At 36.5% G+C, this 106,600-nt stretch overlaps 2 protein-coding genes across 2 annotated transcripts; one reads left to right on the plus strand and one right to left on the minus strand.

Annotated features, from left to right (window-relative positions):
• Positions 1-11,549: 11,549 nt before the first annotated feature.
• synpo2a (synaptopodin 2a) lies at positions 11,550-52,692 on the minus strand. The gene is made up of 4 exons (XM_088906255.1): positions 52,531-52,692; positions 23,484-23,635; positions 19,338-20,158; positions 11,550-15,917 (listed from the first exon to the last, which is right to left on the minus strand). The coding sequence occupies exons 1-4, from the start codon at positions 52,648-52,650 to the stop codon at positions 13,525-13,527; spliced, it is 3,486 nt and encodes a 1,161-aa protein (XP_088762381.1). The 5' UTR covers positions 52,651-52,692; the 3' UTR covers positions 11,550-13,524.
• Positions 52,693-55,087: 2,395 nt separating this feature from the next.
• On the plus strand, positions 55,088-97,346 carry sec24d (SEC24 homolog D, COPII coat complex component). The gene is made up of 23 exons (XM_088922305.1): positions 55,088-55,179; positions 60,002-60,199; positions 61,962-62,064; positions 62,616-62,758; positions 63,521-63,805; positions 65,797-65,921; positions 68,568-68,679; positions 69,917-70,044; positions 76,543-76,681; positions 77,837-77,952; positions 79,163-79,287; positions 82,597-82,788; positions 83,473-83,566; positions 84,743-84,859; positions 85,317-85,487; positions 86,007-86,103; positions 86,384-86,529; positions 87,223-87,361; positions 88,510-88,628; positions 92,527-92,706; positions 93,475-93,666; positions 94,946-95,035; positions 95,432-97,346. Exons 2-23 carry the CDS (start codon positions 60,049-60,051, stop codon positions 95,570-95,572), a joined length of 3,105 nt encoding a protein of 1,034 aa, XP_088778431.1. The 5' UTR covers positions 55,088-55,179; positions 60,002-60,048; the 3' UTR covers positions 95,573-97,346.
• The last annotated feature ends 9,254 nt before the right edge of the window (positions 97,347-106,600 follow it).

Consider the following 106,600-nt stretch of genomic DNA (forward strand, 5'->3'; position numbering starts at 1 on the left):
TACTTAGTGGAAATAAAATAGTCTTTCTACTCTTAATGGTACACAGTTAAAACCTTTCACAAAATTATCAGTAAAATAGTAAATCCTGTGTGAATGTCATAACAGAAGCCAAAAGTAGTTTGTTAAGTTCTGGTTAAGCACTGGCAAAGAGCCAGTTATGGAGCCAAACCTTGAAGCTGCAGGCTGCTTAGAGCTCATGTAAATAAGATGAGTAAGATTACAGAATGTATTCCCTCGGGAGGGGGATCAGAATACCTCCTGGGTATCCCTGCCTGTCGTAAGAGGTGACTAAAAGGGTTGTGTCAGGAAGGGCATCTGAAGTAAAACCATCTTGCCAAAACCATGGTTGCAAAGAACACAAAGCACATACCGGATCGGTCGGGGCCCAGGTTAACAACGGCCGCCATTAGTGCTGTGTCCCAACAGGGTACTAATGGAAATTATGCTACTGTGGGGAAAACTGTAGAGCGGGGGCTACAGAAAATAAACAAGGTGAAGGGACCTGGAAGGAATATTAAGTCAATGAGAGTGGGGAGTTGGAATGTTGGTACCATGACAGGGAGAGGGAGAGAATTGGTTGAAACTATGGCAAGGAGAAAAAGGGAGATCTTGTGTGTGCAAGAAACCAAGTGGAAAGGAAACAGCTAAATACACCTAGGAGAGGGATACAAGATTCTATACGCTGGAAAGAGTACAAAAATGAATGGAGTGGGTGTGATAGTGTGCAAAGACCTAGCAGACAAGATAATGAGGGTGGTTAGATACTCAGACAGGATTATCAATGTACAAATGGCTTTTGAGAGCGGGTTGTGGAATATCATCTCTGTATATGCACCAAAGGTAGGAAGACCACAGGAGGAAAAGGATAGCTTCTTGGAAGATCTCGAAGAAGTGGTTAGCAGAATCCCAGGAAATGAAATGGTGGTAATTGGAGGAGACTTCAATGCACATTTAGGAGAGAAATGCCCAGATTATCCAGATGAACATGGTCAGAGAGGGCTAGGAGAGAGAAATGAAGAAGGAGGAAGGCTACTAGAAACACTCCAAGCTCTTGAATTGTTTGCAGTGAACACAGGGTTCACGAAGAATTATGAGCAAAAGGTGACATACAGGAGTGGAGGCCATGATACCCAAATAGACTACATATTAGTGAGAAGAATTGATAGAGCGAAAGTCCAAGATGCTAAAGTCCTGCCCTATGAGGCTGTTACCAGACAACACAGGCTACTGGTGATGGACATCACAATATTGAAGGAGCGAAGAATAAAGCAGAGAAAACACCCAGCATGAACAAAAGTGTGGAAACTGAGAGAAAACAAAGTAGATTTCAACAGGCTGGTGAGAGAAATGAAAAACAGCACAGAGGAAACAGAGGAGCCTTCAGTTGAAGAAGAGTGGACTGAGATGAGCCACATCCTAGAAGAGGCTGCTACCAGGTTTGTGGAAAGACAAGAGGAGGCAGACCGAGGGAAAATGAAGAGTGGTGGTGGGATATGGAAGTTCAGGAAACACTGAAGGAAAAGAAAAAAGCATACAAGGTACTGAAAGATGGCACTGGAGAATTACAAGAATATAAGAGACTAAAGAAGGTAGCAAAAAGAAGTGTAGCAGGAGCAACGGAAAGAGCCTGGAAAGAATGGTATGAGAAACTTGAAACAAAGGAAGGAGAGGACCAAATCTACAAGATTGCTAAACATAGAGCGAGACAGAAAAAAGATATTATCCGGGTGGCAGTACTTAAGGATGGAGAAGGCAGAGTCTTGATTAAAGAAGAACAGATCAAGCAAAGATGGCTGGAGTATTTAAAAAATCTGTTAAATGTAGAAAACGAGAGGGAGAACCTAGTGGAGGCAGACGTAGTGTGTGGACCAATCCAAGAAATTTCAGTAAAGGAAGTGACAGAAGCTATCAAAGAGATGAAAGTGGGCAAAGCAACTGGATCATCAGGAATAGCAGCAGAACACTGTAAGAACCTCGATGAAGAGGGGATTCAGTGGCTGACGAGATTGCTAAACAATATTGCAAAGGAAGAGAGAATTCCAGAAGAATGGACAAAAAGCAGTATGGTTACCATCTACAAGGAGAAAGGAGACCCAATGGAGTGTAAAAACTATAGAGGAATAAACCTTCTGGAACATGGATTGAAAATCCTGGAAAAAATTCTGGACAAGAGACTCAGGAAGATAGTCAGGATCCACAACTCACAATTTGGATTCTCAGCGGGAAAAGCACAACAGATGCCATTTTTGTGATGAGACAGTTACAGGAGAAGACACTAGAGAAAGGCAAAAAGCTGTATGTGGCCTTTCTGGACTTGAAGAAGGCATATGACCGTGTGCCCAGAGAGGTGGTGTATTGGTGCTTGAGGAAGAAAGGAGTACCAGAAAGCATGCCGAAGTTAGTTCAAGCAACCTATAGAGATGCAACTACGAAGGTGGTCACACAACGGGGAGAGACAAAAGAGTTTGAAATCACAGTTGGAGTACACCAAGGATCAGCACTAAGTCCTTTCCTTTTTATAAAAATTATTGACACACTGACAGAGGAGGTAAGAACAGAAGTGCCTTGGGAACTCATCTTTGCTGATGATGTGGCACTGATGGCAGATTCAGAAGTAGAACTACAGGAGAAAGTGTTCAAATGGCAGAGGAGTCTGGAAAAGGGTGGACTGAAAATAAATGCAGAAAAATCTGAAATAATGGTAATGGAGAGAAGAGGAGATACTATGACCAATGTTGAGGAGACAAATGGAGGAAAACTGAAACAGGTTGATGGCTTTAAATACCTTGGATCAAAACTGGTAAAGGGAGAAGAAACACTGGAGGCAGTAAAACAAAGAGTGAAAGCTGGATGGAACAAGTGGAGAGAAATAACTGGAATAATCTGTGACAGGAAAATTCCTAGAAAGCTAAAGTGCAAAATGACTGTGATTAGACCTGTACTACTATATGGAGCTAAATGCTTGGCAGTTGGAATGAGGGAAGAGAACTTGATAAGAAGAACTGAAATGAGGATGTTGAGATGGACTCTGCAGATTTCAATGAAGGATAAGATCAGAAATGAAGAAATCCGTAGACAATGTAGGGTGGTGGATGTAGTTGAAAAGATGCGAGAGGCGAGGTTACGGTGGTACGGACATATCATGAGGAGGGACGTTGAGGAAGTAACAAAGAGGGTAATGGAATTTGAGGTGGAAGGTAACAGGGGAAGAGGCAGGCCTAGAAAGAGATGGATAGATTGTGTAAGAAAAGATAAGGAAGTATGTGAAGTGAGTGAGGAAGATGTGCTCGACAGAGACAAGTGGAGAAGAGCTACGAAAGCAGCTGACCCCAGGACAGTCTGGGACTAAGGCTGTGAAAAAGAAGAAGAAGAAGAAGAAGAAGAAGATTACAGAATGTGTAAAGATCTGTCTGTAAGCAGGCTTACTGGAATCATTTTTCATTTGTTCAAGAGTACTATAATTGTGGACAATTGAGCCCCAACTCACACTGTAGCAAACAATGGATTGAAACCATTGCTAGCCCAGAGAATACATACAGTATACCTGTATGCCCCATTGAACATGTTTAACTTATTTATTTAGGACTCATTTTTTGAAATACCCATGTCTCTCTTGGCATGATCTCAACAGCTCACCATTTCATCAGGAAAGCCAGAGTATCACTAGTCCTTGTTCATTAGTTATTTTGCACAAAATCCTTTAAAGATGATGCTCCAGTACAAAAAGCAGTCTAGTCCAAACAATGGCCCACACTAAAAACCAGCTCTTCAGGAAAGTGAGACAGACCCTTACAACTGAAGGTATACTGGTTTGATCCTTTAGGCTAGTATCAGTCTGGTATCTTCGTTATCCTTCATGGCCCTACAGGGTAGCAATTCAAAACAATCTGCTTTGTATTTCAACTCCTGAAATTTTGATGTCTGAGAATTTGATGTCAATTTTTCATTGAATAAAATAGAGAGATGAGTAAAAAGCCACCATATTGTAAAGTGCTGATTTTTAGATATACAGTCTTTTGACCCATTTAGACATGGAATATATTTTATGTGAAGTTTTATAATCCAATATGGAGAATCATGCTGGTTGTTTTTCTTAAATGGACTGTATTGTCAATATAACAATATTCTTGTATCTAATCTGAAATTAAGGACAGGACCAAATATCAAAGTTGGATTTTCACATTATATTGTTTGCCATTGTTAAGCAAATAGACAAAACTGATCCACTGACTAGAATGACTTGAATGCCAACTTGAGCAAAAGAGAGCTTTTTTCAGAGGTGCTGTGCATGAGTTAAGCCCTTGTGTGTGCCAGAGAATGTGAGAAATGACAAGCGAACCATGTGATCTGCTGCTGACATCTATATTTTTGATTACCTGAAAGCCTTATATCGTGCCAATTATGAATGCTTTGAATTTTGTACTTGTACCAATGTTATTTGTCAACCATGGATAACAGATCTCTAAGAAAAGCCATTAACCATCTGTTAAACAATTGAAAAAGATTTAATACTTTCAGTTCAAGTCTTTCTGATTGTTAACACTTGCGTTGATAATCAAAAGCTAAATTAATTTCTGCAGTCACTTGGCAAAATATCACCCGCCATTGTAATAAAATTAATTGTCAGAAGTGATTAAGAAAAGTTCACTTTGGAAGATTTTGGAGTTCATTTCAGAACAGTGAGAATTAGTGAGAAAGCAGCCTTCAAATGTGTTTGGTTTTCTTATAGAAAACATAAAATAACCAGCATAATAGTTAAAATTGACTACACCTTTGTCACTAAAATAATTTAAAAATACAAAGCTCATTTCCCAAGTCTTCTCACATCAATTGATTTCTTCAGACACAGTTTTAGTGGCATAGAGTTTAAACCACTAATCTTTAACTGACTATATTCTTCTATAGAATAACAGCAACTGAATATCCGCATTAGGATATTTAATGGACAAGTACTGCTGAAAGTGCGTATGGGTGGAAAATAAAGCTTCATCTCTTGAGATTATTCTGTCCGCAGATATTATTATGACAAGAATTCTGACATTAAAACAAGAGGTGTGTGCTACCACCACCTGGTACATAACTGTAACTACTCCCTAATTTACATTACACAAGCTGAGTAAAGAATCTTCTATAAAATAATATTTTAAAAAGCATATATACAGTATATGGGGCCTAAAACGCATGAAATAAAAAAGTTCTCACTGAATTGAATTCATACCCTGGGCTTATACTTACAACTATTGAATTTGCTTACAAAAACAATACAATATTTTTTCATCCAGTGATGATCCTTTAAAGCATGAATCAGAATTTCCCCATTTCTTCAGGCTTTTATTTATGACCACCTTACAGAGGAAAAATACAAATGTACTGCAAAATTACTTAAAATCCACAATAATGAAGGGATTAATAAACTACCAGTTTGAAATTACACCACTAAATCCATCTTATGAATTTTGCTGAAGTTCATTAATTTAAATCTATTGTTGACCATACCAATGAGTATTGAGTCCCCCATACATGTATGCCTGAAATGATCTTTTCAGAGATACTTTTTGTTTTTCTTACTGTTGATTTACTGTCAGTTAACCGGTGAATACTTAAATAATGATAAAAATATACTGTATGTTCGGAAAGAGCATGATGACCAAATGGCAAAATGATCTTAAAATTAAGAAATTTGGAAGCTGGGAGGCAGTATGATGTGTTTCTATTGTTTTCATTGCTTTTATTGAGCTGTAAAACTATTTTAGGCACAATGTTTTTCAGAGCAGCATTCTTTGGCAACAGCATTGTCATGTGCCACTGTCTGCTGATGTGCTCTTCTTCTATTTGACCCCTTTATTTACTTATATTCAGAATTTACACTCACACTAAATTACCTTTAGATAGTCATTATAATAAATTATTAGGATCACTTTCTGTGATATGAGCAGGCCTCATGACAAGTATGACAAGTAACAATGACAAGTAACAATTTAGTCTCATAGGTTTACAAGTATTTACACATACAGTATTACAGCACAGTATATAGCAGAACAGTTTGTTTGTCTCATATATAAAAATAAGACAAGAAACTACCTAGTATTTTGTTAACCATATCTCTCTTGTATTATAGTTATTATCTTTAATTTGGAAAGTTTGCAAAAAAGAACATAAAAAATATTCAGTTATTACACATTTATACTAAACTGGATGTTCTTATTTACTGATAAGCTTTTAACAATTCTAGCCACTAATCATTTCACAAATTAAAAGCTGATTAATATTGGTCATTTGGACTGGGAGAATCAGTGCAAATGAGGTCAAAGGATTAACTTACAAGAAATAACTGCTTTTAGAATGCAAGTGAAAGCATTAAATTGTACTGTATACTGTATGTACAGGTATCTGTTTTTATAAAACATATATGGGACCAAAAAATCAAATCTTTGAGTAAATTAAACCAGCACGATTTATAATTGTCATTTGAGCAAACAATTAAAACCTTAAAAATAGGTGACTTGACTTATCTGAAAAAATAGTATACAAATAATTGTTATGCAAACTAGAAGACCATGATGTCATTTAAGACTGGAGATATCTGTCCTTCATATAAATTTTAATGGTCATGCACCAGCCCCCCCCCCCCCCAAAGAGGTCTATAAATAGGTGTGCCCCGTGCAAGCTGGTTTCTGGAGCTGGAGTACTGCTAGGATGACCTTCGTCACTGTTCATTTCTGTTTCAACACCTGTTGTGTGTTAAGTTCTTTAGTTTCCTCTAAGTCCATTCACTTTGACTAAGCCTTAAGGAGCACAGAAGTAAAAATAGATTGAATCACTAACTGTACCGAGAAGGAGCAGAAATGTTTCTAATTGCAACAGCATGAGGAGGGTATGCCACACGAGCATGAGAACACCTGAAAAAGTTAATTTTGTTAATTTTGTCACAGAATCTTTGTGCAAAATTAGATCTTTTCACTATATAAGGAGACTACTGTGTTTCCATGTTGTACAGTACATACTAGTTAAGACACAAAATTTAGAGCAAGCATATTGCTTATTTAACAAGTCAGTTGCTTTCATTTTTAAGGCAAAGGACCTTGGGATTATGAGGCCAGATAACCACTTTGTCACAAAACTTTTTTTTACAAACATCAGGTATTTTTACACGCTTTAGCAATTGTCAGACTGGGTTACATGTTTACACCTGGATGAGGATGGGATGAATGAGGGCCTGACACTTTTTTATTCTGCTGTAGGTGTCCTTAGGTACCTAGAGTGTTTTTAACCTTATTTGGTGTGACATCACAAAAAAAAACTCTTAGATGCACCCAACCCCAGCAAAACCTAACTCGTTCTTCACCACTGCTTAGGTATTCCTGTCACAGTCAGCTAGTGACATGGTCCGGTCCTAAATTAGCAATGTGTGTATGATGGGGTTCAGTTTGTGCTCCATTCAGAAGAAACATTGCCATTCTTGTTATTCTTTATATAACTTTACAATACTGGAATCCAAAAACAGGCAATGCCTGTTTGAATTCAAACCACTCTGAGAATATATTTATTTTTGTCAGGTTTACCATTTGAGGTTTCACCTGCATAACACTTTACGTATTGGTTGCTTTTTATTTTTTAACCAAGTTTACAGGAGGGAATCCATCCATCTATTTTCTAACTGCATCTTCCAATTCAGGGTCATGGGGGAGTTAGATAAGATAAGATCACTTTATTTGCCATATACAATTTCTAGTATTAGGGATCTTTCTTTTCACATACTGTACCCCAACTTGCTCTCCATGACACACAGACAGGGAGAGAAGCTTTGGGTCAGAGCACAGGGTCAGCCATTTATACGGTGCCCCTGGAGCAGTTGGAGGTAAGGGCCTTGCTCAGGGGCCCTACAGAGTAGGATTCCTCTGCTGGCTTTGGGATACGAACCGGCAGCCTTCCAGCCACAAGCACAGATCCTTAGCCATAGGGCCACTGCACTGCCCTTGGAGTTGGAGCTTATCCCGGCAAGGAAGAGGGAATCCTAGCATTTTAAATGTTCAAATTTAAGTGTTTTTAAATTCAAATATCACATAAGATGAAGACCATCTTGATTTTATCATGATGTCTCTCCTAACTTTTCTGCTGTTCCTCAACTCTATTACAATATTATCTCAGATTTGTCTTTTTAACAGTAATAATTTGTAATAATCATAAGTTATATACTGCATGTAACAGCAATATATGTACTTCAGCTGTGGACTTGGGTATTATTTGTCATTTTTGAAGTTACTACCCATTCCAGTAAACACAACATCTGAAAAGAACATTTACGAGAAGATATTACTACTTTTTCATAGGCTTAGGTTGGTGTTCTCTATTACTGTATACTGCTCATTTCCTGTGGAGATATATTTTGAGAATAATTTTCAGGCACTGCTTTGGATGGAATACTGTATGTTATTTGGCTCACACTTCAGTCTAGGGGTTTCTAAATTTCACTTTCTAAATGGCATTTGCACCTCCTTAATTAAATTATTACTGTTAGCATAAAATAACTTATATACTGTAAGTTATAAGGAATACAAATCGTATGCACACAGTAAGTGACAAAATAAAATAACAAAATTAAAGTATATTAACTGTTTTTGGGTGTATTTCCTTCTACAGACCTCTACATTAATTGAGCCAACACTATACAATCACTTCAATATAGCCATTGACTGAAGGGGGATCGTGTTAAGTTTAGGATCTAGTTTAGGAATTACACCTCTCTTTAAAATAGAATTTGTGTGGAATTGCATGATGCAACGCATAAACATGTGGCAGTAGTCATGTTCCAAACATAATTCCGCTGATCAAGTGAGGTCTTTCTTCCAGAAATATGTCAGTCACTTCTGACTCACCAGCAGGAAATTAATACGAGTGGGAATAGGAGTTTTCAGCACTTACCTTGATTTCTAAACATTACAGTTTAGCAAATGTTGATCCGCTCAGGTTGCTAAGCATAAATAAATACTTTTAAAGGGATTGGATGTTTTTATACTGTTACCCATAACCTATTAATAGAAAATTATCTGACTCATCTTGTAGTGTTTTAAGGACAGGAAAGCTCCAGTTTAAAGACTATTATACAGTATGATGTTATACAGCACACTATACAGCAGATAACCAGGAGGAATTAGCCATCAAATATTTAGGGCCAACATATATTTGCTCAGCAGCCTATAATTGATCCAACCCTATGAGCCAATGCAGAACGCCAACATCAAAGCAATGCAGAATTTCATTTCTCAAAGCCTTTGACTTCATTACAAATTTACCATCATTTCTATCTCTATTTTTTAAATTTACTCGATACATCGTTTTGCTCTTAAAGACACCAATCTCAATATAAATAAACATAAAAAATATAAAAGGATATTCAATAAATAGAGATTATTTCTACATTGAAAAGATGAAGGAAAGAACAAAAACACTTTTCGGCTATAGAACCCTCACACATTGTGCTTTGTTTTATTTCCACTTTTCATTGTGGAATTAATATCTTTTTGCTGCTTTGCAGCCTATATGCAGGCACCGGTCCCCACTCGAACCCAAAAGAAACTGACCTCATTATCTTTTTCATTGAAACCTGGCCTTTCATGTGGATCAAACACTGTATGAGGCTGGTTAATAGTGAGCCACCACTGTCTCAAACTGTGTGCCACCACCAAAGTCCAAACACAACAAAATGTAAAAATTAAACCCACTTACTGCCATGTCTGTTCCAGTGCTTGCTGCTTATTTGGTTTAATATCTTCCCATCAGAGTTTATGTTTTAAAGTACTTTGGTTATGCAGAGTTTGTTTGCTCATAATGGTTAATGGAAAGATAAGACAACTGTCACAGTGGCATATTGAGAATCCAGAGCTTTAGGCATTTGTTACTTTTAGCCCTGTCAGGATGATATAATTAGAGAAAAGGAAGCCTCCCTTTTTAAATTCAATATTACATTGAATTTCTAAGGTAAACCAAGTAAGAGCTCAGTAGAGTACTGGCACATATTCCCTTGGCAACTGCAGAAACATTAACATTGTCCGATAACATTCTTACATTAGCAGGATTATTTTCACCATCATCTCTTTAGGGATAATTTACACATGCCTATAAACAGTCTTTAAATATTTTACTATGCATCATGCACAGATTTTTAGAAACAATGAGCAAGCTGTCATTTAAATGCTAAATATTTTGTGTATTATGCTAGTGTTATTTGAAATTACAATGCATGGCTGTTAAAGGTAAAATAGCAATGCTTGCAGTTGGTTATAGACACTTCTAATGGAACTGTCCATTGTCAGAATGTCATTTAATCCTGGTAAGGATTGTGGGATCTTGGAGTCAATCCCAGAAGCACTATGGCGCAAGACAGGACGACACCCTAGATAGCATGCCTGTCCATCAGTTGGCATCCACCCACACACAAACACAATGTGGAGAATCAAATTAACCTAGCTGCATGTTTTTACCAGGTGGGAGAAAATCAGAGCACCCAGAGGACGTCCATGAGAACACAAATGAAACATGCAAACTCCACACAGAAAAGTGCATCAATTTGGAATTGAACTCAGGACCCAAAACCTGTGAGACAGCAGCCCTCACTGCCATGCCAGTGTTTGCCTGCTTCTGAAATGTTGCATAATAATTGTAATTAAGCAGAAGAAGCCTGGGTATTGAAATCTTATAGCGCTATAGTGCATATACTGTAGATCTGTATTTAAAAGCTATGACTCACCTGCTACACACATATCACTAAACCAGAATGTAATGGTGGATTTCCAGTGAGCACAAGGGAACATACATAAAAAGCTTCTATCAATACTATGTTTGTAATTCACAACTAGCAGGCAAGTCAAATATGTATTCAATCTGTTTCTAAGTTATAATTAATGGTAGTAGTAGCATAGTCAGGAAACGGAGATATCAACATAATGATATATGCTTAGAATACCTTGAGAAACAGAGTAAACTGCTGGGATAATAGCAATTAGACTGTGGGCCTCAAACAAGCTCTGGCGGGCTGAAAGCTCTGTTTGCCCTTGTCAATATATTTTCCTTCATGACATAAAGCACGTTTTTTGTAATACAAAACTACAAAGAACAAAGTTCAGGGAATGAATAGAAAAGTAAACATCTTCCATTTCTTGTATTGAAGACTGTCTGAGGAATACAATGATGAAAAGATAGAAAAGCTCACCCCATTGAAAACCTTTGCATCTCTGTTCTATTAACCTGACAACAAGAAGCAAATCAAAAGGAAAGAAATTACTTCCCAGTAACTAAATTGTCTATTCCTTGTCATTTTTCATTGGTGTCGTAAACAGTAAAAATCAAGGGTAAAAGAAGTAACTGATTCTCCCTCTATTTCTATCATAGTTACTGGAAAGTAATACAGCAATGTGAACCATAGTAAATTAATGAAAATAGTAAAGAGAGTGTTGACTTCAGTAAAATAATCTAAAAATACACAAAAGTATTGAGGAAAGAATAGTGACATTTGCAATCATGCAAAAGCAAACTGAATAAAACCCAACAAAAATGGATAAAGGTGATTTTTAATAGTACAGTGAAGAAGCTTACAGAAAGTGCACCATGGAAGAAAACACATACAAGAAAATCAAGAGGAAAAAGACAACAGTTCTGTCCAAATTGCTGCTTTTTTCTTTGGTTTAGAACCACTTGTATTTTTTGTGCTGTTTTTTTTTTGTTGCATAGATAATGTTTCACTATGACTTTTATACCTCTGTTGCCTTTGTCACCTTGGTTGTTGAGATTGAGTGAAAATAATGCAAGGTGAAATCACCCAAAAAAATAAAAGTACTGAAGAAGCTCATACAAGGAAGGATAAAAGATTTTCTTCTCTTGCTATCCTTACACTAAAATGTGAGGGCCATAGCTGGGAAGCCCTGGGTCACTAGGACAACCAGAGAAACACAACCCCCCTCCCACTCCTCCACCAAGACCCATTAAACAGATAAGCAAAATGAATGCACATTACAGGTTAAATGTAGGGGTGTCCTACTACACGCCAGGCTAGCAAAAGGTCCAAGTAACACCACATTTCTCAAGTAGGGTGTAATGAATCGAAAGCAAATTGCACAAAATCATAATGCGATTTGGATGAGACCAATCCAAATATATTCCACCTCCACTAGTTATGGCCCTAACAATTAATTATATAAGACATATTTATTTTGTTTCACATTCTTATGCAGTAAGTAAATGTGTTTTAGCAAATTAAAATTGCTAACGTCATCTGTAATCTTACATTCTATATCTGCCACCCAAAGTCTACTATCTAATCTGTTTCTCTCAATTTTTTTCCTACTTACATAAACAAACACATCGAAACAAAACAAACAAACAAACAAAAACCAAATGGACAAATTTTCCTTTGTTACACATGGAGAAAAAAGCCCTCAAGCACTATAGCATTTTCCTTAATAACATTTTCTCTTCTATGCATCATTTACTTTTTCAGCATCCCTCTCTCACCTACATCTTTCTTCAACATTCAAAAACACATTCTCTCTGTTTAATTAACAGAGGGTATTTTAGCTTGTGAATCAATACTGATTCCCACTTTTATGTCATTTCAGCAACGATACATGTTGCATATATTTCTAAGTTGAATTAATTGAATGCATACAAAAGTGCCCCTTCATGCACGCATGTAAGGGTATACTTATGAATCACTGTAAACATTAGATGTTTCAGTCTTTGATTGACCACTTATGAGAACAACTAAAAAGGTACTATCGACTGCTGTATTTCACAAACAAACTCTACTGAATCAGCTCTTTAATATTAAGGCTTGGCTGCTGATACTACAAGGTTTTACAAAATTATCTTGTTAGTGCAATAGCCTACCATAAAAAGTATGGGTAAAAAGAAAAAAAATGACTTTCTGAAGATAGAGCAAGAAAAACTCAAAAAGCAACATTCACTTTGCTTGAAAAACCAAACCCCATTTTGACTTATCACTTACAGGAAATTCAGGTGATTTGAAAAAACTTCTTAAGCTATATTTGGAACATATATATATAGGAATTTGACTTTGCAAGTCTCATAATCCCCTCCATAAAAGGGGTTGTTTGAGGTGGTGTCCTAAAGAAATTTCTTTTTGCACAGAAACATTGGATCATAGAAAATACCGCACATCAATAAACACTGGCAGGTATCTTGATTAGCTGGTACCCCTTAGGGTATCATATTATGAAATTAGGTATTTTGTTAACACCATCTTTGTCATTTTGAATTGTAATATTGAATAGTGAATGACAAGACAGTTGCACAGAACTGAAGGTTCCAGATTATTCATATGAAAATATGAAATACTTTTCTCAGTAGTAAACGGCAATGGTCAGCTAGATAATAATAAAAACAATAAATAAAAATAAAAATCCACACTGCTAGGGACATAATGTATATGTCACCAATTGCCTTTCTGTTATCAATCCATATCGTGTTACTTCAAGCAAAGTGTAGATTGCTTTTCAGCAAACAATATTTCTATTCCACCGTAGCTGGCTTCCACACCTTGGCTGCTACTCCGGATTTTTTGGCTGAGAACTTAGGTCGTGGCGCTATAAACAAAGAACTGCCAGTGGTGGGCCCTACGTAAGTATTAGCAGCTGGGCTGAAGGAACCATCATGTGTGACAGGTGAAGAAACAGGCAACCCATGGGAGGATTCTCTGGCCATATAGGGCTGATGATGGGAGACAGAATACGTAGCATTCACCTGTCCAGCTGGCTTCATCGGGGCTACCGCATCATATTCAGGGGGTTGCTTTGGTGGGGCAGAGAAGGCTTTAGGTGGAGGGCCTTTTGGGTCAGAGACTGGGCCGTAGGTGAAGAGGGCAGAGTTTAGCTGGTAAGGCTGATGCTTCATGACATCAAGAGCATGAAGGACTTTGGTGGTGGTTTTCCCTTTGGTCTTGGTCTTTCCTGTGGGCCCTGTCTGACTCTGAGGCTGACTTTTAATGGCCCCCGGGGGATAGGAGGGTGATTGGATGGGGTTGTACGCCAGAGGAGGAGGTGCTCGGATGTTTGATGAATATTTCCAAGAGCTAGGCAAAGAAGGAGTTGGTGATATGGATCTGGGTTTACTGGCCTGGACAGTGGAGGAGTCTACCACAAACTTCTCCATCCGAGACTGCCTCTTGGCAAAAAGCTCAGCACCTCTTCCTCTCAAAGCTGGCATCTCAAAAGCTGGCCCCATGCCCCCAGCAGAAGCCACATTGCCAATCGGAGTGGAAGGTGGTGTTTTTGATGTATGTGTGTAGGCTGAGGCCACTGAGCGGGGTGCCGGCGGAGACACAAAAGCATTGGCCGCAGGTTGTGGCTGACTCCACATATTAACTGGCTGTTGAGATGGGGAATGAGTTTGAGCTGGGGTCCAGGTACTTACTGGCAACTGCTGTTGCTGAGGTGGACTCCATACGTTAGCAGGTTTTTGCTGGGCCGTGGCTTGATTCTGAGGCTGACTCCAGGTACTAGCAGGTTGCTGGTTTCGTGCCTGAGTTTGGGGCGGGGTCCATGTTCTTTCTGATGGCGGATGTTGTTGTGGAGGGGCTTGAGCAGGATTCAGAGCAGGAGTGGGGGCTTCATTTGGTGGTGGTTGGGAAGGAGGAGTCTGGTTGGCAGTTGCAGGTGCAGGAGACCAAGGAGGGGAGGCTGGATTGATGGTGGGCTTTGGGGCAACAGGAGGAGGAGTCTTCTGCTTGACAGCAGGGGACTGCAAGAAATTGCATGCCTCGGCACCTAGACTGAGATAGTCTTCTTCAGGGCCTGACTCAAATCCTGTCAGGGGAGGCCGCTTGTCCCCTTTGTTGAGGAGATTGAGAAGTACTGGGTTGGGTGACACTTTTGGGGCCTCTTTAAAGGTAAACATAGGTTTAGCTGTGCTTTTCTTCCTGGTCTCTTGAAGGATCCCAGTTTTGATAGCGGGAACAGATATCCTTTCATCTCGAGATGCTATTTGCTCTCCAAAACCTGTCGGTGACCAAACCTGGGGTTGAGCATTCACGGGAACTGGGGGAAGAACCACCCTGTATTTGTTGTCTGAGTAACTTGGTTGGTCTGACACTGGACTGGTTACACTTTTGCTAGGCAAAAAGGGTGCTGCCATTCTATTCTGAACCCCTGTGAAGGGTCTGGCTGTTCTGTTGGTAACACTAGATTTCTGCATATCATTGGTTTGGTGATGTACCACTCCATTCACACTCTGAGAAAGGCTATATTGCTGCTGCTGATGTTGTTGCTGTTGTTTTTGAACATTAACATCAATGTATCCCTGGCTCACATGGGTCTGGTTCTCTGCTTTGGATTGTGTGTAGAAGTTTTCTTGGTGAGAGGTGTGCTGCGTAACCTGAGCACTCTCTGTTGTGGCTGGTTCATGAGGATCTTCCACTGGTATCCCCTTCCTCCTCATTTCTTCCTGTTCAGCCGTGATCTGATCCACCCTCTGCCTGCGCTTGGCAAACATCAGTGCCCCTTTGCCTTTGGTCTCGGGCAAACGCTCCATCTCTTCCTGGTTGTCGAGCTTCTTCTCAATCTCTAGTAATCCGGTGTCCCAGTCGAATGTCACTATACGAGTCCGGCCCCGAGCATCCGTAAAAAAGTCCTCGTCAATCTCCGACTCACTAGTGGCCAGAAAGGTAACCTCAATTGCGTCGTCCTCGTCACCTTCTTCTTCTTCGTCTGCTTCCTCCTCCGGCTCCTGCTCTCCTGTCCCGTAGCTGACTAGTGTAAACTTCTTGGCCCTCTGCCGGTGCTTCTTGAACATCAACACCCCCTTATTGTTGGGATTAGGTGCTGCAGTCAGCAGCAGAGCAATGCGCTTACATTTAGACTTGGCCTCTTTCACCTGCTTCTCAGACAGGCTCTCACTGCGCCTTAGCCCTGGTGGTTGAGAAGGAGAAAGAGATGAACCAGTCAATATAAATCCAAAACAAAACAGCTTTTTTTTTAAATTCAACCATCATCCATTTTTAATGCCTTGATATTCAAATCATATTTTGAAATACAATTTGTTGGCTCCTTTCACATGGGCATATGAGAACAGTTTATTCCTTTCACTGCTTCCATTCAACTCCCCCCAATAACCACTTTGTTAGGATCTTAGACAGGAATTTCCTGGAAAACCCCAGTTGGTAGGTTTTGTAGCCCATCGTTAAATCACCAAATTTTAAATTTAAATATAGACTGTAGAACAATTCCATTGTTAACAAAACAGGTGATTTGTTAAGTAAATTAAGTAATTCAGACATTATTATGGCTACGTTCTTAGTTCTTTCCAGGTATTAAGAACCAGAGTCCATTTCCTTGAACAGATTACTTATTTGATTTATCAATAGTTTACAGGTTGTGTCAATCTTTAAAAACAAATGATATCCAGTACTAATCACGGAAAGTCCCAGTCTAGTTTTTTTTAGACTTTGGTTAATAAATAAGATAAAAAATCAAGTCCTGTAACCAATTAAGGATACAAAAAATGCAGTCAGAGCAATGTCAACATAAATTATGACAAACAGAGAGAGAAAATATTAAAGATGCTTTAAGATGTATATTTTAAATTTATTTGAATATACACATTGAATTATGGGTATGAATATTGATTGATTTTTTCCTCCAATCACAATCCTAAAACAGATGACACTTTCACATTCTGCCTTTTGCACAGTTATGCACAACCTTACTAACTTTGACTCATGTGCTCAAATAAGCGGAATGAGAAGTCATTAAACAGTTCTGTCTGCTGTACTGCTGTGATTGGATAATGAGCTAATTAATATACATACTCATAATTCTTTGTTGCTCTTCCCTAACCTTGAAGGGTGTTAATTTTTAGAATATATATATATAAATGGATAACATACAGTCTTAAATTTAAAAGTTTTCAGTTACAGTACATTTAGACATGTAACACATATTATTATCAGATATGGAGTCTAATGTTGCTGAGTGAATGTCCATTAATCAGACTCAATTATTGACTATAAGTCCTTTCTGAGTGATGTTTTTGGCACCGAAGTATTAATCACTGTTATTAAGTGACATGTACTGAAATATATATATTAATATTGCCAAAGTTGATACAGATTTTGGAAAATAATATACTGTACAATACATAATACAAGTCGGTTTACTGGACTTCTCTTTAACGGTCTTCGGATTCAATGGATAAACTGCTCAAATTTTGTCTGTGAAATCAAAGTCTGTAAACTACCAGACTTTCCCCACAATAACAGGGGAATCCACGAATAATAAATCAAGGTATATTAAATAAATGCAACACAGGTTTAAAATTAAAAGGAAATAGCAATGGTGCCCTGTAGTGGTAAGTCAATTGCTTAGGATGGGTGGTTGTTCCGTACGCTTTATCACATTCTATACAGTATATTTATGACACATTAAATATTTATTACCACAATGTATATTTATGTTAAAAAGGGCACAGGAACAACACCCTTTCCCACATTAGTCTGTCAAACCATAGGTTTCCTGTAATAAAAATAATACACTGTAGCTTTATACAGGTAAATATTCACATAACTGGACCAGTATACTGTATAATTGTTTGTTATGTTATTTGTCATAAACTTTATTTACCTTCTTATAACAATATTTTTTTAAATTATTTTTGGTTTAAACATAAAAATACATTTTTTACATGGAAATTTTTACATTAAAAGTTTAATATGGAGTAAAATAAATAGAAACAAAGCTAGAGTATATTATTAGAAATGCTATTTTTGATTTTTCAATTGCATGCTGAGATTCAAAGCAAGCTACAATACTGTAACCATATAGCAGTGTAATGTGCCCATGCTTTTGCGCGAGTACTAATTTTACTGTATGACGAAATAAAGATGGCTGCAAAACCCCCATTGGTGTGGGCCAGCTTTTGCGAAGTTACATCTCATCTCCTATTAATTACACCCATATACTGAAATTAGTTTCATCTTCTATATGCAATGTAGAGGGCACCTCGCCATTAACAGCCTTCTAAATCTTTTACTAAAGCTGTAAAATCTGATGCTTTCTCTGGTAGTCTTTGTAAAATTAAGGCAGGGATATTTAAAGCTAAATAAACCAATTTAAAATGACTTCCTATTGTATTAGCTTTAATCACTGAATCATTGGATTATAGGTCCCCTAAATTAATGACACTACTAATTTGTTGCTTTATAAATATTTATTATATTTGATTTTAATAACTTATGTTTTTAACTAAAACCACTCAAAGTACAGTGATATGTCAGTTGGTAGCCACGTGAAAGCTTTAATTACTGTTTATCTAGTATATCCTCATCATTTGTTTAATTTCTAATAAGTGACTTATTTAATAGTAACTTTGCCTATGCAGTTTATGTTGACAATTGCATAATTATACCCATGAGGTACACATAAATTAGCGCAAATGGTGTAGGCATAAGATTTTAAAAATAGCCTTGGAATTCAGAATGTGTTAGTTCAGGAGATCCTGGGATCCTGAATAAGTCCTGCGGCTGCACAATTTTTTTAGACTCCCTGCAGTACCAAATACTTTCCACAGCGTCTTAGTTATTAAACTGAAAGTACAATAAACAAAAACCTGTAACTTGTTTATAAATAACAATAATACAGAAAAGCCTTCTGACAGTTTTCAAACTAACCTCAGAATCTAGAAGGCAGCAGTACTGGGCAGTTCACTTTTCACCCCAGTTAAGACTTGCAGTTTTAAAGGATCAGATAACTGGCCAGGACTGCATATGCTGGTGTCTGTCAAACTCACTTCTGCAGGCATCATCAGCCTTTGGAGCAGCTCTGATTTTATTCTTATCTACTACAACTCCAAGTAGCACAGAAGTCACCCTGCGCACCCACTTCAAATAAATCCAACAGACAAGGAAACCCAGTTGAAAAAATAAACCAGTGTTACACACTCTTTAAACCTGTATCTTTCCATGGATGGTACATGCCAGCAATATTTCAGAGTTGCAAAATGTGTTGATATGTTAATCCAGACATTCAAATAGTACTGTAACCAAATTGATTTACAAATCATATTTCTTCTCATATGCTTTCTTTCTCAATTGCTCCACTCTGCTCCCCCAAATAAAAACAGCATTCCACTTTGTTTGGGAAGCTGCCACCCACTGCACAGAAGCATGCATTCTCAAGAAAAAGAAAACAAAACTCAAGCACATATCATCCATGCTAAATTAATTGGCATTAGCATGCCCACCCCCAAACATGATAACAGGCAGAAACAGAAATCCGTGCTGCTGTTCTGGATACCAGGTGAAGTGAAATGAATGGGATCCAAAATGTACTTACTAGAGTGCCTCGGCCGGTGCTTGTTGGGTCTGCTGTGATCCCACTCTGATTCTGAGTCCCACTCCTCTGCCTGCTCTGCACCCTCTGATGAAATTCCAAAGGAGACAGAAGCAGGAGGTGCTTCAATGTGCCCTCCTTCCTCTTGAGAATCAACACACCCACTTAGGCTGGACTCAGTCCTGCAGACCACTATCTCCCCCCACCGCTTTCCTTCCTTGGGGTGCTCGAGGGTCACCTCCACCTGGCCGAGGGAGGATGAAGAGCTCACCGGTTCTCTCCCTCGCCCCTGGTCTGTGATATCCCCCCTGATCCGAGGGAGGCAGAAGGACTGGACCGCTGTGGTGTGGAGCAACTCAGTCTTGGAGCCGCCCGAACTGACGTCTAAGCTGCGGTCCTTTTGCAGGCCCCCTAAAGTGCTGCGTTTCTCCCCCCAAGGGTTGGTGCCTGGCGTTACGGAGGGGTCTCCTTGGTTGTGATCTGAAAAGGACAACTGCAGCTCCACCACTGTTCCAGGTGTTACCGTCCCCTGCTTTGCTCCCCTGCAAGATGTCTCCAGGCTGCTACGTTCTCTGAGGTGGTCTTTCTCCCTGTTTGGAGATTTGGCCTGGGCCTGCCTGGTTGCACAGGAGAGGTCCGTGTCACTCTCTGTTTCACCGTAGTAGGCTTCATCCTGGGACTCAGAGATGTAGAGCTCTCTTGGAGGTGGAGCCCCACGGGACGGCCAGATCTGGAGAGTGGTGCTCGCCAGGCCCTCGTTGGGTATGCTTTCATCAAAATACATCTTCTCCGAACTGGGATCCGAGAGCTCGTGCACACCGCACCTGCATCAGAAAAGGCCAAATCTTATGTCACTATTTTGCTGTGTGGGAATTGAGTTGCCTGTGTAGTTTTCAGGTCTTTGTGGGATCAGCTGGGATTTGGGGATATCCATAATAGCTTTTCCTAATTTTAATTTATAGAAACAGTGAAAATACAGGGAGGCAGTGAACAATAAGTCAGGGTCTAATTACAGGGACACACCATGCAGTGTGTAAACTTGTGTACTTTCCAAACCTTAATCAAAGAAGATCTGTGACAGAGATCCTATTTCAAACCCACTCAATGAAGTGTAACAGAATTTGATCCTAATGGTTTTTCTTTACCACAGTACACATCTCTGTAAAAGGAGTGAAAATAAAACACGGTAAAGAAACTTAAATTATTTCAACATTAATAGTGTATACAGTATAGTATATGAAAAAAATCATTACTTAATTTTAACAGATGATTCTCGGATATCTAAAGAAGAATGAACAAAAAAATTGGCAGAGGCACGGGATATATTTCAGAAACTACACAAAGTCCATAAAACAACCAGATGTTGCCTTTAAAAATGTAAACCTGTCATTTGAGCAGATGTGAAGAGACAACAGAAATGGCAATGTTTATATTCACAGGCCTTATTTGTTTAGAGAAGACCTCACCTCCCTTCAGTTCTTCTGGAGAGAAAAAGTGAATCAACACAGACCCCTCCATGAAAGCATTTTCTTCACTCCCCAGCTTTCTGAATTTCCAGATTTCCTTCTTTGCACTTTGTAGTATAGATTGTGCTCTACTGACTTGCAATGTTGTGTTTGAAAACTACTCCAATTGTATACACATAATGTACAGTACAAACGTAACAGTATATGCTATATGCTACTCATTTCTGGTTATGCCTTACAAGCTCACTCCTGCTTTTTTTCAGAAAAAAATAATTAATTGAATTAGTAAAACAATTCTGCAGGTTTTCTGTTTTCCTTTCTTAGAAGACAGATTTTGTTTGGTTTTTTTTCTTTTTCCTTAAAAGCTAGGGTTGTAAAAAGCCAGGATTCTCATGTCTAAGTGACAGACTGAGTGACAAAAGTTTGGTAATGCACCATCATGAAGTTAATGACTCCATCTAACAGCTTGCTTTGGGCTCCTATATTTCCAACATAAGCTCAAAATTGGTTTCACCTAAGTTTCCTTCTCAATGAAATAAATACATTTAATACAATGATCATGGATTTCTTTAATACTTTCCCATATAGGAAACTAAATAAGGTGTAGTAACACAAACCCTTCTTCTTCCTATGCGTACCAAACTGGCACCCTCCCCACTACCTTCCAAAATGCATTTCTATTTTGAACAATTAAAAAAAATTAAACCACAACCGAAAGACCTGAAGAGACACAGAGTTGCACAGTGGTTAACAATGCTGCCTTGCAGCGCTGGGGCCCAGGGTTTATTCCAGATCTGGGGTGCTATTTGTGTGTTCTCCCTGTGTTTGTGTGGGTTTCCTCCAGGTACTCTGGTTCCCTCCCACAGTCCAAAGGCATACTTGTAGGTTAATTGGATTCTGGGAATATTAGCCCTGGTGTGAGGGTATGTGTGTCTGCCTGTGCCCTGAGATGGACTGGCATTTGGTCCAGAGTGTACCCCACCTTGCGCCAATTGCTTGTCAGGACAGGCTCCAGCTTCCCCACGCCCCTGCTTTGAAAATTGGATAGATGGATGAAAGACCTGAAGGAGATCCATCCAATTTACAATTTGTGCTTGATTTGCAGCATTGCAATTGCATTTTGAAATGTGCTCAAATCTCCGACAGCTGTTTTGCTCTAAAAGGGGGCAGGCAAAGGTCAGATAAACTGCAAATTAGCAGTCTGTCTGCCCATTAGTAATATTCCACTCCAGCTACTGAGCACAACACTAAGTCATAAACTTTGCCATCTAAATGCAAATGGAACACATGTTTATAGGCCATTAATTGCTAGTTGAATAACAGAGGATGTAGAGCATTCAAGCCAAATCTTTTATAAGTCCTCAGTGTCTTGTCACTTCTTGAGATTTGCACAAAATAGATTGATTTATTCACAAAACATATTTTGCTTATTTGAATATATACTGTATATATCTGGTTGTGATAAATACGTGTCTTGAAACAAACTGTATACTCGGTAGTAACTAATTATGTCAACAATTCCACAAGGTAAACTGAACCAATATGATTTCAGAATGAATAGAATGTATATTTTTAGTATGCGGGAGGTATATGATTATGTAAAAGAATAAAAGAATACAAAAACATGAAAAAGAAAAATACACTGGAAACACCTTTTCTTTTTAGATATTTATAAGATTGAAACATAAATTAATAAGATACATTTATCTTATATATATTTTAAGTGCAACACCAGCTTTGGTGAAATATGGCAACTGTTACGTGTCAGTAGCCACGTTACATAGTGCATCAGGGCAGCAAGTGAGAATTTGAAGAGTGGAGAATTCTGCCAGGACACCAAGGTTAAAACCCCTACTCTTACAACCTGTGCCAAGGAAATTGCAATGACCAAGTAAGGCAGGACATCGCCTCCTATAGTACAGTGTTCCCTAGTCACCATACTATGGCGTCAGTTTTGGAAATTCCGGATTTGGAGGAGGAGTGCCAGCTAGTTTCCCTTGGTCATCTCCCATTGTGAATAGATTATCCCTGCTTACCTTCAGATCAGTGACAAGATCAGGCTAAAATGTGATAACAATGCTGTCAGTGTTAAAACCAAACTATGTGGAAAACAGTGCTGTGTATGTGTGAATGGAAAGCAGATGTCCTTAATACACTTCCCGGCGAGGTGCCCTTCACTCTTGTTTTACCAATTTGATTATTATATGTTATGCTAATGATGGGGGTCATTGCAGGTATCCCCCCCATGTTGAATAAAAATAAAAACAAAATTCAAGCAGTCCCACACATATGATAACAGACACAGAGGGGAGATGTTACATAGAGAGGGAGCTTATGAGCTTATGCAGCACAATCAGTGCACAACCACTACTAATCAATCTAGTACAAATCATCAAGAAGAGGCAGTGGAACAGCCAGAATCTCTACTATCTGTGGCTCTCTCTGGAAGCCACAGGAATTGAACCCAGGGCTCCAGTGCTGCAAAAAAACAGCAATACTAGCCACTGTGCCACCTGCTTAGCTATCTCTTTGAAGTATATTACAGTACAGTATGTAAATGTAAGCGATGTACTTTCTTCATCCAAAGGAGACACCATGATTCTCTACTCAAGCCAACTGAGCAGATTACCTCCTTTAATATGGAGACCCTGACTGTGGAAAGATATTAAAGCACATTCTTTACCTTTTGACAAGCATTTGTAGGGTGTCAGCAGAGCCATCTATAAGTGCCATGGCTTCAGAGAGAGCCCAATCTGCACAGGGCTCTCCATTTAAAGATACCACTTCATCTCCTTTACAGAGTCCAGCGCTGGCAGCTTTGCTCCCTTCATCAACCTGGAAGAACATGGCAATGTCAAGGCAACAATTTATGCTGCAGAATCAGTCCAGCATTAGTTCAAAATCCGATCCTTGAAAGAACATGCTTCAGTTTGGATTATTAATAGCACTCCCGCTAAGAATTGAGCACCTAGCTTTAATTATTGCATCTGGCCCATACAACCTTTATATGGAATGGTATGCACACACTGTTTGGATTTTCATAATAAACAGAGTTAATGTCCAAGGAGACAAGCAAAACAGTAGATCAGATGTTTTCCATTTAACAATTTAAATGTCAGGGCTTTCTTTTTCAATTCACATTTGCTTTGCCAAATAAGTTTTTGTTTTCAGCTTTCTATATAAGCAGTGTGAATTCTGCATTACTGTATACTAATTATGTAACATTTAATGAAGCATACCAGTTCAATTATAAGGTATATCTATTAAAAATATTTACATTATATGCTAGATGATGAATGGATTCTTTGCACATTTTCTTTATTCAAAGGACTAACAAAGCTCACTAATAACATTGCTTGTTGGCTTGTCTTGGAACAGCATGTGCCACCTCTGTAAATATTTATTACTACAGAGATAGATGAGGCTGAAAAAAAAACGTTCACCTTTCATACATTTAGATTGTGTAATTAGAAGGTAAAGTACAAGGTTGAGCTCCACTATCTTGGATTTCATATAAAGAAGTATCAAACAACACATAAAGCATACAAGGCTTTAATCAGACTGAAAAGGGGTATGTCTGACCATTATTACAAATACAGTACATTTATAGTAATGGTTATCATCTCTGATAGCTTTCTTTTCAGCTGAATCGTTAATCCATGCCTTTAACTAATCTAATTACTTGTTTAGACTAATATTTACCTGTTTCTATAATCCTTTCTTGGTTTCAGAAATACTCTACGTACCCTGTTCCAGCAGTGTCAGCATACAAAATTTCATGCAATCTCTCTTTCATTGAGCTCATGCTCTTATTTCTATCTAAACAGTTCTTTCCATATAAGGTGAACAGACAAATGAACATTGAGATAATGTATCAAACATTTGCACATTTTTTTTTGTTTCCTTCTGTAGAGGTCCAATTGGTTATCTTTTGGCTAACACACCTGAATGAGTGCAGTTGTAAAACCGGTAATAATCAAAGCTTGTGATTAATAATTTGGCTGGAACAAAATTCGGGCTTTGGGTTGAAAACCACTGATGTATAGGACTTAAAGATTTAAATAAACTAACTCAAAGATTTAAATACATTATTTTATTCACTTTTTATCAGTATGTATTCAGATGGAGATTAAAGACACCTGCTTCAAATATGTTGAGAACTATAAGAAGGCAGTTTATCAAACTATGATATGAGTTTCATATTTCAGCTCAAGCTCTGAGGAAGAATTTGAGGGGTTTGCCAACATGCACCAGCAGATCCAACCTTATCTGGCTGCAAGCTCCACAGAGGCTGACAGTAGAGCTTTGAGCTGAGAAACTTCTGTTAAAATAATGCCACTTGACCCAGTTAGTGTTGTGCCAATTAGACATCACTGTTACCAATTTTCTAGTCATCATTGGCTGGTAAGATGATACAGCCTCAAACCAAAGATGTCTTGGCTACAGAGCTCAATCTTAACTCAAGGTAAGAGTCTTTTATGGTTGAACCACTCAGATAATCCCCTGAATACAAAATACATTTTAAAGAAAATGAGTCAATTTTTGAGTCAATCCATTAGATTTTGAAATACACACTGGAGGAGACAGAAAATTGGCTTACCAGACACCCTTAACCATTATCCTTAATCCTTAATCCTGAAAATAAAAAAAATCAAAGCTCTCCAACTAAATCATATTTTTATGTTCTATGTACATTTTTTAAATCTCATACTCATTGCAGATCTGTGCCAAAATAGCACCACAATCTATTGGAAAAACAAAAATGGAGCTCTTGAAAAGGAGAAAATATGACTTTCATAGAATAAAAGCAAGAAGGACTGGTCACCTTTTTATGATAGTCCTTCATGAAGTAAACATTCTGAGTGACTATTTAAAATCCATTAACTATGCACCAAGCAGTTCAGAAATACTGTACGCCAAGCAAATATCAAAAATCAATTTCAGAGGAATTCAGATATCAACAACAGAGGCATACAGATATCAGGAATAAATACCAAGTAGAACTTCCACAAACAATTCTCACTATTTTCAGTGCCACAGTTCCTCAGTGAAACTTCAGATACTAGAAACTTCAGAGTTTAAGGGCTGAGAACTTCACGGGTTTTTAAATAACATCGTCATGTTAATGCTGATGCAGATATGAGACTTCTTATATTGTATAGGCAAATCAAATATGTTTTGTTGGAAGATTGATTGACAGAGTTTCATCATCCTTATACTGTACTTAGTCCTGCCTATGTACCATGGCAGTTAACTGCCACAGAGATGGAAGTATAGTATATTTATGGATGCTGTCCCAGCTTACATTTCCCTTCACAATGGGAAGATGTACTGTACAAGACACAGGGCAAAAATATCAAGCTACAACATGGATAGCTACAGGACATTAACATACACATGCAGTCTATCCTTGATCAACTGCTGCAAATGACAGCTTCTAAGGTCAACACAATTCAGATTGTGTGCCAAAAATTTAGGGTAGATAGTACTTCTGATATGTATTGCCCACTAATACTAGACCAATAGCTGCATTACAAAATAGTACTGCAACTCATATAGTCCATTGAATAAAGGTTCACCCCCTTCCAATGATGTCCCATTGTCTTGAATTACAAATGATGTATGCTCATACTTTATGGTTAAAACTACAAAGAAAATGTTTACATACTTAAACACCATTAGTTTATACTTATTTGATCAGGAAACCGAGACAACATTACTTCCCTATAGCTATTTAATATATCTCTTGACAGTGGCAATTTCATTCCACTGGCATTCTACAGTCTGTGACACTATTCACATACCCTGGGAATTTTTATGGAAACTGAAGAAATAGCTAGATAGATGGTCTTCTTAGGATAATTGCCACTCTGTACAATACTACTTTAGTTGCATAATGTGGGTGGGCAGGGGAAAGTGGAACTGTGGAAGTATTACTGTTTTTCCAACAAAGTGTTGAACACCTGTTCCTCTCAGCACTGTTTCTACTTGTGTGGCCAGTAGTGTGAATGAAGAGAATGCAGGCCACAAACCCTTAGCATGTGTGACCATTTGTATACTTGTACTGAATGTGTGAAGACAAAGAAGCAAATGGCAGTGTTCGTTTTGCAACAGTGTCACAGAAGGAATCCCAGACCCACGTTTTGTGATTCTTTTTGCTTTATAAAAACGTACATTTCCCAAAAGTACATTTCCCAAATAATCAAAGACTCCTACTATATATTTCCTTCTTTACGATTACCACAATTTCTACTTCTCTGCTTCTTCTGACCTATGTTTGGACTGCTGGGCATCACCCACACAGGTGTTGAATTTCAGGGCTGGACGAAATGGGTCCCCCCTACAATTTGTATAAAATATTTCTGGATCCTTTTGGGATGAAAATGCAAGAGATTATTAAAGAATTACCCTTTTCTCATACTTATTACATAGATAATCATAGCATACAGGATTTATATAAAAATGTAAAAGCTATTTTACAGATGTACATCAGGAGAAGCCAACTGTTTAGCATTTCTGTTGCAAACTCTGGATGTCTGTTGTTTGTTTATTCACTTACTCCATTTAAATTGTGTGACATGTTTTCTTCTTGGGGTGGTTTACAGAAGCAATTGGTTGCCTTCCTCCTTTGAGTATAGAAACAGCAACAGCAAAGTGTATTTCCAAGAAACTCAGATAATAATTAAGCCCATAAGATACTACACAGCATGAATGCTCACTAGAGGTTGGCACAGCCACTGTGTTCTCTCAGTACACAGAACAACCCTGTCATGAACAGCACATTATACTGATTAATACAAATGTGCAAATGATCCCCATGATATTTTTTACCCTATGGATTATATCAAGGATTCTATTTCATTAATAAAAACATCAGCAACAAAAAAATTTTTAACCAACAACAAAACAAAATGAAGATAATGTAATATATTTTTGCCATCAACAAATGTAAAAGAAATGCGCTGTTCAGAACAGTTTGTTTTACCAAGATTATATTGTCACAAATTGCATGATCTGTCAGATATTTGCCCAGTCTTGAATTTTATGTACTGTAAATCTTGGGTATTCTGGTATTTGTCAATTCTATAGTGTTTTCCAGCCCTCCTATTTGAATATTGTCTATAAAAGAATACAATAATAATTGTGATAATTGATATAAAAGAGGAAGAGCAGTGTCCTAGTATAGATCCCTGTGGTACCCCCCTAAACATATGTACAGACATATGACATACAGACATATGTATTTCCTCAAATACCTACAACCTGTAGTTTAAGAATTAACATTTATTTTGTTAATCTGAATTAATCTTTTATGAGGATTTTTATAAAAAGTTAGCAGAAAGTGAAATAAACCATGGTATATGCTCCATGTGCGTCCATTACTTTTGTTAATTGTCCGAGAACTCAAAAAAGCTAGTTAATTAAGATCAACCATACTTAAGCACCAGTTGACAATACCTGAGGATCCTACAAAATCTAACAGGACACAGGAAAAAGCCATGCTGCTGTCATTGCTGTGACCTTAGCCTGTCATTTCCTTCCTCCCGACAATGAGTAATATAGAATAATACTTCCTTGCTGCCCAGGAGGACTACTAAAGTGAAATCTAAAATAAAACAGGATTTTAAGAAGCACATGCAGTAGTTATATTGGGAGATTCTAACATTCAAATGACAGTTGATAAGAAAGTGATGCCAATCAAAACGTACAGTAATATTTACAAATTTACAGTATATACAGTACACTGAATTGCTCATACAGTTTCAGCATTTCTGGATGAAAACTTAAGGATTTTGAGATTAATTATCTTGAGGAATGACAAATTAAAAAAGGTTTTACAGTTGTGTACGGTTTGAAATGGCTGTTTGGTTTGTTTTTAATTAAATTATTAAAAATATTATTTACAGATGAAATAGTCCAAGTAGAACATATTAACCATTTGCCTGTTTAGGGTGTATGAATGCCCTGCTTTCCTTAAGAGACAGTGAACGTCTTGCATTAAATAAAGTAACAGATATTGTATGATTCCACATACAGTACAGTATCTAACGTTCTACACCAGATCAGTGTCAATGCACAGAAATCCCCATGACCAAGGGGTTGGGGTTATTCTCTTCTGTTAGTCAAGCTTACATGTTCAACTCCTTCCTCTTCTCATATCAGAGTAAAAGAAAGGTATCAAGAGAAAACACAGTCAATTACTGTATATGTTTTAAGCTTTAAAATGTGAACATATAAGCTAAGGAAAGCATAGAATGAAGACGAGTATCATCATTTTAGTCTTCATAATAATTAACCCAGAACATTACGAAGAGCAGCCAGTCTTGTTGTATTGTATGTTGTAGTAATATTTGCCATTACCCATGTAGGGACAGGTTTGTCATTTTCCTTCTCATGTAGTGATTTGTGTTATGGTGTGCCATTCTTCTTCATGGTTTGAGTTTGCTGAGATGTACAATACTTTAATGATTTTTTTCTGTGGTAGGTCAAATTGGTCCTCCCACCAGATCCTAATGGAAAGCTCCATTAGGTTCAGTTTTCCAAAGGATATTGGGAAGGTGGTGACTCGAGATCAAAGATTGGAGGGGGGGATACACACACAGGAAGAAAATAATGTGATGGCAGAATGGGTAACCTCGGACAGAAAACCTTGTGCTAAATGGTGAATTGGGGGTTTAGAGTGTGTATGGATAACTATTAGCAGAACAGACACAGCAGTCACTCTGTCAGAATATGTCACTATAAAAACAGTCCTACAGTTTTGACAGGAATTTGAAAAACTCACAATGTGTGTTAGTGACAATTACTTGGTTAACAAGTGAGACCACCAGAAGGTGATACAGTATATGAGCCTATTGGGCGTAACAAGAGGATAAACTACCAGGCAGAAATACAATTTAAACTGGCAGTGTGCAACAATAATCAAAAGTTAAAACAAATGTCAGTGATAACAGTTTAAATTAATAGTTAAAATGAATTTACTTGTAAGTACTGTAAAGGGATTAAACTGAAAGTGCTAATATTATTAATATCTTACTTATCACATTAATATGAATAATTTCTTATTAATATCTTACTATATTTTAGCTTAATACAATACAATATATTTAAGTATATGTAATTAAACTCAAACACGGAACACAAACTCTTAAATTAGAAATAATCAAACTGATGAAAAATTTCAGTATTCTTTCTTGTACAGTTGTTGAGAATTGTGTTCACAGTTCTGATATTTGGCCACCAGGTGGAGACATGCAATTAATAAATGTTTCAGTACCTAACTGCTGGAAAATAACATATCTGTATGTTTTTGAGAACAAAGGTTTATAAACCTTGAATTTTCACCCCATCTACATATCAGTGGGTTATATAGGATCCCAGGACCCCAGTCAGCTGTTTCCTGAAAAAAGCCAGGGTATCAGCTTTGACTACATGACTAGGTACAGTAGCTTATTCCAGATTCCCACAACTGTTTGTGTAAAAAAAAACTTCCTCAGTTTTAAAATAACTTCCCATTTCTTCCCTTTGAGGTTATCTAATTCATATTTCACTGTTAATTCAGAAGAGGTCCACTGAGTTGACTTTGCCAATTCCTTTGAGAGTCACTGATTCATAAATCAGGTCTCTTTAAAGTTTTGTCTGTTCAAGACTAAACAAATTCAGTTCTTTTAGTCTAATGAGTATAGCATTCCTTGACATTCCAAACCTGTGGAATAGGCAGCAATCTATTTTGTGATGTGATAGCCACAATTGTACCCAGTTTTCTAACTGTGTTCTTACTAATGCATTGTACAATTCTTAATTTACTGTAAATTCTGCATTTTAAAGATGTGGAGAAAAAAGCAACTGCAGATGCTTCAAAGGTGCTTATTTTGTGAAGCATGGAGAAGGTTCTTCAGTTTAAATGATGCTTCAATTTTTCACAGCATGATATGCTCTAGCTTGATTCAATTTTTCAATCAAAAACATTAGTTATTGTCTGTAGTTTTTCAGCAAATTCTCTAGCACTGCTGTTTCATACTATCCACTTATGTAATCATAGCTCTTGCCAACTGTATCACAGTCAAGTCATTCACTGTGATCAAAAAGTGATCCTACGATGCCAGTGTATGGTGTAAGGTACAGTAATTATTATACTGTACATAATTGCCTATCCTATCATAGCTTCAAAATGACCTCAAAGGAATCAACGTTTTTGAGAAAATTCTACAAAGTCTCACAGCTCTCTCAAGCACCTTATAGAACATGAACACTCATATCACATAACATATCTCTGGCTTGTTCTCATACCAGGTGAGGAAAAATACAAAAATATAAAAAAAAACATGCAACTGGAAATACTGACGTGAATTATGTATTTTAAAGAAGTGAATTACATGCATACCATGTTTACAAAATAAATATTTACTAAATAATTTGCATTTGTGAAAAATCTACAATGAAGAGAGCATTATCTATATCCAAGAAAGACCTTTGTCTGAGAAATTTTGCAGATGGAAATGGGAAACAACAGGGACGCTTATATTGAGAGATAAGGGACTGACAGAACAGTATTACTGAGACATACTGTAAAAAGGATGATCAGACCACTACAATGCTTTGGGTGTAAAACTGCTACTTTGTGGCTTATCGGAATTAAGGCATCACTCATCTGTGTGTTGCGTGATTTGAAAAACAAGCCTTATACTAAAAAGACATTTGGCCCTTCCCTCATCTCTCAGGGCAGCGACGGACAGGGCAGCTGTGGAATTCTTACTGCCTGGAGATTCTGGCAAGCAACACACTTTAAGAACAAAGCCCAGACAAATAATATTAAACAGATTTGTAGATCGTGACACTTAGAGGTCTATAACTCTATGTGAAAACGTAAAAAGGAATTTTAGTTTCTAGCATGGAATTAACCAATACGCCTTTGTAACTTCCAGGCTAATGCAGCTTCCCCAATCTAATTTTACCGTTTGATAAATTCCGATTATGGCTTTAATCACTAACTGCTGTGATGATGATGATTCCAATATAGTAATTCCGATACAGTAAAGGTGATCATCTTCATGCTTTTGAATACATAATCCTGACCAACAGTGACAGCAGGTGCTCAAGTAACATGTGAAGAAGGATGAGTTTTCAGTGTGTTAGAGTAGTTACAGTACTGTACATACGCTCTAGGTTTTCTGTGGTTCTTTCTCTAATCCATAGGATTGCATTACAAGTCTTTCTCAAGAAACAGAAACTGAAAATATGTAATATATATTTTCATGAAAATAAATCATATAGAACATATCCCACTGTGCACTAAATACAGTATACTGTACTGTATACACTATATATATGTCCAAAAAGAACACAAACATCCAGTTATCTTGCATATTTTAGCATGCAGATAGTTTACGATTATTGTACCTATTTAGATAGTAAAGATGGTCAATTTCCATTATTGGACAGGGGGAAGCCCCACTGCATGTTAAAGTTAACCTCTCTTGTGATCTATTCATTGTCTAACCACTTTATCCAATGCAGGGTTGGGGGGAACCCAGAGCCTATCCCAGCAAGCAATGGGCACAGGACAGGATACACCCTGGATGGGACGCCAGTCAATCACAGGGCAGACACAGACGCACACACACCAGGGCCAATTAACCTACCAGTATGCCTTTGGGCTGTGGGCAGAAACTGGAGTGCAAAGCAGAAACCCATGTGAAAAGGGGAGAACATACAAACTCCAAACAGATAGCACCCCAGGAACTGAACCCAGGGTCTCAGCACACATACAGTAGCTCATTGACTTAGAACATAGCTCATTGACACAGAGAACACATTACCCTCCTATTGTGAATGAAACCCTTTTAAAGCGACCTTCCAGGTGTTGTTATGAGGTTCAGTTCCAATTGCAGAGTTTGCCCAACAATTTTGCAATATTTATGGACCACATGTTAGTTGTCTGCTGCTGTGGTTACATTTATAAACGTGTCCAGTCTCAAAAATAGTCACAGAGTCTCTGAAATTCAGTTTGGCTGAAAAAAAACATTCACAGATCATAAAACAAATGCTCACATCCTTCATAGCAACTGCCCTCTGCACTGCAGAAATGGAAAATCTTTTGCTCTCTTTCAAACACAATGTTGATTTATTTTGAAATGCTACCCTACATTATGTTTAGTTTTTTGATAAGGCCTAATTTAATCAAAATGACATTCTCTGTAATGCATTTTTGTGTGGCACATTGACTTTTGAGCTAAATGCTTACAGGTATTTTACTTGTTTTTTCATATTTCCGGCCAGTTGCTGCTGCCTCCTTCTTTCACAATGCGAAAGAAATGGGTAAGCTGAAAGATCTCATCCAGAACTTGCATCCTTAAATCTCTGATAAAATACAAACAAGCTTTGCCAACTTCACCGTGAAAACCCTATATGGCATCGTTAACTAAGGCTGTCACTGGAAACCCCAAAGGAAACAAATCTGGAACCTAATGATCCGCTAAAGAAAGTCAGGGCATTTGCACTTGCCCAAAAAAGGAAGTTAAATTTTTAGATTTTGATAGAAAAAAATTTACTGAACAGAACAGCTTTACTACAGCATGCCTATTAAAGGCTTTGTCCTTGGTAATTTTTCAACCTTAGCTTCACTCAGCCTTTAATTGTCCTGTTTGAAAAACAGTTAATCATCAAATTAATCCTTTTTTTCTGTTATATGATCAAATTTCTGCCTAGGAAATACCATTCACTGTTGGTGAAGAACACGACCCAGGCAGTGTCTGAACTAAACTGTTCAACCTAAGATTCAGATGATTGCATTTCTTGGGTAAACACGCAGGGAAGATGGTTTCTGTTTTGATCATTTTAAGCCTGTTGGGAATGACCCCAAAACCTCGATAACTACTTCTGAAACTGGGGAACTGTAATGAGAAATATAAGACCTGCATTATACGTCTTGAAGATGTATCACAAAAAAACATACTCTGTTCTGTCTTTTCTTTACTATTCCACTTCACATACAGTAAAACCAAACTATCTTGACATACTGTACTGTAGCATGAACTTCCGGTAGTTCTCGTATGAAATAATGTGTATGAGAAAGTCTCTGACTAGGTACAGTTTTAAATGTCAGAGAAAATTACATGTGCTATAACATTCTGCAGCTAGATTATGTCAATTAAAATTTTCTAGGTAGAAGCTACTTTTCAATATGTATGTTTTTACTGTTCTTTTGATATCAGTATTTCATGATGTAGTGAAAATTGTGATTGCAAATTTTAAAGAGTCTTGCAATGCTGTCACAAGGCTCTCCTCGCCAATTGGAATGCTTGGAGCCAAAACTTGATAAAAGCCAGATCCCCAAGTACCACAGTTACAGTAAGTGAGGTGCTCAGTTATTCACAGGGAGGCCACATACAACACAATGCATAGCAACACCTAGTGAAGCAATTCTCTCCACAAAGAGTACCTCAAGGCTTTTAGAAACAAAGTAATAATCTTATTTGAGCTGTCTTATTATAACAACATTATTGGAGTCTTTTATTCCAGCCTTTTAGTCCAGATGCCTATCCCCTTTTTACCATAGGGGAAGGATTCTTAAAGATAAATGGACTATGGAAGAGATATAAAGGTTTTTATTTGGTGGGGTCTAGGATTGTAGACCTCTTATATTATTTCAATAATAGAGAATTGAATGGTGAGAGAACAACCATTTAGCATTAATTCATTTGTATTATTTAAAAAATAAATACCCCATACCAAGTGGAAATCTACTGTATCACCCATCTCTGTCCAAAGGTCTGAAGGACACCTAACTTTAACAATTTTCAATCCTGCGACACATTTCCTGTGTCCAATGTTTGTTTGGTTGAACCTTGGCACTCCTGTACCAAAGTCTGGTCAAACCACATAGACTTCAAAATCTGATTAACATTGGAGTGCTTCTTAGAGAGGATATATTGTATTTTGGATGTATTATTACTTTAAGACTTAATTTAGTTTTATAGGTGTTCAGCAGACTCACAAAATCATAGAAGACATTTCACTGTCCTTTCATCCTATAAAACATACCCATAGTACAATTTTAAACTATTTACAGGGACTGTAATTCTCATTTCTCTTTTACACAGCTTTTGTGTGATGAAGGGATTCTCGCTCCAAGGGATATTTTTTAAATGAGGATAACCTTTGTTTGTTCCAGGACTTGCACTTGTAATTCAAGCTTTCCATCTTACTTTCTATGCTACCTCTCAATTCTGCAACGTGTGCCTATAAATAACCCTGAGGGACAAAGTTGTCTATATACTGAATGTACTGTATAATTTTTTTTATTCGTATGAGCTTCTCGTGCAGAGGTTACATTACATAGAGGTATTAGTTACTACTTGGGATAATAGGGATTTCTGTAATAATACAAGTTCTGCATCCAAAATGAATTACAATTTACCTGTATAAGGGATTACTTCTAAAAAATTACAAGAAGGTGGGGAAACATCCTGTTTAAAAATCATCATTTATAATCTATGTAGTGTGTGCACAGGTACTGTGTAACACATTACTTATTAAAACATTTTCCCACATCTTTTAATTAAATTAAAAAGTAATTCCTCATACAGTACATGTAGAACTGTTGTTAATTGCTTAAGCTGTACCTGTGATTAATTGCTTAAGTCGTAACCATAGTTAATTGTAACTTTCTTAAAGACTACTATTGGGCTAACGGAGAAGTGGGTTCAAAATACTGGGCTGGTTTTAAAAGTGCTCTTTGGGATATGTGTAACTGCAAAACACTTTGTGCTGCTTATGCTGATCTGACTGTTCCATATTCTAAAGATGCATTAGATTTTGTGTCGGACTCCCTGGTTTTGTTTTGTTTTTAGTTTAGGAGCTGCCTAGCAGAAGATCCAGTGTTAGCTGACCATTACAACACTGCATGAGCACCTGGTTAAAAAAGGGCATGAAATCCACTGTGCGATATTTTACAGGTAGAAATGAGACATACAATTCAATATATTTAATTGAATAATTCATAATAATTCCTCACACTTATATAGTGCTTTCCTGGACACTCCACTGAAAGCACTTTATAGGTAATGGGGACTCCCACCACCACCAATGTGCAGCCCCACCTAGATGATGCGACGGCAGCCAAAGTGTGCCAGTATGCTAACTTTGGTTTTACATCTTTGACAGTATATACACTGTAAAAAGGACAGCACTTTTTTACAGTATAGTGTCCCCATCATTATACTGGGGTATTAGGACCCACACAGACTGTAGAGTGAGCACCCCAGTGGTCCCACTAACACCTCTTCCAGTAACATCCTTAGTTTTCTCAGTACAGTACGTCTTCCATCCACGTACTGGCCAGGCTCACACCTGCTTAGCTTCAGTGGGATGTCAGCTGGGAGTTGCAGGGTGATACAGCTGCTGTCTATATCATTTGATATTCAATTGGATTGAAGACATCTAGACCCACACTCGTCTTACTATAATTGTATTCATTAAAACCTATATTAAAACCCAGTCTTACTAAAATCTTAGTCCCTTTACCAGAAAGCAGACTGAAAAGCATGAGAAAAGAAGGCATTCAGGAATTCTGTTCTCTTCCAGGGGGGCAATGAATATGGCAACCTTACAAGCATTTTGGCCAAACTGAAGATTTAAATGCTTTCCATACTTAAGTAATGTATTAAATTTTCCTCATACAAGTACAAGATTACCTCACCATCTGTCAACAGGTCTTGAGTAAGACATTGTGCAATTAAGATAACTAGCAGCCCAAGAGATCGTATAAAATTATTTAGAGTTAAAATGTGATGTGTTTTTTTTTGTTTTAAACATATAAACCTAACAAAACATTGTAATAAATACAAATATTAATATGAATATTCCATTTCAGCTGTTTTTGGCCAAGAGTATGTTGAGACCGTGAGTGAACTGGTACACTTACAGCAGTAAGAATACCTACAGCAAAAAAAATAACTTACTTCTAATATCAATATTAGGCACAGTTTCAAGTCTCTACCATAATAATAAAGTAAAGAGACTTACAAAAATGTCTCAAAAGCATAACATTAAAGAAGTTTATAGTAAAAGAGACAATTTAATGTATTTCTGGAAATATATAATACAAATTAATAAAAAAACTATTTAATTACAATAAAATCATATTAAATATAATTGCAATAGAGAAACATGGTGGTGCAGTGGTTAGCATTGCTGCCTTTCAGTCCTGGGGCCCTGGGTCACTATCTGCATGGAATTTATATGTTCTCCCTATGTTTGCATGGATTTTCACTAGGTGCTCCAGTTTCCTCTTACAGTCCAAAGACATACCGGTAAATGAATTGGCTTCTGGGAATATTGGTCCTAGTGTGAGTGTGTGCATATCTGAGTATCTGTGTCTGAGTGTAACCTGCGACAGACAGGTATCCCCTCCAGGGTGTATCCCACCATGAGCCCGTTGCTTGCTCCAGCTCCCACACAACCTTGTAATGGATAATGCAGTTTGAGTATAGTTGGATGAATGGATGATTGTAATAGTCATGCTGTAAGGAAAGGGTGTGCCTTGACCTTATGGTTTCAGATAGAAATTACTTTATTATAAAAGAAATTGATTGATTATAAAACATTGATTATCAAAATGATTTATAAAGTTAAACAACTTTATTAGAGATTTTTATTCCTGAGGCGATCGGTTTTAAACTATTACATTTTCTAGTCCCGATAATGTTTCTCACTGCCAAAGAGTTAACCAATGTGTTTTTATAATGTAAATGTAATAATTGTTATACAATTATTACAATTTAATTTTTTATTTTTTGCCTATTAGTTTTATGTTTATATACAGTATGTCTGAGGGTAGCCTGTTATGTAGCCTCATGAGTGAAGTGTATACATGACTGAAGTATTTGAAGCAAAAGTCTAATAACAAAACTAATGGTATTCATATACTGTACTGCAGTCAAAGAAAGTGGATTTGTGTGTCTTGGAGAGTCATTATGCATAATATTCTGCTGTGTGTTTTATTGTTTAGAATTTTTAATTTACTGTGGATATTGCCATTTTCGTTCTTTATGCCAGATACTCAACCACAACCATAATTGTTCTTACATAACATAGAGAACTATTGTATGTACAGTATATTCTGTACACAATTCCCAAAAATACATAAGATACAATACATGTAGGAATGGAGAAGGATGACCTAGGAGAAAATGCTTTCCACAGTTAAAATAATAGCATTCACTGTACATTAAAACAAGTTTACATTAAAAACAGGTCATCGGAATACAATTCTCTGTATTTTCATAATCTTTCAATTATAATCTCCTTTTAATTAATGAGTCTCTTTAGATCTATGTTATTTGGATTAAAAATCCTAGAACAGTTCATTGTTAAGAAAGCACTATTAAAAAAAGGCTTCTCTTGTTTTGTGGGTTTACAGTTCTTGCACTCAATATCCCTAAACCCTTTCCTCTGACTTTGAACATCTCAGACTCTGACATGTCCACTGACCACTTAGTCTGCTTACACAGCTTTTCCTTTTTGTTTATTTTAATGCTTCCTGTTTTTTAACACAGGCAGTGTGTTGTTAAGTAAGTAACAAAACACAAAAGATTAGCTGCTTAAAATATTCAAAATAATAAAGGCCCTTTCAAATTGCAACAAAGAAAGAAGTAGGGATGTACTAGAAATTTACATAGATGGCTTGTTGAAACCAAAGAAGAAAATTGTTTCCCTTTTTTGGCCATGTCATTTGATTTAAATACAGTACATCTGTATTAAAAAAGTCTTCAGATTGTGACCTCTTTAGTCAAAGGCCTCATCTCTAATCTTTTGGTGCTATATACCTTTCAGCAAATGGTTATAGATAAACATCATCTGACCTGTGACCCTTTTAAATTCTAGGGATCTAACGACTCTCGGCTCAAGTGAAGATTAGATGTTGCTGTTTGTGCTGTTAAAAGACTAGATTGTGCACATATCAGAGGTCACATTCTGTATGTAATTCTCATATCATATTATTATAAATCAACTCTCCTTATTTATAATTGTGGGCTATAAGACAGTTCTACACTGAAAAGGAGAAAATATACTACAGTAGTCATTTGTCAATAGACAGTAGTACACTGTGGTTTGTCTGTCTGAAAGTGCCACACTTGCTTTTTAAAGAATACAAAAGCATAGGCACCAGTACTTACATTTTACATTGTAATATGTACCCAGAGTACAACATCTTCAATACCTAACATGGCATTGTAATTTTGGAATTGTGTATTGAAATTTATTCAGCCCTCCGAATGTCATTCTTCCAATTACAATGCTGTTATAGGAACCTTTCCTGGCACATTTAGTCTTAAATAACTAGTGATTCCAAAATGGGTGTATTTTTTTAAATGGTGATTACAAATACAGTACATTACAAAGTTAACACAGAGCAATTATTTTTCCACAGCCTCTTATCTTTTTGGCAAATGATCGTATTGTGTATTGTAAGTGTAAACTTTTGTAAGACCACCACAAAATGTCTTCTGTACAGCTGACAACCCATATGGAACCAGTTTTTGATCCCTGCTCTGGATGATATGGAATGTAATCCTAACATTTTGCAACCTGAACTGTAGAATATACAGATAGTCTATACCTTATGGAATTTAGAGTGTGGGTTAATGCCTGGTATAACATTTCAAGTAGTCTTTACCACCCTTTACCTAACCAAATAACAGACTTTGCAAACAAAGCAATGAGCGTGATGCCTGTGAACAGATCTTAAAATTCTCTAAATCCAAAACATGTTGGGTCCTATGTTCTACATATTTCTAATTCTGGATGGAAGTCCACAATGACCCTCTGAACTGACTGTCTACTGTGCGGATTTGGTCAAAAACAGGGTAAAGCAGGAAAAAGCTAGACCTTGACAGAGGCATTAAGTCCAAAAAAGCATTAGGCCCAATAAACCCATTATACCAGTTCCCTAATGCAGATCATTTAAAAGCTTTTGGGATTCCAGGAGAATGACAGAGCCCTGACAGGCTCATTATGTACTATGAACTCTATTGTCAAGCCTGGACATGAATGATGGGCAAATGCAATATGAATATCTAACCAACATCAGCATTCCTAAAGGAGAACAACATCCATCCATTTTCTAACCACTTTATCCAATACAGGGTATAGGGGAGCTGGAGCTTAACTCAGAAAGCAAATGGTGGAAGGCAGGACACACTCTGGATGGGATGCCAGTTACAGGGCACACTAAAACACAGACACAAACACGCACATACAGTACGTGCACCATTTCATTGGTTAAGCATTTATATGTATATACACTGTATTTCCTATTTCCGTTACATATGTTTTTCTTCTGTCAGGGTTAGAAATGATAGGAGGCCATTGGACCCATCTAGTCCATTTGGTGATCAGTACACAGTGAGAGCCACTACTAACAAAATCAAATTCTGAATGTATAATATTGTCTGATATTGTCATATGTTTGTGTTGTAACAAGTATTCATTATTATTACGATTTTACTTCTTTCTACAATTAAATGTGGAATTAATCTTTATTTCTTCGCAGCTTGCACACTGACAAAACTGCCCACTCGGTTTTGAGTAGCAGCTGTTCATGAGCTGTTCATTTATTGATTACTCTATTTAAAAGTGAAGCTTTGTGCCACTGTCATTTCTCTTTTTCTTAATTTAGCACCTTTTCTTTTACCTATCACAAATACTCTCTATTAAAGATACATATACACCAATTACAATTACATTTTCCTGCTTCAAGACCTTTCAGATCAGACTGATTCAAACCAAAGTGTGAAACCGATAATGTTTTGTCCTTACAATGCTCTGAATTCCACAGGTGGAATGTGTTTTGCACTGAAACCTACTGTAGATGTGGTTAAATAACAGTCACCAAAAAGGCCTGGACAATGTGTTGTTGACTAGTTTTTAAACAATTCTCCAATCCTAATACAACATTTCCTTTGCCAAATAATTCTAATAGTGGCGTGAAACCCAACTGCAGAAATATTGAACTGATGTCTGCCACGATATGGATGTGATTTGTATCTGATAAAAGCAACAAGCAGAAAACAGCTGGCTCTGCAGCAGACAGAATTTTGTCAAACTTAGTTTTGTCCATGCTTGCTGTATTGATGTGTCTGGCACTTTTTAATACTCCAAGAACATTGACTGGATCTACAGGATTTGTTTTGAAGATGGTTTGGTGATCATTAGGTGATAAAAGGGTTTCAAATGGGGAAGCATAACTTCAAATAATACTGTACGTGCAAAAGATAAAATAATTTTATAAAAAATCCAAGGAATATAATATGAAACAATTAAGGAATGAAGTAATCAAGAAAGCACAAACATCCCAAACACTCAGTTATAGCCACACCTTTGTCAGCTGGCCAGTGCTTAGTTTATTGAAACCCTTTTGATGTTTTACTAAGCTGAGCCAAGAAGGAATTCACACACTGCTGAGGTATCCCAACAACAGCAACACTAGAAAACTTCAATTCTTTTAAAAGCTGTAAAATAACACAACTGTTAAAAAATGCTGTACTCTACATCTTTTTAATCAAATTCTATTTTTTCTGATATTATTACTATTAAGTTCAATGACAAATCTTATTATTACTTTGACTTCTCACAATATGTGTATATTTTTCTTGTTAACCCATCCTATGATATCAATATCAAATGTTTGAATACTGTATTACATTATCTGATTAAAAAAATATTAAGCCCTTTGGCTTTTATTATTATAGTTTTTAACATTTTATATTTTTATATCAGTGTTTTTCTAAGACCTTCTAACATTAGCATTGTCTACATCTTGAAGAGTTTCAGATTTTGGCAAGACAGTAAATTATTCTGGATGAGAAACATTGTTCTAGATTCTGCATTGTCAGAAAATAAAACGTTCCAGCTCCTTTAAATCTGAAGTGAGTCATGACATTACAATTTCAACTCTTCAGCCAGGGCTTCTAAAAGGCATAATAAAAAACAACTTCCTTTTAAGGGAAACAGCTCCCTGCATACAGAAAACCTCTTCTGTCAGATATTTTAACAACACTTTCTCCTGAAAAGGAAAACTTGGACACATGAAATTTAATAGCAGATTCATTTGTTCTAAAGTAATCAAAGGTGACATAACAAAAACACTCTTTGACATAATTATGTTTCTCACAGATGGTAGTATATTGACATAAATGGTTTATAGACACGGCAGAAATAATAATCTTTCTTTTTCTTTCTCTAGATAAAGCAGTGGATTACCAGGTGCATATGACAATTCTTCATTAATGCTTTAGTTTTAAGTTCAAGGACAGTATTGTATGGTTTATGGTTGACAGGACAGTTGAAGAAATCCACTCACAACAGTAATGCAGAAGACAGACAATATCAAGGACTACTTTGAATTCCCAAGTTTATAAGGAAATAACCTGCTCTGCTAATGAATTTTATTTCTCTCCCAGTTAGTAACCATTGCAGACAAAATAACCTTTGTGCCTATATTGAACCACATATGCCAAGGCTGGAGAAATCAAGTTAAAGATTCAGTTTCTTGATTGCCTTAAACACAAAGATGCATTATTTTTGTTTTTTTGCTGTGTCTTGGCATTTCTGTCAAGTATTAATTGGTGGACATTGTGGACAACCCTCCCGTGCCTCAGTCAATGAGAAGTAAAAGAGGAAAAGATCTCTTTTAAGATGATGGATCTTTGGAGAGGGTCCATTAAGATTTATTCTAAAATAATAAATAATAGTAATAGGTTGTGGAGGAGGTCCAAGCCTAATCTCGCCCACTTACTATATGTATGTAGTGTATAACTACCATGTTTTTAGCTAACCTGTTTATGTGTTTAATCTTTATACCGTATCTGGATTTTGCTCTTGCAAGAGACATTACTGTACACCCTCAGTTTCTCTTTCTTTTACTTCTACTGTGCCTGCTCGAAGAAAATAAAACTCTAACAACTCCACTGACTCGGCAAATGCAGCTCTCTCCCATCCCTCCATTCTCTGTTGGCCTCCAAAATGTTGCTGTATTGGTCTCCTGACTCCTTCAGAACTCCCTACCTTTGACTCAGCTTACTTGTATCAATGGAAACATCCACACAATCTTTCAGCTTCAGCTCTGCACCTCCTATCTTCTGCTCAGGCTGCTGCCCCCCTTCAGTGGAAGCATTGTGCACTGACTTCCCTTGTTGTCCAGGATCCCGCCTGATACCTGCTTTCTCTGCCTCTCTTTTACATTCCACCTTTACTCATTTCATCCATTAGCCCTCTTATTGTAGCCACCCTCATGTATTGTGGTTAAATACAACAATACCATTGACCTCTTCAATAATTTCTCCATTCCCAGAATTAAAAGTGTAATCCCTAGTTCTGAGCTCTTTTGTGCCATGTAATGATTGAACACACTATAGGTGATCAAAGCATCAGGAAATGCATGACTTGCCACACTATCATCACATATTTGCCTTTTACTGGCCCAAAACTCCGGCACCTTGGTGGGTATGCCAGAGAGGTAAATACTATTAAGTGAGTACTTCTGATTGTTGATTTAGCCTTTTTCAATATTTTCAGAAGCCCTCTGCTGGATCTTTCTTCATTTCCAAACTCTCCTCCATCTTTCATTCCTGAGATGTCTGTCTTCTCATCAACCCCCCCCCCAATTTGCATTCTTCCCAATTTTTTGCGATGTCTGATTTTCTTTCACAAAAGAGAAAATCTCTGGAGTTCTCCACCTTTGGATCTCTGGAAATCATCTTTAATTCTTATCATTTCACACCTCCCTGTCACAGGCTAAACTGGGCTACATTAAGACAGTTTTACCAATTCCTTTAATTCTCACATTTATTCAAAACAAGCTCCTTGTTCACTTCAGCTGTGCTGTGCCCTGTCATCTCTGCACCATCATGTTAACCCAGATGTCAAATGCAAGGTGGAAATAAGCCTGTGACTCCTGCTCCTGAAACAGCATCACTGTTTTTATAATGGCTGTTTTCTGCCTCACAGAAATGTCCAACTTTTCAACGCCCCGCATTTTTAGGCTTTAGTGTCTTTCCTGGCCTCATGAATCTTCTTGGATACCAGTGTATCATTTTGCAACCTGTAGCCTATCAACACTGCCACGTTTCTTTAGAGTTTTTATCCATTCATCCATCCATCCATCCATCCATCCATCCGTCCATCCATTTTCACTCTGCTTTTCCTGGTGAGGGTCACAGTTGCAGCAGGCCGAGTAGATCAGCCCAGACTTCCCTGTCCCCAGCAACAGATTCCAGCTCTTCCTGGGGGATCCCCAGGCGCTCCCAAGCCAGCCGAGAGATATAATCTCTCCAGCATGTCCTGGGTCTGCCACGGGGTCTCCGCCAAGTGGGACATGCCCAGAACAGCTCCAGCGGAAGCCGACCGGGGGGCATCCCAATGAGATGCCCAAACCACATCGACTGGCTCCTCTCGATCTGGAGGAACAGCGACTCTGAGGCTGAGCTCCTCAGCCTGTCACGGATAGTCAGCCCAGAGGCCCTGCGGAGAAACCTCATTTCTGCCGCTTGTATCTACGATCTCGGTCTTTCAGTCATTACCCACAGCTCATGACCACAGGTGAGGACAAGGACGTGTGATCAACAGGTAAACCGAGAGCTTTGTCTTTAAACTCGGCTCCTGCTTCACCACCACAGACCATTACAGTGCCCGATACGCTGCCCGATTTGGAGTTTTTAATGGAACAAAAAACTGTTCTGTAGCATTTAACTTATTTCACATATAAATATGTCCAGTTCTAGCATTTACGATTTCATTAAAATATAAGTGTACAAATTATTTGAAATTCAACAACATGGGACATCATTGGAAAGAGGTAAATACTTCACTTTTGCAAGAAACTGAAATCATGGTGAATCAGAGCAGGGATGTGAAAAAGGTCTTGTGCTATTTTTAAGGTATTCGGTGACTGAATTTACTTCTATATAATTAAATTATGATGATGTCACAGTCCCGTTCAGGCTGTACCTTGCCTTGTGCCCGCTGCTTTTTGAGATAAGGACTGGGGGTATAAAAGTGCTCTCACTCTGGAGAGGATGCGAGTTGACCAGAGGGCCACAGGGAAGATGGGGAGAATATGCAAACGTCATACCGACTTCCAAAAACCTAGGACCATGGAGCTATGAAGAAGCAGCACAGTCCCATTTAAATGGTGTTCTTCATATTTCCTTAAATTTCTTCATTTTTATTTACTTAATTTAAATCAATGAACATGGTTACTCATTAAGAATAAAACATGCTGCTCTGAAATTGACAATTGTAAAATATCCTCCAGAAAAAAACGCTCAAATTTAAATGTAAACTTTTGTCATGACTGCAACATCTACAGAGACATTGTACAGTATCTTAGACTAAATCAATCATGTGATACATTTGCCAAAATGTTGCTTCATTAGCAATAGTATGACACTCACACCAAGGCAATTACTGTAGGTATCATTTCAATTAAAACTACAGAATATGCACTGATTTACATTTTTATTTTAAATAACAGTATGTCTTTGATAATAATGTACTTTACATACGTTCTTTCATAAGGCATCTGCAGAAAGGTTTCAAAAACATGTAACATCTGTGAGGTATTATCTACAGTAATTCAGATAATTGTTTAAATGCATGATGGCTGCGACTACGTGCCAGTCTACTCGATAGAAACAAGAACAATTGTTTTAATAGATAACCTAGTTAAAGCTAGGAACTTGAGCTTATAACTGTGTCTTTATCAAGAGGTTTGGTAATAGAGTTTTAGACTTGGAGGACAGAGTTGTCTAGTGATAGAGTGACATTTCGGAGGTAAAAAAGTTAATGTTTTCAGTTTTATCGGTAAGTATTCATTTTCAATGAAGACTCACTGCTTACACTGTATACTGTACATGTAACCCACACTTAAAGACAATAATTTGTACTCTGTACATGCTGAAATCAAGAAAAACCTAGACAGGCTTGCTGTTTTCAGAAATTCTTTATTCCAGATTGTGACGTATTTGAAAAATAAAAAGGCTTTCACTGTCAACACAAAATTAAAATGAATTTGCTCTTAAAGAATTGTATCTATCAGTCACTGATGTTTTTTGGCAGTATAATGATTTCACCCTTTTCCAATTTAAATTAATAACAAATAAAGGTAGATACAGAGTGAAACAAAGATATTGTGACAGAATATCAAATATGAGAGGCAAAAATCACAAGACAAGAACCTGGATTATTGTTATGCTAAAATGTGAAGCATTACACAAAGCTGTGACCACTTTGTATCATTTGAAGTGTATAGGGTGTCTTGTTGTTTTAGAACATTTGCTGTATGTTCCCATCAATCATGTTGAGGTATCTACTCCATGAAGGACTAAAGCTGGACCACAATGCAATGGAGTTTGCTAGTTGAAGATTTAATTCCAGGGAGGTCGGAATGACATTCAATTTAAGCATATCATGCAGCCTGAAAAGGACATTTAGTATACAGTACTGTATGTCCGTTTTGTTGGTTCCGTGGTTTCTAAGTTCTTTTCATAGACTGCATAACATGTAACTTCTTGTGCTTGTTGACAACCAATACTAACAAGTTCTACAGTAAATGGGTATTTAATTATACAATACTGCCAGCAAGTTGTGCTAAAATAAACAAGAAAATATTTTCTGTCAATGAACATTTCCTTAACTGAATTAATGGATTCCTGTAGCAACAGCCTCATACATACACAGCAGTGATTATGTCTCATCTGATATCACAGATAAGACTAGCTCATGCCAAAGTACAGCCTGTACTCTGTTCCTTTGCTGCGTGGCTTCAAATAAGGGCTGTACTCTAGCCATTCTCTAGATAATAATAGATCATAATGAGCAGAAAAATGAATATCAATAGAATAATACTGAAATTAATTACCAGTGAGACAATTAATCGCATTGCTTAAACCAAACAGAAGAAAAGAATATGTGCCTTGAAGTGTACTGTATACAGTATTATGTAGTGTGCACATACAGTAATATACTGTAAGTGTTAATTTATCAAGAAAAAATATTTGGGATGTACAGAAATTCTGTTGTAAGATAGGATATTTACATAGAATACTTAGAATGTTTCAGAGTTCATGCATTTGACAGTAAGTATTGTCTTTCATGATATACTCTATTTGCTGAAGTGTACATATCTTGCACTATGGTGACTACGTACTGTTCTCTGCCAGACAGCTCAGAAATCTTTTTATTTTTTAAATATCAACGTGGAGTGATCTCTCATTACTCTTAAATTGCCTTAAGTAATGGCTATATTTTTTTAAAAAAGCTCTTTTGAGGGGAATACAGAAAGCAATCTAGTCCAAAGTTTTCACAGGCACTGTTTATTCTAATAAACTACTTATTCCTGACCTTTATCTGCACATTTCAGGTACAGTAACTTCACTTCAGTAAGTGCTTTGAAAAAGGATGTAATTGAGTCCCAAGACAGACAAGACAGACAGCATATATAAAAGAAACAAGGCTTTATTTGCCAAGTATGATGTACCGATATACAGTACGTCATCACTCAATTGTTAAAGAGCTTATTACAATCCTCTCCTCTTCACAGAATGCAGAAAGAATCACTGGTTGTGCTAACCAGCTAGCAGGGCCCAGATTGCAATATACTGTACATAAAGAACACTGAGGTACACAGGCACATTACATTACAGCTTTTTACCAGCAGGGGTCAGAATTTCTCTGATTGGATTACAAGGAGGCACTATGGTCCTTAGTGTCCTTAATTAGAATTCCTATACCTTACGATAGGCTCAGAAATAGGTTATTAAATCTGTGCTGGTCATTTCTTAAATGAGTAGACTAAAGCTGATACTGTTACCTGAACATCAATATTTATTACAAAGTTCCAAATAAGCCATGAATCCTGTCATTAAAATTCCATCCACGCATTTTCTAACCCCTTTATCTAATACAGGGTCATGAGGGAGCTGGAGCCCATCCCAGCAAGCAGCAGGTGCAAGGTGGGATACATCTTGGACGAACACCAGTCCATCACAGAGCACACACGTTCAAGAGTTCACACCTGGGATAATTTTCCCAGTAACCAATTAACTTATCTTTTGGTAACAACAAAACACAACTTACAAACACAACAATGGCACTTCAGCTAACAATCAGAGATTAAAATCAGCAGAGTATTTTTATTTTGAAACTATATGCTGTATCTAATAAGGGGTCTCATAATACTGCATCACTAGTTAACAAAGGAACTGGTCACAGATTTATTCCATGCTGAAAAGAAAAGAAAGGAAACACAACATTTCGGCTGTGGAGCCTTCTTCAGGTATGTGAGTGAGGTTCCTCACTTATGTGTTCCTTCGTAGTCTACGCATGCTGACGCAGCTATTTACTTGAAACACTAGTTACCGTTCTTTAGATCCTCCGTACAATAAATGTATCAGTAGGAACAGATTAAAGTTATTACTATTATTGTATTGAAATGTTAGGAGCATCTTATATGTGGTGGGTCAAACTTTTTATTTTGCTTTGCATAGCTTAGCTCTTTGACATTATGTTGTAGTGATCAACGTTAATTTTCATTCATATAACCCATCCTTCCTTTCATGTTCTAATGAAATTGTCTGAACCTTGTTTGTCAGTACTCTGTCAACAGCTGTTGTGTTCATAAAGATGTCTGTAAACAGCTTTAGCCATTGCAACAACACTGAGATCCGAGTGAAAGCATTCTGTATTCCCCTATAATAACTACTGTATATTGATAAAGTCAGAATAAAATTATTCATTTTATTGTTAATTCTCTCTGAATCCATCCTAGAAATAAAATTTGGAAAAAATAAAGATTTTTACATCAAGAGAAACCAGTATCAGGTTTAAAGTTTAGTAGGAGGGATATGTACGTTTATTTCAGGAAACAGGATTTTATTGCATAACACTTGTGTTTCCAAAGATACTAACAGAAAACTTTTTCTGTTTCAAGTAAGGTCAACATCTGATGGTCTCCAGTTTTCCACATGGCCAGAGCCTGCAGGAATTATCTGCCAAAACCTTTAAATGCCCTCTTGATCTACTGCTAGGCCCTCAACTCGAGTCAAGGGATTAAATAATTTTCCACTCGTGTTTTAGCCAATTATTTTATTTACCATTTGTCTTACAGTTGTTACTCAGAAGAGAGAAACTCTTTTTTGTGACAGTTGTTGCTCAACAACAGTTGGCTGGTCACACTGAAAATCTTGAAACCTTGCAATTCTCATTCTTATTTTACTCCATCCATCAGTTTTATAAAACATTTTCAGTAGTAAACAGTAAGCAAACAGGAAGGAAATCCCCAAGTTTTAGGTGTGTGAAACATAAAATTTTTAGCATCAAATATTATTTAGTTAAAACACCTACAAATACAAACATTACAGCGACTGATCAAAATAACATTATCACTAGTAAAACACATAAACATTCAAAAACTGGATTAAATCTTGTGATGTCTGTCATTTTATAGATTGACATGATGTTTAACAAAGTAGAATGCCATGTGGTATCTTGTTTAAAATTTGAATAAACAATCAAAGCACTCCAGCATGAATCTAATAAAGTTTGTTTTCTTCAGGAATCCTGAAGAAATACCCAGACAGGGTTTTCTGATAAAATCCTAGATAGATTTATTAGCATTTGAAGGCAGCCAGGTTTTCTTTAACAGCTAGCACTCATGGCATTTAGATTTTTTTAATGAATGCTTATGTTTACCTGCAGAAAATAACATCCTTAAATCATTGTGTTCCTGGGAAAGGAATAAAGAAAATTTACAATTTCTTGTGGAATGAAGTTCTGGTATCAACGCTGAACCCAGACATACAAAAATCTCTAGACAATCTCTATCCATGAAAGCCTGTGTAATAAAGGAAAATTTGTCGTCATTTTTTGTGATTTCACTTTTTTTAACAAAAAGGCTCAACATTTGTACAAATTCCAAACATGTTATTCATCTGGTCTGCTTTATATCTAGAAATTACTTGTTTCTTTGCAGTTACTCTAAAAAAATTGTTTGTTATTACTAACCTTTTTCTTAAGTGCTGATAGAAACCTAGGATTATTCATTGTATTTACTGTATGTGGCAAGGATCAGTCATATTGAGCCTGTTACAGAAAGTCTCCTCCTTTATATCTGCACAGTGCTGAATTCTCCCGCAGCAGAGGAACCAGTGTTTTGGAGTTCCTGATCTCTCTGCAGTTCAGGGAGTGGTGCTGTATGTACCCTGAGCCTCTTACGAAACTCCTGGCTGGGCCAGGGCAAAACTGCTCCCACTGTATTTATTCACAATTTAAAATGTCTTTGTTATGGTTGGACTTTTAAAACATTATTCTTATACTCTTCATTTTGTGCATGTGTGTGGAAAAAAAAACATTGACAAAAGGATTTCTGAGATTATTTGTTTAGACTGTGTCAGCATTACAAATACAAATGGGAGTAGTTTAATGTCAAATGATTATTGAATTGCAAAACTGGTAATTCTGTGGGTAGCATTGTGGTGTGGCAAGTGAATTGAAATCATTGCTGCCTCATAGTTCTTGCTTGGATCCTTTTGATTCACTTCTCGGGTGCCTTCTGTGTAGACTTTGCAGGTTCTCCCCATCTCCATGTGATTTTTGTACTCACCAGTATTTCAGTAAAGTCATTTTACCGGATTACTTAAATTTGGTGCAAGGAACAGACTGAGAATCCATAGGTTGTGACTGCTTAATCTTGTCCAAAGGCTGTTGCTTAACTCCACATACTGTACAATAACCCTACCTGTAATTCTCCACTCTCAGCCCTTTCAGTAGTTCATCCAAACAGTAATTAAGACCATGAAATCAAATTCATGATTGAATTAGTTTGCTTTATTGACTTTTCTCTCCTGGTGGAGAGAATGGCAACCTGACGGTAAGGACAAGACTCAGAAATCCCCTTAGTTTTACAAGAAGGGATAAGTCAATATACCGTATGAGTGGAAGCTATAGGGATAATGTGGTGAAGGGTGGGATACAAAATAATAATGTGGAAGAGGTCACTCTAGAATTGTGATTTATATGGAGGTGAGCAGAATCGGGTGAGGTTGGGTTTGACCTTCTCCTGAACTTTTCTTAAAACTCCATAGAGAAGTGGATTATATACATTCTGTATACAACTGAAAATATTTTAGATTGGTCTTAAAAACAATTACAAGAAATCAATAATTAAGTTTGAAAACCTAATGAAAAACTGTATATAAATATTTGCACTACATTAAGAGTATATGATAGTGTGTTCTTGAAATGCATTTAACAACCAGTAAGTATTTTTAATATATTTAAATATATTTCAAGCACTAATTATCGTACACCTTTTATGTATGCATATTATATTTATGTATAAAAAAATATTTATAATATTTATTCATGCCAGGTACAATACACTTTGATTGTAGTTGTCTTCTATGGTTCCAAAACACAACGACATTCTATTCAGTCCATTTACTTACATCAAATCTTTATATACAAACTTGAAAACACCACCATACTGTATATTTTTCCCACTATGTCAAAATAAAAAGGATTTTTAAGGGCCCCCCCATGTATGTTTACTCTGCTCAGAACCGTTAACTTTCTCATCACACTAAAAGGATAAACATTGCCCATTAATAATTAATAACACTCCTCACATCTGGTGAGGAGTTTGTTTATGTTCTTCGGATTAGTCTGAGAGGCAATGAATCAGATAGCTTCAGTGTGGCTCAGAGCACAGCACAACTGAACTTGGGCTCTGCTGTTGCTCCGTGCAAGCGGTGATATTCACCAAGGCATAGAACAGTTTGTTTTACTGACAGAAAAATACATTTCTAAAGAGTAAAAATAATAAAATCTTAATGCAAAACTAAGATTATGAGGAAATGAAATGTACATTGTGTTTTTGTAACCACTCAGAATTTATGTTAAGAGTCAACTCCGCACGTGCAGCAAACAGTTGAAGGCTATACTGTAGCTGACGCATTTCAAATTCTTCAAATGCATGCACACTACCATACACTATATTGATAAAGTAAATTTTAAGTTATAATACAATACATTAGTTGTCTTCCGAGAGGAACAATGCTGATGTTTTTTTTTTATTAAATCCAGCTGTGCATGTGGCTCATATTACCACCTTCGTACTCTCTATCCAGAATAAAACCTCTGTTACATTACTTTTTGTAGGAGAATACCTAAAAAGGACGGTGCAGACACGCAGGATACCACCGTGGATCTGATGAATCCATCGCCAGACATGCGTTTTCATTTTTTTACCTATCCTTTGTGGTTTACTCGCCAGCTTTTGACGAAGTAAATTTTTATCTGTAAAAATATCGGTAAAATAGACTTTGCTTTTCATTGCAGTATCCAAAACAGTACCATGCAGATCTCGGACTCTAATTAATCTGAGAGCTCTGAGAGCTGTTCACGAAGTTTTAGTAACTATTCCATGCATATATTTACAGTTGTGATTTTATTCTTTAGTTTTCTGAAAATATGTAGAGTACCCCTAAAAAACAAGAATAATCCAACAGCTGCTACAGTACATCTATTTATTATTATACAGGTAGCATTCGGATGATGTTGAAGCGTGTAATATAATAGACTAAAGCCATTACTTCCATAACAAAAAAAGTAATTATCATCATCATCATAAACAGAGGCACTATCAATTTATCAGTTTATTTCCATCTCACCTCAGAGATCTGCAATGGTAGCTGAAATTCCTTGCCACCTTGCAGAACGAAGCCCCAAGGTGCTCCTCCGCGAACTGTTATGCAGATATAATCCCCAGTGACCATCCCGGTGTATTTCATCAGCGTTCACCAACCACAAATGAGTTCATAAAGTTGCCTGGAGTTGATTCTGCTGCGGTTTAGCCCAATGCAAGCAAAGCAGCGCTGTATGTTTAACAGTACCATTCACATCATGCATTACAAAACTCAAAAGTCCACCCCGTTGCAATACGTCATTTGCAAAGTCCCGCCCGGCAAAATTACACTAGCAAGAAAATTTGCAATAGGGATAATTTATTTAGGAGTAATTTCGGCCAAAAATGCGTGGGTTCCTGTTTACGAGGAATTGTTATTTTGTCCAAAGCTAAATGCTGTAAAATAATCAGGAGATTTGGGTTGAGTATTGATTAGACTTCCTGCTAACACTTCTTATGATTTTTGTTTACTGGGATTTAGCTGCGATTTAACAAATTGAAAATAAAGTTATCCTGTATACCCCGTGATACTTATGAAGTAATACAAGAAAAACCTAGTTTGTTCACTGGATACAATTTGCATTTGCATTACACTCATACTTTTCTATTACCTCATGCCGTTTTCTATCACTATCGCATACTTCATGTTGCGTAAGGGGGTTTTAAATTAAGTTTCAGAGTACTGTAGATTGAATTGTACTGTTGAAATAAAGTCCTACAACTGCTGTTTTCATTATGCTGAATACACCCTTCAAAATTACAGCGCAACCCTGGTTCCAGCTGTTAATAATGTATGCATTCTACAAGTACCATGAAGCAAGAGATGTTATTATTAAAACTGAAAAAAAATGCTATGGTACTACAACGTACAGGATGTGGTGCTCCCACTCATAAAATAGTGCAGTTTTGTAGTGCAGCTGAGATCAAACTGATGAATTACAGTGTTTCAGACTTTGTATTAACTGCGATTGTGTCCCACATAGTGATACAGTACATACAGTAAGAAGAAAATTGATATTAACTGCAGATCACAAGCCACTCCTACATGGAGTTAAGAAGACTCAAAGAATAAACTAAGCCTTTTATTTGTTCCAGATAAATGACATTTTAAGTATAACTGATAACCTTACAGTATATTGCGAAACTATACAGGTAAAAGTGAGACAAATAGCAATCAAACTGTGTCATAAGGTCTATGCTGAATGTATAATAGGGTAAATAGCCATTTAGGTATTGGACGGGCTGTTAAGTGAACTTTATTTTCAGGAAAATCGTGTTAATTGTAGAGCCAGCATTTATAATTAAATTATAATTAAATAAAGAAATTAAGAAGTTATAAGGTAAGATACAGTTGGCTACAAGAAATGTACTGTAAATATTTTTGTTTTTCAATTAAATTCAATGTATTTTTATATAGCGCCTTTCACAACAAGGTTGCCCCTAGACGTTTAACAAAGCAAGTGACCATACTGTACATGTTGTGAATACAGAACAGAAAAGACCAGAAGGCAACGCAGAGGAACCAAAAACTCCTAAATAAGGAGAAAAAAAACACTAGGGGTCCAAGGTCAACTGGCTGCCCAACCCCTTTGGGCATGGTAACGTTATACAATTAAAAAAAGCAAGAAATGAATAAGGGTATTAATCCACCAATCTTGTATCTGATTTGTATTAGTACTGTATACACTTAGACGAAACTGAGCGAATCTCACTTTTGTTTGCAGGATATACAGTGCTGTACAGGTACAGTACGTACAGTACAACTCTATAGGTAAATACTGTAGATTAACATAAAGCAAAGGGGAACATTGGTATACAGAATAAAAAATAGCTTTCCTCTCGGTTGGTTAAATATGCGTCTTTTAATTTTTAATTATTTTGTAATCTGTGAGTGTTGCACACGTCATTTTATTAGTTTGCCATTTTATTAGTTTACGCAGCGTACGAGCAATTTACAATACACATAATTACACAGGGGACAGTTTTAAACTACGCAGCAAAGATTTTGTCAAAATGATGGACGTTCAGAATTATATAACCTCTCTACATCATCAATTCAGTAAAAAAAAAATCACAAAATACATAAGATGGCATCAGCGCACTTCTCTTTTACTGAATAACACGCCAAGCTATACATTTGTACTGTACACGAGTAAAAAAGTAATGCCTAATTCTAATTTTTATCTCTGAAAGAGACGAAGAGCAAACGCGTTTAGCATTAGCAGCTGATGGTGATTCCTCAAAGTAGTCTCCTGTTTGTCACATACTGTAAGAATGCAACTTCCCTGTAAACTCATTGGTTAAGGTATATTTCATGACAAAATAATAATAGGCGGTATAACATTCGCGTCGGCTGCCGTGTATACATTTGTGTGCGTAGTACATCATTGCAGAGGCGCCGAAGAAGAAGGCGAATCTTCCGTACTGCATCACACCTAGCTGCCCGCTACAGCTCGCCTGCCTGAATGGTGAACGCTGACGTGTAAGAGGAATTCCCACTACTCCGCGCCTGCGCAGTCCTGCCAGCGAGCTGCACCGTGGACATTGGGAGCCGGTGCGGTGTTGGAGTTCGACGTGGCACTTCGGTTTCAATTACACACTCAGACGCGTCTGGCTTATCCATACTGGCACACAGGTAAATAAGACAGTATTTCGTCGCTCACCGTGCTGTTTGACTTGATGCACTTGTATATATGACACTGCGAGGAAGAAAAGGCATGAACGGATTTTACAACTTTATTTTTAATAGGCGTGTTTTCATGCGATGCCAGCAGTACCAACAGTGCAGTTAAAGTCAGCGTCTGGGTATTTGTTTATCCACGACTTTTACTGTAAAGCTTATTGATCGTGGAGGTTTGTTTTCATGTTGCATCTTTTACTGTTGTCGGCGTAATATCATCTTTGCTTTGATGTTTGGTGTTTGACGTGGCAAGTGTCGGTAGAGGAGAAGACAGCAGCCCTAACCCCTGGGTGATGGTATTTTTGTCTCTCGTGTTAGACAGGCTGCTAACTTATCGTTTCATGTACAGTAGGTGCGAGTCGTTTAACTGAAGTGTCAGAAAAATAATATTTAAAGATAGAGATCACTGTAAAAAGACTGCTGAGGCCTTGGTCATGCCAACAGTCTTCTGTGGATTCAGAGCTAGGTATCTGTCTTATTTTCTTAAATACCTGTCAGGCTTAAAGGTAAGGATGCAACAATTTCACGTTGTATCAAGAGATCAGAGTTAACATTTACTCTGTCTTTTTATTGTATTGAATCTCTTTTTATAATACAAAAATAATGAGTGATTAATCTATGCTGCTTTATGGCAGTATTATCTAAATGCACAATCTTAAGATGCTTTCTAATTTATGCAGTAAAGGCCTATGGTTCATGAAGCTACTGTAGTCTGTGGCACAAAGTGTAAGTTAAGGTGAAAGTGACAGATACAGTGTGACTTGTGGTTTGAGTACTGTGGTCTTTTAGCTACTGCATCTTGCTGTCAAAAAACTTTTTTAACAGAGTAAATTATTACAGGAGTATACTGTGTATAAAACCTAAGTAACTTGTGTAAAATGACTACAGACCTACAGTACTTTTTATAAAGTTTATATTAAGTTTGTATTTTATAATGCAGTACCACCAAATGTCTTTATCATAGATTTTGATGTTATTATTGATGTAGATGCTCACCATTGTTTAGAATTTAGTTCTTTTTCACTTTCAAAATGTTAAAATCGATGAAGTGGCAGACTCTGATTTCTAAGGTAAAAACTAAAAAAAGCTGTGATTTGTATTCTTATTTGTATCTTATATCTCCTGTTTACACCATGATTGATTCTTAGGAGACCCCAGGACAGTAACTGCTATAAGGTTGTGACAAGATGAATGTCTTGGATAAAATAAAGGCTAACGTGGTTTCATTCCAAGATGTCTGAAAAAATAAGGTTTAATTAAATATTTATTTTTTCTTAAATTGACTTTAAATTTTGGAAGTGACAACATTTTTCTTAAATGCATATTTGTCAGTTCCACCAATACAATCCTTTAATAAGAGAGCTAATGTTGATCTACAGTACATATCAAGGGCTGCTGTCTACACTGTTGTGATGCATGTAAACCAGGCTGAATCTGTGCTGTCTGCTGACCGTTGGAACTTTGTATTGATTTTGTTTCACTACATTATGCAAAACAGGTGAAATGTAAACATACAGTTATATGTTAAGAGGGCTTCTATAAAGATCTAAAAGTCAAATAGTCCTTTGCACAATTTGAATGTACTTCATACTGTTAGTATAGTGTGAATAATATAAATGACTTTGCTGCTATTGTACAGTATGTGTGATGTGTAGTAAAATTGAGCTGATAAATTGCAGAACGGTTTTCCTTATGTTTCCTTTTTAACTTGTTACATGTCCCGTTGTTAACATTGGTTTTAGGCGTCTGCTGAATTGTGTGCTTCTGACGTTATTTTGTCTTTAAAAAGAAACTTGTCGAAGTGGAGTAATCAGAGGTTCCCTCCCTAAGTGGTTCAGTAGTGGTGTACATTTTGAGGATGTTGCATTGAAACCCCGTTGATTCTGTGGAAATATGAATGTGTCAAAATGCAATTTAAAGTATGCAGAAACAAAACACACTAATGCAGTGCTATATCATATTTAATGGATAGGCCTAACAGGTCAAAATGTATAGGATAGCCCTGGCCTATACAGTAGTACAGCACTGTAAGCTATCCATTGTAGGTTAATGTTAAGGTTCTATAAGGTGTGTTTACTGGCATTAAAGAAGACTTGCAAGAACAGAAATTTGTTTGCTTGGATTAACCTCAAAGGCTTGAAATATTATCACTGACCTCTCTTTTTCATTATTAAAATTTATATACTGATTGTTTTCTTTGTTGAGTTTGAGTTTGTTTGAGTTTAACTTCTGATGTTTAAGAATAAGAAAAATGTCCGGTATCTTAGAGAGTGCATTGAGGTACTGTACCCCCAAGTAGAATTTGCAAAGTTCTCAAATACTATCATTCTTGTTAAAATTATATAACACACTAGTAAGTCCTTATTTAGAATATTAAGTTAAAGTTTTGTCACCATATTATAGAAAAGATTTGGCTGCTCTGGAGTCTATCTAGAGAAGAATAACTTAAGACATTCTTGGGCTTGATGGAATGTTTAAAACTGACAGACTGAATGAAACCTACATTTTTAGTGTTGACCAAAAATGACTAAAGGCATTGATAAAGCCAACTCATCAGAATTTCTTCAAAATGAACAGTGAAATACAACCCAGAAGCCATAATTTGAAACTATGTGGAAGTGCATTTTAAATGGAGAACAGGAAGCACTTCTTTACCCAAAGAGTTTGGGGGAATAGTGAACAAGCTACCCAGCCATGTTGTTGAAATTGGCACCCTGGATTCTTTCAAGACAATAGATGGATGAGGTCTTAAGATATCATACCAAATCTGTCAGGGGGGCTGAATGGCCTCCTCTCCTTTATAAGCTTTATGTTCTTAGGGTGTCAGGGTGCAATGGGGGTATAAATATTTGAAGATTTAGAATCAGAATGCTGAATTATTTACTATTTGTAATAGTAATAATTATAAGTTCATTGTATTGCTTTAACAAGATAACCATAGTGTATGTCCCTTTTTTTGCCAGGAGAGTCCCTTAGTTAAGGCCTCTTCTGGGCATCCAGAACTTGTCCCATTATTCAGGGATCAAAAAAGTTAGGGGATGGAAGAAGTTGCAAGAATACCTTCTGGAAGGGAAGCAAAAAAGCTGGGATGCTCTTCCCACCCCAACAACTTAAAATACTGTGAAGGGGATATGATAAACCTGTCAGCGGGACCCCCCCTTACAAAATAACAAAGTATTTTTATTTCAGGAAGTTGTTTTATTGTGCTGGTGTTAGTGGGTGAATGTAAACAGTGTGAACCTTTTTTAAAAATGGTACGCATTAGATTTTTTTTTCTAGTAGGCCTAACATTTTAGATCATGTGGACCATATGCTTGTAAGAGGCAGTATAATGAGAGATGTAAGAAAATGTAGCTTTTCAATGTCTTACACAGTATACATAGAAATGGGAAGTGGACAATGGAGTCAATGCAGAATTTTAAAGATCACATCACTTTCAAAAACGTCTTATCCAATTCAGGCACATGGTGGCCCAGAGCCTATACTGGGAAGCATTGGGTGCAAGGCAGAATACACTTTGGACAGGAATCCAGGATATTGAAGGACACAAACACTTACATTACCCCAGGGCCAATGTTACAGAAGCTAATTAACTTACCAGTGTATCCAAAGATCCAAAGATATACTGGTAGGTTAATTGGCTGCTGTAAAATTGTCCCTGGACTGGACTGGAGCACCCAGAGGAAACCCACATGAACACAGGGAGAATATACAAACTCCGCACAGATAGTACTGTGCTGTGAGGCAGCAATGCTGCCCACTGTGCAACTGTGCCACTCCATTCTAAAGATAATAAATATACAGTATTGTAAACAACAACATGTACTGCAATGTGAACCGGGTACTGTACAGTACATGAGACTCAATACAAGCAACAAACATTGAAAATGTTGCTCTGCAGAACAAATCAAAACCAGTAAAGTACTTCTATGCTGGTTAAGACCTTGGAATGTTACACTACAATATTGATTTGTCTTTTTAGGCATTGCAAGATTTTTTGTGTATTCCTGTGATATACTCCTTAAGAGCATATTTAGAATTGCTCACCAACATTTTCCCATTTGTCGGTGTGTTGACTGTCCTCTTTATTAACACGTTCTTTGAAATTTTATTCCTCTGTCATCTTCCTCAGTTTATTTTCAAATCACAAAGGATATCCATTTGTTAATTCGTTAGACCAATAGCTTTCAGACTTTCTTCTACAGATGTTTGTTTTTCATTTTTTGTTCAACAAACGAAATACAGTAGCCATCAGCTGGCCTCTATATGGCAGATCTCCAGTTAAGTATGGGGAATTTCTAAATTTAAATGACTAAATATTACATTAAATTAAAAAGCCAACCAAGGTGCCAACATGCTTTGAGGAAGTAAGTGACCCTTGCCATTCGGCACAGATTCTCTTGAAACTCATCAGTTGCCAGGCCAAACCATGATTTGTGGGAGTCAGAACAATGCGAATATCTTTTCTTTTTGCGAATGCAACAGATTCTTATTATTTCACAATAGAGTGTCAAAGGTTTCTTAGACACACCTGTAACATATTCCAGTTTACAAGATAAACAATATCTACAGTACCTGCTTATGTTCCACAAAAGGAAATAACTACTCAGCAGGCTGAAGTATGCAACAAGTACTGTCCCTGCTATGACCTATTTTTGCTAGTAACTGTGGTTGCCTAACTGACTCTTGCATTAATTCTCACTTTGCACAAAGTTGCTGTATACATTTGAATGTGATAGCAATAAAGAGTAAATATCCCTTCCTCTTCCATCAACAGATTGTGCTGAGAGCAGTGGAATGAGAAGGACCTGAAAACAAAGAAAAATGAGTCAACCTGGCTATGTTGCAACACCACCGTACTCTCAGGCCCAGCCTGGCATTGCAGGATATCCCTCTGGGTTTGGATCTGCACCTTCTCAGACCCTATATGGACACTATGGGGGACCACCTCAGTCATTCTCTCCATCACAACCAGGTACGGAAAAGGGAGTCTCAAATTCCCAAGGGGATTATATTGTGATCTTTTTAATTTTATTCCTTGCCTAAAAAAATGGCGCAAAATTTTCATCCTCCTCCTGGGAAAAACTAAGATTGCTGCTGGAAGAGGTGTTAGTGGGACCTGTAGGGGGCGCTCACCCTGCGGTCTGTGTTGGTCCTAATACCCCAGTATAGTGACAGGGATGCTCTTCTGTAAAAAGGCGCCGTCCTTCAGATAAGACGTAAAACCGAGGTCCTGACTCTCTGTGGTCGCTAACAATCCCAGAGAGTTTCTCAAAAAGAGTAGGGGTGTTGGCTCGGTGTTCTGGACAAATTTCTCATTTACCAGTCGTAGCCTCTTAATAGTCCCTATCCATGAATTGGATTCCTCATTCCTCCCCTCCGATAGCTGTTGTGTAGTGAGCGTTCTGGTGCACTATGGCTGCTGTCGTATCATCCAGGTGGAGCTGCACGTTGGTGGTGATGGAGGGGAGTCCCCATTACCTGTAAAGTGCTTTGAGTAGAGTGTAAAGAAAAGCGCTATATAGGTATAAGGAATTATTATGAAGTTACCATTTTAACATGTACAGTATTACTGCCTTATTATCTTATGGAGCACCATCCACCCATTTTGTCACGCCTTCACCCAATTCAGGGGAACCCGGAGCCTTTCTTGGCAAGCAACGGGCGCAAGGGGGAATACACACAGCATGGGATTCCAGTCCAACGCGGGGTACAAACAGACACACAAATACTCGAATTGGGGCTAATTTTCTCAGAAGCCAACTGACCTTTTAGTATGTCTTTGAACTGTGGGAGGAAATTGAAGCTCCTGAAGGAAACCCACAGGGAGAACACACAAACTCCACGCAGATAGCCCCCCAGGTCCAGAGTTGAGCCCAGGGCCCCAACACTACAAGACAGCAATGCCAGTAACTGTGCCACCATGCCTCTCTCTTATGGAGCTTGGTTTTTTTAAGTAACAAATCTGTAAATGTTTAAAGCTCAGAGAGTGCTTATTGAGACTTATACAGTACATACTGTAGCAAGGTCTCCCACTTGCCTATGAAACACCCACTTCTTTGGGGGTTACAGTTCAGCTCATAGCACTCGAGAGTGATGTCACTTGGGTACTTGGGTAAACAGCAAACCTTGACATGGGCAACTTGAATTTTCCTTCTGTAGGCTTTAGACTTTTTATTTTTCATAGTTATAAAAAATATACAAGATACTAAGAATTTACTGTACTATTACTGTACTAGTAGCTATTGTTAATATTGATACAGTATTTTGAAAGTTGACAGGGTAGCTGTAGCAGGTAGTTTGACCGCCCTTGCTCTTAGAAATAAAAGCTTTGAAAAGCAAGAGGTGTCGTATCCGATTCCTTGAATGGAATGCTTTTTCCTGTCTTTTTTGCTGTAGCTTGAACTTTCAGTTCCTTCATTAATATTATTATTTCTTTTGGACATATTTCAATTAAGCATGTTTATTTAGAATTTCTTCATGATCTAACAAGGCAAGGGGAAGAGAAATAAGTTTTTCCTTTCCTGAATTAAGCATACTTTTGGGAAACTTTGGATGTAAAAAAAAAAAAGAGCAGCACATTTTTTAATCAGAGCACAAAGCTTTGAACTTTTTTTTAGTACATATGGCTTTTGTTTAAAAATGTCTTTTCACATCTCTATACGAATTATCCGAATGTTGTTCCATTTGACGTCCATATACATTTCTGATTTGTGATAAATAAAATTACTTTTTAGGAGCACTCAAGCCATTAGGTCCTGCAGCTTCTGGTATGCCTTCTCCACCAGGCCCAAACCAGTTTAGCCCTAACAATCTACAAAATGGAGCTCACTCCCAGAGGTAAATATGACATTTAACTGCATGTCTTTAACTGCTGTCCAAATCGAACATGGTCTTTAATGCAATTAGAATTTCTTCTTTAAGAGTGATTTAACCAAGGCAAAAAAGTTGTATTTAAGTGATGTTTAGTTCATCTGTTATAAGTGCTGAACGTTAGTGTGTTCCTTTTACCTTACATCTTTAAAGAGAAATATTTTTAAAACAAACTTTGAGAAGTGTCAAAGTCTTGTTGAATGTGTCGGGATTTTGGATTCATAAACATAGGTTTTGCCCAAGCATTTAGGGGGGTCATATCCAAGTCTTGCAACATCATCTAACTTTATTATATGATGTACTGTGGTCTTAAAAACCAAAACATATAATATGTATGGCATAAAATGTGGTATTCAAGGGCATGCCATTAGAGTTAACAAACATAAACAATCCAGCTTCACATCATCTACTCTCCATGAACTTGTGAACTTATCAAGATAAGGCTAGGTTTTACTTTCTGGAATGTGAAAATCCAACTTCTATCATCCTCTTGATTCCTTTTTTTACATGTCTTCTAGGTTTCCTCCATCTCCAGCTGTTTCTGCTCCTTCCCTTTCACCATATGGACAACCTCCTCAAGCCCCCTATCAAAACTCCCCCATTCCAGCACCCGCACAGCAGCTGACCAGCCAGATGAATTCAATGCAAATAAGTGGATATGGTAAAATCAAATGATCACTTGAAGCCCTGAGCAGTAAATGGTTCTATCGCTTTTTTCCAAATTTCTCCAAAAATAGTTCGGCGTTCATTCTCTAAATGCAGAGTGAACATATTTCAGTAGCAAAATAGTTTTAGTTTCCTGCTTGTAATTTTACGTCATGACTTTATAGTTTCTTACAGTATTATTTCAATTGAGATTATCCCAACAGATTGTGATTCAGTATTGATTGAGAAAGTGAAAAGAAAAGCAAACAAGACTGAAGTCCAACCTAAGTGGAGATACTTGTTTCTTGGGAGCTAGCTTGTCCAGCTAATGAATCTAATTTCTTGGAACCCTTTTGTGGAATGGATGTACTGTGTAGGATACTAGCATCTGTAAGCTAGTTGTAAGCTACAGAACCAAATGGTTATAGCTGTTTCTCCTCTCATATGTAACATTTATCAAGCTGGTAGTAAACGAATCCTCCATCTGTCTCACTAAGAGACCCACTCAGAAACCCACTGTACAGTATATCTGCATTAACCTTATTCTAATTTGCTATAATGTTAAAATTGTTAAACATTTTTGCATGTTTATAGTCTGGTAAATACTACATATACAAATAACATGCAAGAAGGAGATAAAGAAAACAGCAAATGAAAAGGAAAAAATGTGATCAGGCATGCATCCCTCCAGTATAAAGTCTGGAGTGTTGTGATACCTATCCTTCTCAAGAAAACTCTTTACCACTGCCGTTAATTTTGAGTTTCTTTTTTGTTGTAGGACATGGCCCAATGCAAGGTTCTCAACCCCCTCCTAGCCCAGCTGCACAGCAGGGTTTTCAGACTTCTCTGCCACAGACTATGTCACATCCTCCATTGCCACCAGGTTCACAGGCCCCTCCAATTGCATCATCATCTTTAACACCTGGAGCCCATCCTATGGGTGCCATGTCTTCGGTTTCTCCAATGGGAACGACAGTCCCTTTCTCAGGACCTCATCCAGGAAATGTTGGATTTCAGCCTCCCACTGCACAGTCAGGACCCCATGGTTTTCCCCCACAGCAAGGTATTGGCTTAGAGTTGTATTTACAAAAAATATTTTGTTTCAGAGACTAACCTTAATATGATCAGATTAATTCAGTGACATTACTGCTGTAGGTGAAGAAGTAAGTGACATTTCTGTATTTTGATATGTTTTTGCCTTTTATGTCTTCCTGATTAAGTGCTGAAGCAAAGATTGTGTCTGAATGGACATATTAAATTTGTCTCCCCGGCTGTTTAAATAAAGCAGAAAATTAGTGTTGCTCAAGTACATTTGTGAAGTACGTTTTTTTGTCTGTTTGATGATATTAGCTCTGCCTCACCCATTGAACAAACTGAGGTTGTCTCTTCTTAGGTTGTGACATATTCTGCACTCTGCCAGAGAAACGTCCTTGAAAGAAAGAACATGCAGAGAAACATGTAAAACGTATCTCTGGCTTTGCCCTTGCAAGAGGTGACAGCTCTAACATCCAGACCGCCGAGCACACCAATGAGCTGTTTTACATGAATCTCGCTTTCCACTTGCCTGTCCAGCGGTGATACAGTAGCTGATATTGATGATGACTGCGTTTCCATTTCTAGCCATTACATATCGGCGGTTTTACAGTGGTTAACTGCTGGAGGTCTTGCTACCTTTTCATTACCCATGTCACAGTCCTTCTGTAACGCTGACAGTAGTGACCCTCTCCAATACTCCATTACAGAGAAGTTACTCACTTTGGTAGAGGCAACTCCATAGAACTCACTTTCATTCTTCATTATGGCAGTTCTCTCAACAATCTGGGCAATGAACAAAGTTTAGGTTTTGTCTTTGAATCTGTAGTTTTGCTGATCTTCGTCTGTCATCTTTAGTTAAATGTTATTCCAAGATGTTCTGCAACCCAACTTCATCTGCGACCTATAAAAGTGGCCCTTAAATGGCCTGATGCTCATGGTGATCCTTATCTCACCATATCTGTGGCTTCTAAAGTCTGCATATTTAATTTGCATAGCTATTAAAGTGATACAGGCCACTGTGTGATATAATTAATTTAGAGAATTTAGATTTTGTTGTTGCATTTTTTGTACTGTGCTCATGCTGGCATCACTCTATAGTCTTCTTAACTAAGAAAACTACAGTATATTATTCACAAAGGCTCTGCAAAGTGTACAGAGACAGGTACAGAGTATTATATTCAGGTAACAAAAATGTAAACCTTCTAATGGGAGATAAGAATTTGGAGAAGGTACTAATGATAATGACAGGATATATAATTAATAGTCAAATTTAAATCAAGGGGATTTCTTCAAAATTCAATATTCAATCTTCAAAATATGTGAAATACATAAGTAAGACATTTCAAATATTGTTTATAATATGGTCAGTCTTACAAATGATGCTTTTACTCTGGAATCCAAAAGAAGAGCAAACATGTTCATTCTACACATTAAGTGTTTATAGACAAGTCTATACAGCTTAAAGCACAGATAATTAAAAAAAAACTGGTTTCAAGGAGGTGTACTCAAACTTTTGACTGCACATTTTTAGATTATAATGTTTTTAGCTTACATTACGCTTGCTGCAAACTATGTTTTAACAGGACATGAGCATTTAAGAGTTCTGATAATAGTTACTGTAAAATTTGTTTTCCTAAAACGAGGATCAGACAAATACATTATCAGGCACTATGGTTTCTGGAGGAATGATATAATTGAAATTATACATTGTACCTCTAAAAGGTCTGGAGTTCTTTTAGTGTATCTCTCAGTTGGGTATTGGGTAGTTCAAAGGGTATCAGCCTTGGCTGGGTAATGGGCATTCATGGAGAGAATATACTGTACAAATACTGTTTTTTTTACCTAAAATTAATTCTTACCACTTTACAATCTAGTGAATTAAAAGGCTATTAGAGATTGATGTATGTTTGTGTGTGCTTCTAAAATGGAAGCTTTTGTAGCCTTGCACATAAACCCTTTATGTCTGTGGTCTAATGCTAGAGTGGGAAACTGAGTCTTATTTTGTATGATTTTTGGCAGGTTCATACGGAGGGCAGATGGCAGGAGCTCAGCCAGGGTTTCCTGGCTCTTTTCCAGCTGGGGCCGCAGCACAAATGGCTGGCCCTCCACAGAAGAAGCTTGACCCTGACTCTATTCCTAGCGCTGTAAGTTCGGTGTAGCCCCCGTCATGTTCATCTCGTCTGTATTCTGGTGCTTCCATCTCCTGCTGCCTGTTGCACAAGAGTCATAGGGGATTCGCCAGTCTCATGCTGATGAGTTGATTTTCTTTTGAAAATGAGGGAGTAGAGTCAAGTTTGTTTCCAGGTTTTCCCCACAGTGGTTTCAGGGTAGAAGACTTCGGAAAGACTCGGTGCTCTTAAGTCTATTTAAATACAGAAGTAAGTACCGTCTCTGATTTACTAAATGTACTGTGGTAATTTGACATGACAGCGCAGCTCCTGCAAGAGATAATACCGGCTACAAGAAAATAACGATCCACAGAGGCTACGGATGGTTTTAATTTGTCTTAGGTTACCTGGCAAAATACCACAGGCAAACTTTGTTGCAGAAATATGTTTAAACCAGCTCAAAGCTGAATGGGAAGAATGTGAGAAGTTGATTGTTTATATTAGATAAAGTGTTTAATGTAACTTGTGACAGAATCACAGAGAACAAAATGTGGTCTACATCATGTAATTATGGTATTATGTTACTTCATTTAAAGCAATCAATATGTGGTATTGAACTGTTCACATAATTTAATAGACATTCCAGAGAGATTACTGTATGTATTAAAAAAGGTTTAAAGTGATTTGGGTCACAGTAGGTGGGAGGGAGTGGCTCTCAAAGCCTCATACAGTCTGTTGACATAGAAAGTCTCAATAGAATGGTGACTTTATATTTCATTTTAATTGTCCCATATTCAACCACTGAGGCCACACTCCAAATACTTCATTTTGCTATTCAATATCCTCTAGCTGCACAAATTCAAAAAAAAAAGTAAGGGCAGAGTTGTTTGACTTTATTTGCTGGAAAATTGTTATGAGTGTTTGTTCCTCAGGGTCTCCTTAACAGTAACTTTTCCCTTGGAAATATAATTGGATAGAATCAAACATTTGCTGTTTGTTTCATACACTGCCAGACCAAAGCTATGTTTCATGAGTTGTTGTGTTCTTTGTATTTCATCAGTAAGGTACAATTAAGTGTCCTCTTCTTTGTACTACAACAAAAAACAAATCAACCAGTTGGTACTGTTTGAACATCTGTCCATCAGTCTTTATAAGGTCTTTCTTCAGTGACATTGTGTTTTCGCAACTGTTCTATCCAATAGTTTGAAGAGTGAGGGTATTAGTATGACATTTCCCTTCTCTTCTCAAAGTATTCTCTGTGGGCTCTTTTTATCCCAGTCCACTGGGAAACTGTACTGCTTTCGGAATTGTAGACGACATCTCAACCTGTTCAAAATTAGCACTTATGTTAAACTTCCCACGATGCATTACCAGCACAAAGGACGTTTCTTTCTTGGTCTGGGAATACATAATGACAGGAAATGATGAATGCCTATGAGAGTTATTCAGCAGTTCTCAGGGTTAAAAAAATAACATGATCTCTCAAGTAGCTTGCAGTGTTGTGAATGACTGTAAAGTCATTTAGTAAGATTTTTGTTTTTGTTTTATGCCACTAGCTATTAAACCAAACCTTTTGTACTATTTCTTAATGCTGAAGAAAATGGTGAGCTTTTGACATTGTTCTCCCAAGAATATACCGTAATATAATACCAACTGATAATTAACAAAAAATTAAAAAAGAAATTACCAAAAAAAAAACTTAAACCTAATTGTCACATATAATTCTTCATAATTTCAAATCTGGAACTAGTAAATTAATGAGACCTTCATTCTGGCCTTATGGATTTGGCATCTGCAGTCATACCAGCACGACTGCAGATGGATGCCTGTGTAGGCTGTGTTTCAGTCTTGCGTTCCAAACTGAGGCAGCACAGCAACTGCACAGAGAAGAGAGATTTTTAAAACAATATCAGTGTGATCTGTTCTGTTCTGTGTTTTATTTCTTTATCTTGTTAAGTTATTTATATTTTGCATCAGGGTTCATTTTATTTTTATTTCGGGAATGAATACTTTCTAATTATGCAATACAAGATCTAAGTACTGTAACTTTACTGAAGATGTTTTAAAACTCTTCTATAGAACAGTTTCTGCTTTAGTAGATCAACAAAAATTAGCACCCTTTAATTCCCTTTTAAAACAAATCAAACAGAACTTTTACTACTTTAGTATACTACAGAAGACCATAGTAAGCTTGGCCTTTTATATACTGTAGTAGACAATACAGAAATCCACTTTTACATTGAAATACGTGGCTAATGTGATGCTGATTGACTACCTAGAAACTGGTTTTGGATTACATGTTCAATGGACTAATTCACATTATGTTCTCTGAGAGATTCTGTTACAAGTTACATTAATTGCAGTAAGCAATAAGGTAATTTTATCTTATAATATCATAAGATATAATATATTATAAAATACATTTCATAACAAAATTATAAAGTCAACCTACCTGGAATAATGCTAATGTGTCCTGATATTTCAACTGAAAGATCAGACTTGCCTGACATGGGTTAGGTCTCATTTGACAATCACTAGTTTTTACAGACAGCATGTTTTCTATGCCTAAAACAGAACCTTACTTGAATTGAAGTAACAGTGTAATCTAGCATTCATGGTTTATTGTGCAACCTTACTCTCTGATAGGGATCAATATCCTTGTTTTTTTCTTGCTCTCTAAAGACTCAAGTCATTCAGGATGATCAAGCACGGAGAGGAGGGCAGATCTACGCTACAAACATCAGGGGTCAAGTTCCTCCCTTGGTTACCACTGACTTTGATGTTCAGGATCAAGGTAACTGATGACATTCTGATTCCTCCCTGTCATTTCATTTTAAAAGCGAACCCTCTTAATAGCTCATTTATTTACTGTACATGGTATATTGTTGCATGTTAATTGCCAGTATAATGCTGACACCAATTACTTGGAATTGGGCGCCAAATACAGTAGGTAGTCACCAGTGTACATTTTGTTAGGGATCAGCTTATACAGGTGTGATGCTTTTGGCTGCTGTGTTCTAAGTTGATTTTTAAACTGGTTTTCTCTGGCTGCTATGGCTCATAATAAAAACTGATCTAAAATGTAAAGTAAAATCAGACTATACAGTATATAGATGACATTGTATTTGCAACAACCAGAATCTGAAGAGCTTTACAGCTATGCAGCTGCCCGAGAAGGCGGCTTTGTCTGAAGGATAAGAAGTATCGGAAATCTGAAAACAAGAACCTTAAAAACAAAAATATTTAAAAAGAAACCCTGACTGTCATAACTTATCTTTCTGAAATGGTCTGTTAGCAAATATATGCTAACCTGAATGAATTGTACCATCTCAACTGTGAATCCATTCTGTGGTCCATCACTGAAGATCTTGAAAGATGGCATGGTCTTTCTCTGTCTATAATGGGTCACAATGCAGCAGTCAGACTGAATATACTGCATAGGCTAAATTACTTTTCCTGTGATTCCTAGTTTGCCAAGAACAAATGATTTGCAACACTGAATTAACAAACTACTTAATGCCATCTATGTGATGACTAAAAGGCAAATAAAGGGATCTGCTTTCTCCCAGTAGTAAAACCCAGTTTACATACTGTAATCTAAGGTTATACACAGTGTTACCATATTTGAACATTCAATAGAGAGGCCACTACATTGATGGATGGTGGTGGTATTTGTATCAGTAACTATTAAAGTATCTGTTTAATACTTAAAGGGACCGAGAATTGAGGACTAAAAAGGATGACATTTCTGGGAAAAACTGGACATATGATAACTCTAGTATTACATAGTATAGAATTCAGTTCAGGGTTTTTTTTTCTATCACTCTATCATACCATGCAGGATCGGTTAATGGCTGTTTTGGGTGTGGAGAAGAAAGGTTTCTAGAGGAGGGTGGGGTTGTTTTGTTCTGATTTTTTATTACAGTTTTTTGAATGTGTATAATTAAAAAGGGGATCTTAAAACTGTGCCATGCACTGTAGATACTAAAACATCTTTGTCATCTTGCCCTGTAAATGTATACTTTTTTTAGGGAATGCAAGTCCTCGGTTTATGCGCTGCACAGCATACTCCTTTCCCTGCACATCAGATCTTGCCAAGCAATGTCAAGTTCCTCTCGCTACCATCATTAAGCCTTTTGCCACCATTCCAAAAAATGAGGTAAGATAGTGAAATGCAATCGAAGTTCTCCCATGTCTTTCCTACCTTTTTAAGTATCAGTTAGAAAACCATTCCAGCCCAAACTGGCTTCTGAATTGGACATTAAGGTCAACATGGAAATGCTATAATAGTAATTGCTGTACATCTTCACTTTTGATTGTGTAATTTAATAATTATTTCTCACCAGTTGTAGTGCATTAATGCCTTTTCTCCTAAGTGTATTTTGCATAAACTCTTTTAAAGACAAATCTGGTAATACCACAATGTTTAATGGCTTGCAGGCTTGCAAAAAACAATATATGTGCAGTGAGATTAAACTAAACTCTTTCAGAACATAATTAAATTATATGGTATAAATGTCTCCACACCTCTAGAGCAAGGTAGACATAAAAATTTGCACATACAGTACAATACAGAATTTCAGGGATACTGTACATGCTACTATTTTAGGGTATGAAGGATTTGTGTATTGGCATGTTTATATAAGGTATACAGTATTCAATTTGCATTAATTGCATAATGCTTTAAAAGGGGCAAAAAGTCCTTGTATTGACCTAAAGGCACTTGATTTGCATCACTTATCATTTCTATATACAATTATCATGGTACAAACATGATAATAAATGCCAGTAGTTAGTTGGTACTGTACTAAGACCAAATAATTTTGTTGTCCTCTTTTTTTAATGGTTGATTTGTATAGTTGGTACCGTGTTATCAACTCAGGTGAAAACTGCCTTGTGTGAAGTCTTCTTGGCAAATTTTGTTGAAAGCTGTATGTTGTGCTTTACTGGGCTAAACGAGCAATTTTGTTCTTCTGAGCTATTTTAAACTTCCTGGATTAGTAAAGTTAAACACAATTCAACCTTTGATTTTATTTCTCAATGTTTATACTTACTGTGGTGTAAATATGACTTCAAACAGTTTTAGGTAATGCAGAACTCTCTGGGTATTCAATTTAAGCTTATGTGGTCCAAGTGACTTTCCACACAGGTCTCATCTTCTTGTAAAAAGGCACTGAAAAGCCTTTAAAGGAATGGCAGCACACAATTAATACAATTGCTGAAGAAATATAAACTTTATTCAGCATTATCCAGAGAACTGATGATAGCAGGTTTGTTTAATGCATTTCTTTTTTGTGTGGTCTACATGTAAGGTGTAATGCAGAAATTAATACATTAAACAATGTGAGAGTTTTGCAATCAAGCATTAGATTAAGGACAGACAGCACTAAATTGCTAAAAGAAAACGTTCTTGTGCCTTCAGTGGAGAGAATGTTGTGTAACTTCAGCTTGTGTTGTTTTCTGCAAAAAATACATTTTTAATTAACACAGTTTATTTTGTTTGTTCATCTTAATTCACCTTTTATATCATTGCACATATGTTATTAATGTACTAATAACATTATTTAATTTAATGTTAGAATGCGCAATGCACAATGGAACAAATCAGTTTCATACACAAATTGCCAAATAGGACCAAGGGCAGCACAATATACAGTAGTACACAATGACAGTATGCAACAGAAGACACACTGTATTTAATTAGTATAACTATTATTTATGTCAATAGTGGCTGCTTGTGGAAAGCATGGCGATGTCCTGGTGTGTGTATTGTAATTGTCGGTTGAAACTCTCCTTGGTTCCGGTTGTATTGTATCTGAATATTTCATCGCACACATTTTTAACATTGCAGTCGTTTCCGAAGCCCAGCACACTTAAAAGCACTCTATTCTGGTTGTGATTTGGCCCCTTACACTGTATTTCTGACAGTTTTTATTTCTATTAAGAAGTTATTTTGCGCAATATTCAACTGCTGTTGAGCCTTTGAATAGATTACTGTACCTTTTGTGACCAAGGGAAGTCTTTTAAGGCATAAAAAATACACGTACGCTTTTTTTCCATAAGCCATAAGCTTTTTCCTTGCCATAAGACCCTTTAAAAAACAATGCTATCAGGACTTTTATCATCACAACCAAAGGTCTTCTATCCCAGTCCTGACCACACCCAGTGTAGCTTAAATACTGTAACAAAACAGCTTTTTTACAATGATAATTATAGAAAGATGAGGTAGGCAGATGCAGTGTCTTGATCTTAAATAATACTATTTGACCAATAAAATTTATAAAATTAATCTACTGTAACTCTAGCAATAATTATTGTCATATTTCCACTTTTAGTGTAGAAGTTAGCCCTATAGTGTAAGGTGAAGGTCACAGACAGGAGGTAACAGTACTGTACGTCTTAACAACACCTGCAGTATCCTTATGTTACCAGCATCTAACAGTATTTGCTGGTAAAAGACACCATTGTACTGTACAAACGTAGTAAACTCCATCTATCTACTCAGAAAATATCATATTAGACAATTCTAAAGAGGAAAATATTGCTAACTGTCCTGTTCACAATTAAACTGGTACCTTTGTGTTTGCTTTAGCAATTCTGCAATTTTAAGGCTATTGAAGTACAGTAAGTTCTATCTACAAAATCAGTTGTATTTGAAGATATAGTTACTGTAGTGTTAACTGAAAAACGTTTAGCAGCATGGATTAGTCACAAAATAGTTTAACATAGTTTTGTTTCTAAGGACTCATCAATAAAAAGTAAATTATTGAATATTTATTTTCTAAAAACTAATGAATGGTTAAATATAATGACATGGTGACATTGGTTAACAAAATTGGACTCTTCGGTTCAAGTACAGTGGGTTCCCTTCATACACCACATTGGTGTTAAGGACCACAAAAGTACAATGACTAGTGAAACCAAACATAACACCATTTGTTTTGTTCCTAGAAGAGTATCGTAAAATACTGGGTTAGGGACTGTAGGAACATATACTGTAGGAATTAATTGCAGCTTAATGAGTAATGAGTATTTCTCCCATTAGTAACAGGTCTGTAATTGAACCTTGGGCCTCAGTGCTATGAGACAGCATTGCTAACCACTGTCCTTCACTAATTTCACTACTTCACTTGGTACATACAGGAAAAAAAAATGCATAAAAAAGTGTTGTGTATTTTTACGTTTTTGTCCCAGAAAAATCAACTATGTAATCTAGAAAAGGCCATCATATAATGGGAATCCCCAGTGCGTCCCAGAATTAAATGGAATGCTGTTTTCATAAGTATTTGCTATAATGCTGTAATGTATTTTGCGGTAAAAAATGAAAACAAAATTGATTGTGAAGATTGAGATTTTGGCCTAGGATGAGTGTTAATCCATAAGGATGCTATTATGCATAATGTTCGCAATTATGACAATTTTAACTATCGTAGTTTAACTAACCCAATCTCTCCAAAATGATCCTAGAGGGATTTGAATGTGTTGACTTTCTATTTTTTAACAGCTGAAATATGCAATCCATTATCATTAGGATACTGACTTTAATTTCGTGCCTGATAGTTCTACAATATTATGTAATTAAAACCATTAACTATAGCTTTTCATCACAGAAACGTACCTCCACAGAGCCAGTTGCTCACATTGAGAGGTCACAGACAAAGTAAGAAAGAGGTTAGTATTTACTGTGGTCGAGCTAAAGTTTAAAATACATTTCAGAGTGTATTTGCAAAACTGTTTAAGGGTTTGGTAGTTTAAGGATTAATTGTTTTTGTTTAAATAAATCAAGCTACTTGATTAATTTCTACAGAATTCAACAGCCTTGGTGACCTACATAAGAAATCACACTTACTACTACATTTTGTTAGGGATCAAGATTTTCATAGAGGAGCTTGTGCTGTGATTCTGTTTTTTTTTTTGGGGGGGGCTGATTGTACTAGTATTAAGTTCAAAGTTATACATAACAAATATACATAAAGTCAAGACTTGTAAATATTGAGTAGTATGCACATAAACATCCAATTATATATTTATTCAGAACATATTTCGGAGGAGGCTGAACTGCAATACACAAAGCTTTCTAAAGGAGAGAACATTTTTGTATCATTTAATCATTGTACACAATGTTTAAATGATTAAAGAGAAGGGCACATTGACTGTTCACAGCTGAACAAGGCTTTTGTCCAAAGTGTTCTGTGACAAATGATTTTAATCATTTGAATCGCATGTGCATTACAATGACATTATTCTGATTTTGAAACCTTTGTCACACTGCCTAGCATTTATACAGTACATATTTACAGTATGTCAGCAGTTTCTCTGGTTCCCATCATGTTTATTACATTAGATATCTGTTAAAAGAATATATACTGTATGTGTCCCTAATACAAAAAATACACTCATGTTTTTTTGCATTATTTAAATGAATTTCTGAAAGCCATGGTAGGATTTTATTGACAAGAGCCAAGATTCTGTAAAGTTGCCATAATCTTTGATTAACCCACGGATTTTTTTAAATGGTGATCTGAGGTGCTTAGTATCCTTTACTTTTAGAGTTACAAGATACGTTGTTTGGCTGTAGTTTGAAAGAAATTATATTCTGCAACAATAAATGGTACAGTATACATGATGTTTTCTAGAAAGTATTTGACTTGTACTGTACCTTTCCCGAAAAAGACATAATTAAAAAGAGCTGAATTTTTTAACTAATTGCACTGTGTAAGTCTTCGGAGAAGCAAGTAAAAAACAGTTTTTCTGCTTTATGCAGGCTCATGACTCCACCAGCCACTACCGTCCTAAGAGATGAGTAATGTTGCAGAGATCTAGGAATATACAGTATGAACTACAGTGGGTACAGTGACAGGAGGTGTGTGTTGTTCATTGAAAGCAGTTCTTGGAAGAGGGTTCAGAAAAAAGCTTGAGCATCTGTACTTCTTTTCTGTTTAAATTCAGTATTGAATATTATAGCATATTCTCAGGGTAAAGCAAAAGCGTTTGGCTAAAATATGCTTATTTTCATAAATCCTTGCTAAACTAACCAGAACCACAGCTGGTCTGCTAAACCTGTGGTTTAACTGGGTGAACTGGGTGGGTTCTGCGCAGGTTCTCAAGTAATGGCCAAGACGCAAGTGGCCAGTGGTGCTAGGATTCAGTTCTCTGAACCCCATAACTGGAAGATGAGCACTTTGCACCTGTTGTAAAAGTGATGGACATACCGCGTATTCACGGTTTTGTACCGTTTCTTTGCCCATGTAATACTTGTGCTTCTTTCCAGCAGAGGTAGCTATATGCATATTCTCCAAGCCAGCCTTTTTACTGCACTGTTGGCTCACAGTTGTCAGTATGTGCCATATTGAAGTTAGAACATGTCTTTCTTTAGAGACATATCTAAGTATTGCTTTATTTCTAGTGTGTTTATGTTGAAGTGGTACAGTGTTCTAAAGCTCTTCATAGCTCTGTCATGCTGAGGGCTGTTTTCCATGACCCATTTGAGTGTTCACTTACACTAAGGACTATTGTATAAAATATTTCAAATTAGGAAGCAAAATGTTACGAGAAAAATAATACTTCTAGAAGGTCTTCTAAAGTTTTTTTCTTTAGTTTGAATTAATATAACCTTAATTAAAATATATTATAAAACCATATATTTTTAATTTTTTTCTTAGTATTCAGAAAAGCAGTGGTCAAGCTTCTTGGATTCGTAACTAGAAGGTTGAGGGTTCATATCACTGGTGAGGCACTGCTGTTATATCATTGAGGAAACGTGTGGTACTTCACCCAAATTTTTCCAGTAGAAACAATCCCTGTTGTATAAATGGGTGCAAATGTGAAGTCTCTTTGGACAAAAGCATCAGGTAAATTAATGCATTAGTGAACTCAAATGTGAATATTTTATTCGGTACTTCATATTATAATGACAAATGATGAGTAAGCATGAACATGCTACCTGTACTGTATGTGCATTGTAGTGCATAGGATATACTGTATCCATATGTCCTCAGTAGTAATATCACAGTGAATTTAAGTAGTAAGCATTGCAAAACCTGGAGAATGCACCGAGATGTTTATCTGAGACTGTAAAAGTATGACAGTATGCAGGCAATGCCCTTAAGCTATGCCTTCATTTGTTTCAGCAGTCAAGAGTGCTGACTGAATTTGTCTTTTCTTTGACAGCACCAGCTGGACTGACTCATCATGTTTATTTATCTTTATTACAAATAAAATAACTTGCCAGTGAGTTTTAAATGATCTTCAGTGGTTTGCTGTTTGTACAAATTGGCAATGCTAAAAATACATTGCACGTCTTAATATAATATATGATACTTCCACATGTTTGTACAGTTTTTATCTTAGGCACTGTTAAGTTTGACCATACTGTGAAAAAAACGTTATTGTCTTGCAAGATATGCATATTAACATTTACAAATTCTGCAGAAAATCTTATTTGCAAATTTGCTTTTCAGTATTTTCTCTTTTGATGTACAGTCTACTGTATGTTAAATGTTGGTGATGCTACATGACATTTAAGTATACTTACTGTATTAAAATATTGAATCATCAGTTGTGTCCAAATGCCATGTTAAATGGGTGTCATTCTGATGTAGTAAATGATTTAATCATTGTAATTGCGTTGTTTAACGTGAACGGTCTTGTTCTATAGACTCCGCTGCATGTTGTGAACCATGGGGAGACTGGACCCATTCGCTGTAACCGTTGCAAAGCCTACATGTGTCCCTTCATGCAGTTCATTGAAGGCGGTCGGCGATATCAGTGCGGCTTCTGCAGCTGTGTGAACGAAGGTCAGTCCCCACCCTGCACGAGTGATGGGTGTTTTTCTCAAGAAAGCGTACAGTAGCACTTTGTCACCTGCTGCACTGTCTTGTGCACAGGCTTGGCAAACTGTTCTCCTCCTCTTTTATAAATTTTTTGTGACTAGAACTTCAAATTATTCAAAATAAGATGCATTGGTTTGTTCAGAATTTCAGCCTTACACTCATAACAGTGTCATAAGTACTAAATACATCAAAGTGTTTCACCTGAATATTGAATCTAAATTATAATCAGGCACAATATTGTTGTTACTGTTGTTGCATTCTTACCCCTCCTGTGTTTGGTGACTAGATTTATAAAGGGCAAATTGAGTTCTAAAACTAAAACATCCATTTGTAGTTCAATGAATTCCTCTTTTATGTTAGTGTAATTGATATACAGTATATTGCTGTAATCTCGATGTGGATGTTGGTCAATGCAAGTCTTAATTCAGCTTTTTTCCTATTTTGGCCAAGGAACTAAGCAAACTTTTAAAAGTATGAAGGCATGTGCTTAACTCTGTGTAATTCACATCCCACATAGAGTATGTAAGATCATTAAAGTGTTCAGGCTGCAATAACAATGCTTAAGATTAAACTTATCTTAATGCTATCAGGTCACTTTTGAATGATCTTATTGTTTAAACTTAGAAGTGTTCCGGCTATGTACAGTCAATGTCAGTGAGGTTTAATTGCTTTTAATCTCGGTCCCATTTTAATCTTAGTGCATTACTATTATTATTACCAGGGGATGATAAAAGCATTATTTTAGAATTTTTTGTTTTGCTAATTTTACAGCTGTGTTTATCATCCTGTATTTCCATCTGTCTCAGAGTAGCTGGCTTAAAAGATACTTCCTTGGCCTTAAAGGACATCATACTTGTGGCTGGGGTTGTGAACACAGCAGGAACTTACTTCATTCTTCCTTAGGACAAAGTTGTATTATACGGATTTAAGATGATCAAGTTCTTAACGCAGACTGCTAGAAAAGTGCATCAATACTGTAATGCCTTAACCAGAAATTTGTATTGCAGTATGAATTTTTATTTCACTCTTGTCACTGATCTATAGAATTTAAAAGGTTTCTTTTTTGTATAGAGTTCTGGAGTTGTAATTGTGTTAAAAAAAGCTTCTGTGTTCCTGCAGTGCCACCATTTTATTTCCAGCATCTGGATCACATTGGCAGGAGGGTTGACTTCTATGAGAGGCCAGAATTATCACTGGGATCTTATGAATTTGTGGCTACTTTGGATTACTGCAAGGTATGGATATCAGTAATTGGATAAAGCTGTTTTAACAGTGTCATTAATGACTGCAGTATAGTGAAAAACCAATGCATTTTTAATTGCCTGATTATTTTTCCCCATACGTGCCATATGTGTATAGTTACAGAAAAATACTTAAGCTACATTCAGTTAAAAGTGTTAAACATACATTTTCAAGTGGTAGCTAAGGACCACCTACTGTATGTATAGTATTTTCTGGTGGTAGTGGTACTGTTTATATTTGCAGCTCACCAAAGTCAAGGTTACTAGGCAAGCTAGTTATTTGTCTATGTGTTTTCTCCAAGCAAATTAATTCATATTCTTTGTTTTGCTTATAAATTGAAATTATGATGAAATGTTAAATCAAAAGTATTTTTTTGTATTGGGCACATAGTGTAAATTAAGTTGCTCATGGTAGGATTTACCTTGTTTTTAGAAACTCATAGTCAGGTTTTCAAATGCTTTTCTTGCTTCAAAAGCTTTTTGAGATTCCAGTCTTTTTTGTGCTGGAGTTGGAGGTCAGCTGTAGTAGGTGTACATTTGGCGCACTGTATTATTTTTTTTCCCCAGAATAAGCAAAAAAAAAAATGCTAGTCTTTCTGTTTCTGCATATAACTTAGTTTTTTTTATATTAGAATATTATCCTTCAGCTACCTGAAAACTGCTTTTAAAACTATTGCAGCTTTTGTTTTGTTGTGCCTTCTGGCCTGTTACACTTGGAATCAGTGTGGGTTTTTATTAGGAGGCAGAAAGCCTGGTTTCACTTCGTTGTCCAGATATTGTTTCTAGCTTGTTTATTAATGTTTAGATTTCTGGCTGCAGTGAATATTACGCATGACCTAAAAGGCAATTGTTTAATAACTGTGCTCAGTTAAAAGTGCCACATCACTTTTAAAGGAAGTGCCCTGCATTTTTAAATATTTATTTTTTAAGAATTTGGCTAAGTTCTAGAATTTACAGTACAATTGCATTTGATGATACATCATCTTTGCTTAGAGATTTATATTTAGCCACAGTCATCCATTCCTATTGTTAGTTCCCTAAAACATAACTGCTGGTTAAAAAACTATCTTTCCAAATTTTTAAAGTGGGTCCTTCTGAGCTAATCCATTTAGGTTGGCTGTGAACACACAGAATTTGTGAAAAGTGGCAATCAGGAAAAAAACTAGATTTGAACTTATTTCCTAATTTCATTTTTTTTTTACAGAATAACAGACCACCAAGTCCTCCCGCTTTTATCTTTATGATTGATGTGTCGTATAGTAACATAAAGAGTGGCCTTGTGAAACTGGTATGTGATGAACTAAAAACACTGTTGGAGAAACTTCCCAGGTAAATCTGTTTTTTGTTTTGTTTCTTATCTACTGTGTATCTGAAGCCAAGAAAAGTACAGATGCAGTGAGCTGTTTCACATGTTAGGGCAGAGCCTTGATGGTAACTGTAACCTTAGCACATGCCCTAATTTTATTATAAGCCTTTACAGTTTTCATGTCAGGATTTATACTAGGAATTTAGAACAGGTTGGTGCTACTTTCTGTGGAAATGTTCACCACCTCTTTCTGAAATTTGATTAAGCAAGGGACACAAATAAGTCATTTATTGCAGGGTAGTATTTAAATTACAGCATATTAGGATAGCAGTTTTAAAATAGAAAATTCTCTCTTGACATCGAACATAGTGTGTTTTGAAACAGATGAAAATGGCTCCTGATTTCCATTCTTTGGTGAAAGTCCTGCAGGTGATAGACAACCCTTGTCTAGAGTCTCAATGTAGTTAGTTGTACAGTCCTGGGTTCATGTCAAGACTTATCCACAATTCACAGCTGTGACGTGAACATAATAAGAATAATTTCAAAGAAGGGGACAGGTATTTAAGGAAGTCTACACACTACATTATACACCAGATCAAGTGGATGAGTGAGAAATTACCTTACTACTTAAATTAAGGAGGATATTTAGATTTAGATTCTGATTGAGAAGCAGCAGACAGAGTAATGCCTCTACTCTTATCAGTATACTTTGGGATCTTTAAAGACTATAAGAGCTCACTGGTTAATATCTCTTCCAAAGGACACCTATACACAGTGTACCCAGCCATCCTGCTAGGGAATTGGTTTGGGTATTGTAGAAGGAAAGAGTGCCACCTCCTGGTCCACCTACAGCAGATCTCCCATTCCCTTACTATCTGAACTTGACTCTGTCTCGTTACTTTAATGTAACCACCTGGAGCAGAACTATTTTTGGCCTCTTTAAAAACATGCTTACTGTTACATCTTCCTCAGTCTCTCTAAGAGAGGTACAGATGGTTAGCCATCTCTTCAGAACTGTTATATAGCCCCCAGTATTTTAAGATTACACTCCTGGCAACTGTTGAAGCTACAGGAGATTTGAGACTTACTAAAATGAAATGTGCTGTTGCTTGTTTTGCTAATTACTGGTCTGTGTCACAGTAAAAGACAATTTCAGGTGTATTGAACCTTTTATACCATGCTTATCCCAGGAAATAGTTGGGTGGTTTGTTCCTCATTTGTCAGAATTGTATCCTCAAGGAGTGCTCTTCAGTTAAAACCCTAGAGGTACAGTATGAAATATCTTTTTAGGCTGCGCCAGAACACCTGTTTCAAAATGTTAGGCAGGCAAAGTCATAGAATTACCCAGGATTTGGAGATATGATGCACAACACAGATTTCCTTCTGCTACAACCGAGAGAATTTTATGCGCTGTTCTTGGTATAAAATATGAAGTGGCAGTTAAAAATAAGAAGCATCCTTGCATTTTAAGGTCCTTTGTCTTGGAATCCCCAGGTCTAATTTCCTTCATGCTCAGAATTTTAATGCCATACTCGCTATCTCTGTATTGATGTGCTTTAAAAGAATTCCAAAGTGAAGTTTTAACACTATGGAGATGGAAACTGACTTGTCTAACTGTTGTTTTTACTTTAAGAAAAATGTTTTACCCCTATTGCTGTGAACATACAGTACTTATTGGGCAGCAATGTTCCCATACTTGTACGAGAGGTTATATTACCAGGAATAATAGTGAAGCCTGAAATATTGAATATCTTTTAAGGTAGCTCTGCTAATGAAAACCACATTTGACATCCCACCTTTTTCATGTTCTGTAACTCTTCAAGGAGATTAAATTAATGTATGACCTGCTGGGAAGGTCACAGGTTGTAAAAGCAATCTAGGATAGCAAACCACTAGTATTACAACCTTCAGTTTAACACATCATCATTACTTAAGAGTTGCCAGTATCTCAACAATAAACATGCTTTTAAATCAAATCTTATAAAAAAAACAGTTCCCTTAGTGTCCAAGGGTGATTCAGTTGCTCTACTGAAAATGTTTATAGAGGCATGAGAAATACAAGCAATATTATTGTTACCAATGATCATTTATTGCAAATACTGTATAATGCGTCTATGTGTTTACAGTATGTGTTTTTGTATCTGTTATTTACTGAATATCACAAACAACAATGTTATTACAATTATACCAATGTTTTCATTTAATCTTTGCATTGAGAATTCTTCAGAAAAATGAAAGACTAAATAAACTACTAAATATTGTGTAAATGTCCAAAGATGATAAGTACTAAAATAGTTTTAGTATTCTGTGTGCTTGATTTTGTACTTTGTGTAATATTTTACTTTTGTGACTTAGAATAAAACAGAAACATTCAAAACAGTTAGATATTATAAACGTATGTATGCAATTATGTTTATTTAAAAAATAATGAAGAAAATAGAACAGTGATTTCTGTGTATTGTATAATCCAAGCCCCCTTCGTTTTATAAAGAAGATTTTGTTTAACAAGTCATTTTAAAGCTTATTCCCAAAGGAAAGAGAGAAACCTGTCAGCTGTGATGTATAATGTTTAGTTTGGCCATGTGGCAATGAGTGATTCCAAAACAGTCTCATGACATGCAAGATAAAACATCTATTAATTGAAACCATCTGAGTTAACTTGTTTGTTTTTTAGCATTGTCCTTCCAAAAAGCATTCTCTTTCTCTTTGAACTCTTCATGCTCTTTAACTGTAAGACCTACAACGAATCAGACCTTTAAATTCCCGAAGTTTGTCTCAGTACTACTTTTGCTTTCAAATACTTGCTGTTTCACCCTCCACAAAGCTATGTGAAGTATTTAAGTATTGTCTTCTCCCTTGTGAACTGGCAGGTTTTATTAGCTTTTCCATACAAATTTAACAGTTAAACAGCTGTATACATTATTTAAATAAAAACTCTACAGGTTATCTCTACAGAAATTATAGATATTTAAGTTTCCCAATATGTGTCTGTTACCTTCAAAAGTTATTGTGCCAATTGCTTCCCAACCATTTCTCTGTGGAATAATTATTTTTAGAATTTCACAGAAAGTATACAGTACCTTGGCCACTTTGCACACCTAACAAAAAATAAACGTTGGTGGTTTACAATATAAACCTATCTTACTGTAGCAGTCTCCCAGAATGTTTACATTAGACAAAGACAACAAAAAAGAAAAAGTTTGTTTTCAACATGAAATTAACTTCTATTTGTTCCCTTTACTGTCGGCGTGCTAAGGGTGCTCTCCCTTTTAACAATATATAAGAGAATGTCTCACGAGAAAGAGATGACTTAACCTTTTTGTCTCCTCTAGAGAAGAGCATGCGGAAAGCTCAGCTATCAAAGTCGGTTTTGTTACCTACAACAAGATTCTCCATTTCTACAACGTGAAGAGCAACCTGGCCCAGCCTCAGATGATGGTGGTATCTGATGTGGCAGAGATGTTTGTGCCTCTCCTCGATGGCTTCCTCGTTAACTTCCACGAATCACGATCCGTCATAAACAAGTACGAAGTGTAAAAAAAAATGTTATTTAATAAAAGTAACCAGCACGGGGCACATAAATAATCTGTCAAAATGCACATTACAATTTATAAAGTCTCTGGTTTTACCTGCAGGGTGTGAGAAAATACAGATGCATGCACTTTCAGCTCTGGCTCGCACTTATTTCCTTCTGGGTTTCGTCAAAATAGGAGCACGATAGTTTTGCAAAAAGAGCTTTTCAGCATCATCTGCAAGCTCCATTCCAGTTTAAAAAAAGTTTTCTGCCTTGTGGTTAATGGAAGTGCTTGGCAAAAAGACTGACTGCTTACAGAAATAAATGTAAAATTTAATTAAAAATTTATTATTATAAATATTCTTTTAGGTACTGTATTACACGTATTGTATCGTCACTTAAAACGTTTTCTAGAAGTGCTTGATAATTTATATCCTCCCAAACACTGCTAACTTACACCGCCACCTTTACTGTAGTCTCACAGTTTTAATATTAATAGGTTTAATATAATGTTAAATTAAGTTAGGTTAAACATAATTTTTTGTACAGATTTACCTAGCTTATTTTGTCATACTGCAGACCAAGCTTAAACCATCACAGTATCTGGCTACAAACTAAGTAAGAGTGAGGAGAGTAAGTCATTTCCTGTATTGTTTTAATTATATGACTGATTTAATTTCTTCTTTTTTTTTAGTTTGTTGGATCAAATTCCAGAGATGTTTGCAGATACCAATGAAAGCGAGACTGTTTTCGCCCCTGTTATCCAGGCTGGCATGGAAGCTCTAAAGGTTAGGGAAGATAACTTTCCTATTGAAACTCGGAGACCTCTACTAAATATGCTCTATATAGATATGTTGCTTTAAACTAATTCAATATGCCCATTTCACTGATTAGTGTTATCTGTGTAATGCAGATGAGTCTGTGCTTGCAGACTTCGTGTATACAGAAGGCAGAATTAGAAGTCTCTGTAGATGATTCCAGCTCCTAGTATTTGTACTTTTAAAACAAAAAAATGGTGTAAAAAGACCAGTAACATGTATCCATGATTGCTTTTTTTGATTATGATTGCTTTCTTAATGAGATTTATGTTTTGTTTTAAATTACTAGTGGTTCTTATGGATTCTTTTACAGTTTCGCAATTTACCAGTGCTGGTAAATTGTGAATGTACTGTATAAGATGGAGTTCTTTGTATTTTTACATTTAAATACTTGTTCTGATACTTGTTGTGCTTATGAAATTAATTTATGACTTTATAAATATGTCATAAATTATATTTTTTAATATATAATGATTGTCAGCTATTTTGGAATTTAACAGCACATTACTAAATAATACTTGTTGATTAAATGCCAGTAATTAAACTAAAGAACACACATGCTGTACCTGCATATGCCAACAAACTACACCAGCATTTTTAGCTTCTTTTTCTAAAACTCTAGAATTTTATACTTCATATTTTTTGTTTGTTTTATTTGATTGGGAATAAACCACAAAAGGATGTCTCGGATATAAAAACATGTTTCAGGATTCACCCTGGAAATATTCATGAGTAGATTGTTGGACATAATGTCCTCAGTATGTGACTGGCATCCCATCCAGTTTGTCTCCTTTCTTTGTAAATGTTATCTACTGTACAATGTAAGTCACCAACTCACCAAGACCCTGTATTCGACTGAGTTACTCAAAATGAATGAATAGTAAAGACCATTTCTAACAAAACTGGGTAACAAGGAGTATTAAGTTTTATATGAATCGTATATGGGTCACAAGTGCATAATAACTACACCTGTATTTGGTAAAACTGCCTCAGCACTTTATTTGTGACACATAACTGTCTACACAGGATTTGTAACACTTCCACTATTTTGTAAAGTCTTGCTGTGAGTAGAGCTGAATTTCTGTAAAATCTGAACAAGGCATTCAAGATAGATCAAAGCCAATCCATCTTATTCTCTCCTCTTAGGCAGCAGAATGCAGTGGTAAGCTCTTCATCTTTCACTCGTCCTTACCTACTGCTGAAGCCCCTGGGAAACTGAAGAACAGGGATGACAGGAAGCTTGTGAACACTGAAAAAGAGAAGGTGTGTTTTCATGCGAGTCAACGAGAGTTATTAGAAATAGCTGTGTTTTCCATTAACAATAATCCCTGCACACGGTGACAGACCGATTATAGGAGTATATGAAAAAGGGCAGTAAAAACGCTTGTAGGATTGAGTAACAGGTGCCATATTTTGGTGTATAAAAAATGGTTTATTTAAACTTAATAAATAGCAGATAATATTTCATATTTGCATTCGATTAATTGCAATAATTATAGTTTTGTCCTACGATAGACAGGCTTTCCAGTTTTTCTGGAATAGGCTCCTGTTTTCTGTGACACTCATTAGGAAAATAGGTTTGCTGATGATAGGTGGATGAATTCAATGATGCTATTAAGAAAGTACCAACTTTTTTGATTACCAGTCTCAAACAAAAACTCACTCTATCTTTTAATCTGTCAGAATGAAATACATAAAAAGCTTGCTGCCTGCTCCACAGATTCTGTTCCAGCCTCAGAAGGGTGTTTATGAGCAGCTCACCAAAGAGTGCGTCTCCAGCAGCTGCTGTGTGGATCTGTTCCTCTTCCCCACCCAGTATGTGGATGTGGCCACCCTGGGAGCCATCCCATTACACACCGGAGGGACTCTATACAAATACAGCAATTTCCAGGTAAACTGTTAATATTGTCTGAAAGATGGAGTAAGAAATCATAAAGTGGTTCCAGTCATCACACTACATCAGGTGGATGAACAGCTTATTAATATTCCTACCAATTATTCTTTTGACTGCTGATTTAAGCTCTCACTCTAAACTATAAGAGTGTTCATTCTGAGTTGCAGGTATAGGCAAATAGACTAAATCTTTGACTGCTATATAATTTGAAATACATGTTTACTCAGTATGTGTATATTTACAGGCTTAGGAACTTGTAAGTTATGCTTTGAATCATGCTTTGGTCATTTCTTAGGTTTTGTTACAGAACAATTTATTTTAATGAGTATTTAATTTATTATTGTGCCATTAAATCATGATAATAACATAGGAATTGCATTGTATCTTTGTCTTCTTTTATATCTGCATGGCTGCTCAAAAGTAAAGGTATAAAATATACGTTTTAATTCAAGTATGCAATAAGAGTTACTGTGCTGCCATCTAGTGGGCAAATTCAAATTGCACTTTCTTTCTTAGATCCAGGCTGATGGGGAGCATTTTCTGAGTGACCTAAGAAAAGATGTTGAAAAGCCAATAGGATTTGATGGTATCATGCGCATTAGGACAAGCACAGGTAATGGCCCCTGGATGTACAGTACCTGTGGAATTGTATGTGATTTAATATTGTTGTAATTATTACTTTCAGCAAAATATGAATTGTCTCAGTAAACACTCAGGACTCTTAATACAACTCTAAAACATATATTATGATCCATATTAAGTTTAAACAGATATTTCCACTGAATATTTTTTATGAATGATTGTTAAAAATGCTAAGATGCTTGTAGAAGTGTTTTCTAAAGTGATGTGTTTCTGCTGTCAAATGCTTTCTATGTATGCTTCTGATTTCTTAGGCTTCAGAGCCACTGACTTCTTTGGTGCCATTTATATGAACAACACCACTGATGTGGAGATGGCGGCAGTGGACTGTGACAAAGCAGTCACTGTCGAGTTCAAACATGATGACACACTCAGTGAAGATTCAGGAGCCTTAGTACAGGTATATTATTATATAATATATAATATATAAGACACTGTGTTACAGTTTTGAACACCACAGGTGCTTTTGCTGGGGCTCCCAGGCCTACATTGTGCAAATAAGGAGAGATGAAATCGCATTTCAATCGTGTTTTACTTAATTAATTTTGCTTAAGAGGAACATAGTGAACAATAACGGCAGATTAAAGGCCCGCAAATTATTTTCACCTTCCGTCTACATGTAGAAATCCACCTGTGAATGTAGATGTTTGTACAGTATTTCGTGCTCCTACTTCCACTGTTATTTAGTTGTTATTGAGTAGTTTTTTTGCGTTGTGAAAAGTTAGTCTGAGATTGTAGTGCTGATTTTTTTAAAACAACGGATTAACTGGGGATTCATTCACTGTAACAAAACTGTAACCTCTTCATTTCTTTCTTTTGAAGGGGTAGCTGTTACCATCAAAGGAACTGTAGTGCTATAAATAGTGTACAGCATTTATGATATATATTAAAAAAACAGTTTTGAAAAACATAAAACCGTTGCACCTATAAAACACTAGAACAGTACGTTTTAGCACAAAATCCAGTTAGTAAATAATAGCTGCCTATGAATTTTCAGTTTATAATATTTTTTTAAGTTAAAGCTCCTTTGGGAACCACAGCCAATGGAATTTTATTTGGTGTACAGTATACAGCTATGGTGTTTTTTTTGTAGTGTGCTTTACTGTATACAACAATCGGTGGACAGAGACGACTGCGAATCCATAATTTGAGCCTCAATTGCACCTCACAGTTGGCTGACCTTTACAAAAGCTGTGAGACAGACGCGCTCATTAATTTCTTCGCCAAATCAGGTAACAAAATCTCTGTAGACTAAAGTGCATATTTTCCAGGTCGTTAACAATGTATTTTTACGAAAGAATTTTTCATGGTAGTTTGATGGACTAATTAATCCCTTTTTGCACTTTTATTTCATCACAGTGTGAGTTACAGTATGTGCAATGAGTAATGTGACGGTTCTTTCTGCTAAACGTCCTGTGCTATTTTCTTTGAAATACTCCCTGAAAAGCTGGCAAAAATTCCTTTTAGTTCTTGCTAGGAAGAATGGAGGAGAAAGGGAATATCTTCCCTGAAAGCACATTTGGAAGCTCTCTGAAATGAATAAGCCTGTGCAACACTGACAAACTAACCCTTATTATTTTCTGTTACACAACTAGAATAATAATTTAACATGAAAGACCATCTTACCAGAAAGGAATGAGAATCATGCATAATGCATCTAACAGAATATGGCACAAGTAAAAAAATAGAAAATGCTTCTTTTCCATAATACTGTAGGTTGACATTCTGTAGAAATATCACTTTTAGCACTTTTAAGTATTAGCAATTAGTATTATTGTGAAAACAAATCTCTAGAATTCACAATTAAAATGATCTGGTACATGAATTACTGTGCTTGTTTTTTATATTTATTTAGTTAAAAATATATTTAATTATATTAGTCAAATGGAACACTTTCCTATAAAACTACTTATACTTATATACTACTTATATATAATAATAAATGATAAATGGCACAACTGTGCTTACTGTACACCCCCTGTTTCACCTGTACATGATCTAGATTACAACCTGAACCATCCAACCTATCCTTGCAAATGACAGTACATCAAAATTTAACCTTAAATACCTTAACACTTTAAGTATTGTCACCACAAGTACAGAAATTCCATCTTTTTTTAAGGTTACACAATTAATGAAGGCACCTTTTTGAAAATCTAAATCACATTTGTTTATCTACAAACACATGACTTGAATCCTGAAATCCTTGATTGGGCATGCTTCTGATTTTGGCAGCCTCTGACATTTTGTTACAAGAGCACATTACTGTAATAATAAAGGAAGTGGCAGAGCATACTAGAATCTATCTCTTAAGAGAGCCTTGATACAACTGATTGTATTTTATGCATAACTCTTTCCTTCTTGCACACATTCTCCCAAGCTTACCGTGCCATGCTAAACCAGCCACTGAAGACAGTGAGAGAGATCCTGGTCAGCCAGTCTGCACACATGCTGGCCTGCTATAGGAAATGCTGCGCTAGCCCCTCTGCAGCAAGTCAGGTAAGACGGTAGGGGTATTCCACATCACTTCACTGATTAAGCTCCTGAGTTTAAGCTCCAGAAAGATCTTATGCTGTAACAATTGAAATGACCTGTTTAATATTACGATAAAATATGGATGAGCACCAAAAGAGAACATATATGTACTACATTCCTCTGTTAGTTGGTGGTATCTTTTTTTGGGAAATATGCTGATGCTTATTAATATTTTATGTGATGCCTTATATGAGGTGATTCACACTTTACAACTCAATGAGTTGGAAAGTACTGTATTAACAGTGCACAATCATAGAGGACAGTTGTATTAACAACATAAAGAATTTGTTATTATTAAATATGTCTTCATTGAAGGATAAACAGTAAGAATTGTAATGAAAATGAATGTATGAGCTGTAGATACTGGAGCAGGATTTTGTCAAATCAGCTGTATATGAAGCAGATACAAAAGGTGGATAGGGTTCAAGTTTACGAGGAGTTTTAATGCTGAGCATTACAAACATGATACCAAAGTTAAGCCTTCTCAGAACTTAATAGTCTTTACCTGCAGGTCTCTGGGCACCAGAGATTCTGCTGACAGACTTACTTTTGGATTGCTGTTGTCTGTTGAGTGAATTCAAAACGTAAAGAAAGATGGCTTTCTTACTGTTCAAGACAGTCACTGATGAGTGACACAACCATACGGTATACATATCAAATACATTCATTCTAACAAGGTATGTTAGCCCTTTCACAGTAATGCAAATGAGAGAAATAAGATGAAAAAGCACACATTTGTTTTACTGTAGTTTGCTAAATCAGTAATTACTGTATTTGTGAAATTTCTCACTTTCTCAGAAATTTCCTTTAACAGCTAATAAAACAGTTTCAGGCTACCATATTAGAACGTAAATATTGGTTTGAGTTACCTAGTGCTGTGAATAACAGTAGACAAATTTAGAATTTTAAAATTTACAGTATTGTTCCATAGTATTTTTAAAAACATCCATGCTTTATTTTTTTAATCTACAGTATTAAAAGACAGTCCGTTAAGATAGCTTTAGAAAACCAAGACATATCTTTCAAGCCCATATAAAATGTTTGTGATAAAATAACCAGTTCCTAATAAAGATACAGGTAATGTAAAGATCACTTAAATCTTGTGAATCTTAACAATGCTAACCAACGTATGCCTTTCTTATTAGGTTTCAAAGTGGAAGAAGGACTGTAAAAAAGCCAGTGGTAGACAAGCACTAAGCAGCCTAAACATATGGATTCTCAGAGAGTTAGCTACCCTAGAGGTTGGTTCTGAAGGAAAGGAAATTGTTAACTTCTTTTAATACAGTGGATTAGCAGTAACAGTTAACAGTATTTCAATTGTTAAATGCAATTGGCTCTTCATGAGAGATCAGTTTATTTTGAGGAATTTATGCGTAACTGCATAACCGAAAACTGTCAGATTAGCCATTTTATAAGTCTGTGGATGTCATAATCACGAGGAGCTCTATTGAACATTTGTGGGACAAACTGGAAAGGTGTGTGACAACAAGGGCCAAGAGTCCAATAAACGGACACTTGCCTTTTTTCGATTCAACAAAAGGAATAAAACACAAATCCCGCACGGTCCTGCCAACTGGTGTAAAGTCTGCGTTGCAGATTTGTTGCTTGCATTTTTTTTCACCTCCACTCGCACAGCTAGGCTGGGACTTGCACAGCTAGGCTGGGACTTGCACTGTAGTTGGGACTACCCCCCTGCTGTTTAACGTTGATGTTAATCAGCATAATGTACTGTATTTATCTGTCATGCCTGTTCCATAAAATGTCAGTGCACCTGCTATCAAAATAGCCATTTTGTAATAATCAATAAGTAATGAGTTTATTTAGATGCTCAGGGTATTAGTGTATCATTTGCACTTTACATAATTATTTCCAAATCTATAACTGCTGTGATGCTTTCTGAAATATAAAATTGCAGAAATCTTTTGGCTGAGCAATCTTGCTTGTGCTTAGATAAAATGCATATGCTTATAGAAAATGGATCACTGTAAGAGTTTTAATGGGGTTTCTTTCTGAGGACAATACTTTAGTACTCTCAGGGCCTCCAGATTCCAGGATAACAATCACTATTTTTTTCATTATTAGTTTTGTGCCCATATTGGCTGCATGTAATGGGTAAAAAAAAATCTACTTTCACACATAGATCCGATGTTTTGTATTTTAATTCCATTCAGTATTTTAGTACAGGATGAGATTTACATCCAGTACCTCTCATTTCAAAGGCATATTGGTTGTAATGTTAGTAACATTGTTGAGTTTCCAACTACAGTATATACTGTACCATCTACTGTATGTACTTCTACATACTACTTATCTGACCCAGTATACAGCATGTCAGCTAAATGTTACTCCAAATTCAAGCACTGAGCAGGGGAAAGAATGTTCAAATTGCAATCTTCCCGTTGATCGTCTCCCATCTATGAAAACGTGCCATCTATAATTGTTTTTCCACTCAAGATTTAGTTGTTTGAGCAATACAAATACTGTGTGCATGTTTACATAAACTTACAATAACATGCTGCAGGCTGTGCTTCATACTGTAATTGTTATTGCATCAGTAAATAGAGGCTATTTAGTTTGATTGCCACTTATGTATGAATTTGTGCAAATGTATGAACAGATTGCATTTTGTTTGGTTTGGTTTTATTGCCTTAAAATAAGCTTACTTGGAATGAGTCCTCAGGTTTTCTTTCTTTTGTCTCAGAATCTTTTCAGCTCAAATATAAATGAACCGTCTCAAGTAGAAATGCATTTTTCATATTGATTTGTATTCTGATTTATGTTTCTGAATTTATGCTTTGAGCACTACGGTTTGAGGCATGGTATTTCTTTTGTGAGGAATATTTGTTTTACTTTTATATTTAAAATTTAATTTCTCATCAGTCCTTTGTGGAGAGGCCTTAGGGTTCTGTCTCACAGACCTTTGTGTTGTACCTTTATCATGAAGAAAGTCATTGATCATCTAGGTTGATCTACAGTACATGCTTCTGAATCAGAGAAACCAAATCGATTTGTACATGTTGAGCATCAAGAGAAATATACTGTATCACTTATAACTGCAACAGATTTACAAAGTTATTGTCAGGCTATTGTTATAGGTTATAAAAGTGTAAACTTTTGTACCTGGTACTGTATGTTGACACCATATTCAACAGATATGACTGGAAAATTCATTGTGTCGTGCCCGTTCTCGTCTCACAAGAAAGTCATTAATAAGAGCAGCCCAAAGATGTGCAGAACATTATCACATCGGGATGAGTCCATAGGAAGGGCAGCTAGTGAGGTCACAGGACGTGATCAATTTAGCATTGTCCAAGCAGGTTGTCATCTATCAATGCAGTTGGAGTGCTTTTTGACACTGCGGTAAATATCAGCACAGTTGGAACTCCCCATTGATCGCAGCAGTTAGCATGTTGTTATGCACATCTGTGTCATACTTACTGCTAAGAGGGTGGTCTTTTCAGATTTTTCAGTCAAGCCCACTTTTGGTGATGGTTCAACAAACCAATGCCACAAAAAGGTGGTGTGCTGTTACTAAGCGGAGAATATGAATTCCTTTCTTTGTGTACGTTAGCATATTTTTTTCCACAAGGTTAAAGTCACCTCATCACTTGTACTGTATATAATCAGCTTCTTCACTAAAGATCCAGTTTAGTGCCTGTGCAAACGTCTGAGTCACTTGAGTGTATCAGGGTCAGAAATAGCTTATCGATCAAAATGGGCCAAAATTTCACAATGTTTCTTTTAATGCTCAAGATGTATAGTATGCTTTTACTCTTCCAGCACGGTCATTTCCATGACATAGTTTTTAAACATTACGTTTTGTTAAATTAATGGACCCTGCACTGCCTTCGATTCTTCACAGCTGATCCTACCAGATGCAATGAAGATCTTCCCAGTGTACATGAATGGGCTGATGAAGAGCTCTGCCCTTGTAGGAAGCCCTGAGCTCTCAACTGATGAAAGAGCTCATCACAGACAGCTGGTCATGTCCATGGATGTGGCAGATACCCAGGTCTACTTCTACCCGAGACTCATGCCCGTTGTGAGTAAATGGTCTTTACAACTATACACTTTCCAAATTGACGGAACAGGCTCTGCTTGCTGGCAGACATTAGCTTGTTACCCTTTTCATTATAATTATATTTGTCTTCTGCAGGGTCAGGTAGGCCATTCACCATGGCCTTCTGGGTAATGTGATTTCAGACAAGAGCCTCCATCTGCTGCCCTTCTACAATATTTACTAGGCTTCCCTGTTTAAAGTGTTTTCACAGTTTCAAATACACAGAGAAGCGTCATTCTATAAAGCTGAGAGACTAAATGCAAGATAACTCTTCTGTCCTTTTATCATTCATAAATAATTGAATATATTGCTAACAAATGGAAATAATTTTCAAAGTTTTTAGCAAAAATAAAATTGATACAAATACAACAAAACTGTTACAACTGTTACAGTAGGAACATGTTTTAATTACGTGGTCTACTGTATCCTTTTTTAATTTAAAATCAGTGAGTTAAATACAGCTATTTTATCATCTTAGAAGTGATTGTATGATAATGATCTCTGTTATGCACTGTAATTAGATTAAATTAAATCTGCTTATAATTACCAAGTGTGGAAGCCGTTATGTTTTTTTTTTAATCTTTTAGAAATTCATAAAACACTCCATATTGCACAACAGTCTCTCTTAGTTTTTTTTAATGTGCTTGCTTCTAAACTGCCATCTTAAAATTATTTAAATTAATTGATATAATTGTGAGATAATGTCCTTTTTGTAAGAAATGCCATATAAATGTGTTGTTATTTGGCCAGCACAATGTGGATGTGAGCAGTGATGTGATGCCCTCTCCTGTGCGCTGCTCAGAAGAGCGACTGTCTGATGGAGGCATTTTTCTGCTGGAGAATGGACAGAACATGTTCCTGTGGCTGGGCCAGTCCTGTCCTCCAGAGCTCATCCAGAGCATTTTCAACGTGCCATCATTTGCACACATCGGCACAGAAGCGGTAAGACATCAAGTCTTTGTTGAGAAGATGGCAGGGGAGAAATGATATTGTCAAGTCTTAAGGACAGCATTGGGTGTCACACTGGCTAATACTGCTGGCTGGTCCTAACATTTGAGTCCCAGGTTTATTTGGAGCTACCGTGGTTTATTCCAATGGCATCTCCATTTTTACATCTAAAGTATCAACTTTCCCCTTGAAGATTGTATGCATTTGCTACCGATTAATGATCAGGCAATCATTAAAAATAATTTTCTAAGTATTTTGAGTAATTACCTATTGAGTTGCTTATAAAACACCACCTTTCCCTTTACCAAGATATAACCATTCACAAATTAAACATACAAGTTAAAAATCAAAGAGTTTGTTGTATTTGTTGGGAACACATTTCTATGTAATACTATTTGGTTTAGGCAAATTGCACTGATTGCTGCAGTCTGTATATCTTTCAGGAAACTAAAAGCTATTGGCACCTCCAATATTATTGTTTGAATAAAATTGATATGCGAAAAGATGTATTTTTTATGGAAGTATGACCTATTCTCTCTGATTTTGAAAGATCATATAACAAGATAAGCTGAATGCATGATAAATATATTTATAAAGAGAAATGAAATGTAATACAAAAGTGGAAATTAACCAAGACCTTATCCGTCTAGTGATAAGGTTTAAATGGCACATGATATTCCAGCTGACAGAAACATACACAATATGTAGATTGGGATCTCCGAGTGTGCATTAAAAAATATTTTATGTCCTGTTTAGAGTTTTGCAGATATGTTATTACCTTGGCAATTTTTACAAACTTTTGCCCTTTCTGGCAGCATTTATATACAAAATGATGAAGTATACAGTAGTACCCATTTAAATTAATTGCTGCTGCTAGTATGCTGTACCACTTTTGACACTAGATACTGAATTTTAAGATATATACATTTTACTAGAATTAAAGTAATATGTTGAGTCAGAGGTTTTTTTAAAAAGCTAACATTAAATAGATATAAATAAGTATAAAAGGCTTCAGGCCAACATGTTACTGGTACTTGTATACTGTATTTAAATTATTTATATAAAATGTGTCATGTACTGTAAATCCCATGTTCCCTGTGCAGTTAAATTTATAAAACCATTTATATATGGTTTAGAAAACCATTAATTGTTATTTAGCTTTGTGTATCTTAAAATATTGTTAAAGACACTTTTAACATAATTAGTGTAATAAAGATTATTGCACTTGAAATGGCTCTTGGTAAGTACAGTAAACCTATTTTGTATTTTTCAGAATTCATTACCGGAGCTAGATAATCCCTACTCTAAGAAGCTCAGGTTCATTATTGACTGCATCACCCAGCAAAGGCCTCATTCAATGAAGGTATGGAAATTATTTTAATTAATTACTTCATTATGGTAAAGTCTGTTAATAAGTAGTAAACATGGCCCTGGATTTTTTTCATATTTTCTTGTTGAACTTTTTCCATTTTTTTTTCCATGGATTAAGAAATCTTCATTCAAGGGCATGATCAGAATATAGCGCAGTGTGCATGAAGAAGATAATTTCTTTTTTGCTGTAAATACTTCTTTTGTTTTTAAAAAATGTAACATACTGTACAATTTTAAAATGTTTGTATGTTATTGATCTTTTTGTATTTTGTGTTTTTGTATTTTCATTTACATTTGGAAGACCTCATGCAAATGAGAACTGAGCTTGATGGAAGGGCAAAAAAACCTTAGTTCATGTTAATATGAGCTTTAACATCTTCTTTTGCAGCTTGTCATAGTTAAGCAGAAAGATAAACCAGAGATGCTTTTCCGTCAGTTCCTTGTAGAAGACAAAGGTTTACATGGAGGAGCTTCATATATGGATTTCCTGTGCTACGTACACCGAGAGATCAGACAGCTTCTTACCTAACAACTGAAAACTGTGTCCCGTTATTGGCCACTTTTGAAACGCATTGATGTTTCAGTCCTGCGAAACAGGTGTACTGTCGTTCTCTGAAGTTTCATTCACAAATTTAGCCTACCACTTACCACACTACAGCTGTCAGTAACAACTTTTATCTTTGAATTGACCAAATACTTAAATAATTGATTAGATTCATAGAACGTTTCATCTCAATGTGTCCACTAAAAACTAGCAAATCCACACTTATGAAGTCTTTTTGTTGAATACTAAAATTATAAACTTTTACAATGCAGTTATTCTCTGCAGAATTGCTAAATATGTGATATTAACATGGTTTCATTTTTCTAAACGGATCAGTAAATATATAATTATAATTTAATACACTTGTCTTGACATGGTTTGTTTATTGAAATGTATTTTAGAAAATATGTAACACTCACAACTTCGTTGACAGTCTTTGAATGGTAAATGTTTTGTAAAACAACTTGCAGAGTAACAAGGAGATTTCTACAGACAGGTGTCTTTTTGTGAGTGTGAATTCTAACACCTAATAATTCTCAAGAAAAATGTTAACTTCTGATTCAGAAAACAGTTATCCATTCTGTGTATGTCATATGTATGAATTTTATTTAATGCCAGATTATTTCATTTTTAGTTTTAAACTTAGAAGGCGAGGCCTTTGAATTCCATTTCTGTGTTCTTATTTTGTTTTTATGTAACATTAGTCTTCATTTAAATGTGTTTTCTTCTCTAGGAGATGATCTTTCTTGATTTACTCCATTAGCTCTTCTTCTTAGTACCTTTTTTCTTTGTTGTATGTGAACAAAATTATTATTTACAAACTAGTGGGTCCAGTGCAGCATTTCCTGCAAGCATTTCTCTTGTGGGTATGAATAACTTCTACTCCTCCATAAACGTACTGTAAGCTGTTCCCAGTCCATGATAACAAGACCCATCGAAAAAAAGAAATGTGCTATGGTGATACCTTTCCTGTTTCAATTAAACCAGAACAAAGGTAACTCTTCAAAGCATTCCAGATATTCAATAAAAACCTAAATACTTAAAAAAATAAATTAATAATTAGAAAGCATCTAAAAATAGCATTGAAAATGAACTTCCTCTGCTTTTGATTTTTTTAAATGCAAAAAACATGCAAACATATAGAAATGTGTAACCAGAATCATTTTTTCCTGTTGACCTTAAATCTTTTTTACCATCTAATAGTGTGCTGTATACATACATATGGTACATTTAAAAATGAAAACATTCTTTTGTGTAGCAGTATAATTTGCTCTGCCATTATTGCACATGGCTATGTGAAACGTTACAAGAACATTTTTGGAGTACTAAATTGTACAATAATGGTTTATTATGCACATTTGTTCTTACAGTAGATCTACAGTAAAAGAATTCTGCTTGTATTTGGTTTGCCTTTAATATCTGCCTTACTGAATTGTGGTTAGAATATTATATGCATAAAAGTATATTTTGTTAAGAATCTGGTATTAAAACAGTAAGAAAATGTTTTGTATGCATATATGTCTCAGGTAATGTGTGTATAACCTATCTGTAATGAATGAGTGAAACAGTTATCCTTAGAGAACAGAAGCACAGCGTTTTGTAACAATTTGTGGGATCTTTACAAATTGGCAACATCTTTGCATGTGTTGGGCAGGTTCAGATTTTGGGGGGCAGTTTGCGCAGTGTACTTTTTCAGTTTCAAGTCTTTATAACCAGTTTTGATTAAATTGCAATCTGTCAAATAAATTCAGAAATAGAACGTTCTTTGTCTGTTCTGTCTGAAAAACCTTCAAATCACAAAATGACTAATTTTAAATTGCAGTACAAAGTAGAGACAGATATATTGCTGCTGTACATACTGTTCATTGATCTATGGATGTCTCACCAACAAAGTATTTTTTCCAAAAATTCTCAGGACTAGCCGCAGCAGGTTTTTCACAGAGCATTCTTGGGGAAAAATGGTGTTTAGGCTTATTATGAGCATAGACAAGAAACATTTTTCTTGAATGGTCTTTTCCTTTGTTGGTTCTGCAGTTGGTCTGGTGTTGGGAATGAAGCCTGGACACTAGGTGGTAGTAAATCTTCAGTATTATTGGCTGGTCTGAAGCAGGGTTCTTCCAAACTGCATCAAAGAATGCCACAGCATATGCATCTGAAGAGCTGGGAGAAGTTGTTGAATTGTTATATTTAAGATGATCTACTGTAGGTCATTAGAATCCCAACTGAATTTAAAACCTGCACACACAGACCGTCCAGGACAGAGATTTGAGACCCCTGGTGTACAATTATTATTAAAAGGTTAAAGCACAGTGTATTTGTTAGTAGTTATATGCAACTGCTTTTCACCATATCATTAACATTGTTTAATAGTAACAAATGCCACAATTCCAAATCCGTTTGAAAGCACTATTTGCTCTATTGGCAACATCAGTGCATGTTAGTGAGACCGGAGGATTTTTTGCAACTATTACAGTATATCCAATTATCTTTTACTAGTTCTGAAACATGATACTCTGTTGTCAAAGTCAATACACTGACATCTTTTAAGAATTGAGGTCCTTGGGTCAGTTATTAGCAACTAAACAGTTTAGATGGGCTGAATGGCCTGGTCTCTTTTGTACCTTTTCCTTAACATAGACAAAGTCCCTTCAGTGTCCAACATCTGAAGTCCAGTGCCTAAGGTAAATTGTAAATGTGTAACCCATTCTGTCTTGTGTCGTCTTCATACTTCTTCACCTGCTGTCCTGCTGTTCTTGTCTATTTTTGTGCACCTCATTTGCACCTCATGATTATATCACGTCTTAGGCACCCTCTGGAAATTCTAGCCTCAGAGCAAATAACAATTACAGTAGCAAATTGCAGCAAATAACAATTACAGTCTTATAAGATGTCTAGTAATCTGGTCTCCAGACTGAGCGACTACTTTTGTACACTGCTTATCTGCTGAAATGTCTCAGCTGTCTAAGTATCAAGTGATATACTTTTCTTAATTAAACACAGTGGATAAGACAATGAAACCCCTGCATATTCATATACTGCCTCGTGTCATTACCCATTTTATTAAAATACAAGCACTCAACAATATTAAACTAGAAAACTGAGCAGTTTTAAAGGCTTCCAAGGAAGCTCAAGTCTAAGTTGCAGAATGAACAGCTGCGGACACACATCACTGTTGCAATCCACATTTAGAAGAAAAAGTGGTGGTGGGGAATATGGGCCGTTTCAACAAGACCTCTTATCGTGTAATATTGCTTTTGTATAGATGATGTTATGTGGTGTTTGTGAAGTGTTGCTAAAACCTGTGAAGTGCAAGTGCAAAGCATTTAGGAGTATGATGAGTATATGTACTTAAACTAGTTTCAAAAGTGATGATTTTTTAAAAACACCTAGTTTTTGCAAACATTTCAAAATAATGGCCAAAGCGTACAATCTTTCATAGGCATTTTCACAATTCACGTACAGTATGTCTTTAAAATCGTGAAGGTTCGTGAGTTTGTGCAGAACAATAACAATAAAGCTACAATCCTAGTAATAACAATAGGCCACTTTCATTGCTCGGAAGCCTAATAAGTCTGTTTCCTTAGGATTACCCATTAGTAAATACTGGATGTCTGCTACCAAGCTCTCAAACTCAATTCCCGGAGAACCACAGGGACAGTAAGGACATTATCCAGACTTTTTATTTGAAGACTTTGGGATTCATTGTCCATATGATCACATTTTATATGATTGTTATCATTGATTTTAAACACGGCTCTTTTTAATAGTATATTATTAGGTTTTTTTGAAGGAGATCTGGTGCACAAAATGCAAACAATTAGAAATAGTTAAATCTCGGTAACAAAGTAAATTATTCAACGGTATCACAAAATTTTAAAAATTCCAAATTAAGCACAAAATCCTTCACTTTGTGAAAGTACTGTATAGTCGCCATGTCACAAACCCCTGGTCTTGCCACAGGCAAGAGTGAAAGTTTGTATGAGTTGTGATGTGAAGTAAAGCTTCCTGCTCATTAGTCAGTGTAATGACTAATCTAATGAGATGTATGAACGAATAAGTATAGGTTGTGCAGCGGACTTCACATAGGTAATGTTCCAATGTGACCTGCATGCAGAGTTATTAAGTAAGTTGTATTTGTTGGCAAAACCATCTTGAAATTGAGTGCAATAATTCTATTGCTTGTTTACAAATTAATAGGGCCGCTACACCTCACCAGAAGTTTTCTTGCCTCATTCTGAATCACAGAACATACCTGGAAATTTTGTCTTATTTTGTGATGTAAATTGGAGGTTTTAGGTGTTACTGTGTACATTTGACTTTTATTGTGGTTTGAAATTCACTCATCACTACCCATTCTTTCTAACCCTGAAATATAAAAATATCATTGCAGTTCCCTTTTAATACTTGTGGATTGGAAATACACTCATACCCCGCTATAAGAACGTTCAGTATATGGATTTTCGCTAACCTGAACATGAAGAATTTATACCTTGTAATTTGTTTTAAGAACGAAATTTCGCTAAACTGAACTTTGAAGTTTTGGCCGATTTTGGCCAAGACCCTTCCGTGAACATCTAAGTTCAGCGCCAACAGCTTTGTTTCTGCGTGAATCCAAGATATTAAGGACGCCGAGAGGCAGCAGTGCTTTATTTACGATCACACAGAAGTGTGTTTTTTGTGTGTTTGTTTTGTAGTTTCTGTTCATTATGGTGTTTTAAGGAAGAGAAAAAGATTATTTTTGAGTAATAGTCTACAACAGTATGTACATCGTTCTAGCCCAGGGGTGGGGAACGTCCGCCCCGCGGGCCATATAAAGCCCGCAAAATCATTTGGTCTGGCCCTGCCAAGGCAACCGCAGGCGTAGAGCTTGGCGATAATTGGATAACGGTAATTATCGCGATATAATTTTCCTCGATATAATTTTAACAAAAGTTTGATAAATGTTCTTGCTTTGCACATGATACGTGCATGCGCACAAAATACTGCGCGAGTGCGCGTGCGTGTTGCAGACCGGGCAGCTAACAGATTTGTTTAATGTTTCTGCTGTTTGGCAAGTGTTGTGTTCTTAAAATAAAGAGTTGTTTAATTTACCAATTAACTGTCTGGTTTCTTCAACTTTCACTCAGGAGAAAAAAATCTGCCTTTAAACTTGAAAGAAATAATGATCTGACATTTATCATGATAATTATCGATATCGACTGATATGAAAATTTTTATCGTGATAATGTTTTTGGCCATATCGCCCAGCCCTACGCAAGCGGAACTCGAAATTCAATAAATCTAGGAGCTTTTTTCATAGCAGCATAAATTTATATTAAGTGAATCATAATAATAACGTAAATTTTGAGGGACAAGCAAGGAACGTCCATTACGGGATAGACAGGACACATACGAGTACATGACGGGACAGACACGCATGCTTCTCGTCGGCTGCCCGTGGCCCGTCTGCCTGTATTGCGGTGACTCAGAGGACAGTCAGCGCCAGGCAGGCTGGGAGTGTACACGTTGCAAAAGTGTTAACACACTGTGTTTTACGAACTGCGGGATGAAGGGAAAACCTGTCAGGGAACTCAATGATAGCAAGTGGCTGTTTGATCGACTGCGCTCCAGACTGACCGACGCAAACCTGGAAAAGCAGTTGCGAGTAGCAACATCATCAATACCAGCTAACATCACACGCCTCACCAAAGAGAAGCAGTTCTAGCCGTCACATTAGGGGTGAGTTAATTAAATGTTTGACCAAATATAGCAGGCTAATTTTTAAATTGATAATTTTGTATGGCCCGCGAATGATGTTATAAATATCCAAATTGCCCTTGGCAGAAAAAAGGTTCCCCACAACTGTTCTAGCCGATCACTTGGATGGCAATCTATTACAAAAGCATGAAAAATGTAAATTTGATATCATATTATTTTATAGCTATTGTTGGCCTATTTGAGTAGGTCTGTACGGTATTAATCAGATATGTTAAATAATCAGAGAGGACCTGGGTGGAACACAGGCCAAAAGACCTTGGAGTCTTGCAGGAATTAGGTTTGTCATTCCTGGTCTTTTCTTTTTCACTAAACCACTTGGCAAAATATGGCATGACAGCCCATTGGGAACTATCTGTAAATAACTTGCAAGATGTCAAGATGACTTGCTGAGCATTCTAATATAGCAGTTGTTCCTTGTGAGAAGTATCACATTTCAATAAGGTGAACTGTTACATTTTCAAACAAATGATGCTGCTGACAAATCAGTCTCTGTGTGAGATTAATAGAATTTGGGTTGTGAAAGCACCTGAATGTGTTTTTTCTATAAAATTTACTCTGCAGAAAGGTACTGGAAATTGTTATAGGTGGGAAAAGTGCCAGTAGACACCACAAGACGTTCTTCTCATAAGCAGCACAGTGATTGGTTTTGAGGCAGAAATGTACATGAGTTGTTTGAGGCCAACATATTCCTCTAGTCTCTTCTAGAAATGCAGTCCTAGTGCATTTCACACTAAAAAAAGCACTAGGCAATACATTTCTAATGTTGTGCAGTAAAGTTTACAATATATCAGTTATTTACAGTACATATGCATTTTAGCAAATGGAAGGGCCATAATTAATAATAATACATTTTATAATAAACTTTATTTTATATAGTGCCTTTAAAGGTGGCTTCTCAAAGCGCTTTACAGAATGACAACAATAAAAAAGAATACACAAGATAAAACACAATTACAATATAGAGAGGAGACCATGGATGGTGATACTAAGAAAAGCAGAGTGGTGAAAATGGAACCAGTTAAGTAAAGGCTCTTCTAAAGAAGAAGGTTTTGAGTCTGGATTTGAAGGAGTTTAGAGAAGGTGAGTCTCGGATATCCTTGGGCAGAGAGTTCCAGAGCTTGGGGCATAACAGGAGAAGGTCCTGTAACCCATACAATGTAGACGGGCTTGGGGACAGTTAGGAGACCAGAATTAGAAGATCGAAGGTTGCGAGGTGGGGAATAGGGTAATAATAGTTCAGACAGGTACTAAGGTGCCAAGCCATGCAGAGCCTTATACTGTAGGCGAGTTTGAGGATTTTAAAGTCCACTTGAGGAAGCCAGTGCAAGAACTCCAGGATAGGAGTAATGTGATCACTTGCACTAGACCTGGTCAGGATTCTGGCTGCTGAATTTTGGATATACTGCAGATTGTTCAAAGTAGATTTAGATACCCCAGCGAGTAGAGCATTAGAGTAATCAATTCGAGAGAACACAAATGTGTTGCTCAGCTTTTCAGCCACAGTTAGTGATAGCAGAGGGCATAGTCTAGCAATATTTCTGAGGTGAAAAAAAGATGTTTTGACAATATGCTGCACATGTGGGTCGAATGTTAAGCTAGAATCGAATATCACCCCAAGGTTTTTCAGTTTAGACTGAAGCTCAGGTACAGAACCATCTACAGATAGGGTTACTGGATTGGCTTTACGAAGTTGATGGGGGGGTGCCAATAAGCATGACTTCAGTCTTGTCATAGTTGAAGGAAATTTTGAGTCATCCAAGTTTTTATGTCAGAGATGCAATTAGAATAGAGACAGCCACATCAGTGTCAGGTTTGGTATGGATGTATATTTGAGTATCATCAGCATAGAAATGATAGCTAAGGCCATGTGATCTTAAAAGCTGACCAAGTGGAAACATGTAAATGCTGAAGAGCAAGGGGCCCAGTATTGTGCCCTGAGGAACACCAGACTTAACAAGACCAATTTCAGACCTATACCCATTAAGAGAGAGAGAAGGTGACAGCGATCAGTGAGGAAAGACTTGAACCATTTGAGAGCAGTCAGAAACTCCAAACAGTCTCAAGATGAGAAAGTAAGATGTCATGGTCAACAGTGTCAAAAGCAGCACTGAGATCAAGAAGGATGAGTATAGAAAGAGAACCAGAATCAGAAGCTATTAGAAGATCATTAGTGACTCTGATCAGGGCAGTTTCTGTGCTGTGAAGTTGACGGAAGCCAGATTGGAGGGGTTCAAAAAGGTTATTTGTCATGAGGTGGTTATGTAACTTAAATGTGACAGCACATTCTAGAATTTTTGCAAGAAAGGGTAAGTTGGAGATAGAGAAGTTGGAGAGATTAATGATCTATAGTTATTTGGAAAGCATGACGCATTTTAAAATAACAATTCTGTTTATGGTTAACTACTACATTGTTAAAAATTCGAAACAGGTTTTGTGAAATTTGGCTGTATTTTGAAGTCTTCGAGCATTTACAACTCATTTTAAACTGTACTGTCTTTTTTTTTCTTTCATTAGGTTTCACATAAAATTCAAATGATTAAAATATAGACCTGACAGTATGTACATAGGTGATTTTCATATAGGCATTGATCATAGATTCCCTCACAGAAAATAGTATATCTATGTGCACCTAATTTCTGACTTTTCAGAATGCAGACCTCTTCATTTCTTACTGACAAATTTGTTGAGACAGTAATTGACAGCTGGAACCTCAAAGCATTCTGGGGGAAAACAGTACTACCAAATGAAGCTAAGATATGCTTGAAATACATATTGTGCTTGAACCATAATACAAAAAGATAGTTGATAAGTAAAATATTCTCATAACTTTATTAATGGGATAAACCATTGTGCTTACTGTTTCCTGGACTTCTTGGAGAATAAATAACAGCACGCAAGCTGAATTTGGGGAGAATGTTCATACATAAAAAAAACACCATTAGGTGCTGATACAATTAAGAAGCATAATCAAAATATTTATTTTTATACATTCCTATTCTAACTATTTTTTTCCACTGCCATCTGACATCATCCTGGAGGATGCTGAAGTCTGATGTACTCACATGGGCTTGATAATGAGATTCACAACATTATAGAGTTTATTTGACCCTCAATTTTAATTCCTTAATTAAGCAAATTATTGGTGTAAGAATCATTTTCTAAACTGTTGAACACCTTTACATGTTGTTTAAAGAGAGGAAAAACCTACATAATAAGCCTCCAGGAGTGTAGACCATGTAATAGAAGTGCTTGTTTTTCAAGCAGCTGTGAAGCAATGTCAGTCAGACTGTGGCCTTGATTACAGATTTATGCTGCCGGAATCAAGCTGGAATCTTAAAAGGTAGTGTACTGGTAGTTTAAATTTAAAAATGCGCCAGAATGCGCACAATATTGCCAACTCATTACTTAGATGCTCATCCCATTACTATCCACAACATTCTTTTTTTTTACTGTTTCTAACCCTTGCCTTTAATTAATGAAAAAGTAAATTATTTTTTGTTTTTGGTTTAATTAAACAGAGTTCCCAGCTGAGAGAAAGCTAAAAGACCACTTGATCATCAAGTACTGGACCTGTGCAGATCCAACATGATGTTCAAAGTGGAAACTGTACTGTGCATTACTATGAACATACAGTAGTGTGAGATGTTATTGGATGGGTGCAGTGTTTGCCAAAGGCAAGGACACAAGCATGCTCACTAGCACACTCTCCAGTGATTTGCCGTTTCACATTATGCCACTAATCTGCTGGGAAAAAAAAATACCGTCTCAGTACTGGATTGCTGTAATAGGTTTAGGAGTCTTGGATGTCTGTAACTGTACTCATACTTTGTGTTTATCAGGGCTTCTTAATACTTTGTAGTTCTTGATTCTGATTCCTTGTGACTTGCCCTGAGAGGGCATTCCAGATCTCAATGACTGAGAGTTGTTAATTTCTGTTCACTCTCTCATTTTCTCTAGCTAGACATTTGTTCTGGAGACATACAGTATGGTCCTTTGGGTGTAGAGACATTCTCCAAGAAGCCATAGGAACAAATGTTATGTAAGCAATGAAACCTAATTTCCTGTTTAATAAATTAGCAAACTCTCAGTGTATTCGAATCAAATAGTTTTTCAGTTGTAAACAGCAAATTTCTTTTAATTCTGGTAGATCACTAACCCAGTGCCATTGCTGACCTCCTAACAATCAAACACAAAAAATACAGAAAAAAGTAATGAGAAAAATAGACAAATGCTAAATGTTCTGTGTCCTTTATTATCCTTTTTTATAAAATGTACACACCTAATTACACAAAGACACAACAGTATATTTCAAGTGTACATGTACTGTACTACTCTTGTATTTCCTACACTGGTGCTAATAGAGCAACCTTCACATGCCTCTACCAATCCATCTCTACACCAGAATAGATACCTGATTTATGATTTGCAAACAAAATGTGCTGCCAAGTCTATTTGCATCTCTGTAACTTTCACAATATTCACAGAAATTATCCTTTAAAACGTGAAGGCATTTTAATGCAACTTTGTATCTTTGCATTAATATCTTTCCCATTTTAATGTAGTTTCTTCTAATTTTGAATATAATGAAGTAAGTAAAAGGCTGGTATTATGAAAGGCAATCTGGAGGTAGAGGATATGGAATCAAGCATGAGGTAAGTACTACAATATGTTTTAGATATCTGTGTTACTCTATACTGTATAAGCACTCTACTGTACAGTACTGTATATACAGTACACAGAAAATTCAATGTTTGGAGATGAAAAGTCCCAGGATGGAAACAGAGAGGTGTAGGTAATAACTGAAAGTTATAAAAGGAGTTTAAAAGAAAATACAGTGCAAAAATGAGCTAAAAGTTCATATTAATACCCCTTTTACGAATCAGGAATGCAGAATTCGAATAACACATTTCATAACGTTTTCTAAAGGTGATACTTTGCACTAGAAGGACATTAAATCAGTGTTTCTTATTTTGAAATATGAAACTCTTTACAGCTATTGATTTCTTTCTTCTCTGTTTATGCATAAATTTGTTATGTGGGTTTGATTTTTATTTTCAGGTTATGTTGATTTAACATTTACTGAACATCAGCATTAATGTGTAGAAAATGAACTTATGTAGTCAGTCCAATAATATTTCGGACAATATACCAACAACAGACATAACAACACACAAGAAGTAAATAGCTTAAAAATAAATTTATACATGTTAAACACATAGTGCTTAATATCCACATATAATTCCCACCCCTCAGTTT

The sequence above is a fragment of the Atractosteus spatula genome, chromosome 1 (genome assembly GCF_055471065.1).
Source record: "Atractosteus spatula isolate fAtrSpa1 chromosome 1, fAtrSpa1.hap1, whole genome shotgun sequence".
In the NCBI taxonomy this organism is placed as follows: Eukaryota; Metazoa; Chordata; class Actinopteri; order Semionotiformes; family Lepisosteidae; genus Atractosteus; species Atractosteus spatula.

What these genes read in the sequence shown, in the direction of transcription:
- synpo2a (XM_088906255.1), bottom strand. Translation starts at nt 52,650, where the DNA reads ATGAAATACACCGGGATGGTCACTGGGGATTATATCTGCATAACAGTT. An exon ending in TACCATTGCAGATCTCTGAG is followed by an intron (nt 23,636 to 52,530) that starts GTGAGATGGAAA and finishes ATGTTCTTCCAG; the next exon opens with GTTGATGAAGGGAGCAAAGC. An exon ending in GCACCGGCCGAGGCACTCTA is followed by an intron (nt 15,918 to 19,337) that starts GTAAGTACATTT and finishes CTCAACCACCAG; the next exon opens with GGCTAAGGCGCAGTGAGAGC.
- sec24d (XM_088922305.1), top strand. Translation starts at nt 60,049, where the DNA reads ATGAGTCAACCTGGCTATGTTGCAACACCACCGTACTCTCAGGCCCAG. An exon ending in CTACTTTGGATTACTGCAAG is followed by an intron (nt 77,953 to 79,162) that starts GTATGGATATCA and finishes TTTTTTTTACAG; the next exon opens with AATAACAGACCACCAAGTCC. An exon ending in CACACATCGGCACAGAAGCG is followed by an intron (nt 93,667 to 94,945) that starts GTAAGACATCAA and finishes TGTATTTTTCAG; the next exon opens with AATTCATTACCGGAGCTAGA.